This window comes from Staurois parvus, unplaced genomic scaffold (assembly GCF_062004578.1).
Source record: "Staurois parvus isolate SC_StPar_1 unplaced genomic scaffold, SC_StPar_1.0 ptg000376l, whole genome shotgun sequence".
NCBI lineage: Eukaryota > Metazoa > Chordata > Amphibia > Anura > Ranidae > Staurois > Staurois parvus.
In genome coordinates, this window is record NW_028318172.1 from 2,059,621 (window position 1) to 2,170,376 (window position 110,756).

Below are 110,756 nucleotides of genomic sequence, written 5' to 3' on the forward strand. Positions count from 1 at the left end.
ATATGGCAATGGGACATCTACTGCAGCCAGTTTAAATAGTCCTTTTGGCGCCAGCATTAGTGACAGGCGCGCACCTGTATGCGCGAGTGCGCATGTGTGCGCCTATGCCCGAGCACCCGCACGTCTGTTCGGCTTGTAAGAACTCTGCACATGCGCATATTTGTGCGCTGTGGAACTTCACTTGCACTATGGACAGGCCTTTCCTGACAGCCTTTTTTCATCATGAAAAATGCATGCAAAGCATTTTCCCGGTACTCAAATGGACCTGGTACACCATACTTTGAGGTTTCGCATGAAAGAAAATATGTTAGACACTGCTGCAATAATTAATGCACAGAAATTAGCTGGAACACATCCAAACACCACAAAAAAAAAGAAGACAGCTAATCTCAACAAATACTGCTCTCTCTGCTTCTGCTCTCTCTATTTCTCTCAAAATGTCTGAAATAGTTTTTTCCTGTTTTTCAGTGCATTCTGGGAATTTTAGAAGGTCTCCTGAGGTTATCTTTAAAAAACGCTTCTAAACGCAAACGTGCTTAAATGCGGTATGCAAATGCAGCTAAACAGACGTTTTTTAACCTACGTTTTCCAGCAGTCAGTTTCCATCGTTCAGAAGTGTCCCATGTACATGGAGCCTGCATGCAGGTAAAAAACTTTGAGCCTTTACAAACACTTTAAGTCTCCACGCACACTAACATTTTTTATAAGCGCAATTTTGTTTAAAAAAAATACACTTTAATAGATTTTAATGCACAAAAACACAATATAATACCCAATTGATTGGCAAAATATAAAAGATGATGTTACATCAAGTAAACAGATACCTAACTTGTCACACTTTAAAATTAGCACGCTCTTGGAATGGTGCCAAGCTATGGTATTTAAAAATCTCCACACGCGAAACTTTAAAAACCTTTACAGGTTACCATTTTAGAGTTACACAGGAGGTCTGGAGCTAGAATTATTGCTCTTGCTCTGACATTCGCCATGATACCTCACCTGTGTGGTGCAATCGCTGTTTATACAAAGACACAGGACTGACGTATGCGTTTGCTTTGCGTGCAAGCATGGTGGGATGGGGGCGCTTTAATTTTTTTTTATTGGATTTTTTTTAATTTTTACACTGTCTCTAATTTTTTTTAAATCATTTTTATTGTTATCACAGAGATGTAAACATCCCTTGTGATAACAATAAGCAGTGACAGGTCCTCTTTATGGAGAGATCTGGGGTCTGTTAGACCCCAGATCTCTCCTCTGCCTCACACAAAGATCAGTGTGATCCGATGCCTTTTACAAGTCAAAAATTACTTGTTTACATGCTGGGGAAAGTGGGGAGTATTTTCAAAATACTCGTTGCTTCCAGTATCTAATACGGAAAATATGGAAAATCAGCGGATCTGCCAGCTTCTCTGCTGGGCTCCCGGGAGAACCAGAGAGACGCGCGGGGGTGTGTGTGTGTGACCCCTCCCACTGTTTGTAAAAGAGATCCAGTGGATAATTAGCCACTCTAATTGCTTTTTTAAAAAAAAGAGAATCGCCTGCAGATAAAAAAAAAACATGCGTTGATGCCTGCATTGGCCTGGTATAAGCTGTGGAACAGCTGACGTATAAATATGTACTGCAGTTTGGCACTAGTTAATGTTCAGCTTCAATCCAGAGATTTCTATCACAAATTAGTTACGTTTTAGTGATCAGTTGTAGTAAAAATAGCTATACCTGGTAAAAGAAGCAGTGCTAAAACAGTTTGTTGTTCCATGGGGAATTTATCAAAAAGCTGCTAACAAAACCAGATGCCTATCTCAGCAAAAATACCCCAAAGCAAAAATAATCACCCTGTCATGTTCAGCCGTGCAACTGGGCGCTTTGCAACTGACTTGGTTGTACAGGTTTTAGGAGTTAAAACAGGCGGTGAGGAGGTGTCATAATGCCACTTTTCAAACACCACCTCAGATCACTTTTCAGAGGGCACTGCTAGGGTAAAAAAGCCCTTTCTCTAAACAAAAATAAATTTGTCTTTTTTATCCTTGGCTCAACTGTAACCAGGCAATTTAAATATGAAGTCCCATGCTCATTGTATGTTTTAGGTCCCTTTCACACAGGCGATTAGAATTCACTTTTAGCAGCAGTTACAGGAACTTATTTACCGCAGCTAAATGCAGACAATGCATCCCTATGGCTCCATTCACACACTGTGTTAAGCAATGTTTACATATATGCTTTTATGCATTTAGGAAAAATAAATTTGACAGCGTCCAGGAGCAATGTACCGCAGCTACCTGTACAGGAACGCAGTACAAAGAAAAAATAAGTAAACAGTTGCTATAGAAAAAGCAAGAATTTACTACAGCAGCTAAATGCAGCCGCATGTAAACGCACGTAATCGCAGATAAACGCAATGTACAAATGCAAGTGATCTCTGTGCCAGGAGTGTTGGAATTTCAAAATAAAACTGTTGGAATTTCAAAATAAAAAACCATGCATTTACAAGCAGCAGAAAATACCACCCGTGTGAAAGAGGCGTAATACACTAATCATTTTATGCCCAGCCTTCCCAGTGTTCTCACCTTTGCAGACTTCTCTGTCACATCCTAGTCTGTCCATCTCACTGTATGCAGCCACTCAGTATATGTGGCTATTTATACTGCCTTTCACTTTCCATCTGTCACTCCCTTCTGCACACGTCTTGCATGCTTAGCTTTCTGAGTTTCGTTTCCCTTCTCTTACATCTATTTGTCCACCTCCAGTGAAGAATTGCCGATAAAAGCAACTACAAGGTTATGTTTTATCCACATCACCATGACATAGGACTTTGCAAGAAACAGGATATGAAACTGGAATATCATAATTGATATTTGGTGACTGCAGGTTTTGTGCTATAGTTGCAGTAGAGTATGCTCCTTCTCCTTGTAATTCTGTATGCATTTGTGGGTTTCTGAACTATTTCTTCTGAAGAAGGGATCTAAGATATCCCGAAAGAACTGCATCTTTAAGAACTTCAAGTGGACCTTCAAAACTTGAACTACTGCTAATTTTCCTCTTCCCCCTGCCTCTAACAAATTAGCAATTTTTTTTTTTGGTGGGGGGCTTTTTGACAGATACCCACTCCCTCTTCCTCAATACTCACCAAGTAGAGAATGACATCTGATGGTGCCATGACTGCTACCCCAGGTTTTCTGTTTCAGGGTGGCTAAGGGTTGCCACCTCTCTGGAATTCACCCGGATAGTCTGGGTTTTGAGTCATGCTTGGGTTTTAAACTGCCTGAAACCCAGACACATTATTCTGCCCTGATTGTGGCTCCTCAGCTGGGTTGCTGGCTGCAGTTGCATGCCGAGAGTGTCTTTTACACTCACCCTCTCACAATACCCATACCCAGCACAGTCCTCCAGTACTCCTCCCCAACTCCCCCCCAGGCATAAACAGGAGAGGAGAGAGAGAGCTGGATCTTCTTTTTCTCCTCCTGCCCCTCTCCTCCTGTGTCTGCCCGCCTACACTCCAATCTCCGGCAGTGCTGTTCCTCAGAAAGGGGATGAGTGGGCGGGAAGTTTGAAGACCAGCAGAAGGCAACTACAGTGGATGAAAGATACTGATGTTCGAGCCTCCATCCTGGGTGAGTAAGCTCACCAACCATCCACTCTCTGTGAATGAAGTCTCCCCCCTCCCCTTCTCTCTACTGCCTCTGATTCAGTACACTAATGTAAGTGAGACTCAGATGCAAGGGGTGCTCTGTGGACTCTGATGTAAAGGGGGCTTTGGTGAGCAAAGAGTTCCCCTTTACACCAGCAATCCCCCTTACGTCAGAGCCTTCCTTTAAATCGGGGTACCCAGAGCACCCCTTATATCAGAGTTCCCCTTTTCATTAGCGTCCACAGAGCTCCCCCTTGCAGTGTAAGTGAAAATTATGCAGACTCAGATGTAAGAGAGAACTCTGCAGACTAATGTAAGAGGGCTCTGGGAACCCTAAATAAAGGGGAATGCTGGGAACTATGATGTAAGTGGGGGGCTCCAGTTCCCAGAGATCCCTTTACATCAGAAACAAAACGATAAATATTCCTCCTGCGCTGCCAATACCCTTAAACAAACCTGGATGGTTATAGTACCTGCCTATAACACCAACAGTATCAAAAAAAGTGAATAGGAAAATGATGCTGCTTTACCCAATGACTGAGGAAACTTAACCCACTGAGGTGACTCAAATCAAATATTAAGTGGATAAAGAATAATGAAGAAATCACATACCACATACATGAAACATACATATAAATAATCATGACCCAATGTGTAAACAATATAAATTTTGGATGATGATTAATCACATGACATGTGCATAAACCATGTGAAACAAAACTGTGCACAGTTCTAATAGATCTGTGTATCTTCAAAACTTGTGACAATCCGGTGACCACTGCAACGAGCAATCCACCACCAGCTAGCGTGCACGCTCACCTCCAGGCTGCGACCCACAGGGTCAACCAGCTTCAACAGAACTCAGAACGATCCTATTCCTGTATATCCCCTCGGCAGTAAACAGGGCAATCCTCTTGACGGAAAACAGTAAACACTCATGAGCGTACCAGCAGTAGTGATGTCTCCTCATGGAAAAAGCCAGACAATCTCTTCAGTAGTTACAAGTCACCAAGAGGTATTTACTCCTTTACCCCGGAGACAGGGTGCTTGGAAGGGAGATTCTATTGTGAACTCCTTTTAGAAATACTGCAGTAGGAATCCTGTTTCATGGGTGTTCCCGTTAGGGCCTCATTCACACTAGACTCTTCTGATCATTTTTATCCTGCTATGCTGGGGGAGCCGTGCTGCTAGCTGCACATCCGTCCTCATTCAGGTCCCATCCTTCTGAGCTCCAATCCATCCTTGTTTGGGTCCCATCCCTCTGAGCTCCCATCAATCAGAGGGATGGGACCCGAACGAGGATGGATGTGCAGCTAGCAGCACGGCTCCCCCAGCATAGCAAGATAAAAATGATCAGAAGAGTTTAGTGTGAATAAGGCCCTAACGGGAACACCCATGACACAGGCTTCCTACTGCAGTATTTCTAAAAGTAGATCACAGCACTAAGAGAGGTACGGAAATTAGCAGCCCCACAGAAAACAGCCCAGTCCAGTGGGGCCGCTAATTTGCATAGGCTCGGCGCCAAGGGGTTAATCACAAAATCACATTTTTTTTTAACCAGATCACCATTAATCCCACTCTGGCGCTCAGGTGTGACCAGCCAAAAAAGCTCTGAACCAGAGTTGAAGCCTTCACTATATTGGAGTCTTTGCAGCAATACCTGGAATTGTCAAAACAAGGACCGTGGACAATCTAAACAAAAAACAACAGACCAGAGAAGCGCATGCCCTAGTAGTGCAATAAACTTCTCTATTATTATACAGGATTTATATAACGCCAACAGTTTGCTCAGCGCTTTACATTATAGCGTGAGACAATACAGTAACGATACAGTTCAATACAAGAGGGATTTGAGGGCCCTGCTCCTTGGAGCTTACAATCTAGGAGGGAGGGGTTAGTGGTACAAAAGGTAGTAACTGTGGGGGATGGAGTGGTTGAAAGAGTAGAAGATTCCAGTATTAGATGAGGGCAGGATAGGATTCCCTGAAGAGATAGGTTTTCAGAGATCGCCTAAAAGTGAGCAGACTAGGCGACAGTCTGATAGATTGGGGTAGAGAGTTCCAGAGGATGGGGGAAGCCCTGGAGAAGTCCTGGAGACGAGCATGGGAGAAGAAGACAAGGGAGCTAGAGAGTAGGAGGTCTTGTGAGGAGCGGAGAGTACGGTTTGGGTGATATTTAGAGACAAGATCTGTGATGTAATTTGGGGCAGAGTTATAAATGGTTTTATACGTCATTGTCAGTGTTTTGAATTTTATCCGTTGGGCAACGACAAGCCAGTGGAGGGATTGGCAGAGAGGGGTGGCAGATACAGAACAGTTAGTAATTTGGATGAGTCTGGCAGCAGCTTTCATGATGGACTGAAGAGGGGATAGCCCTCGATGAGGTAGGCCAATGAGGAGGGAGTTACAATAGTCGAGGCGAGATATAAGAAGGGAGTGAATATGTTGCTTAGTGGTTTCCGAGGTTAAGAACGGTCATATCTGGGAGATGTTGCGGAGGTGAAGTCTACAAGATTTGGACAGCGATTGGATCTGGGGCTGAAAGGACAGATGGGAGTCTAGGATTACACCTAGTACCCTGGCATGAGGGGAGGGACTGATGGTTGTATTATTGATCTTGATGGAGAAGTCAGCGCAGGGGGTACAGGCTGGGGGGAATACTAAGAGCTCAGTTTTGGAAAGATTGAGTTTGAGGAAGTGGAGTGACATCCATGCCGATATGTCACTTAGTAGGCTAGTAATGCGAGTGGAGACTGAAGGGGTGAGGTGAGGGTAGAAAGATAGATTTGTGTGTCATCAGCATAGAGATGGTAATTGAAGCCGTGGGAGTTTATCAATTGACCAAGGGAGGAGGTGTAGATGGAGAAGAGAAGGGGTCCAAAGACAGAACCTTGAGGGACCCCTACGGAGAGGGGGAGTGAAAAGGAGGAGCAGCATTATAGGTAACGCTGAAGGAGCGCTGCGATAGGCAGGAGGAGAAAGCGGAGTCTCTGAGGCCAAGAGAGTGGAGTTTTGAGGAGGAGGGGATGGTCAACCGTATCAAAAGCCACAGAGAGGTTGAGTAATAAGAGTACGGAGTAGTGGCCATTGGTTTTAGCAGTTAGTAGATCATTAGTGAGTTTTAGTAGGTCAGTTTCAGTGGAGTGTAGTGAGCGAAAGCCAGACTGTAAAGGGTCAAGAAGGTTGTTGTCGGTGAGGTGGGAGCTCAGGCGATTGTAGACTAAGCTTCAAGGAGTTTAGAGGTAAATGGCAGCAGGGAGATGGGTCTTAAGTTGGTGGGGTCCAGGGAGGGCTTTTTAAGAATTGGAGTGATGTGCGCATGCTTTAGAGGGGAGGGGAAGGCACCAGTAGAGAGGGAAAGATTGAAGATGTGAGTGAGGGAGCATAGGATGGAAGAAGAGGGTGACCGTAGTAGTGAGTGGACAGGATCCAGAGGACAGGTAGTGAGGCAGGCTTCTGAGAAAACCTTAGTGACCTCTTCAGTAGTAGCGAGGTAAAAAGAGGAAAGTGTTGAGGGAGGCTTAGTATAAGGAATGCTGAAAGGGGTGGATGTCTGTGCAGTGGCGATGTCCCTAGGAATTGCGTCAATCTTGTTCTTGAAATGATTTTCAATCTTGTGAGCTGTGAGTGAGGTACTGGGTGGAGGTGGAGGCGGAGAAAGTAGAGAGTTAAAAGTAGAGAAGAGACGACAAGGACTGGAAGACTAGTTATTAATAAGATTGACTAAGTAGGCTTGTTTGGTAGCATGAAGGGAGGAAGTGTATGTTAAGAAAGCAGATTTGTATCAGGTGAATGCTTGGTGGGATTTGGTTTTACGCCATAATCGCTCCAGTGCACGACTATGTTGTTTAAGATTTCTGGTGTGGTCAGTCTGCCAAGGTTGTAATGGTCGGGGCCTGATGATTCGTGTTGTTGGGGGGCAAGCGAGTCTAATGCGGGTGAAAGCGAATTGTTATAGACAGCAGTGGCCAGGTCAGGGCAGGACAGGGGAGAGATACTGTCATAGAGTTGGTCAGTTGCAGAGTGGAAGGTAGCAGGGTTCAAGTTGCGGAGGTTTCTGCTTGTAATTGTTTGCTGCTTGGAGGGATAGGTGTTTGAGAATGAGGAGACTGTGAAGGTGATGAGATTGTGATCAGAGAGAGGAAAGGGGGTGTTTGTGAGGTTGTAGGGAGTACAAAGATGAGAGAAGACAAGGTCTAATGTATTCCCATCACAGTGAGTGGAGGCTGTATACACTGTGCTAATGCAAAAGATGAGGTTATGTTGAAGAGTTGGGATGTAGCCGGGTTATTGACATTAATAAGGATGTTAAAGTCTCCGAGAATGATAGTGGGTAGTTCAGAGAAGAGAAAGTAGGATAGCCAGGCGGAGAAGTCATCAAGAAAGCGGGACACGGGACCAGGGGGCCGATAGATCACTGCGATCCTCAGAGAAATGGGAGAGAACAGCCGGATGCAGTGAGTCTCGAAAGAAGAGAAGGATATAGAGGGAGGGTTACAGAGGACTTGGAAGGTGCTCGGTGGCGATAGAAGCAAACCAACCCCACCACCTTTTTGACCACTGGGTCTGGGTGAGTGGGTCCAGATGAGGCCTCCATAGGAAAGTTCTGCGGGGGAGGCAGAATCTGCTGCTTGAAGCCAGGTTTCTGTAATTGCTAGTAGGTCAAGGGAGCGGGAGACAAAGAAGTCATGGACAGAGGTGAGCTTATTACAGACCGAGCGGGCATTCCAGAGTGCACATGAAAAAGGGAGGGTGGTTTTTGGCAGTACGGGGACAGATATTAGATTGAGGGGATTGCGGCTATTCACGGAAGAAAGAGGATGCCTTGTGTGTGGGTGAAGTAGTGGAGGACCAGGGTTTGGGGAGATATCCCCAGAGGTTAGGAGAAGAAGAAGCAAAAATAAATTGACACATAATGCACTCACATGCTCCTGGAATGACACCAAGCTCATCATACAACTGTCAGAATCCACCTCCAGAAGCCTTGTATGGATGCCACTAGATGAAATCCACTTGGCTCAAGCCTCTTCTCCCTGTTTCTGTGTGTTAGGAAGGAAAGAGAACAGCAGAGAGCCGGCCACAATAGCAGCTTGTGTATGACAGCTGCCAGGAATATGGAGGACCGACAATCATTCAGTAGAGTGGCATGGGCCCAAAGGAGGCTGTGCGGGTTGCCATAGGTTTGAGGTTGAGGGCCAGAGGTTGAGCATGCCTGCACTTACCTGTACGAAAATTCTCAGTACATATGAATGTCGTTCAAAAATAAAGATTTCCTTTGCTTTTCAATTTTGGAATGAAAGAACTTTACCGAATAAAAACCACATAAGCTATTAGAAAAAAATCTTCTATCCTGCTCCTTTGAATTTTCTTGTCACTGCGGTTGAAAATGAACGTTCATTTGACCCAATAATGATTAGAAAAATTAATATTTTTACAATTTAAAATGCCTAAAGGAATTTTACTAGTGTATGTCAGCTTGAGGGAAAGGATTGTTCAGTATGAGCACTGCGAGCTCAGTGCAGGCATCCACAGAGTCACTACCTGTCCTGACTGATACACGAGTCAGGTTCAAGAATGCACACTTTGGGTGCTGTGTTGTGAAGGGATTCTAAAGGGTGTGTAATCTGGGATAGCTCTGGAATGACCACCAACCAGTTTGGTGAAAGAAAAGCAGTTCATTTATTGGGATCACAGATAAACACAAAGACCGCGTACTTCAGCCAAAGTCTATAAACAGGCCAAAACCTGGTATCAGAAGCTAAACCTTAAACTCACCACTAATCTTCGGTGCTATACAGGGGTTAGGCTACATTGGGGGGTCAGCAGCCCATGCCTCAGCTTGTCTGAGAGCTTCCACTTGCCACACAGCTTGTGAGCCTTTCTGCCACTTACTTCCCCCTGCTGATTTCCCTCTGGGACTTAACCCTTTTGGGACCAAAGGCCTGTGTCAGGAATGGACTTGCCAATAGTGGTGGGACTCACCTGCCTTGTGGGCTGCAGTACCAGGGCTGGCCAGTGGGTGCTCTCAACAACCAGAGGTTCACTTCGGCAATAAGCCATCACCTGGGGCTGATTGCAGGTGTATTTAAGGGATGGCCAGACCTGCAGTCTGTGCCTTGGTGTGTGTTTTTCCATGGGCCCCTGTACCTTGTAACCTGCATTCCTGTTCCTGTTCTTGTTCCTGTTCCTGTCTGACTTGTTGCCGACCCTGCCTGATCCTGACCTCTGTTGAATTCTCCTGTTTGATCCCTGGCTTGTGACCCTGACCATTCTCTCCACCTGTTCCTCCTGTACCTACCTGTCCGATAGTTATCCACCCGGCCTGCCTGACTACGTTGTGCTCTATATGTGTATGTACCTGTGTATCTATATCAGTTTAGATTTGGGTTTGTTTCACCTTGTTGTATGTATTTGTGTTAGCTTGGGTTTTGGTGCACTGCGTTTATGTTTGTACTGTTAGTCTTTAATAAAGCGTCTTATTTATACCATATCTGAAGCTTGCGTTTCCCTGTGTCAGTCCACACACTTCTGGTCACACCCGCATCCCTGACATTACACCAAGGCCAAAGACCTGACCAGAAGTGGCTGCACAGGGAGGCCATCTTGGCTTATTGTTGCTGGGAAGGATGGATCTTGATGAGGTGGTGTATTTATCTTTGCTAGTGTTTGATGACAAAGACTATGCTTATCAGACTCTTAAGGAGTATACCCAGGATCAACTTCTAGAGTGTATAAGGATCGCTCATTGTCTAGTTGATCAGGGCACAGAGTTTTCTGAGGTGCAGCCATTGATCCAGGTTTGTGCTGAGTTGGCTCGGTCCTGTACCCCTGAAAGCAGGGATGACTTTTTTCCCCCATTTAGTGTGGATCAAGTGGAATCACTGGTATGGTTGTTGGAGGATGATCCAGATTGTTTCCATGAGCACTATGCAGCATGTCCATCACATGTGCTTATGGATTGCATAAACGCAGTGCAGTCTTTGATCAGACAGGCTAGGTGTAAGCTGAGTTTTGTTAAACCAGTACTGCAGACATGGACAGATTTGTTACACCCAGCCTCAGTTGGCTTGCAACATCATTCCTCTGCTCAAGGCACTCTTCCTGCATCCCCGACAGCACCCCCAGTGATGGCCCAGTATACTCTGCTAACTACCACATACCAGTCCCCTGCTCCCACTCGCTGCACCTATCCTTTCTTCAACCCTGTAAAGAAGTCCTCTGTAGCAACTGCTCCCTCCTCTGTTCCATCCTCCAGCTCTTCTCTGTCTCCAGCTGCTCCATCCGTTTACAAACCTGCGCTTACTTACAGTGCTCCGGTAACTAAAACCAGGAAAAGGCGAAAGTTCTTTCCAACCAATACCGTCCTGCCAGTATCCAAACCGGTCAGCCTCCCATCTGAGAACCTGCCTTCTGTGGTGCAGCCTGGTGCCTCGGCGCCCACAACTCAGCCTGATGCCTCTACCCAGCATGATGTCGCTATTCAGCCTGATGTCTCCATTCAGCCTGATGTCTCTACCCATCATGATGTTTCTACCCAGCCTGATGAACTGATCCAGCCTGATGATCCTATTATGCCAGATGACTCGATGCCCGCTGTCTTGCCAGTTGACTCGGAGCCCGCAGTCTTGTCAGGTGACTCGATGCCCGCTGTTCCGCCAGTTGACTCGGTGCCCGCAGTCTTGCCAGGTGACTTGGTGCCCGCAGTCTTGCCAGACGACTCGGTGTCCGCAGTCTTGCCAGACGACTCGCTGCCCGCAGTCTTGCCAGACGACTCGATGCCCGCTGTTCCGCCAGTTGACTCGGTGCCCGCAGTCTTGCCAGTTGACTCGGTGCCCGCAGTCTTGCCAGACGACTCGGTGCCCGCTGTTCCGCCAAACGACTCGGTGCCCGCAGTCTTGCCAGATGACTCGGTGCCCGCTGTCGGGCCGGTTGACTCAGAGTCCGCTGTTGTGCCTGGTGACTCGGGGCCCGCGGTCTTGCCAGATGACTCGGAGCCCGCGGTCTTGCCAGATGACTCGGTGCCCGCGGTCTTGCCAGATGACTCGGTGCCCGCAGTCTTGCCAGATGACTCGGTGCCCGCAGTCTTGCCAGACGATCCAATGCCTGATGACCCAGTGCCCACTGTCATGCCTGGTGACCCGATGCCCGCTGTCGTGCCTGATGACTCGATGCCCGCTGTCGAGCCAGACGATCCAATGCCTGATGACCCAGTGCCCGCTGTCATACCTGATGACCCGATGCCCATTGTCGTGCCTGGTGACCCGATGCCCGCTGTTGAGCCAGATGACCTGGTGCCCGCGGTCGAGCAAGACGATCCAATGTCTGATGACCCGGTGCCCGCTGTTGTACCTGGTGACCCGATGCCCGCTGTCGAGCCAGATGGCCCGGTGCCTGCCGCCCTGCCTGGGGGCCCGGTGCCAGCCGCTCCGCCTGGGGGCCCGGTGCCTGCCGCCTCGCCTGGGGGCCCGGTGCCTGCCGCTCCGCCTGGTGGTCCGGCGCCCGCCGCCCTGCCTGGTGGCCCAGCGCCCGCTGCTCCGCCTGGTGGCCCGGCGCCCGCTGTTCCGCCTGGTGATCCGGCGTCCAGCCCGATGTGCCTCCGTCCGGTGCCCAGCTCGAAGTGCCTCCGTCCGGTGCCCAGCTCGAAGTGCCTTCGTCCGGTGCCCAGCTCGAAGTGCCTCCGTCCGGTGCCCAGCTCGAAGTGCCTCCGTCCGGTGCCCAGCTCGAAGTGCCTCCGTCCGGTGCCCAGCTCGAAGTGCCTCCGTCCGGTGCCCAGCTCGAAGTGCCTCCGTCCGGTGCCCAGCTCGAAGTGCCTCCGTCCGGTGCCCAGCCCGATGTGCCAGTCTTTGATATCCCACCAGTCACCGGACCCAGGCGGTGGAACATTTTGCCCAGCTAGGACTGTTTGGAGCGTCCTGAGACCGCTTCTTGAGGGGGGGGTACTGTCAGGAATGGACTTGCCAATAGTGCTGGGACTCACCTGCCTTGTGGGCTGCAGGACCAGGGCTGGCCAGCGGGTGCTCTCAACAACCAGAGGTTCACTTCGGCAATTAGCCATCACCTGGGGCTGATTGCAGGTGTATTTAAGGGATGGCCAGACCTGCAGTCTGTACCTTGGTGTGTGTTTTTCCATGGGCCCCTGTACCTTGTAACCTGCATTCCTGTTCCTGTTCCTGTCTGACTTGTTGCCGACCCTGCCTGATCCTGACCTCTGCTGAATTCTCCTGTTTGATCCCTGGCTTGTGACCCTGACCATTCTCTCCGCCTGTTCCTCCTGTACCTACCTGCCCGATAGTTATCCACCCGGCCTGCCTGACTACGTTGTGCTCTACATGTGTATGTACCTGTGTATCTATATCAGTTTAGGTTTGGGTTTGTTTCACCTTGTTGTATGTATTTGTGTTAGCTTGGGGTTTGGTGCACTGCGTTTATGTTTGTACTGTTAGTCTTTAATAAAGCGTCTTATTTATACCATATCTGAAGCTTGCGTTTCCCTGTCTCAGTCCACACACTTCTGGTCACACCCGCATCCCCTACAGCCTGGTAGTCAGGACCCTAATACAAATTTAGCCATGCAGAGAGTACTGCAGTGTCTCTACAACTGTCCTTAAAGAGACCACACCCAAAATATCAGGGAAATGCATATGCCATCCAGGACAAATTCCCGGGGTCCTGTACAGGTGTCTAGGAGTCCCTTCATGCAGGGCCGGATTAAGAGCATCATAAACCTGGTGCTGAGAATTTTGGTGGGCCTTTTTATAGAAATAAATAAAAAGAAAACAATTATCTGATGCCCACACGTACCACCATCTGGGCTATGCCAAGCTCACCCTATATAGAGAATATGCTGTGCCCATCACTGTACATCACAGTGTGACTATACTGAACACATATATGGAGCTTATATATTATGCCAACCATACACATCCAATATGATTTAAAGTGTGTACCCACATTTATACATCATACTGTGCCTTATAGGCAGACTACAGACAGTACACATCACACAGAGGTCAACATTTTCTCACCATACAGTATATTATATGTATAGCTACCCATTCTATAGACATAGAGGAAGCAGGCTGCCAGCAGGGATGCCAGAAACAGCCTATCCTGTGTCCACAGGTACCACCATACCTGGGTTATGCCATGCTTACACTGTATAGAAAATATACTGTGCCCATCACTATACATCACAGTGTGACTATACTGAACACATCTATGCAGATTACATATTATACCCACTATACACATCCTATATGGATTATAATGTGTACCCACCTTTATATACACTATATTGCCAAATGTATTGGGACACCTGCCTTTACACACACATGAAATTTAAAGGCATCCCAGTCTTAGTCCATAGGGTTCAGTATTGAGTTGGCCCTCCCTTTGCAGCTATAACAGCTTCAACTCTTCTGGGAAAGCTGCCCACAAGGTTTAGGAGTGTGTCTATGGGAAAGTTTGACCATTCTTCCAGAAGCGCATTTGTGAGGTCAGGCACTGATGTCAGATGAGAAGGCCTGGCTTGCAGTCTCCGCTCTAATTCATCCCAAAGGTGTTCTATCAGGTTGAGGTGCAGGCCAGTCAAGTTCCTCCACCCCAAACTCGCTCATCCATGTCTTTATGGACCTTGATTTGTGCACTGGTGCACAGTCACATTAGAACAGGAAGGGGCCATCCTCAAACTTTTCCCATAAAGTTGGGAGCATGAAATTGTCCAAAATGTCTTGGTATGCTGACTCCTTAAGGGTTCCCTTCACTGGAACTAAGGGGCCAAGCCCAACCCCTGAAAAACAACCACACACCATAATCCCCCCTCCACCAAATTTTACATTTGGCACAATGCAGTCAGGCAAGTACCGTACTCCTGGCAATCGCCAAACCCAGACATGTCCATCAGATTGGCAGATAGAGAAGCGTGATTTGTCACTCCAGAGAACACGTCTCTACTACTCTAGAGTCCAGTGGCGGTATACTTTACACAACTGCATCCGATGCTTTGCATTGCACTTGGTGATGTAAGGCTTGGATGCAGCTGCTCAGCCATGGAAACCCATTTCATGAAGCTCTCTACACACTGTTGTGCTAATCTGAAGGCCACACAAAGTTTGGAGGTCTTTAGCTATTGACCCTGCAGGCAGTTGCTGACTTCTGCACACTGTGCACTTCAGCATATGCTGACCCCGCTCTGCCATTTTACGTGGCCTACTACTTCGTGGCTGAGTTGCTGTTGTTCCCAGTTGCTTCCACTCTGTTATAATACCACTAACAGTACCACTAACACTATCATGGTACCATGCTTGAATCCACTGAGCTCCTGAGAGCGACCCATTCTTTCACAAATGTTTGTAGAAGCAGTCTGCATGTCTAGGTGCTTGATTTTATACACCTGTGGCCATGGAGGTGATTGGAACACCTGAATCCAATGATTTGGAGGGGTGTCCCAATACTTTTAGCAATATAGTGTATATCATATTGTGTCCACACTGTGCCATCATGTGCAGACTATAGACAGTACACATCACACAGAAGTAATGATCTCACCATATATACTGTGCTAACCATTCTGTAGATATTAAAGAGATGGCATGCCACCAGCAGATGTGCCGGGTACAGACTATCCTGTGCCCACGGGTAGCATATATTATGCCCACTATACACATCCTATATGGATTATATTCTGTTCCCACATTTATACATCTAATTGTACCCACACTGTGCATCATATGCAGACTAGGCACACACAGATCAGCAGGGTCTCGTCATATATACTGAGCACAAAGCTAACCACTCAATTTGTGACTACCTGTGCCCACAGGTACTACCATACCAGGGTTATTCCATGCTCACACTTAAAATTATACAGTGCCCACTGTGACTATACTGAACACATCTATGCAGACTTTACTATGTCCACTATACACATCCTATATGGACTGTACGCTGTGCCCGCAAAACATACAAACTCCATGCAGTACAGATCACACACAGCTTGTGCCCACAGCTCCCCTATATACTGACATACACAGCCCGGGGGGGAAGGTGCCAGGTACAGACCCCCTGTGCCCATACTCAGCACCCAGCAGGTGTCTGTCTGATTGGTTCTCCAGACCGCATTGCATACTTATTCCATGGAGAACAGCCTGGCCAGGGGTCACCCCCCCCAAGTGCTCACATAAGGGGTACACAACACAAAGTTGCATCCCTCCATCCCTTACCTGCGGCACAGAGCTGAGCGATACAGCCCAGTATGGTGAGAGTGTTCATATCCCAGGGTTCCCATCCAGAGAGGCACCCATGTGCCCGGCTGATCCCCACTCCGCTATATGCGGGGCTCATATAGGAATGAAGAGCAGGAAGAGGAGCGCCCCCCTCCTCACATGGTATGGCTGGAGATAGGCACAAGATGGCTCTGGGGGTAATATGGAGGGCTGTGGGGGGGAGGGGGTGACTGGAAGGGGGCCTGTTGTTTTTGGGTGGCTAGGTCTATATTAAGGTAGGGGCCTGGAGCTGCAACTCCAATAGCCCCTACATCAACGGATAATGTCACCTTTGGGAACATGTTCCACTTGTTTTTAGGATGGAACCTGTAACATGTTCCCACTCCTCCAGTCACTCAGCAATCCAAGCCCTGTGTGTGTGACAGCATTACGGCCACGTCATTCATTCACAGTTTTGTGAATGAGAGAACTACAATTACAGACATCCTTTGAGGCTGTCGGCTTGTAGTTCTCAATAAACAGTACAAAACAAATGGCAAGTGCCCCAATCTATAACTGACCTTCACAGCAAGGAGCACATGGAAGGGCAACGCATGTCAAACAACAAAGAAAAATTCCCAGCTCAACTTACCAACCAGCCTGCAACCAACTGAATTATCTTGTCTAACAGTTTGCTGTTACAAACAAGGGTTTAGTTTGCACACATTTTGCAGTGAAGACGCTCTGCAGTTTATGCATGTATTTACAAATGTGTGCAAACTAAACCTGTTTTTAATGCAAACTGTTAAACAGGATAATTCAGTTGGTTGCAGACTGGTAGGTAAGTAGAGCTGGGAATTTTTCTTTGTAGTTCTCAACAAACTACCGTGGTGCTGTGGTAGTCCATTGATTCTTATTGTGCTGCCTGCCCATATGACGTACAGGTAGACGGCTTACATTGACAATCTGTATCTATATTCCTCTCACCCACATTCCTGGAAGTATGGCTGCTGTAGACTGGAAACACCATAGGCAAACGTACATATTCACCAGCACACCATGGCTCTCCAATATGGTCCAAACAAAGGTTTTTATTGCAAAAAGATAACATCACAAAAGAAAGTGCAACGTTTCGGAGCTGCACAGGACCCCTTCATCAGGCACATGCTGACCTTTTCTGGTCCATATTGGAGATTCATGGCGTGCTGGTGAATATGTATGTTAGCTTACACTGACAGTCTACAGGAGACCTGCATTACACCCAGGATCTGCTGATCGCTGGTGCAATGCTTTCTAGGCTCCTAAAAAAAGAAAAAACATTAGTAAATGCACATTTTTTTAACCTCCAAAAATATGTGCATTTTTTTTTCTTTTTTTTAAGTGAACTTTAACCACTTCCCACCCGGCCCATGTATATAAATGGCCAGATGGGAGAAGTTCAGCACCACGATCCAGTGCCCGCTGTGTCCTCTGGACACAGTGGAACACTGATCGTTGTACGGGACCTCTGTGTGAGGTCCAGATCATGTGATCACTGATTGGCCAATCAGTGATCACATGAAGAGTAGTAAGCAAGATGTCACTTTTGACATCATAGCTTACTACGTGTGAAATCTGTGAATGAAGACAGAGGTCACATGGTACAAGGCTATTCACAACAGCCTTGTACCATGTGACAAGCTGTGACCAATCACAGCTCACACAGTATTTCTCAATGGCTGCAAGAATGCAGCCAGAGAAGAAATTATTGATTTTACAGCCTTTATGGATCAATCAGTGTAAAAAAAAAATCTTCATCACCCCCCGCAATACAGTATGGTGACACTGTACTGCTAGGGTGACAGTATGTTAAAAAAAAAATTGTAATTGTAATTTTTGGTCATAAACTAATTTGGATTATTTTTTTTTTACTAGAAAGATAACTGAATACATTTTGGCCAAGATTTATAAAGAAAGATTATTTATTTGCAAAACTTTATAAGAAAAAAACTTTTTTTTTTCAAAATGTTTGGACTTTTTCATTTATATAGCAAAAAAATAAAAATCCCAGTGGTGAATAAGTACTACCAAAATAAAGTTTCATCTGTCTCAAAAAAATGCTAAAAAATTCATATGGGTACAGTGTTGCATGACTGTGCAACTGTCATTCAAAGTGTGATAGTGCTGAAAGCTAAACATTTGCCCTGGACAGGAAGGGGGTAGAAGTGTTCAGACCTGAAGTGGTTAATCTGGCCCCGCCTTCATGATCTCTCAAGATGTTTGTGTATTCAGTCTGCTCAGTCCTCACCATCTTCCTCTCACCCCAGCGCCCCCTGCTGGCCTCGTGTCTGCAGTGAGGAAATCACAGGCTCCTGTGTATGTACTGCACACCCGCTCACTGCACACAGTCCACACCCTCGGCCATTCCTGAAGGCACGGAGAGACAGGGACAAGCTTTGTTCATAGTCACGCGGACATGGAAAGTCACGTGAGCCGTGGGCGTAGCACCTCTCGCCGTGCCCAGTGCTGTGATGGAGCATGCGGAGTAGCAGAGAGTGAGCAGCGGGCGGTTTGAAGGGAGAAGCCGGAGCCATCTCCATGGTAACAGCACAGTGTCTAGTGAAGGAGGATGGTGGAGGGGAGCTGAGGAAGAACGGGTGCAGTGAGCGGCGGTCACCTCTGTGGAAGGTATGACCTATGCATGACTGGACTTGGTATACATTCCAGGGTGCTACGTATGTACATTCATAATGAGGTCACCAGTGCTCGTTTATTACAAAGGAAACTAGGATTTCTCTCATCTCTCTGACGGCTCATTCTGCCCTGCAGCAGCCCTTGAAGCCCTCCTGAAAATCACTTTTCACAGAGTGACAGGCGATGAGGAAACAATCCCTGGAATTCATAAAAAGATTGGCGCAGATTTTGCAAAAATGGTGCTACGTGCATTCTAAAGGTGGTGCAGTGTGTGCCAAATTCATCAACCTGTCTAGAGCTTGTACTTGAATTTGGCGCATGTTATGCCACTTTTAGAACACGTTATGCCACGTTTAGAACACATCCTGTGCCACTGTTAGAACACGTTATGCCATGTTTAGAACGCATGCTATACCACTTTTAGACGCATGCTATGCCAGTTTAGAACACATGCTGCACCACTTTTAGACGCACGCTATGCCAGTTTAGAACACATGCTGCACCACTTTTAGACGCATGCTATGCCAGTTTAGAACACATGCTGCACCACTTTTAGATGCATGCTACGCCAGTTTAGAACGCATGCTATACCACTTTTAGACGCATGCTACGCCAGTTTTAGAACGCATGCTACGCCAGTTTTAGAACGCATGCTACGCCAGTTTTAAAACGCATGCTGCACCACTTTTAGAACGCATGCAAAACATTTTTGCAAAATCTGTCATATACAGAAAAAGAAAGTTGGTCTTAAAGTGTTACTAAACCCACAACAGTAAAATCAGTCTGTATATACAGTAAATTATGCTTGTTATACTCACTGTGCAACCTAAGGGGTTAATCCTCTGCATTGTGTAAAAAGGCTTGATCCTGTCTTCTCTTCTTCCAATGCCACCCTCTTATCTCCTGAAGGAACAGAGCCTCGGGGACTTTCTGCACATGCTCAGTTTGGTGTGTACTGCTAGAGAGGGTGCATGTGATCAGCACAGGGCCAATCAGCACTGTCCAGACAGAGGGTCAGGAGTTATGTAATCTCATAGGGCAGTCAGGAGAATGAAAACTCCTCCTACAAGGTTTAACCAGTGCTCAGCTGGACACTGATAGAAGTCACAAGACTGCTATATATTGCTGAAGAGAAAAGGTATTTAGCAGTTTATATTTTCTAAACTAATTGCATTTCATGTTCTGTGTACTGTGGGAGATCAGATATAGTGAATACAGGGTCCTGGGTTTAGTAACACTTTAATTAGCTCCAATTTCATAAGATACAAACTCTTGATATCTTTTTTTTAATTTGGTGCGGGTGTTGCACCACAATGACCACAATGTAGAAGTGGAGTAAATTAGAACCACTTGAATTTGATGCTTGAGTTGCTGTCAGAGCCAAAACTTTCACAGATGTTTTTTTTAATTATACACAGTGGATTAAAGGAGAAGTACAGCCAAAGCTGTTTTGGCTGTACTTCTGTGGATCACAGGAGTGCAGTTTGTTCTGTGACCCGTTTTCAGCTGACAGTGGGCTGCACGCTCTCGGGCTGGGGAGAGAAGATCTTGACCTTAAAGTCGGGATCCACCCCAGAGTTTGGAGCGGTACCTGGCTCAGCCTCTCATTGAGGTTCTGTGAGCCTGAGCCAGCCGCTACCTCCAATGCTCAGAGTTCCAGTGAGCTGGTGGGGGTTGCATGCAGAGCAGACAGCGGTGACTGACAGTCAGTGCTCTCTGCTCACAGCAGTGGTGAGGACTCAGCGATCAGTGTTCATGTGACAGCCAGCGGGAGACAGATGCAGCATCAGACCAATGCTGCATTCACCTAAAAATAAAAACCTAAACTTCTCTTTTACAGTGGAACTAAACCTTCACATCTTTTTCAGCCAAGGAGGCTGCCATGTCAGCCTCTGTTTGATCTGCAACTGCTATGGTGCTGCACATGTGATCCTTTATGACACCAGCCATTTGATGGCTTGACAGTTTGATTGAGAGCACAAGCACATTTCTTGCATGCCGGGAATGTACCGATAACTGTTTTTTTGAAACCGTCAAATTGATGGGTTTAGCTCCACTTTACCAAGAGCAATTCAGAAAAGCAGCACAGCAGTTTTATTGAATCCCCTCAATATGTTGCCTCCTTACCACCTGTTTTAAAGCACAACTAAACCCATCAATTTAATGGTTTCAAAAAATCAGTTACATTCCTGGAAAACTAGCTGTTACAATTGCTTGTGCTCTCAACCAAACTGTCAAGCCATCAAATGGTTGGTGTCATATCTGATCACATGTGCAGCACCATGGCAGTTGCAGATCAAACAGAGGCTAACTTGGCAGCTTTCTTGGTTGAAAAGAATGGGAGGGTTTAGTTCCACTTTAACCCTAAGAGTTTGTTCAAATAGCAACGGACAGCTGCCACATACTAAACTGCAGTGGTTTAGTGTACTGTAGCTTTCCTTTCCAGCTGCAGTGAGCAAGCGGTAGAGGGAGGTGTGATGCGCATTTCAGAGTATCATATAGCTTTTTTTTTTTTAATACCAACTTTATTTGAAGTGTACAAAGTGACGGTGCTTACTAATCAGAATAGCTGATACTGTTATCCCTGCAAGGAGAGGAGAGAAAGCCGCAGACCTGTGAAGCAGCTTTTCCTTCTGTGACAGCATGGGATCGATGCAGAGAGATTTTCCGCACCGCTTCTGTGTGAACTCAGGCTATGACAAGCCTGGGTTCGCACAGGAGCGATGGGTTAACCGCATGCATTTTGAACAGGAAATGCATCGCATTCCTGATCAAATCGCATGCTATTCTTTGCAGTATGATATGCTTCCATTTATTTTGTATGGGCACAAATCAGACCGCAAAGTATCAGAATCAGTGAATACTTGACCAAAAGTATCGACACTCATACTTGCCGATAAAAAATCATATCAGTGCATCCCTAAATTGTATAATTGATCCATTTTATTTTTTTTGGCAGGAAATGGCACGTCCAGTTATTGCCCCTTTCAGTATTCATCCTACAGCTCCTGAGACCTTCTCTGTTCTTGAGCAGCGGATGCGTATGGCTGAAGAACAAACAGCGACTTTGATCTCTGACTTGAGAGCGCTGGGTGTAAACAGCCAGAAGTAAGAGCAGTCAATACTTAAAAAAGTATATCATGAATAAAAACACAATTTGTCCAAGCAAAGCTTTGCTCAAAACTACGCATTGTAAATTAGTGAGGGAAGTGTTGATGTGAACTGCAATTTCAGATTTATACGGCATAGAAAACATGTATACCATAGAAGTTTTTAATGAAAGCCAAGGATTTAAAGCAAATGGTTAATATTATTAATATTATACAGGATTTATATAGCGCCAATAGTTTGCTCAGTGCTTTACAATACAAAGGGAGACAATACAGCAACAATACAATTTAAAACAAGAGAGCTAGGAGCACCCTGATCCCTGGAGCTTACAATTTTATATTAGGGGCTAGCAGAACAAAATATAATAACTGTGAGGGATAAACTGATAGGAGCACTAAAAGATTCAATTGCTAGCTGAAGGCAGGATAGGCTTCCCTGAAGAGGTAAGTTTTCAGGGATCCCCTAAAGGTGGACAGGTTTGAACAGTGGTTGGATTTGGGGCTGAAAGGACAGGTCAAAGTCCAGGATCACACCTAGCACGAGGGGAGCGACTGATAGTTGTATTATTGATTTTAATAGAGATGTAAAGGGAGGGAGCACAGCCAGCAGGGAATATTACAAGCTTAGTTTTAGGCTCCTTGCACACTAGCATTTTTTTAAGCTCCTAGAAGCTGTTATTGGCATTTTTTTGCTCCTGGAAGCTGTTATCCTATGTGCCCATGCACATAGGCTATTAATGTTTTTTTTGAGCTTCATCTAGGAGAAAAAAAAATTGTTTTTGTAGAATTTTTTCAGTGTTTTTCCAGCAAAAAAAATGCTAAACGCTCCTTTTTTTCTAGCTTTATTTTTTTTCTACATGTACAGTAAAACTGCTAATAAAAAGCTAATGCTCCTAAATATTTTTTAAACGATACTAAAATTCTACTAAAAAACACCATTACCAGTGTTTTTATCCAGCGATTTTTGAGCTTAAAAAAATCAATAGTGTGCATGGAGCCTAAGAAAGATTGAGTTTGAGGAAGTGGTGTGACATCTATGCTGATATGTCAGTTATTAAGTTAGTAATGTGAGAGGAGACTGAAGGGGTGAGGTGAGGAGTAGAGTAGATTTGGGTGTCATCAGCATAGAGATGGTACTGGAAGCCCTGGGAGTTTATCAAGTGACCAAGGGAGGAGGTGTAGATGGGGAAGTGGAGAGGACAGAACCTGGGGGAATCTCTACAGAAAGAGTAGGAGATGGAGTTATAGGTTACACTGATAGATAGGAAGAGAACCAGGAAAGAGCAGAGGCTTGAAGGCCAAAAGAGTGGCATATTTTTTTCTTTGAGGAGGGGTTGGTGAACAGTATCAAAGGGCGCAGAAAGCTGTAGTAGTAAGAGTACGGAGTAGTGGCCATTGGTTTTAGCAGTTAATAAATCATTAGAGAGTTTTAGTAGGGCAGTTTCTGTGGAGTATAGTGAGCGACTGTAAGGTGTCAAGTAGGTTTTTGTCAGTAAGGAAGGAGCTCAGATGGTTGTTGACTAAGCGTGGTAAAAGTTTAGAGGTAAATAGGGGCAAGGAGATAGGTCTTAATTTGTTCAGGCTGGTGGGCTACAGTGAGGACTTTTTAAATATGGGGGTGATCACTGCATGTTTTAGAAGGTAGGGGAAAGTACCAGTAGAGAGAGAGAGATTGAAGATATGACACAGCATAGGATAGAGGAACAGGGTGACCATAGTAGTTGTGAGAGAATGAGGTCCAGCAGACAGGTGGTAAGGTGGGCTTCTGAGAAACGTTTAGCGATCTCTTCAGAAGTAGCAAGATCAAAAGAGGACAGTACTGAATTTGATTTTCTGCAGGGTATGATAAGTTGGATAGATACCTGTGCAGTGGAGATGTCCCCTCGAATTGCATCAATTTTGTTTTTGAAGTAATTGGCAATCTCGTAAATAGCGAGTGAGTTATTGGGTGGAGGTGGTGGTGGAGAAAGTAGAGTGTTAAAAGTAGAGAAGAGATGAGGACTGACTTGTTTGGTAGCATGGAAAGAGGAATTGTTTTTTAGGAAGGCAGATTTTTATAGGGTGAATGCGTGCTGGGATTTGGTTTTACACCATAGTTGCTCCAATGCACAGCTATGTCTTTTAGGATTTCTGGTGTCGTCATTCTGCCAAGATTGTAATTGTTCGCTGCCTGATACTTTGTGTAGTGAGAGAAGCAAGTGAGTCCAGTGTGGATGCGAGTAAAGTGTTGTAGACAGAAGTGGCCAGTATAGGACAGGGGTGATATTTTGTCACAGAGGTGGTCAGCTGTAGAGTAGAAAAGAGAAGGATTAAAATGGCAAAGTGTTTTGTGGGTAATTGTTTGCTGTTTGGTGAGGTAGTTGAAGACAGGGACACTGTGAAAGTGATGAGGTTGTGATCAAAAAGATGAAAGGGGGTGCTGGTGAGGTTGCCAGGAGTGCAAAGATGGAAGAAAACAAGGTCAAGGGTGTTACCATCAGAGAGAGTGGAGGACTGTGTCCATTGTGTTAGGTCAAATGGTTAAAGTGGAATTTCACCCAAAAGGGGAAATTCTGCTTTAAGGTCTCCTCCCCCTCTCTGTAACATTTGACATTTGGCGGGGAGCAGGTACATGGTTTTCGCCTAGGCAATCCAAGCGGTAGTTCTCCTCCCCCACCTCCCCACAGTCTTCTGGGACATGTCACAGGTCCCAGAAGACTGCAGGACCATTCACAATGCGCAGCACAGTGGGAAGCTGGCTGTGAAGCTGCCACAGCCAAGTGCCCATAGTTAAGATGCTGGCGCCGGGGACTGAAGACCTGTGGAGAAACTGACCCAGGGTAAGAAAAGCTCTGGATCCTGGGACAGGTGAGTGTCTATTTAAAGTCAGCAGCTACAGCTCCTCTTTAAGTTGAAAAGTTGAGATGTAACCAGGTTTTTAACTTTAATGAGGATGTTAAAAGCACCTAGAATGATAGTGCGTACTTCAGAGCAGAGAATATACGATAGACAGGCAGAGAAATCAAGGAAGTGTGACACTCGTCCAGGAGACTGATAGGTCACTGCATTCTTTAGAGAAATTGGAGAAAACACAAATATGGCGAGTCTCAAAAGAAGAGAAGGATAGAGAGGAAGGGGTAGGAAGGATTTTAAAGGTTCTCAGTGGGGATAGAAGCAATCCAAATCCACCTCCTTTCCGTCCCTTGGGCCTGGGTGAGTGAGTCCAGTGGAGGCCTTCGTGGGAGAGGGCAGCGGGAGAGGCAGAGTCAGATGCTTGAAGCCAGGTTTCAGCAATTGCAAGTAGGTTAAGGGAATGGGTGACAAAAAGGTCAACAGAGGTGAGCTTGTTACAGATGGAACTGGCATTCCAGAGAGCACATGGGGGGGGGGATGGGTTGGAAGCAGGAAGATCAAGGTTAAATTGAGTGGACTGTGGCTATTGCCAGAATAAGGAGGGTGCTGGGTGTGGCAGTGAGATACTGCAGAAGGATGGTGAAGAAAGTAAGATGAGAGCAGGATGAACTGTATATGAATGCACATACCTCCCTGTCCTTGTGTTTGGGTCATCATCTGGGTTAAGTATTTGCAGGAGGTGATGAGCACAGTAGTACGGAGAGGGAAGAAATGAGGTTGATATGTGAAAGCTTTGGGGTGTAAAAGAGGGGTAAAAGAAATGTCAATTTGAGAACAGAGGATGTTAATATGAGAAGGAAGAGTAGAGGGGGCATATTAAAGGGTAGAGGTAGTAGGAATCAGACTTGTAAGAGATGCTTTACAAAATGTTGGTTTGCTTGCAGTCAGTCCAGAGTGGAGCAGAGTTCTATGTTGTATCTTGTTATTGCTTTAGTTAAGCTGCTGAACACTCCAGCACAAAAATACCCTGTCTGACATCCCCCATAAGCTGATCTACATTTATAGGGAGATGGGGCTGGGAAGGATTCATCAATTAGGAACTGAACTGAACACATGAATTAAGGCACAGGCACAAGCCAAAGTCCTAAAATATAATTGATTCTTTGATCGTAAAAGGAGGTGAGAATCAATCACCACAAATATAGACAAGTTTTAAAGACTTAGATTATTTACCATAAAGATTGCAAAGTGTCAGTACATACTGTAGCTTGAGACCGTTAACATGGATTCTGAGGCAGTAGCTGCATTTAGTTGTGAAAAAGCAGAGAAAACATGATCATAAGAAAGTGACAGAAGATGTGTTCAACAAAGCGTCCCAAGCACCCTCTGTTACCTCTACTTACCTTTTCTGGTGCTCTCCCCCCAAATCCGATCTGTGCTGTTTTTCCTGCAAAATCATTCCCACTCACACTGAATGGCACACCCTCTGCCCTCAGCATTGTCCACTCAGGCTCCCCATGTGCTTTATTCTGTGAAGGCCATGTCACATGCTGCCTATACTGTACCCAAAAGTCCCTGGGTGTTTAGAGAGTGGTGGTGACCAAAGTAAAGGTAAGTATAGATATGGAGGCTACCTAGAGTAAGGAAAGGGAGTTGCTTAGGCATATGTTCATTGTAACATGTTTCAGTTAAAGTACAATACAAAGAGCAGGGACTTATGTTGGGATTTAAAGTAAATAAAAATTCTAGCTAACATTGAAAATTATTGGTATATTTTGTCTGTGTCAAATAAGGGTAATTTTTCATCTCGGCCCATTCTGTTAAAGGTAAAGGTATGTTGTGTTTTCATTGAGCACATACTTTTGGCTATTATTGCAGTAATATTTTATGTGACTTACCAATTGTTACTTGCTTGTTATTGTTTGTCTTATAGTTTTAAAGTAAAACTTTTATGATGGAAATTCAGCTGTTGACCTCCTTTTTGAATTGCTAGTTGTCTGGCTGTTATCCTCATTTACCGACTTCAATACTAACAAGTTTTCAGAGCATAAAAGTTTTTTATTTTTTGCTAAACAAGCAAAAAAAAGTTAGAACATTTTGAGGGAATATAAAAAAAAAATGTTGTTTCTGTTATGAAATTTTGTAAATAAGTAATTTTTCTTCTTCACTAATGTGCGCTGATGAGACTGCACTGATGAGCACTCATGAAGCTGCACTGATGGCCACTGATGAGGCATCACTGATCAGCTGCACTGATGGGCACTGCTGAAGAGGCACACATAAGGTGGTACTGATAGGCAGCACTGATGGGCACTGATATACTGCACTGATGGGGCTGCACTGATGATCAGGGCACTGATGATCAGTGCCCTGATTATGAGTGTAAATGTCCCCTGTCACAGGAAAGCCGGTTATCAGCTTTCCTTTCCTCAGGCAGTGATGGTACTGAGGAAAGGAAATGCCATTAACCGGCATTTGTTTACATATGATCAGCTGTGATTGGACACAGCTAATCACGTTGTAATGAGCCAACATCATTGGCACTTTACCCTAATCATTGAGGTGCTGTATCTGAGAAACACAGCTCACCACCAATCACTGCGCTGCGCACCCCCATGGGCGCGCATGCGTGGCAAGAATGAGAGGACGTCATATGACGTCCTCCCAGAAAAAGAGTGGTCCCACTCGGTCACCATTGTACAATAGGCTGGGCGAGAACCACTTAAGTAGTAGTTTGTCACCATTCCAATAACTTGCTCAGTGTGACATGTTTAGTATCTATTTACTCAGTGTAACTTCATCTTTTAGATTGTACCAAACAGTTTGGTATTATATTGTTTTTTTGCACATTAAAATTTATTAACATTTATTTTTTCCAACAAAATTGTGTTTGAAAAACAGTTGCACAAACACAGTGTGAGTTAAAAAAATGCCACTATTTTATTCTCTAGGGCCTTTGCTTAAAAAAAAAAAAGAATAATGTTTGAGGGTTCTAAGTAGAGATTTGTGGATTTGCCACTAAAAGGAGCTCTGTTTTTAACTGCATTCTTTCTGGAAATTCTAAAGAACTGTTCACCTCTATAGCACATAAAAATCACTCTTACATGCTAGCTGAAGCAGCAAAAATATTTCATGAGTTTTCACCTATAGGGACTAAGCAGAGCCAGTACGGTGGAATTATGCTAGGGTGCACAGGACCTGTTTTCATTCCCTGAATGTGGGTCAAATGGGAGCAGGAAAGGCATAAACAGCAGATATGGTGGGCAGCCTCGCCATGTAGCACCTCCCCCCCATGGAAAAATGTAGTCCCCAGGACAGGTGCCCCTCCTGCTCAGCCCCGCTCCCTACATTCTCTTATCAGATGCCAGAGCTCAGTGTGAGAGAAGTCTTCTCTGCTCTTTCATTTGAGTTATTTCACACTGAACTCTGGCTGTCACTGAAGCATCGGGAGCATACTCACTGGGGATGCTACAGCCATGTGGAGCAGCATGGTGCAACACAAAAAATAAATATCAGGTGGCTGTGGCACTCCCAGTGAGTCTCTGGACCACACCCCTGCCCCCCCCTTTAGTGAGGGCCGCACAAAAAGTGCTTGAAAGCCACATGCTGGGCACCAAGATGTAAAGGCTAAGATCACCTTCAGGTAAAAAAAATAAATGTACATATTTTTGCAGGTAAAAAATAGGCATTTATTATTTTTTTTTACACAGGAGCCTGCAAAGTATTGCAACGGTGATCAATGGATCATGGGTGCAACATCAGGCTCCTACATACTCTCCCTCTAACTTTCTGCTCATATCGCTCTGCCTGATTTGAGTTAGAAAGCTGGAATAAGATTCAGTGGACTATGAATGCACTGATCATTGAGAAATACAAGCAATCAGCTGCAGTGGCAGATGGCACTTGTAGTTTATCAATTCACAGATCACTGTAAATGAATGACAGTGATTTTAAATCTGTCAGTGGTTGCAGCGAAGAGGAACCCCTGCCTACTGTCAGGGAGGGAATTTGGGGAGGGGGGATGAGGGGCATTGTCCTGGTGTATCATGTTCCAATCCTTTAAAGGGGAAAAAACTCTTGAAGATGTGCCCATAAAAGACAGAGAACATGCCTGTGGTACCCCTGCAAGACACATTCTTTTTGTGCCTTCATTCACAGAAAGATCTCCAAGTGAAAAGTTACAATGCATATCCATTCTTGAGCTCAGGGCAGAATATCTCCACACTGCTACATTGTATACTTTTAACCTTTTGGCCAGTGCAGAGCTCCCTGCCTGGTTATTTTGTAAATTCCTAAAATATTCACTGCATGTATTTTGTTTGGTTTTTTTAGTGAATTCACTTTCAAGCAGTATTAAACCCAAAAGTAAACATTTATTATATTGCAGCTTACCAATTCTTAGATGTGATGGCTGCATTAGGTTTATTTGTTTGTTTTTTTTTTTTTGTTTTTTTTTTTTCTAGGCTTTCTTTCTTTTACTTTTACCTGTTGGTCCTGCCAGTAAGTGTGTTGTTTTTCAACAGAACAGGCAGGCATCCTACAGATGTAGCAGATAGAAAGATGAGTCAAATCATTTACCACTGACAGGGGTTCTTACAATGACCACTTTTTATGTAAGACCTTTACCCCAGAAGGAAAAAAAAATGTTGCTGTAACTGCTTAAAACCTGTACTACCCTCCCCCAGACTGACCATGCTGCTGTCCAAAGGTGTCCCCAGTGCTCCTTCATCCAGGAGGTGTTTTACTGACCAGATCATCAGGTGAAAACAGAAGGAAAAGGGCTTACAAAAATGAAAACTAATGCAGCCACTACATCTAGTGACTGGGAAGCTGCAGTTTTGGATTTAATACCGCTTAATGATTTATCCCATTTTTTTCCTATAAAGTGATACTAGAGCTTCATTTTTTTTTGGGTTTTTTTTTATAAAATAAACATGTAATACTTACCTGCTCTGTGCAGTGGTTTGGCACACAGCTGCCTGAATCTCTTTTTTTTTGGGTCCACTCCAGTGCTCCTGGCTCCTGCCCCTAGAGAAGTGCCCCCAGAGACAACCGTTTGCCTTGGGGGCACTGCTGCATGCTCGCCTCTGAGCCGCTGCTCTATGCGACCATAAGATATATAGAGCCACGGCTCAGCTCCGAACCCCCCCATAGAATGCATAAAGGTAAAAAACCTTTAGAACCACTTTAACATTTGTAATGCATTTGCAATATTTACCACAAATTTGATATTTTACTATGATGAACTGACTCTTTTATTGTTGTCTGCAATATTTCCAAAAAAACACAAATATTGCATGTGATACCCATTAGTAAATTTACCCCTGTGCTCTGTGTGGAGGCAGCTTGCTTCCTCATGTCAGAGCTTCCAGCAAGAGCAACAGTGAACAGCACAGTAGTGACATCACCAAATTTCACTTCATGTCTCATGAGACTAGCATTTATAGGCAGCAGTACCTTTATCTCATACTGCAGACATACACGCAGGAGTACCAAGGCACCCTTAACATACCCAAGCTTGCCAATTTTGAGGAAGAATTCCAAGCAATTTTTCCATTATCCTGGTTAAGTACAATTAAAATTTTAATTTTTTCCCTATTACATAGCAAATCTTAACTTTTTTTATTTTAGATCCATATTTAAGTGTTCTTGCATGTTACTGTTATCTCACATATATATATTCTTATTATTATAGCCAAATTTACCACCCTAACTCCTCCCACAGTTTTTACACTACATAGACAGTAATATACCGAAACGTGCAGATTGTTCCTGATTGGTGTGCTATTACTTTGTGGAACATTTCGCCGAATGGTTCACGAAATATCGGAGTTTTTCTGGTGAAATTGGTCCCATAGGAATGAATGGCGGAATGTTCAAAACTAGAGTGGGAGCTGACAAAAGCTAGAGTTTGAGCTGAAAAATCAGGACATGATTTCTAAACTGCCATCACTCCCTCATTTTCAAGCCCACCTACACAAATCTTATAGCAAAACGTTCAGCTATCCCTCCTGCCACTAAAAATGTCCACAGCTAAGCCATAGTCCTGATAGTTTTCGCAATATGACCATTTGTTTGCAACTCACGCCGCCCATTGACATTCATTGAAACTCCACTCTAGCCACCTCAAATTTGTAGGGCAATTTCTAAACTGCGACTGTGCCTTCATTTTTAATATTTCAGAGACATACTATGCATCAAAATGTAGGTCTGGGTCTTGTGATTCTCACAATATAAAGCTCTTCGGTGTAGGATTTATAATTTTTAAACTACAACCGTTTGAAGAGGGCAACCGCCAGTGAAGTGAGCAAGTTGGAGCAGTTTGTTTTTAACCGCTCTTCTCTGCCCTTGCTGTAGAGTGAGTTGCTATAAGAACCCCCCAGGTGTGTGAGCAGCCAGTAGAGTGACAAAAGCTAGAGTGTGAGCTGTAGACTACTGGTGGAGGCAAGAACACTTCACACAGTTTCCCCAGAAATTGTAGCTTTTCTAGTTAACAGTTGTGATAACTATCAGCCATACAGAAAATGCAGTGTTTTTATGGGTTAACATACCTTTGTGTTATGACAAAAAGCAGTAACATATAACCACTTTGTTGCTCTGCAAAGCACAAAAAAGCCTTCTTACTCAATGACCAAGTCTTGGCTGCTTCATGCTCATATATAATTGCAAACATTATATATAGAAATAAAGTGTTTTTTAAGTTAATACCATAAATTTGACTATTTACAACAAGCCAGTTGCTTGAACATGTACATCCAAAAAATAAAACATTGGAAATACTGTACAATAACTTTTCAAGGTTGCTGAAGGCCTAAGTCATCCTTTATTGTGACATCATTCAGACTATATTCACTTCACTGAAAATCCCATCAATGTCGGATATATTTGTGGAGATTTAAAGGTGAGTTTAATATTTCATTTTTTTTTTATTTTTCTTAAGGACAATGTAGATTTTTAGAGGGATAGTAACTCTATAATGGCACGCAGGTGGGAGTTCCATGAAATATAGGACTCTTAAAGAAATCTTGGTGGATCTGTTGAGAAGTGGTGACAGGAAAGAAAGCTTATGAACAGAAGGAAGGTTCCTTATGTGTGTACCTGAAGAGCAAAAAAGAGATATGAAGAGAGTTTTTATTTGTGTCCTCTAATCCGTTTTTCTTAAAAATTTTTTTTTTAGGATTGTCAGCAAGGAATTTGAGGATGAAAAAAATTCTGAGTTTCTTCGCCCAATCAGCCCTGTAAAAGCAAGATCAGCATTTTCTGGAGATGGTGATACATTGTGGAAAAATTGTGAGAATCTTGTCAATCGTGTGTGTCACATGGAAAGCATGTTGCAAACACTCAAACTTAATTTATTCCGACTACACACAGATCGGGAGTTGCATAATAAACACACTGGTAAGAAAAAAAATATCTTTAAAAGAGAAATATGGCTTTCTGTAAAAAAAAAAAATTATATATATATATATATATATATATATATATATATATATATATATATACTCACCTAGGTGGGTGCATCATCAATCAAATGCTGCATCTGTCTCCCGCCACCTCTGCACAGAGAACTGAGCTATCAAATACCATGATCGCTCAGTTCTCCTGCTCCACTTTGAGCAGAGAGCTGTGACTGTCAGTCACCGGCTGTCTGCTGTGCACCTCCTGCGCTTACTGGAGTGGTGGACTGTGGAGGGGGCAGGAGGGGCTGGCTCAGGCATTCCGAAGGTCTCTGAGAGGCTGAGCCAGGTGCTGGTTCAGGGTGGATCCTGACCATATGGTCGGGATCTTTACACAGCCTGGACCTTCTCTGTGACATTACTCGACATCAGGATTCAGCCCGCTGTCAGCTCTAAAAGGGTAATAGGAGTGCAGAGAGAACTGCACTCCTGTGATCCATAGTAGTACAGTCAAAAAAGCGTTGGCTTTACTTCTCCTTTAAAGATTAACCAAGAAAGTCTCAAACAATTTAGATTGACTATACTGTATCTCTAAAAGAAATAGAAGTTAAGGTATATCTATACCCATAACCCAAAACAAACATACATATTTACCTCCATGTTGCAGCATCGATGTGACATTGCAGCTTGGAAAGACCGAGAACTGATCTATCCTGTGACTGCTGGGATCGTTGCCGAGCCTGATATGGCTCTGCTACGTTAGTGAATAGTGGGCAAAAGCCTGCTATCAGCTGACTCGGGGTAACAGGAGAAGTTTATGCACTGTGACCCTCAAGAAAAGTATTTTAAATAAAAAAACTCTCTAATAGCAACACACACACAAAAAAATATTTTTAGATTATGTAGAGAGATGCTAAAACCCCTGTCAGATTTTTCTTGTTTGTTTCCCTTTTGCAGGTTTTTCCTCACTTCCAGTCTGGTAAAAGGTTGTTCCCAGAACAGAAAGTAAGGGTAAACCTCTGTAACAGCAATAGGATGTTAATGAAACCTGATGGGGTTTCATTTAGTTTTGCCTATAATTACACTTTAACCACCTCCCACCCGCCATATAGTAATATGACGGGCGCAAGGTGGTTCTCTTGTTCTGGGAGGACGTCACATGACGTCCTCCTATTCTCACTGCGCATGCGCGGCTCAGGGAGCACGCAGAGCGGCGATCGGCGGTGCACTGTGTCCTTCGGACACAGCGGATCACCGATCACTGAAAGAGCCGAAGATGTCGGCTCGGTCATGTGATCAGCTGTGTCCAATCGCAGCTCATCACATGTAAACAGGGAAATGCCGGATATCGGCATTTCTCTCCTCTCGAGCTGTCACGCTGACAGCTCGAGAGCAGAGGAGAGCCAGTAATCGGCTTTCAGCGGAGGCGACATGTACACTGATCATCAGGGCACTGATGATCAGTGTGCCTTGATGATCAGTGTAGCCCCAGCAGTGCCACCTGTCAGTGTCCATCAGTGCCTTATGTCAGTGCTCATCAGTGCCTCGTGCCAGTGCCACATATCAGTGCCTACCAGTGCACATCAATGCCACATATCAGTGCCCATCTGAGCTGCCTTTCAGTGTCACCCATCTGTGCCAGTCAGTGCCACCTATCAGTGCCAGTCAGTGCTGCCTATCAGTGCCAGTCAGTGACACCTAACAGTGCCAGACAGTGCCGCCTATCAGTGCCTGTCAGTGCCGCCTATCAGTGCCACATATCAGTGCCCATCAGTGATTCCTGATCACTGCCCATCAGTGCCACCTACCAGTGCCTCCTCATCAGTGCCACCTATCAGTGTCCATCAGTGCAGCCTCATTAGCGCACATCAGTGAAGAAGAATAATCACTTATTTACAAAATTTTATAACAAAAACTAAGAAAAAACTTTTTTTTTCAAAATTTTCAGTGGTTTTTGGTTTGTTTAAGAAAAAATAAAAAACCCAGAGGTGATTAAATACCACCAAAAGAAAGCTCTATCTGTCACAAAAAAATGATAAAAATTTCATATGGGTACAGTGTTGCATGACCATGCAATTGTCATTCAAAGTGCGACAGCGCTGAAAGCTGGAAATTGGCCTGGCCAGGAAGGGGGTATAAGTGCCCTGTAGGCTAGCGGTTAAAGCAGTGGTCTCCAAACTGCAGCCCGGGGGCTGGATGTGGCTCTTTGCTTACTTTTATCTGGCACTTGGGACACTTTCCTCCCATTGATACAAGACACTATTTCTTTCCTCCCACCAACAGTGGGGCATAATTACTGCTACTGACATCAACAATGAGGCACTATTCCTCCCATTGACACCAATGATAGGGCACTATTCCTCCCACTGATATAAATGATGGGGCACTATTGCTCCCACTGACACCATTGATGGGGCACTATTTCCCCCCCACTGACACAATAGGACACCATTCCTCAAAATGACACCAATAATGGGGGACTATTCCTCCCGCTGATACCAACAACTGGGCACTATTCCTCCCACTTACACCAATGAAAGGGCACTATTCCTCCCCATAATACCAAAGAAGCATTGTTTACTCCCACTGATGCCAGGACAATTTGTACTCCCAATAGCCACAGTCCGGCCCCCGGAAAGTCTAATGGACAGTAAACTGGTCCTTTGTTTAGAAAGTTTGGAGACTCCTGCTTTAGAGGATAAGTTCACCTTTCTACAAAAATAATAAATGCACATTTTTTTTATAGGATAAAAAATGTGAATTTATTATTTTTTTGTAGTAGGAGTCCAGAAAGCATTCAGCAGATTGCTGGTGCCATACAGGTCTCCTTCAGAATGTCAGTGTATCTGTTTGCTTGTACATCAGTAGTAACTGACAGGAAGAGTCAGTTACTACCACAACGCTCAAAGAGCTGTGGTAGTTCATTGAGAACACTGTGAATGACTGACACAGCTGTTTGGGCAGAGCCCCGCGTGTCCGCACTGTTTTTAAAGAGTGACAGTTAGTATGGGGAGCTTCTCCCCGTACTACTGTCACAGGGAGGTGGGGATCATGCGGCGTCTACAGGATCGGGAATATGTTATATGTAAAACAGGTGGAACATGTAACACGTTCCCAAAGGTGAACTTATTCTTTAATAAAGATAATGAAGTAAACATTGAACAAAGAATTGATGTCTACCATTGGGAGGATTTACAAAGCCTGATTTCTTGCCAACTTAAGCATTGTCTTTTGTCTATTGGCTATGTAGAGATTCCCTGTAAATAAAATAACTAGCTCCTCAAACCGTTGGAAGTACTCAGTGTTTCACATAGACCTTTCCTTACTTGTTGGGAAATCTGTGTAAAAGGCACTGATATATTATTTTTTTTTTGTAGAAAAGGTAAGAAGGTGTTAAAGTATACCTAAATTCAAAAACAGAAATGTAATGTATTGCAGCTTATTGTATCCTCCAATTGGGTGGCTGCATTAGTTTACCATTTTCAGGCTTTTTTCATTTATTTTTTCCCAGTGATCCCACCAGTAAAATGCTTCCTGTCCCAGGGTGACAACAGCATGCTGTATTTATAGAGAAGTAGAGTTGTCACCTTTTGAGAAATAATACGAATACCAAAACCATGTGAGCAGCTACATGCAAAATTAAAATTAAAAAACCAAAACCTCAGTCAACCTCCCACACTAATCACAGTCTCATATCCAGTATGTTGTGTAACCAGAATTATTTCACACAGTGCCGCGCTTCACCCCTCCTATCCACTATTGCCTGGAAGTATACACATATAGAAAAAACTATTTATCAAAAATTAAATTATAAGCGATAATGTCCAGTTTCAATCTCCTTTGTGCTAGAAAAACAATTTCCACTACAAATTGCACTTTTAAATGCAAACACCTCTTTATGCCAAATGTAATCACGTATTTGTGAGTGCCCTCCACTGGATGTGCCCTGACGTGGAAAAAATGATTGAACAGGTAAGTAAGATCATATAGCGCTTGTGTGCCTCATATAGGGCTCAAAGTGATATTCCCACATAAAGTCAGGTCCATAAATATTGGCTGTAGTGGATGACCAAAGAATTCTTTCCCTGGTGAAGAAAACACCCTTCACAACAGTTGGCCAGATCAAGAACACTCTCCAGGAGGTAGGTGTATGTGTGTCAAAGTCAACAATCAAGAGAAGACTTCACCAGAGTGAATACAGAGGGTTCACCACAAGATGTAAACCATTGGTGAGCCTCAAAAACAGGAAGGCCAGATTAGAGTTTGCCAAACGACATCTAAAAAAGCCTTCACAGTTCTGGAACAACATCCTATGGACAGATGAGAAAAAGATCAACTTGTACCAGAGTGATGGGAAGAGAAGAGTATGGAGAAGGAAAGGAACTGCTCATGATCCTAAGCATACCACCTCATCAGTGAAGCATGGTAGTGGTAGTGTCATGGCGTGGGCATGTATGGCTGCCAATGAAACTGGTTCTCTTGTATTTATTGATGATGTGACTGCTGACAAAAGCAGCAGGATGAATTCTGAAGTGTTTCGGGCAATATTATCTGCTCATATTCAGCCAAATGCTTCACAGTGCAGATGGACAATGACCCAAAGCATACTGCAAAAGCAACCAAAGAGTTTTTTTAAGGGAAAGAAGTGGAATGTTATGCAATGGCCAAGTCAATTACCTGACCTGAATCCGATTGAGCATGCATTTCACTTGCTGAAGACAAAACTGAAGTGAAAATGCCCAAAGAACAGCAGGAACTGAAGACAGTTGCAGTAGAGGCCTGGCAGAGCATCACCAGGGATGAAACCCAGCGTCTGGTGATGTCTATGCATTCCAGACTTCAGGCTGTAATTGACTGCAAAGGATTTGCAACCAAGTATTAAAAAGTGAAAGTTTGATTTATGATTATTATTCCGTCCCATTACTTTTGGTCCCTTAACAAGTGGGAGGCACATATGCAAACTGTTGTAATTCCTAGACCGTTCACCTGATTTGGATGTAAATACCCTCAAATTAAAGCTGACAGTCTGCAGTTAAAGCACATCTTGTTAGTTTCATTTCAAATCCATTGTGGTGGCGTATAGAGCCAAAAATGTTAGAATTGTGTCGATGTCCCAATATTTATGGACCTGACTGTAGATAGATGTAATTCTTCTTCAGCCTGTATTTTTTTGATGGAACAATAATTTATGCTCACTGTGAGGAGGAGGAGTAACGTAGGAGAAGCCCGCAGTTCAAAAAGAAGAATCCCATCCATCTATGTGGGATTATCACTTTGAGCCCTATATGAAGTGCTATATGACCTTACTTAACAATTCAGTCATTTTTTCCAGGAGAATTGCTGAGTGGAGGAGGAGTAGCGTAGGAGAAGCAAGCAGTTCAAAAAGAAGAATCCCATCCATCCTTGTGGGAATGTCACTTTGAGCCCTATATGAAGCACACAAGTCCTTACTTAATGGTTCGGTCATTTTTTCTAGGTGACAGCACATCTGGTGGAGGGCACTCACAGATACGTGATTACATTTGGCACAAAGCGGTATTGTCATTTCTAAGTGCAATTTGAAGTGGAAATTAGTTTTCTTGCACAAAGAAGATTGAAAGTGGATAATATCGCTTATAATTTATAATTTAATTTTTGATGAATTGTTTTTCCTGTATGTGTATATTTTCATGCAATAGTAGATAGGTGAAGTGAAGCGCGGGCACTGTCAAAATAATTTTGATACCTTTGAGAAACTCTCCTGATATGGATTACAGAACACCTTCTCTTCTCCTTCACTCTATAACATGAGAATAGGGGATGGAGGTTGAGTATCTCTCGAAGATAGATGGGAAAGCTGAAAATATTGTTTGTTTCAGATTTCAGTTCAGTGCACAGGAAGTGACAAGGACACAAGATTTCTCTCAGGATCAACAAATAGTTTTCTGTACTTGCAGAATATATACTTAGCTTAGGTTTAGATATCCTTTTAAGTGATTGTAAAGCATTTTTTTATTAAAATGAAAAAAGATCTTATACTTAGCATCCCTGTGGAATTGTATTGCACAAGGCAGCCTCTTACCTCCTCTTTTAGAGGCCCGCACTGGTGCAGTCCGCTGTCCTTCATGTGCCCCCATAGCATACCACGAGCTGTGGGGAACTTGTGCAGGCTCACTCCATAGAGGCACACACAGCCCTGCTCAGCCCCACCCCCCCACTCCCTCTTCACATGATTTGATTGGCAGCACTAGGAGCCAATGGATACTGCTGCTGCCTGAGTCTCCTGTGAGACTAGGAAGAGGGGAGAGAAGAGATGCAGCTGAGCAAAGTGCTAGATTGAGAGAACAAGGCACAGTAAGTGCTAAAACATTTTTTACTTTAATGCAGGGAGTGCATTAAGGTATAAAACGTTTTAACTTTAGAACCACTTTAGTTGTTCAAGGGATACATCTGGGTGAGTTACAAAGAAAATAACACCTGGTCCTGTTTCCACCTATTTTTCCATGTACTTATGTTTATCCATCAAATGTTTGCTTTGTCCTAGTCAAGGAAATGTATGTATTGAACGCAGACATTGAGATGAGTCGTTACCAACAGTGCCGTTCATGCCCATACTTGCTGATACCAAGAAAGACTGAACTTGTATTTGCCTTTTATATCTGCCCATTTCTGACTTCTTACTTTTTATTTCATAAAGTTTATCAATTGAAGGTTATACTGGTATCTGATGCAAAGACTTGCTTTACTTGACTATTTTTTTGTGTTGCTAGGAGAATTAGAACAGTGTCTGCTTGAAATGCAAAATGAACATGCTTCCGAAATGAAAGATGCTCAGCTAGAAATAATGAGACTGCGCCAAAGGCTGAATGGTGCAATAGAGAGCATGGAAAGAGAAGCAGAAGCTAAAGAAAGGTTAAGTGCTGCCTTAGAGATCGCAACAACCACAAAGGTGTATATTCTTTTCAATCATTTGTAACTTTTGTCAGAATATTTGTGAGAAATTTCATTTCATTTCAATCATTTGTAAGAATCTTTTAAAATACTCATAATATATGATATTTTACTAAAATCTGGTACATTGACTAGCAGCATTATAGTAGCTTATACATGGGCTTGCCAAAATGAGGTACTGTGTTTATTGAAAAAGAAACTTGAGTTATTACATGATAAGGTTTCCAAGAATCCCCCAGGATGGTTCAGTAGAGACTGCTCTCCCCTTCTGCAGAAAACACAGGAGACAGAGTGTTTAAAGTGCTCCTAGGAGCCATTGACCCCAGGTTTTATCAGAGGGCTACATAAGCAAAGGAAACATAAAAGCATAGCATTCCAACCTAGTGTGGAAACTAGCCATGCTGGAGGGTTCACTAGAGAGACTAGGAAGATGTTACCTAGGGTGGGAATACTGCTTAAAGGAGTGGTGTGAGAAATAAAATATAAACATACATATTCACCTATATGGCTGATGCATTGGTCTGATGATGCAGCTGTCCCTTGATGGCTCAAAGACCAAGAATTGAGTGATCACGTGACCGCTGATCACTCAGTTCAGTCTTCACTACACCTTCAGCACTCACTGGAGCACCAGGCTGTTGGGAAGGGAGGGGTAGCAGTAGCAGCTGACTCAGGCTCTCAGTGACATGTTGAGAGGCTGAACCAGCTCAGGTCAGGCATCTGGGTGGGTCCTTACCTTAATGTTGGGATCCTTCCAGAGCTTGGACTGGCTCTGTGATGTTAGCTAATGGCAGGCTTTAGTCACAGGAGTGCAGAAATATGACCCAGAACAGTAGTATGGCCAAAAAAGATTTGACCATACTTCTCTTTTAATGCACCTTCCTCCCAAAAGCCTTGTCTTGAGCGATGAGGAGAACTATCCAGAAATGCTCCTGAAAGTGTTGAAAATTAGGCCATTTTGCATATCTGCTTTGCTTAGGCACTGCCTTTCTCAGCCCAGGATGCTGAAATCACTCTCACAAAATCAACCATGACCTGAAGGCTCAAACTTTCTCTTCTGGGGTGTAGGTTATGTCAATGGCTGTATGTATCCAGAGAGCTATCTTGGATTATGAGACTTTATAGCCTTGTTTAGGAACACCTTTTCTGGCAAACATGGCCCTCTGCACTGGTGTACTTTTATATACTTCTGTGTGAATGAGGGCCTAAAAAGAAGAGTCTGTTCTCTGGTTTCTTCCATTCCTTTAGGATAATGTTTTTGACCGATTAGTGCATGGGAAAACGACATCTCCTAGTCTCTTCCAACTCTCCCTCCCTCTATAAGCAATCTTTTACAGATTTAGATTGTAATCTCCTTCTTTGACGGGGAAGATGTACCTTAAAGGCTTGCTTCCGTCTTTCATCTCTGTTTCTCTCTCTTTAGAGGTGGACAGTCCTGAAGAGATATCTTTGCCCTCCTCTAGGTCTGGGAAATCATCTGAATTATTAGTACTTTTAATAGCTATTGCCTTGGGCTTGGGCAGATGAGAACTGGGAGATTGCAAGCTGTGCGTGTAGGGAATTGGGTAACAGGGTCCTAAGTGGAAGGAAGGGTGTAGTTTAGGCAACCCTGATGGCATCCTTCTGACTTGTCCCAAAGTCTTTGGCTGACAATGTCCCAAAGTCTTCTGACATCCACACTGATCCACAGAGAGAATGAAAAACAAACTCAGAGAAAAATAGGCTATGTTTTCAGGAGGCAGGAAACAAAAGAACAGAGGTCTCTAGCTCCAAGTAGCCATTTAAACTCTCGGTCTTGTAGGTTTCCTGCAGGTGGGCAGTGTCAGCTCTCTGGTGAACTGTCCTTGGAGGATGATGCATGACCTACATTTAAAATACTGCTGACATAGCTTACTCAGTATTCTGCTCCTTGTTGTTGTGAATGCTGCTGTTAGTTCAAAACCAGCCAGTGCTGGAGTGCACTGTCCCTTCTGATCTTGTACTCGGTACACACACCCCTGACAGGAAATTTGGGGAAGTAGCACTGAGAGAGTTGATGGCAGTGGTTTGGAAATGGGATGAATGTGAGTGCTTGGATACAAAATAAAATAAATACATTGTACATTGTGTATGTCATTAACCTGGATGCATTACTGCAAAAGATTGATAGTTTAGTACCACTTGATTTGTAAAAGCATTATTTCAGTAAAATTAAGACTCTGATTTTAAAAGTTACTCTGTCTACTGCATATTCTGACTGACTGTAACATGTAGCATGATTCTTATTGAGCAAGATTTCTATTAATACTTGATGTTTCCTCATTGTGCTTATCAGGAGTTGCAAAAATGTACATTAACCTTTAATGTTTGTTTTCTGACAAGTGGTTACATAATAAACTAGACACAGAGGAAAGGTTATAGAAATGTATCTAGTTAACATGATATTAGAGTAGTATTAAACACCAAACCAAAAGTGCAATATTGCAGCTTACCAATTATTTGTTGGCTGCGTTCGTTTTCCTTTGTTTGCCTTTCTCAGGCTTTTTTCCCCTCTGTTTTTACCTGATGATTCGGCCAGTAACACACCTCCTGTATAAGTGCCCCACTCTGAATGAATGAGCACAGGGGCACCTTTGGACAGCAGCATTGTCAGTCTGGGGGAAGGAGAGTGTTATATGTATTAGCAGATTTAGCTGCACTAACAAATTGAAGCCAAACTCCAGCTCACAGTATATAAACAGTTACAGCAACTGATTTTTTTTCCTTTTGGGATAACGATTTTATACAGTTGTTTTCAAAATAATAGCAGTGTGTTGAAAAAAGTGAATAAAGCTCAAAATCCTTCTAATAGCTTTTATTTCCACACACACAAATGTATTGGGAACACTACACATTCTATTTCAAATCAAAACATGAAGAAAAATATATCAAATTTGTTGTTCCTCTAAAAAAATTGAAGAAAAGTGAATATTAGACTGTTCAAAAAAATTGCAGTGTTTGTATTCTTCTTTACAAACTCAAACATTCACTATATAAACTGAAAATGTTCGAAGATTTTGCTTTCCTTTGAATCACTTAATTAATATTTAGTTGTATAACCACTATTTCTGAGAACTGCTGTACATCTGTGTTGCATGGAGTCAACCAACTTTTGGCACCTGTGAACAGGTACTCCAGCCCAGAATGATTGGACTACATTCCACAGTTCTTCTCTATTTCTTGGTTTTGCCTCAAACTGCATTTTTGATGTCACCCCACAAGTTTTCTATTGGATTAAGATCCGGGGATTGGGCTGGCCACTCCATAACGTCAATCTTGTTGGTCTGGAACCAAGATGTTGCACGTTTACTGGTGTGTTTGGGGTCGTTGTCTTGTTGGAGCAACCATTTCAAGGGTATTTCCTCTTCAGCATAAGGAAGCATGACCTCTTCAAGTATTTTGATGTATTCAAACTGATCCATGATCCCTGGTATGCGATAAATAGGCCCAACACCGTAGTATGAGAAACATCCCCATATCATGATGCTTGTGCAACCATGCTTCACTGTCTTCACAGTGTACTGTGGCTTGAATTCAGTGTTTTGGGGTTGTCTGACAAACTGTCTCCAACCACTAGACCCAATAAGAACAATCTTACTTTCATCAGTCCACAAAATGTTGCACCATTTCTCTTTAGGCCAGTCAATGTGCTCTTTGGCAAATTGCAACCTCTTCAGCACGTCTTTTTTTCAACAGTGGGACTTTGCTTCTTGCAGATAGCTTAGCTTGGCTTCACTTAGGCGTCTTCTACTTGTAACAGTACTCACAGGTAACTTTAGACCTTCTTTGCTCTTCCTGGAGCTGATTGTTGGCTGAGTCCTTGCCATTTGGCTATTCTTCTATCCATTCAAATGGCAGTGTTTCGCTTTCTTCCACGTCTTTCAGGTTTTGGTTGCCATTTTAAAGCATTTGCGATCATTTTAGCTGAGCAGCCTATCATTTTCTGCACTTCTTTATATGTTTTCCCCTCTCCAATCAACTTTTTAATCAAGGTACGCTGTTCTTCTGAACAATGTCTGGAACGACCCATTTTCCTCAGAATTTCCTTCCTTAAATAAGGGCAATTATTGCCACCTGTTTTTCAAAGAATGAATGACCTCACTAATAGAACTCCACACTGCTATTATTTTGAACATGCCCCTTTCAATTAGTGATTCAATTACACAGAATCAGCAGCATGCATGTCATGACTGTTGGGTTTGTTGGATTTCTATTACTCTGCTACACCTGCTAGTAAATTATTTGCCATGTAGAAATATCATTTCTACCAAAAACAGTGATTGATCAGGTTAGTGATGTCTGACTGCTATTATTTTGAACACATCTCTATATTAAAGCTGATCTTTGTAAGCACCCCCTAACAGTGGTAAATGGGTTGTTTCATCTGTGGAACTGCTACATTTGCAAGTGAGCTTGTTCTTTTGGAAAACAACAGACTTAGGCCCCTTTTATACAGGTGTGCCATCTGCCCATTTTGCATCCATCTGTTGATAAATGAAAAATGGACAGCAAAGCATTTCTATGGGCAAACAAATGTAAACTGATGATTATTCATTTACATCAGTTTCTGCTTAGGTCCATTTTTTTAATAGAACAAGTCTCCATCCTGTTCTAACAACCATGACTTAAAAATATAAACATAGAGACATAGGCGCAGGGGTCCCCCTCAAAATCTATACTGGACCTACATCACTGGAAGACATGATTTATGATGGAAGTACATAATTTTTTGATAAAGGACAAAAATCTGGCTTTGTGTTTTTATTTACATTTTTTGTGAATGATTAAAAGGTACTACAGTATGTACCCCATACTCATTCACATGTGGGGCGGGATCTTGGTGTCTCCTTATTGTTAAAATGAGCCTCCAGATTTCAATTATTCCCTACCCACAGACCTACTCAACCACAGGGCCTGGGTTGTGGAGAAGAGGCCTTTTTCTTCATCAACATTGTGACAAGGTGCCCCACCTGGCAAAGTACCCCCCTGCCCATGTTGAAGGCATGTGGCCTGTTATGATTTGGGGGGGCACATACACATTCCACCCCCTTTCCTTGCCTGAATTCTTGGATAAAGATCTGGGGTAGATTTTGGGGGAGACCGCACACTATTTTCTTTTTTTTTTTGGCTTGGGGTCCCTCAACATCAATACCAGACTTGAAGGATCGCCAGGTGAAAATAAAGTAAGTAAAGCCTGGAAAAGAAAACTAATCAAATAAGTGGGAAACTGGATGCCTAATACCCTGTATAGGAAAAGAAAAGCTGGCATTTATATATAACTATCAACATTGTATAATATCTATTCTAAGTTCTCTTAAAGAAGTGATTTAAAGTGGTTGTAAAACTCAGACATTAAATATGAACAAAGAATATCCCTCCACAGTGTGTGCTTGTCTCTATCCAGAGCACCAAGTATAGTTTATGTCTGCTACCTCATTCCTCTGACATATGTATGAATCATTTCTGACACCAAGAGAAAAAAAGGCAATTGGGGGGAGCTCTGGCACACAGCCTGTGATTTAACGCCTTAACTATTTTCCTGTGCTGTGTGAAGGAGGTATGTCCCTTCCTTCCAATCAGCTTTCTCTAAACTCTGCAGATCATAACTTTAGCTCCCTGCCCCCTGCTTTCTGAATGCTGAGACAAGCTGTATAACTTTGGCACTTTGAACAGCTGTAGAGAAGAGAAGACTGCAGCTAAATAGGTACAATTTATGTAGGAGGATTTTTATTCATCTCTGTGTATCAGCTCAGGCCAGTCACTTGACTGCATATATGTAAGGGTCTTCAACCACTTTAAATAATGGGTTTTTGGTTGTCATTTGCTGAGAAAGAAAGCATTTTTACAATCCTACAATATAGTCTCACAACATCCTTTAATTTTAGAAAGATGTGGCAATGGCAGCTGAGGAGATGAGAACTACAAAAGTCCGAATGAGCCAGAGACTGGCTGAGGTATGGGTTGTTAACTTTTTAATATTGCATTTATTTAACTATTACAATAATGGGATGGAACACATTTGATTGCATTTACTACAGCATAATTGAATATAAGAAAGAAGAAATACCCAGTGTATTAGAGTTAATAGGCCTCATGTATTAAAGTGATAATGCATATTACATGCTACAGTAGGTGATATTACTGCCTAAATCTATTACAAGTGGCTGATCCAAGTAAAAAAATCGGTCACTGAGCCATTCCATAACAGTGCAGTGTAATCACAAAGCAATAGACCGCAAAGCCTATGAGCACTTTAAAGTGGTGTTCACCCCATAGAGTTATTCAGCAATTTCTAAGCCTAAAAAATGTAGAACAGTTCACCCTACTAAAATGCAAGTAAGCCTTGTCTGTTGTTTTGTGATAATACCAGCTATACTAGCTATTATTACCACCCCGAAAATTGGGGACACAGCAGTTATCTGAGCTATCAGCCTTGCACCCAGGATAATCCCTATGCATGCAGATTGGTACCCCTATGACCTGAGGGCAGCAACCAGCCCACATGCATGTAATCTTTGCATAGGTACTTCAGAAAGACATCTCAAAGAAGCATCAGGGCCCAGAGCTGAGAGACACTGGGCATTTCCCATTGGAAATGTAGGCTTTGGGTGAGAATTTTTTTAGGCAGCTTGCCAATTTGAACCCGCTGTATGGTAAATGGATAAATTGGGTTCTTGAGTTCTTTTACCATTTTACCCACAGTGCAGAAAGTGTTGTACAAGAATTGAAGAAGCAGTGACTAAAATTGTAGCTTCCTGTGTCTGGGTGAAAATATTTAGACGCTTTAGGTGTCCTTTTATGAAATAGAGATCAGCGGTGATCCTGAGGATCGTTGCTGATCTCAGATCATTAGTGGTTTAGGAAACAGAGATGATCAGCGGAGAACATGTTCTCCACTGATCATCTCAGCACACAGATGGCCAGTGTATGAAGGAGCGATGTCAGCCCTTCATTGGCGATCTATGTTCTCCCTCCAGATTCTTCAGCCCAGAGGTGGAGAATAGGGGGAACCACAAACGAAGCAGCAATAATTTACTGCTGCTTAGTAAACTGTGTTTGACTGATCTCTTACTGTGATCTCGCAAGATTAGCCGTAGAAGTAGCCGTTTTCTAGCGCTCAAAGCATTTGTAGAACGCTTCTCTCCTCATTCGGAGAAATGATCTACACCGATTCATAAAAAGGCATTCAGAGGCGAACTGTCTCCTCCTGAGAATGCCATAGAACCAAGCAGTGGTCATTTACCGCTGCATGATAAAAGGACACCTTAGTTTTGCAAATATAGAGAAAAGCTTACGTGTTTATTCTTCTCAGTTCTTGTATTCTTTATTAGCATTACATACAGGATATTGAGGTAATGTATTCATTATCTGTTCTGAAATCTTTCTATGTTTCATTATATCTTTGTGTGTATATACTTAAATAAAATTATTCAGCAATTCTTTTACTGTGATTACATTTGTTGTGTCATTGCATTTAATTAACTATACTATAGCAATTTAGTGTCTTGCATGTTTACTGAAACATTGATTGTTCATTGCCATTAGCTGCAAGAAAAACTGTCGGAAGAAGCTGCTCTACGAGCATTGCTGGAAGAGGAACAGGCGGACCTACTTCTTACAGTGGAAGGTTTAAAAAACATTGTTGAGGAGGAGCAGGCACAGGTGAGCATTGTATTTTTGGTGTAGCTTTATAAAGCTATTGCTTATGTTTGCTTACATGCATACTGATCTATGAAATATAGGTTCAGAAGCTACAGCAATACTGCAACACTGTAGAAATAGAAGGACAGGAAATGAAGGAAAAACTAACACAAGAGAAGTCAAGATGTGATGAACTGGAAAAGAAGAACAAGCAGTTTCAAACTGTACTGGGTATGAGAATGTGATAAAAAATGAAAGTGGGCCTCAATAAATAATAATAAAACAAAAAACAATACAGTGATATCTGCCATTTGCTTGTGTGCAGAAAAAATTAGAAGTGGCATCTCTCTGGTTGTTGTCAGCTACTTTTTCTTGCTTCAGATATTATTCCAATTCCAGAACAGTAAATGTTTAACCCGTTCATGAAGGAGGATAAAACAAATCTTAATGCCAGTTTTGAAACTTTGGCATGCGTTGGTAACACTGTACATATCATCACAACTACTTAGTGTATCCAGCAAAATTATACATTGTTTTTTCAGGACAATGTGAGCTTTAATTTTGTAGTAAATGGTAATGTATATCCCCCAAGTCTTTTATGTCATTAAAGGAAAACTAGAACAAAAAAGTTGCAAAATTAAATTTTGTAAAAATGTATCTGTGTATTTTGTGCTATTACCATGACCTACCTCCAAAAATCAACCCAAAATAAATTCTCCTTTTCTTGATGATAACAGCTATTCAACATATGCATATGTTATTTGTTGTTTGTACCCATAATACGGCCTAGAAACAACAGTTTGCCTTTTTCCTTTTTTTAAACACTCTGACACTGATGCTAAATTACATTTTTTTCAATCCTACCTAAAACACACTGACCCTGACCTTTGGTCCCAAGCTTTTTTTTCTGACCATGACCTTTGATTCTAACCCTGAAATTGACCTAGATCAAACCCTGATCTAGCTACCTTATTTTTTATTTTTTTTCACAATCTTTCTCTCTAGCCAGAGAAAAAGATATGCTGTATAATTTTCTCCTTTCAAGAGCAGAATCAGTATAGGGGCAGGCTGTACAGTGACTGATCACTGCAATCATGTGATCGAGAATAGGTCCTCTTTGTTCCCAATCATTAGTATGAGACACGGAGCTGTTGATGTTGGGAGCAAGTTGTGCAGTATGCAGCATGCAGAATAGTCAAAATATCTAAGGCCTGGTTTACACTACTGTTATTTCAATTGTGGCTTGGGTCACACAGATTCACATGACAATGGAAATCACATTGATTTTAATGGTGCCCATTCATATCAATGCAATACAACTGCAGTGAGACTTTGGTGCTACTTTGATGCAATGCAGCACAATTTTGTGCCCCATAGACTTCGATGGAAATGCATGTAAAACACATGTACTTGCTTTTTAGTGCGTTTTTTGACACAGTTTTGTATAGTCTCCATCTCCTAAAAAAAAAAAAAAAAATCAAAACCACTGCAAAATCTGACTAAAAATCACAACTTTAAGAGTTATCTGTGAATCTAACTTTAAGAGTTTTCTACAGTCTTAGGCTTTATGTACACTGGCAGCTCCTAAACTCGAGTTTAGGAGCTTTTGGCATTTTTTTGCCAAAGCTCCTAAACTCAACTCCATAAAAGCCTATGTGTCCATGTGCACATACTGTAGGCTTTTAGCAGAGTTTAGGAGCTGCCGCATTTAGGTGAACTTAAACCTCCTTCTCCTGAACACGGAAGAATCGCATTCCAGATAAGAATGTTTTCACCAGCGGACGCAGGAAAATGCGGTAAACGTGGTACTGTTGCCGAGTTTGCATTTTTTTCGCTGCTGTGGTCAGTGTAGGCAAATGTACTTGTAGACTTAGGCTGGCCACACTCCAAAAAAGTGAGGTGGATAGAAGAATCCTCCCTGCTGTGCTATTGTGTTCTGGCAGTGGGGACTCCTCCACTGTTGGAATAAACTGATCAGGTCTGCAGCTCTGATTTAAGGAAAATTTTGGGAGCAATTTCAAGAGAAGTCGATCATTAGATTGACTTCACTGGAATGGGAACAGCAATAGGCAGATTGCCCAGTCCCAACTGAACCAGCCAAATTTGGATCCTGAGGCATTCTAGTAGGAGGGGTTATCCTGGGCTGGCCTACATTTTTTGTTGCCACTGTCCAATCTTTATGTAGGCGGCAGTATAATCCAGAGGTGAAAGACTTCTTGTGTCCCTCAAAAAAAATTTACAGGGAGAACAATTTTTTGACAAAATAATTTTCATTCAAGACTAGTGTTTAAAAATAGGTACTGAACATCTGAATGTTACAGCTTTGGCTATATTTTCATAAAAAATCTGACCACCCAACTTTCCGGTTAAACTTTCACTCTTCAGGTGCAAAGATAGTTTTGCACTTATAACATATATCTAGGTACAATACGTCCTTCCTGGGGATTTAGTGTGCCTGGGAGAGACAGGTGCAGCATCCAGCCCAGCTGCCTGCAGCCTACCAAAGTCTATGGGAGGCTGCGGCTGGACAGGGCTGAATGCTGTACTGAGTGGTGCTCATGTTTAGGGCCGCTATGCATCTAGAGACTACGTACTTCATACTTAGTCCATGAATGCATAGGGCTCTAAGTGCTAGTACCACTTGGTACAGGGTTCAGCACTGTCCAGTGGCAGCCTGCCATTGAATTTGACACTCTAGATAGCAGGAGTGGACGCTGAACCTGTCTCACCCCAGTGCACTTAAATGCTAGGAGGGATGCTCTGCACCTAAATGCCCCGTGTGCAAGTGGCCTAAAGGCTGGCAATGTTTGCTTCCCCATCTTGATCAAAACAGTGTTTTTGTTGTATTTCATTAAAGCAAATATTAGTGTTGTAGTTACTACTGACTTAACATAGTTTTGTCATTTCAGAAGCTAAAGATTCCCTTCTAAGCCAGTTGCAGGAAGAGGTCAAAGTAAGTGAGATAAAGCTAGGAAACTAGTGAAATATGACCGACGTATGATAATTTACCAATGATATTGGTAACTTAGTCCATGTTTTTTTAAAACAAATCTAACAGTGGAATTGGTGTGCATAGGGAACATTTTGTGGATAGCAACAATGTTGTCCTAGGCAAGTGGGTTTTCTATGCAATTTGTGTTCAAACCAGGCCTAGTTTGGCTGATCTGTCATGTGACCGCTTTAACTTTCACATCAGTATTACTTTGTTTTTGGCTTCTCACTTTCCAAGATGCACAGGTAAAACAGAGTTCCCTCAGAACTCCTGACATTTGCACACGTTTGAAGGCAAATTATTGTTTCATCCTGAAGGTATGACAGCTCTGGTTTGCTTTAAGGACAGTTGTTCCTGCTCTCTGTATTGCACTAAAAATTAGCTCAAACCAGAACATGTATTGGCCATTTTTGCAATTTTAAGATCCATAATACAAATATCTATGACCCTTATAATTAAACCTAAACACCAAATGACAATTATTATGTCTACGCCAGATGTCATGCAAACTCTCAGTTGGAAAGCACAGTCCTCTTTACTACAGTAGAACTTCTTAGTCACACTGCAGATAAACCCCACTGTTTTATGGCAATGATTAGGGCATCAGTCTACTACTACCTAATTTGGTGCTTTTCTGGGGTTTTGCAAGGGGGCACTTTAATTCTCTTGTACACTCTTCTTACCAGGCTCTTGCATGAGAAACCCCATTATTCTAGTGACATTGGACCTCAACCAGGTCATCACTTAAGAGTTGCTTCATGTTTTAACACATCAATGTTACAGCCCCTTGATTCAGTCAGCTAAGGCTTTGTGTTGTAGGCGATGATTTCTTAGTAATGTTGTCCCCAACAACTCCTTGTTGTGGCAACTCTTCCAGCGTCTCCCGTTTCCTTCTGTGTGCAATTAGGACTTTGCACTTAAAGTGATTACAAACCCTTACCTTGTAAAACAACCCATTCAGTTTAAAATAGCAAGTAAAGGCAAAACATTTGTGTATAGATATAAAAACATTATAAATACTTGTCCCCCCCCCACCCCCCATTATAAGTGATCACATCCCCTCTGCTGCATAAGAGCTAGGGGAAGAGAAGCACACTGCTCTTCCCAGTAAAAGGCTGTGTGGGGTAAAGGGGCAGGACAAGACTGATCATTGGAGGAGAGCACACTAAGTTCCCAGCACAGCTAGAGAACTGACCATGGTGTGTTCTGTTTAGTGTGGTCAGTTTTTAATAAGAAAACTGTAGGAACACCAGGGATTTTAAACAAAAGGAAGCAAAAAAAAGAGAACATGATGCTTTTTCATACAAGTACATTGTGCTGAAGACACATATCAGGAATACGAAATGCTGGGTTTACATATTCTTTAAGCCGGCCACGCATGGATCGAAATTCTCTGATGAACCAGCTGAATTTTGATCCATGTATGGGCAGGAAGGTTGTACAAGTCTCGATCAGTGCCACAGGCTATAGACGGCTTTGCTTATCTGTGTATTCAGACTCATCTATGGGCTGCCTTACTGTACAATTCTTTTGTAGAGCTAGAGTACATAGGGACACAACCAGCAATTCTTCTGCGGGAATTCCTATGCGCATGCGCGTCCCCGATTGCAATTCTTCTTGCTGGAAATCCCTTACACTATCTCTACAACTCTCTACCTCCAGCTCTACCTTGATCTTTATCTCTCAACCTCGTCCTCCACCTCTCTCTATCTCTATATCTCTATCTATTTCTATCTCTATCTCTCTCTCTCTATCATTATCTCTACCTCTCTCTTTCTCCACCTCTACCTGTCTCTGTCTTTGTCTCTATCTCTATCTCTCCCTCTATCTAAATCTACATCTCTATCTCTACCTTCACCTCTCTATCTAAATCTACATTTCTACCTCTCTATCTCTACCTCCACCTATACCTCTCTCTATCTTTATCTAAATCTACATCTCTGTTTCTACCTCTCTATCTCTACCTGTATCTCTCTATCTACATCTCTACCTCCACCTTTCTCTAGCTATCTCTATCTGTACCTCTATCTCTATACCTCTACCTCCACCTCCACCTATTTCTAGACCTCGTAGTTGACCTCCACCTCTCTATCTCTACCTCTCTCTCTCTATCTTTATCTCTACTTCTACCTCTCTCTTTCTCCACCTCTGCCTCGACCTCTACCTGTCTCTGTCTTTGTCTCTACCTCCACCTCTCTCTATCTCTATCTAAATCTACATCTCTACCTCTATCTCTCTATCTCAATGTCTACCTCTCTACCTCCAATGACACAGCTGATCACAATGTAAATAGAATTGACGGTCATCAGCTGCACTTTCCTCCAGCTGTCACATTGTGAGGAGAGCTTGTAATCGGCAAGTGTATTCACACATCAGAGGACATCAGTGCAGCCCCAAGAAAACATCAATGCAGCCCCAACAGTGTCCATCGGTGCCGCCAGTCAGTGCCCATCCGAGCCCATGATTGCCACCAGTCAGTGCCGTCTATCAGTGACCTTCAGTGCCATCTATGAGTACCTCCTCTTCAGTGCAGTCTGTCAGTGCCCATCAGTGCTGCCTATTAGTGCAGCCTATCAGTGCCCATCAGTGCAGCCTCAATAGCACACATCAGTGAAGGAGAAAAAGTATCTGTTTGCAAAATGTTATACAGAAGCTAAGAACATTTTTTTTTACATTTTTGGTATTTTTTCGTTTGTTTAGCAAAAAAATAAAAAAACCCTGTGTGAATACCACCAAAAGAAAGCTCTATATGTCTCAAAAAAAATGGTAAAAATTTCATAGGGGTACAGTGTTGCATGACCGCGCAATAGTCAAAGTGCAAAAGCACTGAACGTGAAAAATTGACATGGGCAGGAAAGGGGTGAAAGTGCCCAGTAGGCAAGTGGTTAAACTTGACTGTAAGCTCAGTTAAGCAGAATAAAGTGGTATACAGTATGTGTATGTAACATAAATTGTCACTCTAAGCAAAGAAACACATACAGCAAAATCTCAAAGAGTGTTAGCAGGCCTGCTATTCAGAAGTTAACTCAAAGCCTTCAACCTGGGGTGTGTCTAATCCCCAGTGAGCAAGGAAAACTATCAAAGTTTGAACTAGCTCACTTTGGGCCCTTGGGATCTGATGGCAAGGTTTAAATCTGAGATAGGAAAGAGCTCTTTAACTAGGGTGGTCAACGTCTCTTTAAATGCAGTGAGGAATCTTCTGTGCGCTCATTGGGGCCCAGTTGGTGCACTACAATGATCCAGACCTTTTAAGTGGGAAGAGATGAAGGTGACAGTCCCTCAAAGGATTAATACAAAGAAAAGAAGAAGTAAGGACAAGTATTATCCCTTTAAGTGGCACTTGACATGGTGGTGTCCCATTGATCCACTGAGGAAGTTGCAAATTTTAGGCAAAAAGGTGTCAGAAATTGGCAGAAGCACTTGCTGGCAAAGGGCAACTCCTCTCTGGGCTGCAGTAACTAATGGAAATGGTGGTAGAGGTTCCTTTAAGAGGGAAGGCCGATGGTTAAGGGAACAATAATGTGGTTTGGCCTGCAGAAGGCATACACTGTGGTCAGCTCTCATGAATGTGTTCAATAGTAGCAGCTGGGGGAACTAGGCCGCAACACGTGTTAACTATATGCAATGTTCGCAACTGTGTGCAGGAAAGTGGCAGACTTTGCAGTAATGTCAGTGTTCACTTGTTTGACTGGTGTATAGGACTCTGTCACCCAATCGGTGGTTTCCAGCAGGTCCTGGGGAGAGAGAAAGTGACCACTAGGACCTGCTGGAAGCCACCAATCACAGGCTCAATGGGGAGGAAGTCTTCAAAAGTGGGACCTAGCTGAAGAGTAGGCTCAACAAGTTATGCAGGGCCTGTCTCTGCAGAGGAAGGAGTCTCTGGATAGGAACTTGGTGGAGGGGTCACCAAGATGCCCAAGATGCATCAGATGCCTCTGATGCAGCCGGGTGGGTCCGGCAAAACTGGTCAGGCTGTGCAGGTCATGACGGGAGCTATTATGGATTTATTACAAGATTGATGAATATCACTCTCAAGGCATTATGGGACATTAAGTTCGCTGTGGTTGGATATGGTTACAAGTATTAGAAAGCCACGTTTGCTATTTTATATGCCCCTATTTCACAGTTGGGCTAAACAGTGTATATATATATATATATATATATATATATATATATATACACATATACACACACACGCACACTCATGGTATATAAATATTCCATATGGTGAGGAATCAAGCTAAAGAGTCAATATGGATACCTTTTGAACAACATGAATTGCTAGTGTGAGGGAGGCCAACAATTATATGAAGTAAACCTTGGGCAACGTATGCCCCTATGAGTCTGTTACTATCATCACTGTCACCTCCTCTGGACCACATTGTGTTGTTTTTGGATCTACTTGCTTGATTACAGCCACATTATTCAATTTTGTCTATGTATGGAATCTAGGATGCAAATGCAATTGAACAGCCCCCAAACAAGACAGATTTAATCAGACCTGTTAATTAACTGGAGTGTACCTGTTGAGGAAAATCTGTGCACAAAAGTCTATGTACATACAGTATCTTTGATAACCAGATACTGTTTATGGAGGACTTTGAAAAAATTATCTAGCATGCTGGAAAATGTATATTCTTTGTGGCCACCTTTCTAACCAGCATTCTGGAAAATGTATATTCTTTGTGGCCACCTTTCTAACTTCTATCGCTGTCCCTGTTTTCCTGAGATCTCTCAGTAGGAATTTACGATAAACTTTTTTAAATGTAAAATACGATATATGAATCCTATAGGTCCCTGAACATGATTGTTTAAGGGTTTTGTAGTGGGGGTTGTTTTATTCCAAGTGTGTTTCTTTGTCATTTTAATTCATAAATTAAGTATGTCCATTTTTCCTTTTTTGTTTTTTGAAAGGATTTTTAATTGCAGAAGAGACACAGTATGTGTTTTTTTAAAGATGCTGTTTATTGAGTTTAAGGTATACAAACAGGCACAATACATAACAATGCAGATAATATATTTCATAAACTGTTGTCCTTCAGAAATGTAAGAGTAAGATAAATAGCCATGGTGAGTACAATACAGCAGAGTAAATTATACATAGGTAATAATGTAGTCCCCCAGATTACCCATAGAGGGGTAAGTAGTAAGCAATAGAACTTGTCCATGATGTCCCCAGATTTTTTCCAACTTGTTTAGGGCAAGCTCTAATTATATGTGCAAGATAGTATACAGGAAGGGCAGTATTAATTCAGTTTTTCCATTCAGGAAAAGACGCTGCAGAAGAACATTTCCATGTCAATAATATGTTTTTGCATAAAAATATAGTAGTCTCATTAGTTTTTTTTAGAATGGAGGTAACCCCAGTAAGCACATCTTGGGACATTGTGCATAAGGCCAAATCAAAAAATCTATTGACCTGTGACCAGAATAAAAGTATTTGTTGGCAGAGCCCTCGTGAAAGAAGTCATTTTATATAATCATAAAGGAATATAATAGATGTCTGTGCCTGTTCACACACCTTCAATTTTTAGATAAAAATAGTTTTTTGTTAACTTTTTTGTGTGAGTATAGATCTATGCTTGTCCCACGCATCTTTGAAGCTACTTACTGTTGACTGGCTCACTACCTCTGCTGGAAGTTTATTCCAAGCATCAGTATATAAAAATAAGTGAGCGCACTATCAGTAGCAGCTAAGCACTTATTTCTGCTATAGGGCAGTTGGGAAGCGGTTAATTATTTTTATAAGTTTATTTTTTTATTATTATTTTTACAATTTTATTGTTTATGGTTTTTTACATTTTTTAAACAGCCCTGTTGGTTGCTTTGGTGAAATAATAGAAGTCTAAACAGACCCCTGGGGGTTTATTTACTAAAGCTGGAGAGTCCAAAATCAGACTCCCTTCTGCATAGAAACCAATCAGCTTCCAGGTTTCATTGCCAAAGCTTCATTGAACAAGCTGAGGTTAGAAGCTGATTGGTTTCTATGCAGAAGGGAGTCTGATTTTGGACTCTCCAGCTTTAGTAAATAAACCCCACGATGTCTCAATTTTGAGATACAGTCCTCAATCTATGTCTCTGCAGCCCCAGCTGCACAGAATGAATGAATAGGAATATGCCTGCACTGTCTTGTTCTTTCACAAAATGAAGCATAGTAAACACAGTTTAACATACTTCAGTTATGCATGAGCACAGTTAGTGATCATTACCGATCACTCATTGTGTTCATCCAGAAAAGAAAGGGGTTAGTAAATTACGCATTTACCAGACCCTTCCCCACTCTCCATCCTAAAAGGAGAGATTTAGGAAAGCACATAGGAGGGATCAGGCAGCAGAAGAAAGGGGAACTTTGAGAGGAGGGGCAGCTGGGGTGCCATGTATTGAAACCAATGCCCTGTAGCTCCCCCCTGCAGCAGGTGAAAGCTGACAGGAGGGAGAGGAGGAGAACGTGGAGCAGTAGTACCCCCTTATCAGCAGCCCTGACTAGGGCATCTATTAAATCTTTTGAAGTCTGTGAAAAGAAGTATTGAATCAGAAGAAAACTTACTTAGTTTTACATTCAAGATCAAAGGTGAGTCACCTAACATGACAAGCTCTTTCTGATGACATGCCAATAGCGAGCAGACTTGAGACAGGAAGGAACTAGGGTTGACTTTGGGAGCATAGCACATGAGAATAATGAGTTCCATATCCTGTAAAGTGCCTTGAAGGAAGAGGTATCTACCTTCAGGTTCATCTATTTGCTAATTACAGTAGGGGTATTTTTATGAAATACAATCAATGTGCCCTGCTGTTTTGTAGAGGCATTGACTTGAAAACTGTGGGGATATTTGACATCAAAATATGTTGGTTTTGAAAAGGAAGATAAGCAAGTCTTTTGTAAATGTGCTATGTTCACTCAGTGTTTTCTGAGCTATTAAAAGACTTCGGCACATTTATGGGGTGAATTCAGGCCTTGAACATTCATTGGTAGCTAGTTAGGAGCCATTCCAAAAGCTGTGAAATATAAACATATAAGAATTGACCCTAAGGGACATAGGGAAGGCACAAAGGGAATTTAGTGAAAGTGTCCGAGAAACAAGTAGGGTGAGAAAGAAAAAGAACAAGGAAAAATAGACAAGCAAATCTTCAGTAAGGCTATAAATATGAGTTGTGTGTCTAAAGACACACTAAAGGATCTGACAGCAGTGCATACTAAAAGTATAACACTGGTATTAATATGGGGGTTGGGGGGCAGGGCAAGAACCCACTTGAGCCAAATTCAATAGCACTCCTCTTGGTTGTGGAGGGAATGCTGGCTGTTCCTCACACCAATTACAGTTTTAAATTTTTTTCTTTTCAACTTTTACTATTTTTTTTTCTTAAATTCTGACTACTAGGATTCATTTATCAAATGTTTAGATTCCTTGGATTGAGTTCTCTAATCTCTTGGTTCTCTGGGATTGTTTCTTTATAAGTGTGACGGGAGTCACTTTGGGTGGGGGGCCTATGGAACCCAGCTCACTTTGGAGAGGTGGGGAGACCCCTATCTCAGCTCCCCATATCCCTCTTATGTGTAAATCACCCTGTGCCTGTTAGGGGTACAGGGTGATCTGTCCTAATATTGGGGTGGGGGGTTGTTGATTGTTTAATGTTATGTGGCTGCATCCCATTGTTCTATTGTTTGGGAGCAAACTATTATGGGATGTATGTGTTTATGTGTATTAGCTTAGTGGGGGGGGGGGGTGTCTCCAGCAGCCCTCCCTCCTGATGAGACTGTCTGCTGGTGTGAAGTTTGAATACCTGTGTGTGTCTTGTTACTAAATGTAGATTGCCCCGCCCTGTGTCATTATGCAGGGAGGGGGGGATGGTCCCCTGAGTGTATATATCTTGCATCTGTGTTCAAATAAACTAGTCTACCTCCTGGTTTACTTCAAGACTGGTGTCGTCTAGTCTTGTATGGTCGGCTGTGGTGTCTGTTGTCGGTGTTTGGACAGGAAGCGGTATTCTAACGGACAAACTTAAGCGCAGTCTGGGTTGTTTCTGTTACAATAAGTGACTGCTCCCTGTTTCACAATCTTCTGACTCACTTCTGAATCTTCCCCCGGATCACTGGACCTCTTTTCTTGCCCTACACTGGACCTCTGTTTCACAATCTGCCCTAGATTGTGCTGGTTTGATGCTGCTGTCTCACCTCTGAATCATTCTTGGATTACTGGACCTCTTTCCTTGCCCTGCATCAGACCTATTTCCTTGCAATGCATTATGAACAACTGGACATTTTTCCATTACTGTACCCAGACCTCTCAGTCATGCTGCTCAGGTACACTGCACTGCAATTCCTGCAACTAAAGCAGAACTAGATCTTGGCTAAAGGTGCATATGACCTTTGCCAGAATACTGGAAAGAGATACATGCATTGTGGCACTGGATGCCATCTCCTCCCTTCAAGTACCTGTGCTGTCTCAATCCTTGCTTATCAGCATAAGGTTGCAAGACTGGTGCTAACCTCAAAAGTCTACTTTCACTGACATGCCAACTCCACTCTCATTCCCATAGATTCTCCAAGGAAGTCCAGATCAGCACTCTGCTAATAACAAGGCTCTACTTATTTTGAACTTTATTGTAGATAAGTTGGATTTTCTGTGGTTAAGTAAAACCTGGCACAAACAAAATTATGCCATCCTTTTCAACCAGCTCATCCCTCTGGGGTATGGATTGTTTGACCTCCCACATCTCTTGGGCAAAGGTGGAGGTATAATTGTTATTTACAGCTTGCAGTACACTTAATCCCCTGTTAACGTATCCTTTTTCTCTTCCTTTGAATGCCCTGTTCCCAAGACCTCTATTCCCCATTCATCTGTTATTTCTACTGTTTATCAACCACCCAAGTCTTGTAGAGATTTCTTAAGTGAATTTGCTGATTCACTTTAATTTTCTGGACAATTTAAAAAACTTTCGCCCCATATCTAACTTACCCTTCCTTGCCAAGATCCTTAAGCGGGCTGTGATATCTCAGTTAGATAACCACCTGACTTTAAACAGCCTATTTGAAGCCCTCAAATCTGGTGTTCAGCAACTGCACAGCACAGCACAGAAACTGTCTTGGTCAAAGTCATTAATGACCAGGGACGGACTGACAACTCAAGGGGCCCCCGGGCAATAGGGGATCATGGGGTCCCTGTGTCCTGGCCCAAACTCAAAAAAGCCTATGAAAAAGGTACCAGGGGCATCTCATGGGGCCCCCTACTGCCCCCGGGCCCTCGGGCAGTGCCCGAGTTTCCAAATGGTCAGTCCGCCCCTGTTAATGACCTTCTGTTAGCGTCTGATTCCGGCTCTCTAATTATTCTTATTCTACTGGATCTTAGTTCTGCCTTTGATACTGTAGACCACAATCTTTTGCTCTCTCGCCTTGAAACCATATTTGGAATTTCAGAATTGGCTCTGAAATGGATTAAGTCATATCTTACTGATCATTGTCACTTTGTTTCTCTTGGCAGATTCCAGTCTGATTTGGTCCAGTCAAGTACAGTGTTCCTCAGGATTCAATCTTGGGTCCCTTACTTTTTATCATTTACATGTTTCCACTTGAGCAACTGCTTATATTACATGGGGTAAATTATCACTTCTATGCTGATGACACTCAGATATACATCCACACTAAACCGGAATTCTACTTCTTTCCTATCTAATTGTATTTGTGATATAAACTTTCTTTCAATTAAACTGTGACAAGACTGAAGTCATGTTTATTGGCACCCCCCATCAATTATGTAAGGCCAGTCCTAGTAGCCTATAGATGGCACTGTATTTGAGCTTCAGTCTAAATGTAAAACTCTAGGGGTGATTTTTTATGTTAGTTTAACCTTTGATCCACATGTGCAAAATGTTGTCAGAACATCTTTTTTCCACATGAGAAACATTGCTCGGCTGCGTCCTATGCCATCATACACTGTAGCTAAAAAGTTGATCCATACATTTGTGTTCCCCCAATTTGACTACTGCAATGCACTACTTGCTGGTGTATCTAAATCCACTGAAAATCAACGTCAATATGTACAAAAGTCTGCAGCCAGAATCCCGACTAGGTATATTGCAAGTGATCATATTACCCCTATCCTGGAGTCCTTGCACTGGCTATCAGTTAGGTTTCGCATAGACATTAAGATCCTCTTGCTCACCTACAGTATAAGGCTCTTCACGACTTGCCACCCCATTATATCTCTGAGCTTTTATCAATTTACTCCCTCCCTCATAACCACCTCTTCTCTAAATCTGGTCTTTTGTGTGTGTCCCCTACTCACCTACACTTGATGGAAGACAAAGCCCTCTCCCGCTATGCTCCACAACTCTGGAATTCACTTCGAAAGAACATCAGAGAGTCATCTTCTCTAAACTCATTCAAATCTAAAAACTTTTCTGTTTAGACAAGCATTCATGGCACTGTTCCTTTTTTCCTTCCTGGGTATTTAAGTTTTTCTTTGTAAAGCACTTTGAGAAGCTACCTTTAAAGGTGCTATATAAACTAAGTTTTTATTATTATTATTATTATATAATACCATTAGAGGGCTCAAAAAGAAATACGCAACTATATGAGGGGATGTGTTACACAATAGTGTTAGAATGAGCTGTAGTCCATAGAAATATATGTTTAAAAGTGAAAACATGTCTACAAAAACTGTGCAAAAATTTTATATATCTCTATAATAGAATGTGCTGGTACAGTGAAAAAAGGAAAGGGGAGTAGGGGTGGAAGGATAAATGTAGGAAGGGAAGGGATAAAGGTTAGAGGAAAAAGTAGCCAATTATAAGGACAATGAAAAAAAAAAAAGATATATATATATTACAGGGTATTACGGTTGTTCATTTCAATATCACATAAATAAGATAATGGAACAAGGCTGTTGAATAGACCATAAAGAAGGATGACTGTCAACCAGCTCCCCCAGTAGCTATCGTATCATCTAATCACAGGGTTAAAGCAGGTTGGAGGAGAAAAAAATACAGTAGCTACATAACATTAACCAAAGTCATAAATTGTGTTTGGTAAATTTAAATAACAAAGCTAATATAGGAAATTGTTCAAAAAGGAGTGAAAGGCACATGAATAACCAGAAACTAAACCTAGTATTAAGCACTGGTTGTACACATGAAGTATTTTTAAAGATATGACATTACAGCCTCTAAATGCAATTCTCAAACAAGGTACTTGGCCATGTTACTAAAGCCAACCAGTATAGTATATAACGGCATATAACCAACATCTTGGTTACGGCAGATGTAACATCTCTGTACACAAGTATAAAACATTCGGATGGGATGGAGGCTGTTGATTTCTTTTTAAAAAATTGTGATTTTATGTATATGTCTGATTCGCATAAGAACTACATTTTAACTCTATTAGACTTTGCGATGATGAGGAACTATTTTTGGTTTGGCCACAACTTTTATTTGCAAGAAAAGGGCGTGGCCATGGGGGCAAAGTTTGCCCCCAGCTTAGAAAATCTGTTTATGGCCAGATGGGAGGAGGATGTCATCTACGCGAGAGACTGGCCCGAGCTCTCTTTTTATCGTAGATACATTGATGACATCCTCCTCATATGGAATGGTGAGGAACAAGCCCTTTTAAATTTTTTTACCACCTTGAATTTTAATTCCTTAAACATTAAGCTTGTGTTTGAATACAGTCAAATTAGTGTTAATTTTCTGGATCTGGTATTAATAAATTATAACGGTAAAATAATGACTGAAACCTATTTCAAACCAACGGATAGAAACGGCTATATTTCAACCGATAGCTGTCACCATCCGGTTTGGTTACGTAATATACCAAAAGGTCAGTTCTCCAGGATCAAGCGTAATTGTACCAATGTGGAGACCTATTATAAACAGGCTAAGATAATTAAGGATAAATTTGTGCAAAAAGGGTATGATGGCCCCACCCTTGATCAGACCATAGACACCATAGGTAAATCAGACAGAAGTTTGTTGTTAAACAACATTCCTAAACAAAAATCAAAGCAAATATGTCCGTTTATTACAAATTATTCTTTACAACACAGAAAAATCACGAGTATTATCAATAAAAATTGGGCGATTCTGAAATCGGACCCAATATTAAATACACTATTGCCGGAGAAACCTGAAATTATTTTCAGAAGAGTGAAATCGCTCAGAAATAAGTTCGCCCCCAATATAGTGGATCCACCTAAAAATACTATTATGTTCACTAATTTAAAAGGATTTCATCCCTGCAGAAAATGTGTTATCTGTCGATGCAGTAAATATACTAATAAGAGTAATTATTTTATTTCCACAACGAGAGGTAAACAATATGACATGGATGATTTTATAACTTGTACTAGTAGATTCGTGGTTTACTTGCTCCAATCTCCGTGCAACCTCCAATATGTCGGGCGTACTACTAGACGCCTTAGAGACAGACTGAAGGAGCACGTTAATAACATCAAAAAGGGATACAAAGATCACTCCTTGTCACAGCATTATAAGATCCATCACAATAGCGATCCCTCGTCACTCAAATTCATGGGCGTAGGCATTGTAAATGCCCATTGGCAAGGAACAAACAGAAAACGGGCGGTATCTCAGCTCGAATCGCGGTGGATCTATGAACTTGGGTCCTTGCACCCCAAGGGATTGAATATAGATTTTGATCTAAATTGCTTTTTAGACAATAGATAACAGAAGGATGAGTTATTCCTACCCTTTTGGGTCCATATAGATATATATAGATTTTTACTTGAACTATTATGAATATTTTAGGATTAAATACCATATTATTATGAATATAATCATACACATGTTATTAGCATACAATAATCGGGCCAATTTCCTGTTATCATTATTTTAATGAAGTGTCTCTTCTCATTTCCCGTCATCGTTTTTAAGACGTTTTTAATTGGCGTTTTTAATTTTTAGTTTTTAATATTCAATATTAAATATTCATTGTGATATATGGATTTAGTACCATATTATTTTAATCATGTGGTTTTATTATGTAATCATGAGATTTTGGATTGTATTGAAGTTTTTGACCATATGTTTTCATATATATTTATATACATTAACTGCTAATTTAAATTGTACACACATATTGTATTTATGCATTTCTGTCTGACCATATTGTAGTGCTATTTATATTTGTATATTAATAGAGAATATTTATGCTGATTTAATCTTTGACCTGATTTGAATATACAGTTTTTTATATATATATTCATATATATGAACAAGAGCCAGGCGCTGTGTAGTTTTGTGATAAAAATAATACACCTTGTATGGAGGTGTGCCTTTAATAAGTCATATGGTAAAACAATAATAAATAACCAGCCTGTGGCTTTAGGAAGCCAGGTTCCAAGATGGACGGCCCGTCCGCTCAGAGGGAAGCAGTGGAGTAGAATGCCTGTCAGTGCAGGGACCACGTTTACCCGGCGTCCCAGCGTCCTGGATGACGTCACCACAATGTGGAGAGACGGAGGGGGGGAACTCTTGCTGGAGCCGCAGCTTTAGAAGGAAGAGGCCGGTTGCTGGGACAACATGTTTCGCGCGCATGCGCTTTGTCAAGTCTCATATATATATATATATAATCCTGAGCAACTTCCAGGTCTTCTTATTTATAATTGGTTCCTAAAGAATATCCCCTGTGCACTGAATCTGAGCCTAGGAGTGTGAGCTATCTCTCTTCTCAGTTTGCACAGGGATGCCTCTGTAAGGGCTTTTTGGCTGTATAAATCCTGAGCAGTTAATACTGCTCCTTTATCCCTTCACACTGCCAACAAAATGGCGCCGCACTGTAGGAGACTTCCTGCTGTAGATCGCATCCGCGATCCACGACAAAATGGCGTCGATCGCTCGCGCATGCGCAGTAGCGTGGGAAGACAACGCCGGCGTTCTGCGCATGCACGGATAGCCGAGAAAATGGCGGCCGTATTAGGCAAATTTGCCATTCACATTTATAAATAGCACTGATGAGGATGTCCTGGCCAGCCCTGGACCCTATGAATACGTGCATCGCACGAAACGCGTCAGAGGGCAGCAGCAGCAGGACACCTAACCACCTAGGAATGCATATGGTCAGTAACTTTTTGGTTTATCTTTGTATGTACCCCACACCAACCAACCCTGAATAAAAGCATCTAAAGCAGTATCATGCTATGAGGTCTCTTATTGGGCACTCTGTGTGAGTGCTATCATTCGCAGTGCCCATCTGGAGGACTCAGGACACTGGTGGTGATACCTGGTAGCGGTTTCAGATGACTTCACTTCTGTGGAACTGAGATGGTGATCTGGGTACAATCTGATCTGGGATCTGATGATCGTTTTATGGCCTGGTGACGCAGGATTACATATTGCGTATATTAAACGCACATCTGGTGAGTGCGTTTTTCACCTATTTGTGTGATCACACCTACCATCACACCTTGGATCAGGACGTCCACTCACCTTGAATTGGGATCTCTCCATGATCCGCACTATTACACTGAACTTTTGTATTTATTGATCACCCTCAGAGTGATATCATGCATGTTTATATATATTGTGTGTATAAACTGTACTCTAGTTTTTAGCGCTGCACCATTTATTTTATATATATATAAATAGTGACAACTTGGAGGTTTTGTAGCTCATTGGTAATACAAAACAGTGAGTTTACTCCACGCCCGAAGTATCAGAGCTTTTCCTACCTACTTGTATTTAAAAGAAAGCAAAAGTTCTTATCAAACAGATTCCCATGCAGGGGTTTCCACCTTAAAACAAACAAACAATAATCAAGCCTCTTGGCTCTCTTTGCAGCTCTACTGCTCAGGCCTTATGCCTTGGTCCTCCAGACCATCTAACACACAGTGACAGTGCTCCTGCACAAAACGCTGTACCTTTGTCAGCTTGACTTTGTCTTTCCTTGCAGCTCCCTTCTGCTACATCCTTCACAGCCTCGGACCTCTGTCTGTCCTGTCATGGACAGCACGGTGCAGATGTGCACCTCTCTCTGCTCCCAACACATACTGACCCCCTTGGGAGGGTGGGGCCCTGAACTCTAATCCTGTCTTTAAGATAAAGCAGGCCCAAACCTGTGTCATTAGCATGCCTGTTTTGTAGAAAACCTGGCCCAGACTGCCATTGTACATGGTGGCATGGCCTCACCCTGCCACAAAATATATATACACATACTCCGTATATGTAATATACTATGTAGCTATTTGAAATAATAACACATATGCACATATAACTTAATAAAAGCATTTAAAACACATCTCGGGTAATGGATCAAACAGGTATACTGTATTTACTGGAAACCATTACATACAGTCTGAAAAAATGTTCCATAAATGAGGAAGATCCTCAGGATTTATTAGTGCAACAGACCAACATGGAAAAAAATTCAGTGAACCTGAATAGAAACCTATTCTAAGTGTAAGGAAATAAAGAAGGTGTAGAGCAAAATTCAGGTAAAGTATATAGAATACTCATCCATTTGGAATCTTCTGGAAGATCCTTGCTTTCAGTTTGCAAAGTGCTTGAGAACCACAGACATCAACAGATGAAAGCTGCTATTGTGGCGGGACTGTAGAGGGTGCAGGAGGGGTCCTAGAGCTTAGAATCTTAGAACAATGTTGGTATTTGGGGCAATTCGAAGCCAAGCTCTTGGAAGCATTTCCGTAGATCTGAGGTAGTGACAGCTTGAAATTGGCGAGCTTGGTGTGTAAAAAAAAGTTTAAATGGGAAACCCCAGCGATACTGCACACCATGTGACTGTAGAACTTGCAGGTAAGGTTTGAGGTCTCTGCGCTTTGCAATTGTTAATGGGGAGATGTCATTGAATAGTTGCAGACGATGAGTTTGGAACATTAGTTCCGGTTTTGCACGTGCTGCTTGTTGTAAGTGTTTTTTTGCGCAGTAGAAATGGAATTTGATAATGACATCTCTGGGGCAGCTGTCAGGTGTTTGACAGGACAGTTCCCGATGTATTTGATTGAATTTCAGACATTCAACTGGAATATGTGGTGCAAGTTCTTGAAAAAACTCTGTTATGGTACCTTGTAGATCTGTAATAGATTCTGGTAAACCTCTGACCCTAAGGTTATATCTACGGGCTCTATTTTCTGCGTCTTCCTGTGTTTCCTTAAGAAGTGTTTGCAAATCTTCTATCTCCTTCTCATGCCCATCAAGGGCTGCACATAACTTACAGGAGGCTACTGGAATCTCCTCATGCTCTATAGAACAACATTTTTGCAAGAGAGTTTCATCTTTAGTGTCAGTGAGGTTCAGCAGATCAGATGGGTATTGCTGTAGACTGTCTTCCAGAGAGACTGAGTCCTCAGAGGAAAGCCACATGGTTTCGTCTGCTGCTGGAGGTTCCATGGAATCTCCTTGCTTCATTCCATTGTCTTTAAAGTAAGGCAGTACATTGTGTGTGAAGAATGTCTGCAATCTGATCTCTGTTCTTTCCCAAAAATCTGCATCAAAGTAAACTGGAACAATAGTAGTTTCTTTATGTGTGTGAACTAATAGTTCTGCATATATTTTGTCTGTGATAGCCAAGAGGCATTGTATTTGGGTGTAGTATGCTTGGTCACTCCGAAGTGTATAGTTGACCTCATTCCATCTCAAGCAGGAGTGATGCTTGCTGGCATGGCATATTGTGCTAGCTGAATGTTTGTATAAGCATTTCACCAGCAAGGGCCATTTTTCTTTGGTATGTCTATCTGTCGCCCACATGCACAAACCCACCAGCCAAGGATTTTCTGGATGGCTAACTACTTTATAATCTTTTACCTGCACTTTAAGTTTGCAATCAGATTTAATCTGTTTATACTTATGAATGGCCTCCTTTTCCATAGACCTCATCCAGTCTTGGTCTGGAATCAGGTTTCTGCCTCCTGAACTGAGCATAGCTTTCAGCTGTGATACTGGCATGCGCTCACTTGTGTTCTTTGTGAACGGACTGTTAACAATGTCATGTACTGACGATGCCAATATGCAGTTCTTACACTTAGTGGCCCACACAGATTCCTTTTTATGATGGCGTCGGTGTGGTTTTGCACGTGGTCTGCGATTGAACCGCACAAGATAACTCCATATAGGAATGATTTTTTCTTTTTTGGGCACACGTGTTTTATAGGTTCTACTTTTATTTAATGTAGTAGCAGGGTTAGGCATGTGTTCCTCTTTCTTACATTTTGTCATTTTTTTCTTTTTGCCTAGAACATCATGAGCGCTTTTGCTTGCTTTATGGAGATAGCTCTGGGTGGTATGGTCAGGTTTGCTTTCAGTGTTTGGGGTTTTTGTGTTCTGGGGTGTAAGAACTACTGAAGAATTACTGACCTTTATGGGTTGACGTTGCTTACTTTTAACTGTTAGTTTATTTTTATGCTTTTCTGATGAACATGCTTCTTTAGGTAATTGATGCTTGGTTTGTACATGGTGCAAAAATTGTTTTTTTTTGTTTTTTTTCTTTTTGCCTACAACATCATAAGTGTTTTTGCTTGCTTCATGCAGATACTTCTGGGTGGTATGGTCAGGTTTGCTTTCAGTATCTGTGTTTTTTTTGTCCTGGGGTATGAAAACTACTGAAGAATCATTGACCTTTATGGGTTGACATTGCATTCTTTTTACTGTTAGTTTATTTTTATGCTTTCCTGATGCACATGCTTCTTTAGGTAGTTGATGCTTGGTTTGTACATGGTGCAAAAATGTTGTTTTTTTCTCTTTGCCTAGAAAATCATGAGCGCTTTTTCCTGTTTCATGCAGATAGCTCTGGGTGGTATGGTCAGGTTTGCTTTCAGTGTCTGTGTTTTTTTTGTCCTGGGGTATGAAAACTACTGAATAATCATAGACCTTTACGGGTTGACATTGCATATTCTTTACTGGTAGTTTATGTTTATGCTTTCCTGATGGACATGCTTCCTTAGGTAGTTGATGCTTGGTTTGTACATGGTGCAAAAATGTTTGAGATTTATCACTATTTATGACATAATCATGCATATTCTTTAATTTCATTTTCTTCTTTTGTGACTGTGATAGGACTCTTTCCCATGATTCTGGTTTGATTTGTTCTTGAGGTAGGGATGCTGGTGGATAATTTGAATTTGTATCCATTTTTTCTGATAAATGTTAAATGTTGCTAGACTGTAGGACATTGGAAATAGTCCTCTGGTATACGCCTCCTGTTGTCAGGCAATATATATATTCTGTAGCTGGACAATGCAGATAGTCTGTATTTGTTCAGAGGGCTATGCACCAAAAATAGGTGAGGCTTGGGTCACTCTGGAAGAAAACAAAATGAGAAAGTCAATCAATGTTGCACATGACTACGAATATCTTGTCCTGCAGATAGAAACTATCATGTGACCTTCAGTATTTCCTACGTGGACAGCAAACAGTTTAGGCAGGACTGGAATAAGGTACCAAAATGTGAAGCAAAGACAAGGTTAGGACAAGCTGGATATCAGGGCTGGTTGCATAAATTGGATAAAACCAAAAGTAGTGAAGGCCAATGACGAGAAGATAGACTGATGTTGACCAAAGGCCACGTCATAAACAGGAAAACAGGCCTGAGGTTCACAAATACAACCTGGCAGTGTCAGGTTTCTGTGGTAGTGAGCCCTTGTAGAATACCAACCCAGGGTTCCCCAGAGCACAGAGTCTAATCCCCAGCCTGCTTCTTCACCAGGGCCCCTGATGCTGGGAATGGACTTGCCAGAAAGTTGGAACCAGCCCTCAGGTACACCCAGCTGATGATACAGAGACCAATTTCATGTACAGAATACAGATGGCAGGAGACAGAAGAGGAAACAGGAAACAAATCGAGGTCAGGGCAGGCGGCAGACAAGCACAAACAGAAGATGATTCCGGGGTCAATACACAGGAAGTCAGACACAAATACACATATTAAAAAGAAAACAGAAGCTCAGAGAACTGTGAAGTTGCTTAGGTAAGGCGAACTGAACTGAGCACATATGTACAGTGCTCAGCATAAATGAGTCCCCCCCCCTTTTGAAAAGTAACATTTTAATCAATATCTCAATGAACACAAGACCAGTTTCCAAAATTTTTACAAAACAGTTTTATAGAACATTGTTTAGCTCATTACATGAAAGTAAGGTTAATAATATAACTTAGATTACAAAATCTTCAGTTTTAATAAAATTAGTTCATGCAAAAATGAATACACCCCGCAACAAAAACTACTACATCTAGTATTATGTATGACCTTCATAATTTGTAAGGACATCACCAAGTCTTCTAGGCATGGAATGAACAAGTTTGCAACATCTATCTTTTTCTGTTCAAGGACGACCTCTTTTAGAGCCTGGATGTTGGATGGAGAGTGATGCTCAACTTGTCTCTTCAGAATTCCCCATAGGTGTTCGATTGGGTTCAGATCAGGAAACATACTTGGCCACCGAATCACTTTAACCCTGTTCTTCTTCAGAAATGCAACAGTGGCCTTAGATGTGTGTTTTGGATCATTGTCATGTTGGAAAAGTGCATGACAACCAAGGGAATGGAGTGATGGTAGCATCTTCTCTTTCAATACAGAGCAGTACATCTGTGAATTCATGATACCATCAATGAAACACAGCTCCCCGACACTGGCAGCACTCATGCAGCCCCAAAGGACACTGCCACCACCATGTTTCACTGTAGGCACCATGCATTTTTCTTTGTACTCCTCACCTTTGTGACGCCATACAGTTTTGAAGCCACCAGTTCCAAAAACATTTATCTTGGTCCCATCACTCAGTACAGAGTCCCAGTAGTCTTCTTCTCAGAATGAGCCCTGGCAAATTCTAGGCAGGCTTTTTTGTGCATGGGCTTTAGGAGAGGCTTCCTTCATGGACGACACCCATACATGCCATTCCTCTGCAGTGTACGCCACATTGTGCCACTAGAAACAATCACCCCAGTTTGGCTTTCTACTTCTTTAGCTAACTGCAGTGAGCTTGCATGGTGATTTTCTTCAACCCTTCTCATCAGAAGACGCTCCTGTTGAGGTGTTAACTACCATGGACAGCCTAGACGTCTCTGTGAGATGGTTACAGTTCCATCTTTATTACATTTTTGTATCACTTTTGCAGTGTTCTTTTTACAGTATATTGACTGATAAGTAAAGTTTTGGTGATCTTCTTGTAGCCTTCACCTTTCTTGTGTAAAGAAATTATTTTCTTTCTCAGGCCTTGTGACATTTCTCTTCCATGTGGTGCTATTGCTGACAGCATGAAACAGGAAGGGGTTTTCTTTTTGTTAAGTAACGCCCTTTTATAATCAACTGCCTAAGATTGACACTATTCGCAGGGACATCTTTGCTGCTCAGACCTCTACCCCACCGACCTACTCTCACACAGCAACCACCTCAACACCCCTCCCCCTTGGCCTCACCACTGTTCAGACCTCCACCCCATCTAACATCCATCTAACCCCATCAAACATCCCTCACACAGTAGCCCCCTCAACACTCCACTCCTTTGACCCCACCACCACTGAGGAGGTCACCAAGGTCTTCTCTGAAGCCCTCCTCACCACCTGCCCCCTCGACCCTGTCCCCTCACAACTCCTACGATCTCCCTCCTCCTCCATCCTACGCTCCCTCATCCACATCTTTAATCTCTCCCTCTCTTCTGGCACATTCCCTCTGAAGCACGCACACATCACTCCCATACTTAAAAAGCCCTCCCTGGACCCCACCGACCCGAACAAACTTAGACCCATCTCCCTGCTGCCATTTACATCCAAACTCCTTGAGCGCTTAGTCTATACTCGTCTAAGCTCCCACCTCAACGACAACAACCTCCTCGACCCCCTACAGTCCGGCCTCCGTCCCCTACACTCCACCGAAACCGCCTTACTCAAACTCACAAACAACCTGCTAACCGCCAAAGATAATGGCCACTACTCAGTGCTACTACTCCTCGACCTCTCTGCGGCGTTCGACACAGTCGACCACCCCCTCCTCCTCAAGAAACTACACTCCCCTGGCCTTAGAGACTCCGCTCTCTCCTGGCTCTCATCCTACCTATCACAACGCTCCTTCAGCGTTACCTATAACACTACCACCTTGCCCCCACTCCCCCTCTCTGTTAGAATCCCTCAAGGCTCTGTCCTTGGGCCCCTTCTCTTCTCCATCTACACCTCCTCCCTTGGCCAACTGATACACTCTCACGGCTTCAACTACCACCTCTATGCCGACGACACGCAAATCTCTTGACGCCTCACCCCTTCAGTCTCCGCCCGAATCACTAGCCTACTGAACGACATATCAGAGTGGATGTCACTCCACTTCCTTAAACTGAACCTCTCCAAAACCGAGCTCCTAGTCTTCCCCCCAGCCCGCACACCCCCCACACTGACTTCTTCATCACGTCCAACCATGCCATGATCAAGCCCACCCCGCAAGCCAGAGTACTTGGTGTCATACTAGACTCCAATCTATCCTTCCAGCCCCAAGTCCAATCGCTAACAAACTCATGCAGACTCCACCTCCGCAACATCGCCAAAATACGCCCATTCCTAACCCCAGATACTACTAAGCAGCTCATCCACTCCCTCATCATATCACGACTCAATTACTGCAACTCCCTGCTCACTGGCCTGCCTCAAAACAGGCTATCCCAACTTCAGTCGATCCTGAATACGGCAGCCAGACTCATCCAGCTTACCAGCCGCTCAGTTTCCGCCACCCCCCTCTGCCAATCCCTCCACTGGCTTCCAATTGCCTAACGGATCAAATTCAAACTGCTAACACTGATGTACAAAGCTGTCCATAATTCTGCCCCAAACTACATCACCGACCTGATATCCAAATACCACCCAAAACCCACTCTCCGCTCTTCACAAGACCTCCTTCTCTCGAACCCCTTGTGTATCGCACTGTATTGCTATTGTACTGTCTCATGTATTGTCCCCCATTGTAATTTACAACACTGAGCGAACTGTTGGCACTATATAAATACTGTATAATAATAATAAGAAGAAGAAGAACTGCCTGCTGGACACCTGTTTAATGAATAATTAGACTTACCTGTAGTTGAATTCTTATTAATTAGGATTTTGTTGTCCAAAATTTAGCTTTGCTCCGAAGACTTTCATTAGGGTGTATTCAGTTTTTCAACATGGTCTTGAATGAATTTGTTAGGAAAAATACTTTTTTTTGTCTGCAAATTAACAAATCCTGTTTGCAATCAATCACCCGCATTTGTGGGAGTATTTTGTACTATAGTGTCCCATAGAAAATGTTGGTTCCGAAAGGAAAGTAAAGGTTTTCTGACAAATCTGTTAGGGTGTACTCATTTATGCTGAGCACTGTATATATAGGGAAGCAACTGGAATGTGATCCTACAAAGGAAAACGATTTAAATCCACAGTAGAGCAGGTGACAGCCATAGATGAAACCAGCAGCAGGTGAAAGAAATCACAGATCTAGCAGAACCACTGCAGCAAGGAGTTAAGAAATCTGCAGGTAAGACTGTGACAGGCAGATTAGGATACAGACACCTTTGAACAGGCCCCCCACCCAGTATTCAGATCTCAATCTTAAGGAATACCGTTTGAAGATTGGTATGCAGCTGCATTAGTAGCCATGCCAAAAACCTTTAACAGTTGCAGCATAAACCAAAATGCCTAAATTTGTGGCACACCACAGATATACAACCACATTCCACAGCCATACAGTACCATATTATACCATGTAGTGGAAATAATGGTGGTATATAGTAAGCGCTCATAAATAATGCAAGCAGCTGAACATATAGGAAAACACATAGAAGTCCCAAAATACATAAACAGAAGAAATGCAGCGTCTTGAAAAAAATGATAATAGAAATAATAATAATAAACACAGTCCAGTGAAAAAACAGTGTTCCTTGTTTCCCAGTGTAAATGGTAGAATTTTGCACTAACCAGAACGCGCATAGGTAATGCGCATATGTGTATATATCCTGAAGATCCTTTCTCCACTCAAGTCTGGTCAGGTATATGGCTTGGAAGAATGGAGATCCTACGCCCTCATGTGGTGGGAAGTGATCCAGCAGGTCAGAGCAATAACGATCTAGATGAGCCTCCAAAAGGAACTGGCACAGGAATCCCAAGGGCTACAAGGATGGAAAAGCTCCTCACAGGAGACACAGGGGAGCACTCATAGTGTAGTAATTAAAACTTTATTTGAAAGCAGCACAGGTGCAGAATACAGAAGAATAGCCAAGTATGGGCAAACACACTGACCCTATTGGATGTCAAAATGGCCGCCGGGCCTCCTCGTGGCACCGGCGGCTTGGTGTCAACGGCGTCCTAGGGTCCCACCTGACGCGTTTCGTGCGCACGCACTTCCTCAGAGGTGGAACATAGGGCTGCCGTGACCGTTTGATCGTACCTAAATACCGTATTCCGCGCATGCGCACTGATGCGGCGCCATCTTGCCGAAGTCCGTGCGTCCGCAATACCCGAGTGCGCATGCGCGGATGCCATTTCACCATGGGCCAGGAGAGAACAAGAATCACTGAAGAGCGGCTCCATATAAGTGGAGCTCGGCTATCCGAGATAGGCTCAAAGCGCATGCGCGAATGCCATCATCCCGTGTATACACAGTTCAATCCCACTGGCACAGAGAAAAGTGAATCTCTGATGGTAAATGGCTGCAGAACCCGGTGTTGGAACATAGAGCAATATTAAATAAAAAAACCCACCCAAGGGCATCCCATACATAATAATGCATATAAAGGAAGAATGATATAAAAACCAGATCAAAAGATAAACAGAGAGCTGGTGACAGTGCTGCTATAATAAAAAGCCATTAACTCCATATGCCCCAAACAAATGAAGCGGGGTTAATGGTTAGATGTTAAACCAATTGTAAATCAATTGTAATGTCAAGCCCCCACCGTAGGGAGAATTACCTATATATAAGGTTAAGGACACCATGGTGGAATGGCAAAATAGTAAAATTACTAAAATAACGCATGGGAATTGGTCAACAGAGATTCGATCAAGACCCATATATGACACAATAACATATATAAAACGTGCAAGATAAAATTCCAAAATTATGGAATAAAAAAGTAGATAAAATTAAATTAAAAAAAAAACGAAGTGCAGTTGGCACCAGCACAATAAAAAGGACTAATAAGGGTCAGAATGCGAATTGTACAAGCGCATGTAAAAGATGACAGAATTAATGAATAATCCTGTGTCAATGCGCAATAAGGGCCTGAAAACATGATGTAAACTGGTCCGCTTAATTGGCCTAAATGTGTGAGTTGGCAATAGAGAATGGATAGCAATATATCTAATATCCGAAGGTAATGGACAAATCCACAAACTATTAGTCAAGCACCGCAGGGTTAACTGTTGTCAATGAAACAATTGACATCCAGTTCGATATTCAAACCTGCAGGGTATAAAGTATCTAATTCAAAAATGTGTTTAGTCTCTAATTGTGAGACGGCCCTAGTTTTACAAGTTCCTCTCCAATGTGGAGTCACAATGTCAATGCCCACAAATCTCAAGCTGGTAGGGTCTCTATGATGATGTTTCCTATAGTGGAGGGACAATGAGTGTTCCTTAAATCCCTTCTTTATGTTGTTAACATGTTCTCGAAGGCGGTCCCTAAGGCGCCTAGTTGTCTTACCAATGTATTGCTTGAGACAGGGGCATTCCAGTAAATACACAACAAATCTGCTATTACAGCAAATAAATTTATCGATGTTATACGATCTATTAGTTTGGTTGGAGGTATAGGTGTCTATCTTTCTTTTCCTCATACCATTACATTTACAGGCGATGCAATTGTTGCATGGGTAGAAGCCCGTATAGTCAAACAAAGTGGAAGGTGATTTAGGCATGGTAACAACATTAGGGGCTATTTTATCCCGCAAGGTGGATGATTTACGGAAGATAACCTCGGGTTTCTCCGGAAGTATCTTAGCAAGGGTGGTATCAGCCTTCAAAATCCCCCAGTTCTTAGTAATTATATGTTTAATGGATCTATATTGGGCAGAGAATGTTGTAATAAATGGACATACCAAATTTTTAGGTGGTTTCGTCTGGGTGCTTAATAAATCATGCCTATCCATGTTGGTTATTAATTCCATAGTTTCATTCAAAACCTTCCCGTCATATCCTTTCTGAAGGAATCGTTCTTTAAGGATATTAGCCTGCGTGTGGTAAGTGTCGATGTTGGTACAGTTTCTTCTCAACCTGAGGAATTGTCCCTTCGGTATACCTGCCAACCAACTGGGGTGATGTCAGCTCCCTAGTGGGATGAAACTGTTTCGATCGGTGGTTTTGAAAAAAGATTTGGTAGTAATGTGTCCACCGGTGTTAATTAGAGTGAGATCTAGGAAGTCAATTTCAATGTTGCTAAACTTGTATGATAATTTAATATTCACAGAATTGTTGTTAAGGGTAGTGAAAAAATTAATAAGGGATTGTTCCGTGCCATTCCAAAACAGGAGCACGTCATCAATATACCGCTTATAATACAACAATTCAGGCCAGTCCATAGCATAAATGTTATCCTCCTCCCAATAGGACATGAACAAATTTGCCAGGCTGGGGGCAAACTTTGCCCCCATGGCAACTCCCTTGACTTGCAGGTAGTAATTGCTGTCAAACCACATATAATTCTTTGACATGGCAAAATTCAGAAGTTCCAGTATGAAATCAATATGTGGAGGGAGTAAGGAGCTCTCATGCGTAAGGTAATGTTTAGCGACTGTCATCCCATCTCTATGGTCAATGTTGCTGTACAACGCCTCAACATCCGCTGTTACCAAAAAAGAGGATGGAGGAATAGAGATATCTTTGATGGAATTTAGGACATGCTTCGTGTCCCTTAAATAGGAAGGGGTATGCAGTACTAACGGTTGAAGATGATGATCGATATAGGCCCCTATCCTAGAGCAGACTGAATCGATCCCGCTCACTATTGGTCTGCCCGGAGGTTTTAGTGGATTTTTATGTACTTTGGGCAATATATACAAGACCGGTAAACGAGGGGCCTTGGGACACAGAAATTCCTTCTCTTTTTTATTAACAATTGATTTATCATAACCGTTTTTAATAATAGTTTTGAGAGTGCGTTTATACTTTGATAGGGGGTCTTTATGAAGCGGTTGGTATGTAGACGTATCTCCAAGGATATTATATACCTCTGCTATGTAATCACTCTTATTTAAAATGACTACCCCTCCCCCCTTATCCGCAGGTCTTACTACGAGATCTTTCTGCTCTAGAAGGGATTTGATTGCTGTGTCTATTTTAGGATCTTTGTATATTTTCTTAGTGGGAAGATTTTTTAGATCTTTCAATACTTGATCTCTAAATAAACTGACAGCTGAATTACTTTGTGGTGGGGGATTGAAAGTAGAAGCATTAGAAAGAGAAGTATATTGGCATGAGGGATGTTTAGTGATAGGGTTATTCATAAAATATCTTTTGATCGATAACCTTCTTGCGAATTTCTGAATATCAATAAAGGCCTGGAATTTATTCATGGGCCTAGCTGGGGCAAATTTTAACCCTTTATCCAATAGACTTAATTCATTATCAGAAAGCGAGGATGCGCTAAGGTTGAAAATACCCTTCCCAATCATGTTCTCCTTCGCTTTGTTGGATCTATTGATTCTCCTCCCTCCCCTCTTGCCTCTATATTGTCGCTTCTTTTCCGTACCCTGCCCCTCTCTAAAAAATGATGACTATTATTAGAGCGGATGTCAGGGGTTCTGGGAGTAGGGGGTGCATAATAATCATCATATGGTGGTCTCCAATATTGATTTTGGTAATCATTTGAATACTGATCCCTATAATACCCTTGTTGTGGAGGATAATGATGGTAATAATCTCTCGGATTATGAGAAGGATGCCTCTGGGTATGTATAGGGCCCTGGTTGTTGTTTTTATGATGAGCCTTGCGTTTATTAGGCTTAGAATGGGTATTATGCGAATTGGGGTTTCCAGGTTTAGGATGGACATTAGGATGCCATCATTGACAACAGTTAGCCCTGCGGTGCTTGACTAATAGTTTGTGGATTTGTCCATTACCTTCGGATATTAGATATATTGCTATCCATTCTCTATTGCCAACTCACACATTTAGGCCAATTAAGCGGACCAGTTTACATCATGTTTTCAGGCCCTTATTGCGCATTGACACAGGATTATTCATTAATTCTGTCATCTTTTACATGCGCTTGTACAATTCGCATTCTGACCCTTATTAGTCCTTTTTATTGTGCTGGTGCCAACTGCACTTCGTTTTTTTTTTATTTAATTTTATCTACTTTTTTATTCCATAATTTTGGAATTTTATCTTGCACGTTTTATATATGTTATTGTGTCATATATGGGTCTTGATCGAATCTCTGTTGACCAATTCCCATGCGTTATTTTAGTAATTTTACTATTTTGCCATTCCACCATGGTGTCCTTAACCTTATATATAGGTAATTCTCCCTACGGTGGGGGCTTGACATTACAATTGATTTACAATTGGTTTAACATCTAACCATTAACCCCGCTTCATTTGTTTGGGGCATATGGAGTTAATGGCTTTTTATTATAGCAGCACTGTCACCAGCTCTCTGTTTATCTTTTGATCTGGTTTTTATATCATTCTTCCTTTATATGCATTATTATGTATGGGATGCCCTTGGGTGGGTTTTTTTATTTAATATTGCTCTATGTTCCAACACCGGGTTCTGCAGCCATTTACCATCAGAGATTCACTTTTCTCTGTGCCAGTGGGATTGAACTGTGTATACACGGGATGATGGCATTCGCGCATGCGCTTTGAGCCTATCTCGGATAGCCGAGCTCCACTTATATGGAGCCGCTCTTCAGTGATTCTTGTTCTCTCCTGGCCCATGGTGAAATGGCATCCGCGCATGCGCACTCGGGTATTGCGGACGCACGGACTTCGGCAAGATGGCGCCGCATCAGTGCGCATGCGCGGAATACGGTATTTAGGTACGATCAAACGGTCACGGCAGCCCTATGTTCCACCTCTGAGGAAGTGCGTGCGCACGAAACGCGTCAGCTGGGACCCTAGGACGCCGTTGACACCAATCCGCCGGTGCCACGAGGAGGCCCGGCGGCCATTTTGACATCCAATAGGGTCAGTGTGTTTGCCCATACTTGGCTATTCTTCTGTATTCTGCACCTGTGCTGCTTTCAAATAAAGTTTTAATTACTACACTATGAGTGCTCCCCTGTGTCTCCTGTGAGGAGCTTTTCCATCCTTGTAGCCCTTGGGATTCCTGTGCCAGTTCCTTTTGGAGGCTCATCTAGATCGTTATTGCTCTGACCTGCTGGATCACTTCCCACCACATGAGGGCGTAGGATCTCCATTCTTCCAAGCCATATACCTGACCAGACTTGAGTGGAGAAAGGATCTTCAGGATATATACACATATGCGCATTACCTATGCGCGTTCTGGTTAGTGCAAAATTCTACCATTTACACTGGGAAACAAGGAACACTGTTTTTTCACTGGACTGTGTTTATTATTATTATTTCTATTATGATTCTTTTAAAGAGCGCTGCATTTCTTCTGTTTATGTATTTTGGGACTTCTATGTGTTTTCCTATATGTTCAGCTGCTTGCATTATTTATGAGCGCTTACTATATACCACCATTATTTCCATTTCTGTTTAACCATATTTACTAGTATAGCAGCTCTATAGCATTTCTCTCATCATGGGAGATATTTTTGACATTAGAGCTTCAAGGTCTCTAATACCAGATGATGTATTTACACAAACTAATGAGATGGAAGATCTCAGGGGATTGTTCATTCATCTGCACAATCTCACCACTTCTGAAATTAAAACCATCTGGGATATTTCCTTTTTGGAGAAATATGTCAAAGAACAAATGGTCCCCAGATCGCTTAGATGGGACATTTCTCCTGACACTGATGACACTTCATCATTATTGGAATGGCATCACTATTTCAATACAGTTGGCATTGATATGCTCAAATTTATAATTGCCAGGAAAAAGAAAAAACTTACTTATTTAGATAAAGAGATCAACTTGGTGAAAGAGAAACTCACCCCTTATAAAACTAATGATGATTATATCACGGAATCTAATAAGTTAAAAAAACATTTAGAAAATGTTGATCTGGAGCAAAAAAACAAAAAACGGAAAAAATATATTAGAGATCTTACTGATTATCAAACACAACAGGTGTTCAAATGGCAAGCTTTGGACACTAACAATGTAGCAGGTAGCAATGGACCCTTCCCACCTTCTACCCCAGCTCATAAAATAGGTCAGCAACACCCCATGAACTCTCAGGGTAGAGCTAGGCCTCCTACCTCCAATCAAACCAGATATAACATCACTACCCATAACCAATTCCATCCATTATCGGAATTAACGGATAGGAATATTGGTTCCAGGGACAACAGATGGCATCCTAATGTCCATCCTAAACCTGGAAACCCCAATTCGCATAATACCCATTCTAAGCCTAATAAACGCAAGGCTCATCATAAAAACAACAACCAGGGCCCTATACATACCCAGAGGCATCCTTCTCATAATCCGAGAGATTATTACCATCATTATCCTCCACAACAAGGGTATTATAGGGATCAGTATTCAAATGATTACCAAAATCAATATTGGAGACCACCATATGATTATTATGCACCCCCTACTCCCAGAACCCCTGACATCCGCTCTAATAATAGTCATCATTTTTTAGAGAGGGGCAGGGTACGGAAAAGAAGCGACAATATAGAGGCAAGAGGGGAGGGAGGAGAATCAATAGATCCAACAAAACGAAGGAGAACATGATTGGGAAGGGTATTTTCAACCTTAGCGCATCCTCGCTTTCTGATAATGAATTAAGTCTATTGGATAAAGGGTTAAAATTTGCCCCAGCTAGGCCCATGAATAAATTCCAGGCCTTTATTGATATTCAGAAATTCGCAAGAAGGTTATCGATCAAAAGATATTTTATGAATAACCCTATCACTAAACATCCCTCATGCCAATATACTTCTCTTTCTAATGCTTCTACTTTCAATCCCCCACCACAAAGTAATTCAGCTGTCAGTTTATTTAGAGATCAAGTATTGAAAGATCTAAAAAATCTTCCCACTAAGAAAATATACAAAGATCCTAAAATAGACACAGCAATCAAATCCCTTCTAGAGCAGAAAGATCTCGTAGTAAGACCTGCGGATAAGGGGGGAGGGGTAGTCATTTTAAATAAGAGTGATTACATAGCAGAGGTATATAATATCCTTGGAGATACGTCTACATACCAACCGCTTCATAAAGACCCCCTATCAGAGTATAAACGCACTCTCAAAACTATTATTAAAAACGGTTATGATAAATCAATTGTTAATAAAAAAAGAGAAGGAATTTCTGTGTCCCAAGGCCCCTCGTTTACCGGTCTTGTATATATTGCCCAAAGTACATAAAAATCCACTAAAACCTCCGGGCAGACCAATAGTGAGCGGGATCGATTCACTCTGCTCTAGGATAGGGGCCTATATCGATCATCATCTTCAACCGTTAGTACTGCATACCCCTTCCTATTTAAGGGACACGAAGCATGTCCTAAATTCCATCAAAGATATCTCTATTCCTCCATCCTCTTTTTTGGTAACAGCGGATGTTGAGGCGTTGTACAGCAACATTGACCATAGAGATGGGATGACAGTCGCTAAACATTACCTTACGCATGAGAGCTCCTTACTCCCTCCACATATTGATTTCATACTGGAACTTCTGAATTTTGCCATGTCAAAGAATTATATGTGGTTTGACAGCAATTACTACCTGCAAGTCAAGGGAGTTGCCATGGGGGCAAAGTTTGCCCCCAGCCTGGCAAATTTGTTCATGTCCTATTGGGAGGAGGATAACATTTATGCTATGGACTGGCCTGAATTGTTGTATTATAAGCGGTATATTGATGACGTGCTCCTGTTTTGGAATGGCACGGAACAATCCCTTATTAATTTTTTCACTACCCTTAACAACAATTCTGTGAATATTAAATTATCATACAAGTTTAGCAACATTGAAATTGACTTCCTAGATCTCACTCTAATTAACACCGGTGGACACATTACTACCAAATCTTTTTTCAAAACCACCGATCGAAACAGTTTCATCCCACTAGGGAGCTGTCATCACCCCAGTTGGTTGGCAGGTATACCGAAGGGACAATTCCTCAGGTTGAGAAGAAACTGTACCAACATCGACACTTACCACACGCAGGCTAATATCCTTAAAGAACGATTCCTTCAGAAAGGATATGACGGGAAGGTTTTGAATGAAACTATGGAATTAATAACCAACATGGATAGGCATGATTTATTAAGCACCCAGACGAAACCACCTAAAAATGTGGTATGTCCATTTATTACAACATTCTCTGCCCAATATAGATCCATTAAACATATAATTACTAAGAACTGGGGGATTTTGAAGGCTGATACCACCCTTGCTAAGATACTTCCGGAGAAACCCGAGGTTATCTTCCGTAAATCATCCACCTCGCGGGATAAAATAGCCCCTAATGTTGTTACCATGCCTAAATCACCTTCCACTTTGTTTGACTATACGGGCTTCTACCCATGCAACAATTGCATCGCCTGTAAATGTAATGGTATGAGGAAAAGAAAGATAGACACCTATACATCCAACCAAACTAATAGATCGTATAACATCGATAAATTTATTTGCTGTAATAGCAGATTTGTTGTGTATTTACTGGAATGCCCCTGTCTCAAGCAATACATTGGTAGGACAACTAGGCGCCTTAGGGACCGCCTTCGAGAACATGTTAACAACATAAAGAAGGGATTTAAGGAACACTCATTGTCCCTCCACTATAGGAAACATCATCATAGAGACCCTACCAGCTTGAGATTTGTGGGCATTGACATTGTGACTCCACATTGGAGAGGAACTTGTAAAACTAGGGCCGTCTCACAATTAGAGACTAAACACATTTTTGAATTAGATACTTTATACCCTGCAGGTTTGAATATCGAACTGGATGTCAATTGTTTCATTGACAACAGTTAACCCTGCGGTGCTTGACTAATAGTTTGTGGATTTGTCCATTACCTTCGGATATTAGATATATTGCTATCCATTCTCTATTGCCAACTCACACATTTAGGCCAATTAAGCGGACCAGTTTACATCATGTTTTCAGGCCCTTATTGCGCATTGACACAGGATTATTCATTAATTCTGTCATCTTTTACATGCGCTTGTACAATTCGCATTCTGACCCTTATTAGTCCTTTTTATTGTGCTGGTGCCAACTGCACTTCGTTTTTTTTTTAATTTAATTTTATCTACTTTTTTATTCCATAATTTTGGAATTTTATCTTGCACGTTTTATATATGTTATTGTGTCATATATGGGTCTTGATCGAATCTCTGCTGACCAATTCCCATGCGTTATTTTAGTAATTTTACTATTTTGCCATTCCACCATGGTGTCCTTAACCTTATATATAGGTAATTCTCCCTACGGTGGGGGCTTGACATTACAATTGATTTACAATTGGTTTAACATCTAACCATTAACCCCGCTTCATTTGTTTGGGGCATATGGAGTTAATGGCTTTTTATTATAGCAGCACTGTCACCAGCTCTCTGTTTATCTTTTGATCTGGTTTTTATATCATTCTTCCTTTATATGCATTATTATGTATGGGATGCCCTTGGGTGGGTTTTTTTATTTAATATTGCTCTATGTTCCAACACCGGGTTCTGCAGCCATTTACCATCAGAGATTCACTTTTCTCTGTGCCAGTGGGATTGAACTGTGTATACACGGGATGATGGCATTCGCGCATGCGCTTTGAGCCTATCTCGGATAGCCGAGCTCCACTTATATGGAGCCGCTCTTCAGTGATTCTTGTTCTCTCCTGGCCCATGGTGAAATGGCATCCGCGCATGCGCACTCGGGTATTGCGGACGCACGGACTTCGGCAAGATGGCGCCGCATCAGTGCGCATGCGCGGAATACGGTATTTAGGTACGATCAAACGGTCACGGCAGCCCTATGTTCCACCTCTGAGGAAGTGCGTGCGCACGAAACGCGTCAGGTGGGACCCTAGGACGCCATTGACACCAAGCCGCCGGTGCCACGAGGAGGCCCGGCGGCCATTTTGACATCCAATAGGGTCAGTGTGTTTGCCCATACTTGGCTATTCTTCTGTATTCTGCACCTGTGCTGCTTTCAAATAAAGTTTTAATTACTACACTATGAGTGCTCCCCTGTGTCTCCTGTGAGGAGCTTTTCCATCCTTGTAGCCCTTGGGATTCCTGTGCCAGTTCCTTTTGGAGGCTCATCTAGATCGTTATTGCTCTGACCTGCTGGATCACTTCCCACCACATGAGGGCGTAGGATCTCCATTCTTCCAAGCCATATACCTGACCAGACTTGAGTGGAGAAAGGATCTTCAGGATATATACACATATGCGCATTACCTATGCGCGTTCTGGTTAGTGCAAAATTCTACCATTTACACTGGGAAACAAGGAACACTGTTTTTTCACTGGACTGTGTTTATTATTATTATTTCTATTATCATTTTTTTCAAGAGCGCTGCATTTCTTCTGTTTATATACCATGTAGTGTCATCCACTGTCACGTACCTGGTTGGAGGCCTACTTGACGTGAAGGCTTCCCTTGTGGCTGAGTGCCAAGATCCCCTAAGGGTCAGAACAGGGAGTGCAAGGCCTAAAGAAGCACAGGTGCCTTTTAGGTAGCTCTGTTGGTGGTTGCTGGCAGCAGAGTCCACCGGATAGCTGATCTGTCAGGACTATGGCAGGACCTCTGTTGCCCTTGGAGATGCAGCAGGACCAATTCAGAGGCCACAAGCAAGATGGCACCCGAGGTGGTGGCATGGTCAGACAGGCAGGACTGGACTGAGAAGTGTAGTCAGGATGTAAACCGAGGGCATACCCAGAGAGGCAAGCCAGAGAGTGGGCAGGAGCGTGATAAGGAACAATAGCCAAGGGTATACACAGGAATCAGAAGGAGCAGACAGCAGAGTATTCAGGGGGAAGGCTAGAGTCATGCACAGATGGGCAGGGCAGAGTCCTTATAGCAAGCTGGGGTCAAAATCAGGAAGCAGAGACAAGCTGTGTCAGTAACAGGAGGTCCAAGGAATATAGGAACAAGGAGTACTGGTAGCTGAAGATTATTCAGCAAACTCTGAGTGCAGTCATTGTCCTTATATAGGGTGTTTGTCGCCAGTCCCAGCAGCAGGTTTGAGTGAACATGCTCGCATTTCTGTGCAAACGAGAACAGCCACGTATAGTATTGGTAAATATGGCAGGTGTTTTCCCCAGCACATGCTCATTTTCGTTCTGCTGTCTTCTCAGCATATACCCACCTATGCTCTGCATGGAGTTCTGACAGTCACTGACTCCGGCAGGAACAGTCTGTCTTGGCTCCTCTCCAGACTCTGCCCCGCCAGCAAGCCCAGAAGCCAGGACTCAGGACTCCTCTCCTCGACTCAGGATTTTGGATGCAGGACATGAGACTCTACTCAGTACTCTGGACATTGGACTCAGAACTCAGTACAATGGAGTCAGGGCACAGAACACTGGAATCAGGACAGAGGACTCAACACTTTGAAAACAGGAGTCAGGAAACTGGACACAGGACTCTGAACTCAGAAAAATGGACTTTGGACACTGGACTCTGGAAGATAGCTTCAGGACATTGGAATCAGGATGCTGATATTAAACTAAGGACACAGCGTTCAGGATCATAGACACACGACTCTGGATACTGACTCAGGGCTCAGGACTCTTAAATGAACTCCCACAAACATCAATTCACAGATGTTAAATGCATAAATGCTTTTTCAATAAATGCACATTATCTGTCCTGTGCCACTTCCTCTTCATGCCCAAAAAACAAAGGCAGCACTTAGGAGAGGTGGAGGCATATCACTCCTCCAGGGAACAATAGAATGACAGGGGTTCCAGCTGCTAGAACTACAGACCTAGTGCCAGAAACCATGGCTGCCAGATTCCTCCACAGTCTAATTAAAATAACCAACTCCCCATTGCCACAAAAGCCCCTAATACACTTTTTTCCAATGACCTCCTAAGGGATAAATTCACATTTTGACCAAAAATAATAAATGCACATTTTTTTGCAGGTAAAAAAATGTGCATTTAATATTGTTGGTTGCAGGACCCTGTAAAGCATTGCAGCGGCAATCAGCAGGTCACTGGTGCCCTGCAGGTCTCCTGCAGACCTGTCAGTACAGGATGTACAGGCAAGCAGATATACTGACAGGAAGATTCAATGAACTACCACAGTGCTCCACAGCGCCGTGGTAGTTCATTGAGCACTACAAGCTGACAGCCGCTAAGGCTGTTGGGACTTGTAGTTAATTAAGTTACAGAACACTGTGGATGAATGACATGGCCGTGTGGGTGGAGCTGCACGGTTTTAAAAAAGTGACAGCTAGTATGAGGAACTTTACCCCGTACTTCTATCATGGGAGGGGCACTCCAGGGGGTATGCATACTCCAGGTTGAGAACCCTGCTCTAAACACAGCAGATTTAAACACCTTAGGAAGACTGCAGAAGTACACAGATCTGGGCTAATCACTACACTACATAATACTCATATGCAAGATCTCAAATCTTTAATGAAATTTTAGAATCATGAACATACTAAATATAGAAAGAAGATACTGTACATTCAACGACATACTCAGCAAATTCACTTACAAGCACCTGACATACACTCCAAAAAAATCAGCTTGCCCAAACAGTAGTCCCAGAATTCTAGCTAAACCTATTTGTGTCTTGGTGGTAATCCAGGTCCCACACCACCTACAAACTGCTATACATCCAAATGATCACAAGATTACCAAACTGTGAGTCACTGGCGTAGCTACAGGGTCACAATTGCAACCCTGTCCCTGCTCCAGGGGGCCCATGCGGCCTCCGTGTCACATTAATCCTGTCACACTATGTCAGTGGGGAAATGTAAACTCAGAGGGCCCAGGCCAGCCGGGAGTTGTTGTAATTTCCTACAGACAGGGCAGGCGCTGTGGCGGGGGATGGACTATACTTCCTATGATGCTTTGTGTCGGTGTAGTCATGGGATACGGGACTGGGCTTTTGGCCTGCCGGGCCCTCTGTGTTTACTTTTCCCCAGTGACAAAATGTGACAGGGCAGGTTGAGTGGTGAGCAATGTCCAGAGTTCAGGAAGTGAGGAGACCTGTGGCAGAGATGTGAGCAGCAGAGAGGAAGAATTCTATAGCATTCATAGGCACTGACTAGAAGCAGCAGGAAGGAAAAATCAGCCTCAACCCATATGTCAGGAATGGACTCGCCAATGGTGGTGGGACTCACCTGCCTTGTGGGCTGCAGTACCAAGGCTGGCCAGCGGGTGCTCTCAGCAGCCAGAATCTCACTCCTGCAATCAGGGCATTATCTGAGGCTGATTGCAGGAGGTGTATTTAAGTAGCACCAGGCCTGTGATCAGTGCCTTGGTGTTTTTTTTTACCATGAGCCCCTGTACCTGCATCCTGTCTGCTTCCTGCCTGATCCTGCTTTGATCCTGACTCTGAACTCCGCCTGTCCTGACCTCGGCTATTCCTGACCACTCTTCCGCTCGCTTCTGGTACCCTGTTTGCCTGTTAGCTACCGACCCGGCCCACCTGACTACGTTGTGCTCCATATATATATACATATATATATATATCAGTTAAGGTTTGGGTTGGTTGCACCTTGTTGTATGTATTTGTGTTAGTTTTGGGTTTGGTTTGTTGCACTGCGTTTGTTTGTGTTGCCTTAATAAATTATCTTATTTACACGCTATACCTGAAGTCTGTGTTTCCCTGGGTCGGTCCACACACCTCTGGTCATTCCCGGAGCCCTGACACCATAGAGGAATCACCGACCAGCATGACGAGAAACAGAAGAGTTAACTACACAGTTGCAGCCAATCCGCCTCCTGCTACCTACTGGACCAATAGGTGTTGTTGCAACCTTCCCTCCTTCCCAAGCCCACCACCTTTGATTGAGAAAGATGCCGTGGTGACTGGGTGGGGGGGAGAACAAAGCTGATCATTTTAGGGAAAAATAATCTGGAGAATGTGCACAGGGAATAGATGTTTCCTGCAAAGGATGGATCGACTTCAGTATAACAAGCCTGTTGGGTTTATTTCACACAATCACTGCTGGTGGCAATAGCGTATTTTTCCTGCTCTATTCAAAACTAAAAGAGAGTTTAAATATTTAAAAGTACACTTATGATTTGTACCTTGAGTATGTAGTTGTGTTTATGTTCCATTCATAGTGTTTAATGATTTCATTTTTGTCTGATCTCATTACTAAGATCTGAATGTAATAACAGGACACTTACCTGTCCAGGGATCCAGCACCATCCTCAAATAGGCTGGTTCTTCACTAACCCTGAGGTTAACTGTGGGCAGCTGGCTACGTAGCTTTTGGCTTCATAGCTGGCTGCCCATTGTGCATGGAAGACTGTGGGAAAACTCGGTCAAAACGAGGTACCTGCTACCCCGCCCCCCCCCCACGAAAAAAAAAATACATGCCAAATGTGGCAGGGGAGGAGGACTTAAAGCAGAACTTCCCCTTTTAGATGGTTGCAATAGTAGAAAAGGAGTGCTCGATGTCCAAAAGAATGCACTTTTGATGGTAGATTAGGAGGCATTTATTGAGAGTAACAAGTACATCAAGCCAACGCTTTTCAGGAGAAAAGACTCTCCCTTCTTCAGGGCTGTTGTTGCATGCTATTAAATAGGAAAAATTACCACGTCATTCCAGGGGCAGCAATGGATGGTGACATTCTCTCCATATCCAAATATACAAGCTGCACCCATTTCCATTAAGCTGATCTGGGCAGCTGCTTACAAATCTTTTGAATTACCCACTCAATATGTAAATAAAACATGAAATAACTCCTTAGCCACTTGGAGTATCTTGGCACACAGTGGAAACGGAGAGTGGACGGGGGGGGGGGGGGGACCAGGTCAACTTTGTAACAGAGGCCACAAGCTTCAAGCTACACCTCCCCAGTGAGCATGAAAATACAGAGAAGGGCAACCAAACTGATAAGAGGCATTGAGGAGCTCAGCTATGAGGAAAGATTAGAGGAAATGAATTTATTCTCTCTTGAGAAGAGTATATTAAGGGGGGATATGATCAACATGTATAAATACATCAGTGGTTCATATAGTGAACTCGGTGTAGAGTTATTCACCCTGAGGTCATCACAGAGGACAGGGGAGCACTCTTTACATCTGGGGGAAAATAAATTTATTCTCCAAACACGGAAAGGTTTCTTCACAGTAAGATCTGTGAAAATGTGGAATAGACTCCAAGAGTTGGTTCTGGCCAGCTCAGTGGATTGTTTTAAAAAAGGCCTGGATTCTTTCTTGGATACACAGAGTATAACTGGATACTAACATTTATAAGTAAAAATGATCCAGGGAATATCCGAGTGCCTCTCGGGTGATCAGGGAGGATTTTTTTCCCTGCAGGAGCAAATTGGATCATGCTTTGCTGTTTTTTTGCCTTCCTCTGAATCAACTGTGGGTGTAGGATTATAACTTTTTTTTGTTTTTGTTGAACTGGATGGATTTTTGTCTTTTTTTCAGCCAGAATAACTATGTAACTATGAATGTCATGAGAAAGTGAAAGAAAAAAACCTTCTGGATTCAAGACAGAAATTGGGAATCATTGGCCTGGCATTTATTACAACTTCAAGCCTTTATTGGAGGTGTTGAAGTTCACATTAAAATTAGTATACATATATAGTATGCCAACATTTTCATTACAGTCTACATTTGATTACTAGATTGTGCTTACAGTAATGAACATGCCATCTTTGTTACCCTGCTTGTATATCATTGCAGAATTTGAATAATAATTTGAATAAAACCTACATCTGTGGAAATTTGAATGTCCCTGCGAAATTTCTATATCCTCAATATATCCTCATTATCTGCCAATCTGCTAGATTTTACCAACATAATATATAGTAACTAACAATCACTTACTACAAATTAAGTCAGCTCATAAAGTCACATTAAAAAATAACACAGAACCAATTTATAGGGACTCTGGATCCACGGAAACACATACGTAGACAGCCCCCCAGGGTGGGAGACCATGGCAGCTGTCCCATATCCCTTCCTCTTCCATTCCCCCTCCCTATTCCTGTTTTTTTTTAAGTCATGCTTTCGATCTAGTTGTATGCACACGTTTGATCTGTGTGCTGTCCTGAAATTACTCTTGTAACTGTTCACTTTGCTCTAATAGAGTTTGAAAAGAATTTAAAGAAAAAAAAAACAGAACCAGACATATGAAATATTAGTACATCATATAAATAATAAGCGAATGTCAGTGACATTTCTTTTAGTGACAATATTTCAGAAAAAAAGCTATAGATGTTCTCTAAAAAATAAAATTGTTCACCAGCAAGGCAGTACAGTGACTGTGATTAGCACGTCTAGAGCTGTCGGTTCAAATCCCAGTCATGCCACTACCTGCCTGGAGTTTGCATGTCCTTCCTGTGCCTGTGTGGGTTTCCTTCCACACTCCAAAGACTTGCTGGTAAGTTAATTGGATCCTGTCAAAATTGGCTCTAGTATGAATGAATGTGAATGTGTGAATGTGAGTTAGGGACCTTAGACTGTAAGCGCCTTGAGGGCAGGGACTAATACAATACATATGTAAAGCGCTATATAAGCACCTGTAATAAATAAAGAACCATTGGTCCATTTGTCTCACATGTAATACTGGCATTTACTAAAATCTGTGGAAAATAGAGCTTAGTGCAATAGTCAGCAAATGTTATGATCTGCTAAATGTGCCTAGACATGTGCAAAATGAAAAAAATTGTTTCAGATTGATTCATTAAGTTACAAATTTTGTTAAATTTGTTTTGTTTATTCGTTTTTGACCAGATTCAACATTTTTCCAATGGATCTGAAGTATTCCAATTTGAATAGAAAATATATAAATCTGAATTCATGGTGAAGAATAGCTGGTTCTATTCTATTTGAATTTTGGAAGACTGTTATATTCTTTTCTATTCTAATATTTTCTATTCTATTTTATTCTCTTCTTTTTGTTTTACTTTATTCTTTTCTATTCTATTGTCTTATTCTATTCTGTTTTATTCGAAATTAGAATTACGGAAGACAGCTATTTCTCTTCTATTTTTTTCTATTCTTTCTGCTTTATCTATTTTTTTTCTATTCCATTTTCTCTTCTCTTCCTTTATTTTCTGATATTCCATTCTATTCTTCTATTTTCTATTCTGTTTTATTCTATTCTTTTCAAAATTCGAATTTAGGAAGACATGTTTTTTTTATTTTATTCTATTCAAATACATTCTACTTTTTTCTATACTTTTCTATTCCTTTCTAATATATATATATATATATATATATATATATATATATATATACATACACACACATACACACACACATAAACATGTATATATATACATATACATAAATATACATTTATATTTCTGTATTCGATTTGAATTTCGGACAACATTTTGTTTAGTTATTTCAGATACATTTCAAATTCATTACTATTGTAATTTGGAAATTTGGATCCATCCGAATCTCTAAATAACAAAAATTTAATTTGTTCAGAACTAAATGAACTGTACATGTCTAAATGTGACATTTGCTGTAAATTTCCTTAAAACATCTGTACATATGCCAGTGTGATGTGGGGAGCTTGTGTTCTAAAATGCAATTAAGTCTGAATGGGCAAGAACTGTGAGAAATTACTCATTGGGCACTTTCTGGTGATTTGACCCTTGTATGCCATAATTTCTGTACACAATACAACTTCACTTTAATACTAATAAAAAAAATCAAGTAAAATGATCTCTAGGTCGGCTGTTGACAAATTTCCTTTATTTAATCCCAAAATATGATTTACACAATACATTTTTTTTTAATCATTTTTAACCTCTTGGCGCTGGCCAAACGCAAATGTGCGGCCTCCCGGCGTCTGGGTGTAGACACCGAGTGCCGCACATTTGCGTTCTATAAAAAAAAACATATGCGCTGAGAGCGAGCGCCCTGCGCGCTCCCAGCACACATCTGGTACTCACGGAAAGGCCCCGATCTCTTTCGATTGGGACCTATCCCGATCATGTGACCGCCGTGATGGCGTATCACGGCGGTCACATGACCCTAAACCCCGCCCCGCCTCCCGGCTTCTGAAACCCTTAAAGGGCTGGGATGCACCAGCGCCAAGGGGTTAAAGTAATATGTTAATGTAAAAAAACAATGTCATAAAACATTTAAATAAAGAAAAGTGCACGGAAAACAGCTTAAAGAAAATAAGGACAAACAATTACTGAAAATGTACTGAACAAATATGGACCACAGATTTGCCTAACTTGATATAAATATATCAAGCGAGTTACATTTTGTAAGCCAATGATTATAAGGCTCCATTCACACTAGGACATTTCAAATTGCAGGCAGAATTTGAAAACGTGCTGTGAAAATGTGCGATCGCGTGTTCAGGTGCCATTCATTTCAATGGCACCTGAAAACACGTGGCATTTTGCTGCAATTGTGGAACATTTTTCAGCGCTTCAAAACACGCCGCAATCATTCAAACAAAAAATTATGTGACGCGCGACACCCCAAAATGGTTCCAGGACTTTTTTTTTTGGAGTTGCGCATTCCACGATTTTGTTTGTGCTGTTGAAAACCACACTGTGTTCACAACAAAAATGCTCCACGTTTTCAGGTGCCATTGAAATTGATGGTACTTGAACATGTGATCATGTGCTTTCACATTTTTACAGCGCGTTTTCAAATCGCAAGCAGAATCGCAGCAATTACTCCCGCGATTTGAAAAGCCCTAGTGTGAATGCAGCCTTAGAGACAGGTATCCAGAGAAAACTGTAAAGTTATCCATCCTGCTTACATAAAAAGATAAAAGACAGTTTCTAGGAAAACACAAAAAAGATCCTTCCACATTTGTGTTTTTCATTAAGCACAGCTCAATTAGGTGTTTATTGGTATTTTTAACTAAACTAAGCAGTGTAAGGAGTTGCAACAATGCATTGCATTTACCCCACACAATGCACACCAGTGCGCATGTGTTACACAGAGCATAACACATGTGCGCTGGTGTGAGGTGGCCCTTAAAGCCCAGTTCCATGAAAGTTCACTCTTGGAATCAGGCCTCCTTGGACTGCAGTGGTTGATTGCTATTTAGTCTAAAGGCAACAGGCTCCCCTAACAGAGAATGAATAGAGAGTTAATCTTAAGCAAGCCATACATAGATCGAAATTTGGCCAGCAGAGACTGGCCAAATTTGGATCCATATATGAGCACCCTGGTTTTACACAAGTCGATCTATTGGTTGACTAGTGTACAACCAGCCTCTCAGGTTTTTCCTGAATGGTTAGTGCTGCCGGCTATATCCGGTAACACTAATGATTGCGTTCTGCTGGCAGGGAATCGCATGCCCGACGAAGGGGTCCTGCACGATTGTGAAATGTTGCACTGTTTTGCTTGTGATGTGATCATGCTTCAATAAAAAATTGTTTGGACTTAAATCGAAGATCCGTGGTGTGCTGGCAAATATCTACACTGCCAACAAGAAAGGCTCCCCACTGGTAGAGCACAATAGCGCTGTAGGAGGGATTCCCGCATCAACACTGTGATTGCAAAGATTGCATAATCTAAAGTCTGCCTTACAATGGGGATAGTAGTTCACCTTGGAGGGATTTCCTCTCACTTCCTCTTGTGGCTATTGGGCAGGAATTGAAAGGAAATTTCCCCAGTGGGACACAGGGGCAAAACACCTAACAGGGGTTATAACCCTCCCTTACGTTACCACAAATAAAAAAAAATACAACTATTTTATGTTACATGCACTTATAACATAAAATACATGCCATTAACCAGTTGACAGCATCTGTCAAAACACATTCCTATGCTAGGTTGAGCTGCTACTCCGTTTTAATGTTACTATGATGTTTTGAGTTGATAGAACCTGGTAGTTCTCCATATTGTGTGGCTGCACTTTTTCAAACCACTGTTCCAATGAATTCTTCCTGGTTAACCAGAAGCACATTTTTAAATTACTTTCCCAAATTAACAATGGTGTCCAGTTGAAACAAATATTTTGGTAGTTTTGCCTCCACTCCTTTCTTTTTCAAATACGGCAGTACATACAACATGAAGAAAATTTCCACTTTGGTCTCTGCTGCCTTCCAGAAATCTGCAACAAAACATACAGGGACAATGATGGTCTCTTTACAAGTGTGTACAGCTCTGCGTAAAATGTGTTTATGGTGACCATCTGGCATTGGATTTGTGTGTAGTAGGCATGGTCATCCCTCAGCGTAAAAGAGCTCTCACTCCACCTTAAGCAAAAGGAGTGATACTTGCTGGCATACCTTTTTGTACTATCTGGATAATTGTATAAGCACTTCACTAGTAATGGCCAGTCTCTTTCACCACCTTTGTCTACAACATGCCTACTAAAACCTACAAGCCATGGCTTTTATAGATACATGGCTAAATCATAGTGTTCCACTTCTACCATCTCATTGTATTTTTGTATTTTTCAAATTTCAGTTTTTTTTGTACTGATGAATTACCTCCTGTTCCATACATCTCATCCATTCTCGGTTGTGTATTATTTTTCCATGTCCAGCATTTAGAAAGGTCCTTAGCTTTGACATCGGCATGAGCTCATTAAGGTTCTTTGTGAATGATATCATGTACGGTGAATGACAGTCTGCAATTCTTACATAAGTTGGCCCATGCAAATTACTTCTGATTGGTGATAGGAGTTTTTAAGACGTGAAATGCGGTTGAAAGGTGTAAGGAATCTCCACTTAGGATGACCTTCATAGTCACGTATATTGTACAACTTTCTTTCTTTTTTATTTTTAGGCTTAATATTATATAGCGGAGCAAGCATTGCATCATACTCACTATCAAAATTTGGATATAATTTATTCTCAGCTCGTAATGCAATTCCTTCTGCCATTCTTGAGTTTCTGGGGCTTTTTTTCCGATTGAAGAAAAGTTTTCCCTGTATAAGTAACAGCTCAATTTGGAAAGGTTCAATTTGCCTGATCCTGGTTGGAAGAGTACTGCTATAATATATATAGGATTTCTTTTTGGGATTTACACATGGATTGTATGGGAAAGAAGTTCTGTGTCTGCTCAATTTGGTAGGAGTTGTTGAATTTCTTTTGACATTTAAGAATAATGGAAAAATGGTCTTGTCATCTACAAAGCAATTTTTCTTGGAAGAAACAGTAAGCTTATCCTCTTTGCATGGTGCTGAACGTTTCGTTGACTTTGTTGAAAGTGTTTTTTGTGAGGGAAAGTTAGACTTATCAGACGTTTTCTTAAGCTTGCTTGCTTTTCTTTTCTTCTGTTTGGTTTTATTACCTTTACTCTGTGTGCATGTAGAAGATGTACTGCTAGCATTGACAGATAAATTGACTTCATGGACAAGGCATGTTTCACTTTTGATGTGTGGGAGCTTCTCTTGATCAGCAAGAGTTGTAAGATGATTACTTTGTATAGGTTGGCATTGATTGCTCTTTAAGTTTACTTCTTCTTCCTTCTTCCCATTGGCAGGAGAATGACTCTGAAGTTCTGTAGAAGATGTACTATTACCTTGTGCAGATGAATTTATTTCATGGATGAGGTTAGATTCATTCTTGTTGAGTGGAATCTTGTTTTCCTCAGTGGCAGGAGGCAAAGGATCATTATTCTGTGCAAGTGGCTCGTAGTTTGGTTTTGCATTATTATTTTGGGTTTTATTTGTTTGCTCTGTGTTGTGGTTGATCTGCAGTTGAGAAAACAATCCTGGTTGAAAAACTAAAAATATATCCCTTTTTTGTAATAAAAGTTGCATATCTGTAGAGAGTGGGATAATTGGTGCAGTCACCTGGTATAGGCTTCCTGTTGTAAGACAATAGAATTGTCCTGTTGCTGGACTATGCAGATATCTTCTGTTTGGAGTAAGTGGATTTGTTATGGTTGGTAAAAAAAAGGTCGGTTTGCATGCATCTGGGTGGTTCATGATCAATGTAATGAAAGATTTATTCAGTGGATAGATTAGAGATGACCACTATAGGAGCAGACTACACGCAGGCAAGGATTTACAATTGTAAATTTAGTTCTTTGTTAGTCAATCAAGATCTTTTCGTGCTACTCTGAAACACAAGGAGAAAAAAATAATGTAGCGCTTCATATGGATTTTGCTTTATGATCACAAAAAAAAGCGGTAATCTGTAAACAGTGCAATTCATCTTTAGATAAATAACATCAGCCATGCACTGTTTCACATTAACGTCTGGATTATCTGTGACCAATGTATAGTGGAGCCTCCTTTATAGACACATACCAATTCCTGGTTAACACTGCTGAGAGTTTGCTAAACAAAATCACATGACAATTGAAGGGGAGGGTGGGGGACACAACTTCTGATGATGGAGGGGCTCTTGACATCTGATCTAAAGGCGGGAAGGGGGGGGGGTGCGCTGGACATTTGCCTAAAATTATGAGAATAATGCAATTCTATGCCAGTTGAAAAGGAGAGTCGCAAACCGCTATCATCCACAAGAATGTTTATTGGAGACTGCTCAGGCAGAACCATGTTCTGTCTGAGCAGTCTCCAGCAAGGTCTGCACCTGCCCTTTACAGCTTAATTCGTTACTAAAACTAGTAATCAAATGCAGAGGCAATTATTTAATATGATAACAAGTAGGTACATTTATATAGTTTTACAGATACAACTGACCCTTTGAGGGCAACTAGAATGCAGTAGTGGCCCATGACGAAATGGGGATTGACACCCCTGGTATACAGTATATACCTAAAATCTTGCATTCTTCTGGCGGGTCATGTGATATCACAGGTATCTTGGTGATTGGCAGATCTGAAAGCTGCAGAGAATGGCACCACGTGATGACACTAGCACCATTTCCTGCGGGTTCAGGGCAGCTTGGGGACACACCCACAGGGGGTGTGTCTATGTCATACTAAACTCATAGGAAGAGGATTGAATTGCACTGGGCATCATTCAACCCAGAAGAGAAATGGAGCTAGGTCACAGAGTGGTGAGTCTGCAGGGGACAGGGCTAAATATAGGGTGAGTTTACAGTATATTAGATATTTAAGATGTTCCCTTTTAGAATTTGTAAAGGTATATTGTAACAGGCAACACATTTTTGTGACAGTGCAGAGAATGAAAAAAATAATAATTATTTTTTGTTACTCACCTACAGGAGTACAGAATATTTTGTCTTTGTTCCCCTTTAGGATATATTGGGACTTTTAAGGCAACATCCACAAAATTGTATAAATGCATTACATTTTTCATTACAAAATGTTAAAACATTATTAGATCAACACGTTGTACAAATAACTAAAATCCCACATAAAGGTGGTGACAAGAGAACATGCTGACTTGCTGTAGAGTAATGTTCTCCCTCTTCTATGAACCAAGGGAGAAAAGAAAGGAGAGTAGACTTCAGCTAGAGACCCAATGTGTTTCAGAGCTCAGTCTTTCTCCAGGGGTGAGCTAACAGAAGGGATGGCCAAAAAACATTCTATAGAGTACAATAGATAATAAGACTTTGCAATTATATCATTTGAAACAATAAAATTAAAGACATATGTTCATATTACATACCATCCAATTTCTTTAAATGGATTTACTCACCATAGTTACAAAAGACAGGGAAATCTCCTCTTAATGTGTCCACCATCCACACCTCAAGGTGTCCCAGGCTGGATAGAAGCATAATGTGGGGAGACCCCAAAAAAGAAATTTGTCACACTGGGTGAGAAATTCTTACTGACAGAAGATCCCACGCCCTTCTGTCTGTATATGAATATTCATTGCCCAGTATTAGTTAATATATTCTCAACATATACCTCTCTCTCTGATGAGAAATGCATATGGTTTAGTAAATGATTTTTTTTCTCCTCATAGATCTTTTCTTGGCTATATACCCTCTAACCTGGTTCTGTTGTCTCTGGGTGACCCCAGTGTGCGAAATGTATTTTTTTGGGGGAGGTCCCCATGCTTTTCCCACATTATGCTTCCATCCAGCCTGGGTCGCCTTGAGGTGTTGATGGTGGACACATTAACGGGAGATTTCTCTGTCTTTTGTAACTGTGGCAAGGAAATCCATTTAAAGAAATTGGATGGTATGTAATATGGACATATGTCTTTAATTTTGTTTCAAATTATATAATTGCAAAGTCTTATTGTTGTCTGTTGTACTCTGTTGTACTATAGAATGTTTCCTAGCCATTCCTTCCCTTCCGCTCACCCCTGAAGAAAGACTGAGCTCTGAAATGTATTTGGGTCTCTAGCTGAAGTCTACTCACCTTTCTTTTCTCCCTTGGTTCATAGAAGAGGGAGAACATTACTCTACAGCAAGTCAGCATGTTCTCTTGTTACCACCTTTAGGTGTGTTTTTAGTTGTTTGTACAACGTGTTGATCATCTCCCATGACAGATCTTCCTCTTCACTGAAGTAGGGGATCAGTTGGTCATGGTAACACTGTGACAAAGACTATAATGCGAGACATTTAACTTGCTGGCCACCCCCGTCCAGGATGGGGCATGTCGCAGCCTACCGAATGCTGAGCTAACGGACTGCGCGCGCTCGCTGGTCAGACTGGGGTGACCACTGGATCTAGATTATCCAGCCCGCCACCCAGGCTGACTGTTGATAGAAGATCTCTGCAGGAAAAGAAAAAAAATCCCAAGAAAAAAGAAAAAGCTATAGGACCACAAGTCTCAGCGCAAAATCATGTCCGTACTCCTGAAGACACTAGGCAGAATGACTGGATGCCCATAGCAGTTTTTGCACAGAGAGAACTGTCCATAGGAGGTGCCAAGTTATTTTAACATTTTATCACAATTAAATATTTTTGCCTTGTGTTGACTTCATTTATACAAGTTTGAAACTTTAAATGTTTAACATTAGTGGCAGACTGTCAAGATTCTAATGTAATAGAAGTAATCGGAAAAGATTTCAATGCCTCTCTTCTGAATGTTGAAGATAAGTTTCTCCACAATGCCTAGAGCTACAGAAAAGAATGAAGGCTTGTTTGAAAGTACTTTAACTGTTCGATCAGTATTTGTAAATGCTTTACTGTGCATTGTCTGAGCATAGGATTACTTTAGGTTTCTTATTTACTTTATGCTATCCGCATTTTATGTTTAACCACTTGCCCTCCTGAGGATTTACCCCCCTTCCTGACCAGGCTGTTTTTTGCGTTACGGCACTGCGTTACTTTAACTGACAATTGCGCTGACATGTAACGCTGTACCCAAATTAAATTTACATCCTTTTTTCCCACAAATTGAGCTTTCTTTTCGGTGGTATTTGATCACCTGTGCAATTTTTATTTTTGGTGACATAGAAAAAAAAGACCGACAATATGAGAAAAAAATTATATTTTTGACTGTTCGCTATTAAATATGTCCAGTAAAAAAAATCTAATTTCGTCATAAATTTAGGCCAAAATGTATTCTGCTACATGCCTTTGCTAAAAAAAAAAATCCCAATACATGTAAATTAATTGGTTTACGTGAAAGTTATAGCGTTTACAAATGGCGGTATATATACTGCCATTTTTTTTTTTTTTTTTACTAGTAATGGTGTCATTCAGCGAATTATTGCGGACTGTGGTGGACATTCTGACACTGGGGGGAACTGACTTGGTGTCACTGACATCCCCAGTGACACCAATACAGTGATTGGTGCTAAAATAAAGCACCTACACTGCACTAATGGCACTGGGCAGGAAGGGGTTAACATGAGGGGCGATCAAAGGGTTAACTGTGTGCAGGGAGGGTTTTACTAAGGGGCGGTGTCTGTGTGCTTCACTGTAATCACACTGCTCTGGATGGCTGTGCTGTGCACAGCCATCCAGAGCAGTCTGCCAGAGCTGACAGGAAAAACTGTTAGTAAACAAAACAGTTCTCCTCCCCGTCGGAGATCTTTGGAAATCACTGGGTGTCGGCGAGTAATTACCGTCCAGGACCTGGTGATTGACAGCTGCGGCTGCGAATGGAAATGCCCCCTACCCTGAAATTCAAAATCACGTGCCGCCCTGTAGCAGTATTTCTGCTATAGGGCAGCCGGGAAGCAGTTAATTTAGTAACTTTTACCTTATATTGACCTAATTTATACACATTTAAAACTTTGAAATGCTGAATTATATTACATTTATTTCAATTTATGCAGGATGTTTGAAATGTAAATAGATTGGGGACATTTTTAGATTTTATATTTATAAAATGCTATGTGGAGTATCTGTACTTGCATTGAACAATAAAGTAGATTTTATTCTTCGGAAGATTTAAAATCTACTTTATTGTTTGCAGCTCTCCAGAACTTTGCTGAATTACTTTGATGCAATATAAAATACTATATACTGTAATAATGTAACTTGTTATCTAATTTCAATATGAGATATATACCACACAGTGTTGATGGATGTTTTACCATATCAAAAATATATTGACTGATCCCTATATTGATATTTCATCCTTACATATGCTAATATCACACTCATCCAACGAGTCTCACAAACTATTTGTGGCAGGAATTTCATACTGCGGAAACCTCCTACTATAGAAGGGGGGCCCTCGGTTTCTTCCCAAAAACCTCTGGGGATCAACGGTGACAAGCAGAGGGTGAGGGCTCATGTACACTACAGCTGATAAACTCCCGTTTAGGAGCTGTTCAGTGTTTTTTTCAGCAGCCCCTGAACTCTCCCTATTGTTTTCCTATGTGCCCATGTACACTATGTCGTTTACAGGCAGTTGAGTTTACAGCAGGGGCGGACTGACCATTTGGAAACTCGGGCACTGCCCGAGGGCCCGGAGCCAGTAGGGGGCCCCATGAGATGCCCCTGGTACCTTTCCCATAGGCTTTTTTGAGTTTGAGCAAGGACACAGGGGCCCCATGATCCCCTATTGTCCGGGGGCCCCATGAGTTGTCAGTCCGCCCCTGGTTTACAGTCGTTTTTTTTGAACGCAGAAAACTTGCATTCAGGAGTAGAATTTATCAGCGTTTTAAATGCCAAAACGCTTGTAAATGCGGCTAAACGCATTTATAAGCGTTTGCGGTTTAAATTTTTTTTTAACTCTTACATTTCTAGATGCTGTCCACGTACCTGGATAGTGAGCCTGATGTGAAGAGGCAGGCCTCCCGTTCAACTCCGGCTCAAGGACCGCTGATGGTGAGACAGAGGCCGCAGGGGCACGGTGGGGTATGTGTGCCTGTGATCAGTCCAGTAATAGCTGGTAAGCAGATGAGCTGCAGGCTGGAGGCAGGAAGCAGGATTCTGATGCAGCCGTGCGGGATGGATGGATACCCGAGAGCAGAAGAGTAGTCGGGTCACAGGCCAGGTCAGCAGCGGAATATCAATCAGACAGGAGCGGAGACAGAAAGGTAAATCCAAGGCAAGCCAGAGGTCAGGGCAGGAAGCAATCAAGCAGAGATCAAGAACAAGCTGGTTCGGTATCAGGAGGCAATCACAGGAATCAGGGAACACAAGCAGGCATCAGACTATACGGCAATGGGACATCTACTGCAGTCAGTTTAAATAGCCCTTTTGGCGCCAGCATTAGTGAAAGGCCCGCGCCTGTATGCGTGAGTGCGCCTATGTCTGAGCACCCGCACATCTGTTCAGCGTGTAAGAACTGTGCACATGCGCATATTTGTGCGCTGTGGAACTTCACCTGCACTATAGACAGGCCTTTCCTGACAGCCTTTTTTCATCATGAAAAATGCATGCAAAGTGTTTTCCCGGTACTCAAATGGACCTGGTACACCATACTTTGAGGTTTCGCATGAAAGAAAATATGTTAGACACTGCTGCAATAATTAATGCACAGAAATGAGCTGGAACACATCCACACACCACAAAAAAAAGAAGACAGCTAATCTCAACAAATACTGCTCTATCTGCTTCTGCTCTCTTTATTTCTCTCAAAATGTCTGAAATAGTTAGTTTTTTACTGTTTTTCAGTGCATTCTGGGAATTTTAGAAGGTCTCCTGAGGTTATCTTTAAAAAACGCTTTTAAGCGCAAGCGTGCATAAATGCGGTATGCAAACGCAGCTAAACAGACGTTTTTTAACCTACGTTTTCCAGCAGTCAGTTTCCATCGTTCAGAAGTGTCCCGTGCACATGGAGCCTGCATGCAGGTAAAAAACCTTGAGCCTTTACAAACACTTTAAGTCTCCACGCACACTAACATTTTTTATAAGCGCAATTTTGTTTAAAAAAAATACACTTTTATAGATTTTAATGCACAAAAACACAATATAATACCCAATTGATTGGCAAAATATAAAAGATGATGTTACATCAAGTAAACAGATACCTAACTTGTCACACTTTAAAATTACGCACGCTCTTGGAATGGTATTTAAAAATCTCCACACGCGAAACTTTAAAAGCCTTTACAGGTTACCATTTTAGAGTTACACAGGAGGTCTGGAGCTAAAATTATTGCTCTTGCTCTGACATTCGCCATGATACCTCACCTGTGTGGTGCAATCGCCGTTTATACAAAGACGCAGGACTGATGTATGCGTTTGCTTTGCGCGCGAGCATGGTGGGATGGGGGCGCTTTAATTTTTTTTTTTTTTTATTGGATTTTTTTTAATTTTTACACTGTCTCTAATTTTTTTTAAATCATTTTTATTGTTATCACAGGGATGTAAACATCCCTTGTGATAACAATAAGCAGTGACAGGTCCTCTTTATGGAGAGATCTGGGACCCCAGATCTCTCTTCTGCCTCACACAAAGATCAGTGTGATCCGATGCCTTTTACAAGTCAAAAATTACTTGTTTACATGCTGGGGAAAGTGGGGAGTATTTTCAAAATACTCGTCGCTTCCGGTATCTAATACCATAGAGATGATCAGGGACGTTCAGCTCTATGGAAAATCAGCGGATCTGCCAGCTTCTCTGCTGGGCTACCGGTGGAACCAGAGAGACGTGGGGTGGGGGGTGGGTGACCCCTCCCGCTGTTTGTAAAAGAGATCCAGTGGATAATTAGCCACTCTAATTGCTTTTAAAAAAAAAAAGAATCGCCTGCAGATAAAAAAAAACATGCGTTGATGCCTGCATTGGCCTGGTATAAGCTGTGGAACAGCTGACGTATAAATATGTACTGCAGTTTGGCACTAGTTAATGTTCAGCTTCAATCCAGAGATTTCTATCACAAATTAGTTACGTTTTAGTGATCAGTTATAGTAAAAATAGCTATACCTGGTAAAAGAAGCAGTGCTAAAAGAGTTTGTTGTTCCATGGGGAATTTATCAAAAAGCTGCTAACAAAACCAGATGCCTATCTCAGCACAAATACCCCAAAGCAAAAATAATCACCCTGTCATGTTCAGCCGTGCAACTGGGCGCATTGCAACTGACTTGGTTGTACAGGTTTTAGGAGTTAAAACAGGCGGTGAGGAGGTGTCATAATGCCACTTTTCAAACACCACCTCAGATCACTTTTCAGAGGGCACTGCTAGGGTAAAAAAGCCCTTTCTCTAAACAAAAAAAAAAAGAAATTTGTCTTTTTTATCCTTGGTTCAACTGTAACCAGGCAATTTAAATATGAAGTCCCATGCTCATTGTATGTTTTAGGTCCCTTTCACACAGGCGATTAGAATTCAGCTTTTAGCAGCAGTTACAGGAACTTATTTACCGCAGCTAAATGCAGACAATGCATCCCTATGGCTCCATTCACACACTGTGTTAAGCAATGTTTACATATATGCTTTTATGCATTTAGGAAAAATAAAGTTGACAGCGTCCAGGAGCAATGTACCGCAGCTACCTGTACAGGAACGCAGTACAAAAAAAAAAAAAGTAAATAGTTGCTATAGAAAAAGCAAGAATTTACTACAGCAGCTAAATGCAGCCACATGTAAACGCACGTAATCACAGATAAACGCAATGTACAAATGCAAGTGATCTCTGTGCCAGGAGTGTTGGAATTTCAAAATAAAACTGTTGAAATTTCAAAATAAAAAACCATGCATTTACAAGCAGCAGAAAATACCACTCGTGTGAAAGAGGGGTAATACACTAATCATTTTATGCCCAGCCTTCCCAGTGTTCTCACCTTTGCAGACTTCTCTGTCACATCCTAGTCTGTCCATCTCACTGTATGCAGCCACTCAGTATATGTGGCTATTTATACTGCCTTTCGCTTTCCATCTGTCACTCCCTTCTGCACACGTCTTGCATGCTTAGCTTTCTGAGTTTCGTTTCCCTTCTCTTACATCTATTTGTCCACCTCCAGTGGAGAATTGCAGATAAAAGCAACTACAAGGTTATGTTTTATCCACATCACCATGACATAGGACTTTGCAAGAAACAGGATATGAAACTGGAATATCATAATTGATATTTGGTGACTGCAGGTTTTGTGCTATAGTTGCAGTAGAGTATGCTCCTTCTCCTTGTAATTCTGTATGCATTTGTGGGTTTCTGAACTATTTCTTCTGAAGAAGGGATCTAAGATATCCCGAAAAAACTGCATCTTTAAGAACTTCAAGTGGACCTTCAAAATTTGAACTACTGCTAATTTTCCTCTTCCCCCTACCTCTAACAAATTAGCAATTTTTTTTTTTTGGTGGGGGGCTTTTTGACAGATACCCACTCCCTCTTCCTCAATACTCACCAAGTAGAGAATGACATCTGATGGTGCCATGACTGCTACTCCAGGTTTTATGTTTCAGGGTGGCTAAGGGTTGCCACCTCTCCGGAATTCACCCGGATAGTCTGGGTTTTGAGTCATGCTTGGGTTTTAAACTGCCTGAAACCCAGACACATTAGTCTGCCCTGATTGTGGCTCCTCAGCTGGGTTGCACATCCATCCTCATTCAGGTCCCATCCTTCTGAGCTCCAATCCATCCTTGTTTGGGTCCCATCTCTCTGAGCTCCCATCTCTCAAAGGGATGGGACCCGAACGAGGATGGATGTGCAGCTAGCAGCACGGTTCCCCTGGCATAGCAGGATAAAAATGATCAGAAGAGTTTAGTGTGAATGAGGCCCTAACGGGAACACCCATGACACAGGCTTCCTACTGCAGTATTTCTAAAAGGAGATCACAGCACTAAGAGAGGTATGGAAATTAGCAGCCCCACAGAAAACAGCCCAGTCTAGTGGGGCCACTAATTTGCATAGGCTCGGCACCAAGGGGTTAATCACAAAATCACATTTTTTTTTTAACCAGATCACCATTAATCCCACTCTGGCGTTTAGGTGTGACCAGCCAAAAAAGCTCTGAACCAGAGTTGCAGCCTTCACTATATTGGAATCTTTGCAGCAATACCTGGAATTGTCAAAACAAGGACTGTGGACAATATAAACAAAAAACAACAGACCAGAGAAGCGCATGCCCTAGTAGTGCAATAAACTTCTCTATTATTATACAGGATTATATAACGCCAACAGTTTGCTCAGCGCTTTACAATATAACGGGAGACAATACAGTTACGATACAGTTCAATACAAGAGGGATTTGAGGGCCCTGCTCCTTGGAGCTTACAATCTAGGAGGGAGGGGTTAGTGGTACAAAAGGTAGTAACTGTGGGGGATGGAGTGGTTGAAAAAGTAGAAGATGCCAGTATTATATGAGGGCAGGATAGGCTTCCCTGAAGAGATAGGTTTTCAGAGATCACCTAAAAGTGAGCAGACAAGGCGACAGTCTGATAGATTGGGGTAGAGAGTTCCAGAGGATGGGAGAAGCCCTGGAGAAGTCCTGGAGACGAGCATGGGAGGAGGAGACAAGGGAGCTAGAGAGTAGGAGGTCTTGTGAGGAGCGGAGAGTACGGTTTGGGTGATATTTAGAGACAAGATCTGTGATGTAATTTGGGGCAGTGTTATAAATGGCTTTATACGTCATTGTCAGTGTTTTGAATTTTATCCGTTGGGCAATGAGAAGCCAGTGGAGAGATTGGCAGAGAGGGGTGGCAGATACAGAAAGGTTAGTAATTTGGATGAGTCTGGCAGCAGCATTCATGATGGACTGAAGGGGGGGATATCCCACGATGAGGTAGGCCAATGAGGAGGGAGTTACAATAGTCAAGGCGAGATATAACAAGGGAGTGAATAAGTTGCTTAGTGGTTTCCGAGGTTAGGAACGGTCGTATCTGGGAGATGTTGCGGAGGTGAAGTCTACAAGATTTGGACAGTGATTGGATCTGGGGCTGAAAGGACAGATGGGAGTCTCGGATTACACCTAGTACCCTGGCATGAGGGGACGGATTGATGATTGTGTTATCAATCTTGATGGAGAAGTCAGCGCAGGGGGTACAGGCTGGGGGGAATACTAAGAGCTCAGTTTTGGAAAGATTGAGTTTGAAGAAGTTGAGTGACATCCATGCCGATATGTCACTTAGTAGGCTAGTAATGCGAGTGGAGACTGAAGGGGTGAGGTGAGGGGTAGAAAGATAGATTTGTGTGTCATCAGCATAGAGATGGTAATTGAAGCCGTGGGAGTTTATCAATTGACCAAGGGAAGAGGTGTAGATGGAAAAGAGAAGGGGTCCAAGGACAGAACCTTGAGGGACCCCTACGGAGAGGGGGAGTGAAAAGGAGGAGCAGCATTATAGGTAATGCTGAAGGAGCACTGCGATAGGTAGGAGGAGAACCAGGAGAGAGCGGAGTCTCTGAGGCCAAGAGAGTGGAGTTTTTTGAGGAGGAGGGGATGGTCAACCGTATCAAAAGCCGCAGAGAGCTCGAGTAATAAGAGTACGGAGTAGTGGCCATTGGTTTTAGCAGTTAGTAGATCATTAGTGAGTTTTAGTAGGGCAGTTTCAGTGGAGTGTAGAGAGCGAAAGCCACACTGTAAAGGGTCGAGAAGGTTGTTGTCGGTGAGGTGGGAGCTCAGGCGATTGTAGATTAAGGGTTCTAGGAGTTTAGAGATAAATGGCAGCAGGATGATGGATCTTAAGTTGTTCAGGTTGGTGGGGTCCAGGGAGGGCTTTTTAAGAATAGGAGTGATGTGCGCATGCTTTAGAGGGGAGGGGAAGGCACCAGTAGAGAGGGAAAGATTGAAGATGTGAGTGAGGGAGCATAGGATGGAAGAAGAGGGTGACCGTAGTAGTGAGGGGACAGGATCCAGGGGGCAGGTAGTGAGGCGGGCTTCTGAGAAAACCTTAGTGACCTCTTCAGTAGTAGCGAGGTAAAAAGAGGAAAGTGTTGAGGAAGCTTAGTATAAGGAATGCTGAGTGGGGTGGATGTCTGTGCAGTGGCGATGTCCCTACGAATTGCGTCAATCTTGTTCTTGAAGTGATTTTCAATCTTGTGAGCCGTGAGTGAGGTACTGGGTGGAGGCGGAGAAAGTAGAGAGTTAAAAGCAGAGAAGAGACGACGAGGACTGGAAGAGTAGGTATTAATAAGATTGACTAAGTAGGCTTGTTTGGTAGCATAAAGGGAGGAAGTGTATGTTAAGAAAGCAGATTTATATCGGGTGAATGCTTGGTGGGATTTGGTTTTACGCCATAATCGCTCCAGTGCACGACTATGTCGTTTAAGATTTCTGGTGTGGTCAGTCTGCCAAGGTTGTAACGGTCGGGGCCTGATGATTCGTGTTGTTGGGGGGCAAGCGAGTCTAATGCGGGTGAAAGCGAATTGTTATAGACAGCAGTGGCCAGGTCAGGGCAGGACAGGGGAGAGATACTGTCATAGAATTGGTCAGTTGCAGAGTGGAAGGTAGCAGGGTTCAAGTTGCGGAGGTTTCTGCTTGTAATTGTTTGCTGCTTGGAGGGATAGGTGTTTGAGGATGAGGAGACTGTGAAGGTGATGAGATTGTGATCAGAGAGAGGAAAGGGGGTGTTTGTGAGGTTGTAGGGAGTACAAAGATGAGAGAAGACAAGGTCTAATGTATTCCCATCAGAGTGAGTGGAGGACTGTATACACTGTGCTAATGCAAAAGATGAGGTTATGTTTGAAGAGTTGGGATGTAGCCGGGTTATTGACATTAATAAGGATGTTAAAGTCTCCAAGAATGATAGTGGGTAGTTCAGAGGAGAGAAAGTAGGATAGCCAGGCAGAGAAGTCATCAAGAAAGCGGGACACGGGTCCAGGGGGCCGATAGATCACTGCGATCCTCAGAGAAATGGGAGAGAACAGCCGGATGCAGTGAGTCTCGAAAGAAGAGAAGGATATAGAGGGAGGGTTAGAGAGGACTTGGAAGGTGCTCAGTGGCGATAGAAGCAAACCAACCACACCACCTTTCCGACCACTGGGTCTGGGTGAGTGGGTCCAGATGAGGCCTCCATAGGAAAGTGTTGCGGGGGAGGCAGAATCTGCTGCTTGAAGCCAGGTTTCTGTAATTGCTAGTAGGTTAAGGGAGCGGGAGACAAAGAGGTCATGGACAGAGGTGAGCTTATTACAGACGGGCATTCCAGAGTGCACATGAAAAAAGGAGGGTGGTTTTTGGGAGTACGGGGACAGATATTAGATTGTGGGGATTGCAGCTATTCACGGAAGAAAGAGGATGCCTTGTGTGTGGGTGAAGTAGTGGAGGACCAGGGTTTGGGGAGATATCCCCAGAGGTTAGGAGAAGAAGAAGCAAAAATAAATTGACACATAATGCACTCACATGCTCCTGGAATGACACCAAGGCCATCATACAACTGTCAGAATCCACCTCCAGAAGCCTTGTATGGATGCCACTAGATGAAATCCACTTGGCTCAAGCCTCTTCTCCCTGTGTCTGTGTGTTAGGAAGGAAAGAGAAAAGCAGAGAGCCGGCCACAATAGCAGCTTGTGTATGACAGCTGCCAGGATTATGCAGCTTGTATATGACAGCTGCCAGGAATATGGAGGACCAACAATCATTCAGTAGAGTGGCATGGGCCCAAAGGAGGCTGTGCGGGTTGCCATAGGTTTGAGGTTAAGGGCCAGAGGTTGAGCATGCCTGCACTTGCCTGTACGAAAATTCTCAGTACATATGAATGTCGTTCAAAAATAGTTAAAGATTTCCTTTGCTTTTAAATTTTGGAATGAAAGAACTTTACCGAATAAAAACCACATAAGCTATTAGAAAATAATCTTCCATCCTGCTCCTTTGAATTTTCTTGTCACTGCGGTTGAAAATGAACATTCATTTGACCCAATAATGATTAGAAAAATTAATGTTTTTAAAATTAAAAATGCCTAAAGGAATTTTACTAGTGTATGTCAGCTTGAGGGAAAGGAGTGTTCAGTATGAGCACTGTGAGCTCAGTGCAGGCATCCACAGAGTCACTACCTGTCCTGACTGATACACGAGTCAGGCTCAAGAATGCACACTTTGGGTGCTCTGTTGTGAAGGGATTCTAAAGGGTGTGTAATCTGGGATAGCTCTGGAATGACCACCAACCAGTTTGGTGAAAGAAAAGCAGTTCATTTATTTGGATCACAGATAAACAGAAAGACCGCGTACTTCAGCCAAAGTCTATAAACAGGCCAAAACCTGGTATCAGAAGCTAAACCTTAAGCTCACCGCTAATCTTCGGTCCCATACAAGGGTTAGGCTCCTCCATAGTAAGGGTGCCAGGCAGGCTACATTGGGGGGTCAGCAGCCCATGCCTCAGCTTGTCTGAGAGCTTCCACTGGCCACACAGCTTGTGAGCCTTTCTGCCACTCACTTCCCCCTGCTGATTTCCCTTTGGGACCAAAGGCCTGGTAGTCAGGACCCTAATACAAATTTAGCCATGCAGAGAGTACTGCAGTGTCTCTACAACTGTCCTTAAAGAGACCACACATAAAATATCGGGGAAATGCATATGCCATCCAGGACAAATTCCCGGGGTCCTGTACAGGTGTCTAGGAGTCCCTTCATGCAGGGCGGGATTAAGAGCATCATAAGCCTGGTGCTGAGAATTTTGGTGGGCCTTTTTATAGAAATAAATAAAAAGAAAACACAAACAATTATCTGATGCCCACACGTACCACCATCTGGGCTATGCCAAGCTCACCCTATATAGAGAATATGCTGTGCCCATCACTGTACATCACAGTGTGACTATACTGAACACATATATGCAGCTTATATATTATGCCAACCATACACATCCAATATGATTTATAGTGTGTACCCACATTTATACATCATACTGTGCCTTATAGGCAGACTACAGAGAGTACACATCACACAGAGGTCAACATTTTCTCACCATACAGTGTATTATATGTATAGCTACCCATTCTATAGACATAGAGGAAGCAGGCTGCCAGCAGGGATGCCAGAAACAGCCTATCCTGTGTCCACAGGTACCACCATACCTGGGTTATGCCATGCTTACACTATATAGAAAATATACTGTGCCTGAAAGGTTGTCGCTAGCCCCTGGCTAGCTGTCTTTATCAGGCTGTTGAAGGTACGAACGCGTCCGGAGGATTAACTTCACCATCAGAAACGACAGACATACACACAGTGATAGGTGAAATCAATCTCTCAAGTTTATTAGCGGGAAGAAAATTAATATAACAGAAAAAAGAAAGGTGGGGGGCACAGAGTATCAAAAAGCTGAGTTGTCAGTAATTGATTGGCTGAATACAAAAAGACAACATTGACGTCAATTCTGAAAAGTGATGAGAAGTGGAGTTTCACTTTCCCAGGAATAAAGAAAGTTTCTACATTGTTTTAAAACACTTATCTACTACATACAATAGAATCTTACTAGATACTTGTCAAGGCTATAAACATGATTTTCTCAGGCTTTGAAATCAGTTACAAGTATCCAACAATTATTTTCCCATGGGACAGAAGTATTTGACTTTTAATTATATCATAACAGAAACAGGTGCTGTTAGTATAAAGAAATAATTGAATACTATCTCCTCCTCTACCAAGGCTAAACTAAGATAAAAAATAGAAGAATATTTTGAGTACAGTTCTGTAACACATAACTGACACAGCATATTTTCATTAACTCATTCTGGTTATAATACAAAACAATTAATACAAGATGTTAGTACAAAATATAAAATGGAGTGGGACAAAAACAAAATGACAGACCTAAAAGACATACATTTCCCTTCAGTGCCCATCACTATACATCACAGTGTGACTATACTGAACACATCTATGCAGATTACATATTATACCCACTATACACATCCTATATGGATTATAATGTGTACCCACCTTTATATACACTATATTGCCAAATGTATTGGGACACCTGCCTTTACACACACATGAAATTTAATGGCATCCCAGTCTTAGTCCGTAGGGTTTAATATTGAGTTGGCCCACTCTTTGCAGCTATAACAGCTTCAACTCTTCTGGGAAGGCTGTCCACAAGGTTTAGGAGTGTGTCTGTCTATGGGAATGTTTGACCATTCTTCCAGAAGCGCATTTGTGAGGTCAGGCACTGATGTCGGATGAGAAGGCCTGGCTTGCAGTCTCCGCTCTAATTCATCCCAAAGGTGTTCTATCAGGTTGAGGTGCAGGCCAGTCAAGTTCCTCCACCCCAAACTCGCTCATCCATGTCTTTATGGACCTTGCTTTGTGCACTGGTGCGCAGTCATGTTGGAACAGGAAGGGGCCATCTCCAAACTGTTCCCACAAAGTTGGGAGCATGAAATTGTCCAAAATGTCTTGGTATGCTGACTCCTTAAGGGTTCCCTTCACTGGAACTAAGGGGCCAAGCCCAACCCCTGAAAAACAACCCCACACCATAATCCCCCCTCCACCAAACTTTACATTTGGCACAATGCAGTCAGGCAAGTACCGTACTCCTGGCAACTGCCAAACCCAGAAATGTTCATTGGATTGCCAGAGAAGCGTGATTTGTCACTCCAGAGAACACATCTCCACTACTTTACAGTCCAGTGGTGGCATGCTTTACACAACTGCATCCGATGCTTTGCATTGCATTTGGTGATGTAAGGCTTGGATGCAGCTGCTCAGCCATGGAAACCCATTTCATGAAGCTCTCTACACACTGTTGTGCTAATCTGAAGGCCACACAAAGTTTGGAGGTCTTTAGCTATTGACTCTGCAGGCAGTTGTTGACTTCTGCACACTATGCACTTCAGCATGTGCTGACCCCGCTCTGTCATTTTACGTGGCCTACTACTTCGTGGCTGAGTTGCTGTTGTTCCCAGTTGCTTCCACTCTGTTTTAATACCACTAACAGTACCACTAACACTATCATGGTACCATGCTTGAATCCACTGAGCTCCTGAGAGCGACCAATTCTTTCACAAATGTTTGTAGAAGCAGTCTGCATGTCTAGGTGCTTGATTTTATACACCTGTAGCCATGGAGGTGATTGG

At 42.4% G+C, this 110,756-nt stretch overlaps 2 protein-coding genes and 1 pseudogene across 3 annotated transcripts; 1 reads left to right on the forward strand and 2 right to left on the reverse strand.

Annotated features, from left to right (window-relative positions):
• Nucleotides 1-18,146: 18,146 nt before the first annotated feature.
• On the forward strand, nucleotides 18,147-86,258 carry LOC149456095 (coiled-coil domain-containing protein 150-like). Of its 2 annotated transcripts, XM_089685481.1 has the most exons (9): nucleotides 18,152-18,494; nucleotides 21,460-21,608; nucleotides 31,620-31,840; nucleotides 38,589-38,767; nucleotides 44,673-44,741; nucleotides 46,333-46,449; nucleotides 46,530-46,659; nucleotides 49,338-49,381; nucleotides 83,791-86,258. In XM_089685481.1, the coding sequence occupies exons 1-9, from the start codon at nucleotides 18,405-18,407 to the stop codon at nucleotides 83,947-83,949; spliced, it is 1,158 nt and encodes a 385-aa protein (XP_089541607.1). In that variant the 5' UTR covers nucleotides 18,152-18,404; the 3' UTR covers nucleotides 83,950-86,258. The 2 variants fall into 2 exon arrangements, with proteins under 2 accessions (XP_089541608.1, XP_089541607.1); XM_089685482.1 differs by lacking the exon at nucleotides 44,673-44,741 and having other exon boundaries at nucleotides 18,147-18,494.
• Nucleotides 64,644-75,132, reverse strand: LOC149456096 (uncharacterized; annotated as a pseudogene).
• A 4,069-nt stretch (nucleotides 86,259-90,327) lies between the features above and the next one.
• Nucleotides 90,328-102,824, reverse strand: LOC149456097 (uncharacterized). The gene is made up of 2 exons (XM_089685480.1): nucleotides 102,598-102,824; nucleotides 90,328-94,644 (listed from the first exon to the last, which is right to left on the reverse strand). Exon 2 carries the CDS (start codon nucleotides 94,509-94,511, stop codon nucleotides 93,216-93,218), a length of 1,296 nt encoding a protein of 431 aa, XP_089541606.1. The 5' UTR covers nucleotides 94,512-94,644; nucleotides 102,598-102,824; the 3' UTR covers nucleotides 90,328-93,215.
• Between the last annotated feature and the right edge of the window lie 7,932 nt (nucleotides 102,825-110,756).

Excerpts from the sequence above, each read along its gene's own strand:
- LOC149456095 (XM_089685481.1), top strand. The coding sequence starts at position 18,405 with ATGGTAACAGCACAGTGTCTAGTGAAGGAGGATGGTGGAGGGGAGCTG. Across the intron at positions 18,495-21,459 it reads GGCGGTCACCTCTGTGGAAG|GAAATGGCACGTCCAGTTAT; the intron begins GTATGACCTATG and ends TTTTTTTGGCAG. Across the intron at positions 46,450-46,529 it reads TTGAGGAGGAGCAGGCACAG|GTTCAGAAGCTACAGCAATA; the intron begins GTGAGCATTGTA and ends TATGAAATATAG.
- LOC149456097 (XM_089685480.1), bottom strand. The coding sequence starts at position 94,511 with ATGAACCACCCAGATGCATGCAAACCGACCTTTTTTTTACCAACCATA.